The 138,866-nt window shown below is 46.0% G+C and overlaps 14 protein-coding genes, 3 long non-coding RNA genes and 1 other non-coding gene across 42 annotated transcripts; 9 read left to right on the plus strand and 9 right to left on the minus strand.

Moving 5' to 3' along the window:
- The first annotated feature begins 379 nt into the window (after positions 1-379).
- On the plus strand, positions 380-3,251 carry LOC100824899 (probable WRKY transcription factor 31). Its single transcript, XM_003566275.4, has 6 exons — positions 380-837; positions 933-1,028; positions 1,190-1,372; positions 1,496-1,819; positions 1,940-2,053; positions 2,224-3,251. Exons 1-6 carry the CDS (start codon positions 520-522, stop codon positions 2,929-2,931), a joined length of 1,743 nt encoding a protein of 580 aa, XP_003566323.1. The 5' UTR covers positions 380-519; the 3' UTR covers positions 2,932-3,251.
- A 6,004-nt stretch (positions 3,252-9,255) lies between these two features.
- LOC112271089 lies at positions 9,256-10,642 on the plus strand. The gene is made up of 3 exons (XR_002963926.1): positions 9,256-9,359; positions 9,503-10,142; positions 10,237-10,642. It is a non-coding gene; the product is annotated as an uncharacterized LOC112271089 (long non-coding RNA).
- Positions 10,643-24,763: 14,121 nt separating this feature from the next.
- LOC100827661 lies at positions 24,764-38,431 on the plus strand. Its single transcript, XR_002963094.1, has 6 exons — positions 24,764-25,069; positions 33,316-33,681; positions 36,656-36,747; positions 36,841-36,884; positions 36,966-37,027; positions 38,110-38,431. It is a non-coding gene; the product is annotated as an uncharacterized LOC100827661 (transcript).
- A 16,588-nt stretch (positions 38,432-55,019) lies between these two features.
- On the plus strand, positions 55,020-62,672 carry LOC104582532. Of its 20 annotated transcripts, none has more exons than XR_002963672.1 (9): positions 55,070-55,325; positions 55,396-57,493; positions 57,741-57,802; positions 57,973-58,089; positions 58,191-58,268; positions 58,516-58,562; positions 58,642-60,205; positions 60,268-60,945; positions 61,186-62,672. It is a non-coding gene; the product is annotated as an uncharacterized LOC104582532 (long non-coding RNA). The 20 variants fall into 20 exon arrangements; XR_002963665.1 differs by having other exon boundaries at positions 55,396-57,055; positions 57,194-57,243; positions 57,340-58,089; XR_002963664.1 differs by having other exon boundaries at positions 55,396-56,764; positions 56,939-57,055; positions 57,194-58,089.
- Positions 62,673-67,398: 4,726 nt separating this feature from the next.
- LOC100830095 (receptor-like serine/threonine-protein kinase At1g78530) lies at positions 67,399-69,834 on the minus strand. The gene is made up of 5 exons (XM_003566284.4): positions 69,592-69,834; positions 69,362-69,503; positions 68,618-69,241; positions 68,388-68,521; positions 67,399-67,847 (listed from the first exon to the last, which is right to left on the minus strand). The coding sequence occupies exons 2-5, from the start codon at positions 69,492-69,494 to the stop codon at positions 67,665-67,667; spliced, it is 1,074 nt and encodes a 357-aa protein (XP_003566332.1). The 5' UTR covers positions 69,495-69,503; positions 69,592-69,834; the 3' UTR covers positions 67,399-67,664.
- Positions 69,835-73,077: 3,243 nt separating this feature from the next.
- Positions 73,078-74,880, minus strand: LOC100828276. The gene is made up of 5 exons (XM_024458717.1): positions 74,750-74,880; positions 74,313-74,662; positions 73,918-74,140; positions 73,462-73,806; positions 73,078-73,085 (listed from the first exon to the last, which is right to left on the minus strand). The coding sequence occupies exons 2-5, from the start codon at positions 74,658-74,660 to the stop codon at positions 73,078-73,080; spliced, it is 924 nt and encodes a 307-aa protein (XP_024314485.1). The 5' UTR covers positions 74,661-74,662; positions 74,750-74,880.
- A 2,531-nt stretch (positions 74,881-77,411) lies between these two features.
- On the minus strand, positions 77,412-80,112 carry LOC100828877 (S-type anion channel SLAH1). The gene is made up of 2 exons (XM_003565529.3): positions 79,134-80,112; positions 77,412-78,289 (listed from the first exon to the last, which is right to left on the minus strand). The coding sequence occupies exons 1-2, from the start codon at positions 80,046-80,048 to the stop codon at positions 78,014-78,016; spliced, it is 1,191 nt and encodes a 396-aa protein (XP_003565577.1). The 5' UTR covers positions 80,049-80,112; the 3' UTR covers positions 77,412-78,013.
- A 6,051-nt stretch (positions 80,113-86,163) lies between these two features.
- Positions 86,164-87,469, minus strand: LOC100829474 (membrane protein PM19L). The gene is made up of 4 exons (XM_003565531.4): positions 87,218-87,469; positions 86,904-87,123; positions 86,785-86,830; positions 86,164-86,681 (listed from the first exon to the last, which is right to left on the minus strand). Exons 1-4 carry the CDS (start codon positions 87,339-87,341, stop codon positions 86,565-86,567), a joined length of 507 nt encoding a protein of 168 aa, XP_003565579.1. The 5' UTR covers positions 87,342-87,469; the 3' UTR covers positions 86,164-86,564.
- A 4,238-nt stretch (positions 87,470-91,707) lies between these two features.
- LOC100829782 (stigma-specific STIG1-like protein 1) lies at positions 91,708-92,642 on the minus strand. Its single transcript, XM_003565532.4, has one exon. It carries the CDS (start codon positions 92,480-92,482, stop codon positions 92,060-92,062), a length of 423 nt encoding a protein of 140 aa, XP_003565580.1. The 5' UTR covers positions 92,483-92,642; the 3' UTR covers positions 91,708-92,059.
- Positions 92,643-94,238: 1,596 nt separating this feature from the next.
- LOC100837775 (cytosolic isocitrate dehydrogenase [NADP]) lies at positions 94,239-99,793 on the plus strand. 5 transcript variants are annotated; one of them, XR_001406232.2, is made up of 17 exons: positions 94,240-94,466; positions 95,303-95,346; positions 95,534-95,643; positions 96,127-96,164; positions 96,279-96,356; positions 96,502-96,555; positions 96,627-96,728; positions 97,183-97,268; positions 97,367-97,470; positions 97,555-97,623; positions 97,717-97,832; positions 97,931-97,965; positions 98,165-98,307; positions 98,609-98,731; positions 98,831-98,935; positions 99,021-99,069; positions 99,568-99,793. XR_001406232.2 is itself a non-coding variant. In XM_024459042.1 (16 exons), exons 1-15 carry the CDS (start codon positions 94,418-94,420, stop codon positions 98,922-98,924), a joined length of 1,245 nt encoding a protein of 414 aa, XP_024314810.1. In that variant the 5' UTR covers positions 94,239-94,417; the 3' UTR covers positions 98,925-98,935; positions 99,568-99,793. The 5 variants fall into 5 exon arrangements, 3 of the variants coding, with proteins under 3 accessions (XP_024314810.1, XP_014754739.1, XP_010230691.1); XR_001406231.2 differs by having other exon boundaries at positions 99,584-99,793; XM_024459042.1 differs by lacking the exon at positions 99,021-99,069 and having other exon boundaries at positions 94,239-94,466.
- LOC100839291 (pathogen-related protein) lies at positions 99,431-100,569 on the minus strand. Its single transcript, XM_003566302.4, has 4 exons — positions 100,418-100,569; positions 100,172-100,304; positions 99,799-100,097; positions 99,431-99,689 (listed from the first exon to the last, which is right to left on the minus strand). Exons 1-4 carry the CDS (start codon positions 100,556-100,558, stop codon positions 99,564-99,566), a joined length of 699 nt encoding a protein of 232 aa, XP_003566350.1. The 5' UTR covers positions 100,559-100,569; the 3' UTR covers positions 99,431-99,563.
- Positions 100,570-112,180: 11,611 nt separating this feature from the next.
- On the minus strand, positions 112,181-113,683 carry LOC100840514 (pathogen-related protein). The gene is made up of 4 exons (XM_003566304.4): positions 113,354-113,683; positions 113,126-113,258; positions 112,738-113,036; positions 112,181-112,616 (listed from the first exon to the last, which is right to left on the minus strand). Exons 1-4 carry the CDS (start codon positions 113,489-113,491, stop codon positions 112,488-112,490), a joined length of 699 nt encoding a protein of 232 aa, XP_003566352.1. The 5' UTR covers positions 113,492-113,683; the 3' UTR covers positions 112,181-112,487.
- An 892-nt stretch (positions 113,684-114,575) lies between these two features.
- Positions 114,576-115,323, plus strand: LOC112270944 (proteinase inhibitor PSI-1.2). Its single transcript, XM_024459701.1, has 2 exons — positions 114,576-114,712; positions 114,827-115,323. Exons 1-2 carry the CDS (start codon positions 114,667-114,669, stop codon positions 115,018-115,020), a joined length of 240 nt encoding a protein of 79 aa, XP_024315469.1. The 5' UTR covers positions 114,576-114,666; the 3' UTR covers positions 115,021-115,323.
- A 4,781-nt stretch (positions 115,324-120,104) lies between these two features.
- On the plus strand, positions 120,105-121,680 carry LOC100830402 (geranylgeranyl pyrophosphate synthase 7, chloroplastic). The gene has a single exon (XM_003565533.4). The coding sequence runs from the start codon at positions 120,264-120,266 to the stop codon at positions 121,413-121,415; it is 1,152 nt and encodes a 383-aa protein (XP_003565581.1). The 5' UTR covers positions 120,105-120,263; the 3' UTR covers positions 121,416-121,680.
- A 940-nt stretch (positions 121,681-122,620) lies between these two features.
- On the plus strand, positions 122,621-123,606 carry LOC104582533. Its single transcript, XM_010232390.3, has one exon. It carries the CDS (start codon positions 122,664-122,666, stop codon positions 123,342-123,344), a length of 681 nt encoding a protein of 226 aa, XP_010230692.1. The 5' UTR covers positions 122,621-122,663; the 3' UTR covers positions 123,345-123,606.
- A 1,167-nt stretch (positions 123,607-124,773) lies between these two features.
- On the minus strand, positions 124,774-135,571 carry LOC106866233. 2 transcript variants are annotated; one of them, XR_001406300.2, is made up of 4 exons: positions 135,029-135,571; positions 134,818-134,866; positions 126,066-129,832; positions 124,774-125,743 (listed from the first exon to the last, which is right to left on the minus strand). It is a non-coding gene; the product is annotated as an uncharacterized LOC106866233 (long non-coding RNA). The 2 variants fall into 2 exon arrangements; XR_002963332.1 differs by lacking the exons at positions 124,774-125,743; positions 126,066-129,832 and having other exon boundaries at positions 134,582-134,866; positions 135,029-135,508.
- LOC100830713 (wall-associated receptor kinase 3) lies at positions 129,888-134,504 on the plus strand. The gene is made up of 5 exons (XM_024459190.1): positions 129,888-130,985; positions 131,186-131,335; positions 131,420-132,322; positions 132,443-132,463; positions 132,896-134,504. Exons 1-5 carry the CDS (start codon positions 130,001-130,003, stop codon positions 134,101-134,103), a joined length of 3,267 nt encoding a protein of 1,088 aa, XP_024314958.1. The 5' UTR covers positions 129,888-130,000; the 3' UTR covers positions 134,104-134,504.
- Positions 135,572-136,927: 1,356 nt separating the features above from the next.
- Positions 136,928-138,206, minus strand: LOC100845680 (expansin-A8). The gene is made up of 2 exons (XM_003566310.4): positions 137,946-138,206; positions 136,928-137,840 (listed from the first exon to the last, which is right to left on the minus strand). The coding sequence occupies exons 1-2, from the start codon at positions 138,067-138,069 to the stop codon at positions 137,200-137,202; spliced, it is 765 nt and encodes a 254-aa protein (XP_003566358.1). The 5' UTR covers positions 138,070-138,206; the 3' UTR covers positions 136,928-137,199.
- Between the last annotated feature and the right edge of the window lie 660 nt (positions 138,207-138,866).

Consider the following 138,866-nt stretch of genomic DNA (forward strand, 5'->3'; position numbering starts at 1 on the left):
AAAAGAAAAGGAAGTCGATTTGCGCTGCGTTGCACGGGGCACGCGCGTCCCTTTCGTTTCCCCTAAAATTTCCCGATTTCTTAACGAGTTGGGATTCTGATCCGGGGAGAAAAGTTGCTGCAAGCCAAAGAAGGAGAAGAGAAACGCAAAAGCGCGCAGGCACGCACGAAAATAACATGGATCCCAGCATTATGTTCCAGCTGCCGTCCGTCTCCGCCTAGCCGGAAGAGAAAGGGAGATCCGGTCCTCGTGGACCCCGGAGAGAGTCGTCGTCCCTCCGGCCATTCCGGACCCGCCGCGTGTGATCCCCGCACTGACGCAGCTCCTGATGTCAGACTCGGGTCTTCGGAGCCAGGGCTCCCTTTTTTATACGCGCTCCGTCCCACCGTTTAGAGACTTCAGACTCTCCCCCACTCTCTCTTCCTCCTGCAGGATTCTCGATCCATTCCAATCCCCCGTTTCCCGTTCTCTCTTCTCTCTAGTGGTGTCTTCTCTGAGGGAGGAGGCGTTTCCATTTGCATGGACAAGGGCCACCTCGGGGGTGGCGGAGGAGGAGGAGGGCTGGTCGCTCTGGACGCGTCGCCGCGGCCTCTCGGGTTCCTCAACTTGCTATCGCCGGCGCCGTCGTTCCACAGGAGCATGGAGGCGGACGACGTTGGCACCGGCGCCGGTGGCGGCGGCGGCGGCAGGGGGCGGAGGTCCGTCGAGGTGGACTTCTTCTCGGACGAGAAGAAGAACATGAAGAAGAGCCGGGTCTCGGCCGGCGGCACCGATGCGGAGGGGCACAAGGACGCCGGCGCCGGACTCGCCATCAAGAAGGAGGACCTCACCATTAACGTTAGCTAATTCTCCCCCCTCGTTCTTATCACGCAAGAAAACGCATTTGTTTCCTTAATTACGGCGATCCTACCCTTGATTTCGTTCCCGTGCAGCTCCTTCCGGGGAGGAGCGACCGGTCGATGGTGGTCGACGACGACGCGGCGTCCCGGCCCGACAACGACAAGAACGGCAGGCAAGACACCAACGAGGTATGTATACTAGTTAATTAATTCATGAGCTGTAGTAGTAGTATGTCGATCTCGTTGATCGGCGAACACGGTGGATCTGGCAGCTGGTTTGCGGTGGTCAATCCATTAAACGGGTATTTACGTACGGCGTGTCGTCGTGTTGCGTACGGTTTTTTTTGCAGCTCGCGGCGATGCAGGCGGAGCTGGGCCGCATGAACGAGGAGAACCAGCGCCTGCGGGGGATGTTGACCCAGGTCACCAACAGCTACCAAGCGCTGCAGATGCATCTCGTCGCGCTCATGCAGCAAAGGACCCAGCTACTTCCGACCCAACCGCAGCAACAACAACCGCCTCCCACTCACGAGGTACCCTATTTTTACCTAGCAACTAGTAGTCCAAATAAACTTGTGTTACCCATCAGTTTGACTCGGCAAGGAAATTAACTGGATCGATCAATAATTCCCCTTTTCGTTTCGTTTCGTTTTTAGGATGGCAAGATCGAGGGTGCTATCGTGCCAAGGCAATTCCTTGACCTGGGCCCTTCCGGCGCCGGCGCAGGCAGCGAGGTGGCCGAGGAGCCGTCCAACTCGTCCACGGAGGTCGGCAGCCCGCGCCGGTCGTCTTCCAACGGGAACGAGGACCCTGAGCGCAGCGACAACCCGGAAGGCCCGTCAACCGCGGGATGGTTGCCGGGACGGGCAATGAACCAGCAGCAACTGGGAGCGGCGGCCAAGGGCCACGACCAGCAAGCCCAGGAGGCCACCATGAGGAAGGCCCGCGTCTCCGTGCGCGCGCGATCCGAAGCCCCAATTGTAAGACTACTTCTTTATTCATTTCAAGCTTTTGTACTTGTGATCTTACTAGTATTAAGTTTGTTGTAGATTGCATGAATCGTCGTGCTGACTTTTACTGTACATGGGTTGGGATTGCAGATCGCCGATGGATGCCAGTGGAGGAAGTACGGCCAGAAGATGGCCAAGGGAAACCCTTGTCCACGCGCGTACTACCGCTGCACCATGGCCACCGGCTGCCCGGTGCGCAAGCAGGTAACAAACTAAACTAGCCAACGACTAGCTCATTCATTCAGGTCTTTGGTCAAAGATGTACGTCTTCAAGTACTACTGTACTACCGTATCGGAGAGGGGTCACCGGGTCAGGTGCATGATTGATTGGTCTAACTTTCTCTATGCGTGTTGCGATTGACCAACACACGCAGGTCCAGCGATGCGCCGAGGACCGGACCATCCTGATCACGACGTACGAGGGCACCCACAACCACCCGCTCCCGCCGGCCGCCATGGCGATGGCGTCCACCACGTCGGCCGCCGCGTCCATGCTGCTCTCGGGCTCCATGCCCAGCGCCGACGGCAGCGCGGGCCTCATGAGCTCCAACTTCCTCGCGCGCACCGTGCTGCCGTGCTCCTCCAGCATGGCCACCATCTCGGCGTCCGCGCCGTTCCCGACGGTCACGCTCGACCTCACCCACGCTCCGCCCGGCGCGCCCAACGCCATGCCGCTCAGCGCGCTGCGGCCGCCGGCGCCGGCCCCCGGGCAGTTCCAGGTGCCGTTGCCCGGCGCCGGCGGCGGGATGGCCGGGCCGACATTCGCGATGCCGCAGCAGATGCTGTACAACCAGTCCAAGTTCTCCGGCTTGCACATGTCGTCGTCTTCCGACACCGCGGAGTTCGCGCAGCCGAGGCCGCAGATGGGCCAGCTCTCCGACACCGTCAGTGCGGCGGCTGCGGCGATCACCGCTGACCCAAACTTCACGGTGGCGCTGGCCGCGGCCATCACGTCCATCATTGGCGGCCAACACGCGGCCGCCGCTGCCGGCAACAACAACGGAAGTAACAACAACGTCACGACCACCAGCAACAACACCACCACCACCACCAGCAACAACACCAACAGCGAGACCCAATGATCAATCAGTTTCTTCAATTCACCCAGCTGATCGGTGATGAGTTCAGAATTCAGATAGGTTCCAAGTTATACATGCCTGCTTCGATTCCTCTTCTTTGTTCAGGATTAGGTTCTTGAGATGTTTCTTTGGTTTTTGTTACCCTCCGGGACAGGTCCGGGCTCGACCATGGACGATATACAGTCACTTCTTTCTTTTCTTATTTTTGCGGCGACAAAAAGTTGTATTAGTTCATCGCTTCTCTTTTCTACCGCGAACAGCTGTTGATATTTCACTGTAATAAGTATAATAATACCGTCTCCCCAAGAAATTTTGATGCTCGATCCTACTTTGTCAAAGCGAGATAAGTTACCAACAATGACAGCTTACTGGAGCCTAGTCTACGTGTTTGTTCGCATCTTCAGATTTTTTTTGCCCCTCATCCCCTTTCTTGGCTTGTTTGGCTTCGCCTTCTTCTCCTTGGCGTTTTCAAACAAGTCGCTGCCCAGCCGGCTCTCTCGGATGTGAAGTTGCGATCCGTAGTTTTGCATAAGACTCGCCCGAAGACCAGGTCAGCACCCGGCCCTTGCGTAACACGTATCGCCATCTCCCTGTAATTTGAAGTTTGAACACGTACGGGAAGAAGTTGTGCATGCACACACCAGGGTCCAAACAGATGCATCCAATTCAAGTAGTACTGGAAGTCCCAAGTCGGGCTGTTCTGGGTTTTGCCTGCCTGGCTGGCGTGTAGCTGGGCATGGGAATGTGCATGGCGGGGCGCCAAGCGGCACGGGGAAAATGTGGGCGTGGAAGGGGAGAAGAGAAGAGGAATTATGGGTGAGGAGGGATCGGCGTTGGGGACCCGGGATTTGACACGGAACTCAGCTGGTTGTCGCGTCGTCCTCGTCGTCGGCGTCGCGTCGCCTGTGGACTCGGAGCCGCGGGGCGGGGCAGCTTTTCACGTGGGGCCCGCGAAGGGGTTACGTGACAGTTCGTTGTTTGACCCGGTCGCCGTACGTGAAACGGTTGGGGTCTTCTGCGCGCGGGGGCCCTCGTCTTCGTCTCGTGCCGCCGCCTGCCGTCCGGCTCCGGCTTTGCTCGTTCGCGGGCCTGTGGTCCGACTTTACGGCGGACTCGACGAGATTTTCAGCCAGAGTGCGGAATGTGGACGAAGGGGGCCTTGATTGTGAAGGGAATAATAGGCTGCCGAAGTAACGAAGTGAAAATCTCCGAGGTTAGGAGTTGTTTCAAACAACCTGTTTGGTTTGGACGAATATTTTCGTGTACTCAAAGTTTCAATGCATACACTGTGTAGCAGTATACCATTACTCCTTGTTTCCAACACGGTATCATTATACTCTCTTGCTTACGCCGGGTGTTGCCCTCCTTTTCGAAAAAAAAAATACTTCCTTGATTACTATCTACCTCCATTCCTAAATGTAAAAATATTTTTTTAAATTTGACCAAATTTGTAAAAAAAATGTTAATATTACAATATCAAGTAGGTATAATACAAAAATATACTCTAACCATCCCATATTAAGTGTCACAACTTTGTATAAATACGCATGTACCTACACACTACAGCACGTCTAGACAAAATTGCGATGCATAATACGATACGGAAGGAGTAAATCATGAATAATTTAACAAAACTAATTTAGAGTTGTAAATGTTCATAGAATTTTCTATAACCTTGGTTTTTTTACTTAGAACAAATTAGGTAGAACATCTTATCTTTAGGAATAGATGAATGTGGTCCTTGAAAACAAAATTTTGTCATAAAAGTAGTTTAGCTATGTAAAAAAGAATACATTTCCTACACATCCGTTGCAGTGACTCCCTTGCACCCTTAGGTAATGCTGCAATGTACAAAAAACATGCCATAAGGTTTGTGTGGCTAACGGCAAACCTTAAGCTCAACCTTATACACTCGGGGAAAAAAATATAATTGTGTTTCAACTTGTGGATGGACTACGTCAAACTTGTAGACTGCCTATTAAAATATGATTATTCGGTCTCTTGTGTATCTTGCATGTGACTATGCAACAAATCATATGAGTAAATGTTGCCTTTATACATTGGTGATGCCCTTAGCATTCATACCGGGGCAAATTTGTCTCCCACATAGTTTAGTGTAGTGACTCCTTCGGCCTTCCTGCTCCACCATCCTCTCCTTTGCCACCCACATTCCACCTTTTTTTGGCAAGCATTGTACACTTCACTCAATGTGAAGTTTAAATATTTGTTCGAAACTGTTTCCGCAAAAGTTAGCGGTAAATAAGTTAACACACACTGTTTGGCAGACCACTTATGATGTAATTAATCTCTAGATGTGTCCAAACAAAACACATTGGAGAGATGATATATCTTCTCTGGTTTCTGTTGCCAGTTTGTGATTTTTTTTTTTGAAATTTTCGTACATATCACATGAAATCCAGCTAACCGGAACGGCCGAGGATGTAAAAATCATAATCCAATCAAACGGTTTAAAGCTATAACATATAAAATTGAACTAACATACATATATCTTAGGCCGCATTTATCGTAACTTGTAAAGTGTAGTTGACGTTTCTTTCCCTGTGACCGTTTCATTGTTTTTCCTTTATAAATTCTTTGCCATTTCGTAGAGGTTTTCAATCGATTGGAATGCTACAAATGGATGGCGAGCCGACGGATACATATATGCCAGAATGAGCCTGGTCCAGTACTAAGATCAGCACCAACAACTGTGAACATGGGCTATCTGTTGGATCTTTCCTTTGATGAAGAAATATCCATTTACCCGGTACACGCTGAAAAAATATCACAGCTTGCCGACAAGGCAAATCTGAGAGTCATTGACATTTTAGTTCCTTTGTCTTGACGCACAGCGTTGCCAGTTGGTCTCGGTCTCAGCCGTCCACAAGACTACAAGAGTTAGCAAACCAATAAACCATAGTGTTGTACTTCCAAACCAGCAATTGATACGCTAAAGAGACTAGCTGGATTGTTTTGTAGAACTGGCAAGGGGCAACTAGTTTGGTGATTCCTAGCGAATAACGTGCGCGGTACTGTATCTACTGCAAACCCATGCCGGGATTGGGATATCCTCCACCAGTCCGACTGTGCAGAGCCCGTACCGTAGCTAGACGTGATCACGTGACGGCCTGACGTGCTTTTAGACCAAAGAGAGAGAGGGAGAGAGAGAGAGATCCAATAAGGCATGGAAAGGGAGGACTGAGGACGATCGAGGCGAGCGAGCGAGAGATCCGATCAAAAGGTCAGGTGACGACACGAAGTTGACTCGGAAGTCTTTGGCCGACGCCGCCACCTCCGCAACTTGCCATGTCACGGGAGCGGGGCCCTCCGCTTTGTTAGAAACTCGTCCACATCTCGGGCGCTAAACGGTGGACCGGCAGATGGCACGGCACCGCCGCACCGGAAAACGACCCTGCAACCCTGCATATATATGGATGGGGGCCGGGAGGTCTCGCAAGTCTGCGCGAGATGGATGGAAGAACCAAATGGACCAACGAACGGAGACCGCTCGCGGCTCTCGCCACCTTTTCCCCCCTTTCCTTAATTTGCCCGTGTACGTAGTGTTCGCTTAGCTAGCTAGTGGCACGCCGCAGTCAACACGACGACGCCTCCGTCGTATAGTACTACTGCTATATGTGCTGATGTGCAGCGTGTGGCCGAGGAGTTGGGACAAACTAGTCGCTTGCATGATAGTGCATCGAGTGAGCCTAATGACGTCCATGGGTTCCCTTGATTTTTACTCCTATAACCCATTTGTTTTATTTTCGCTGCAACTAGCTCGTGGGAGAATAGAGAATTTAGATACAGGTATTTATACTACTACCGTGTGGGAACTGGGGTTGCTTAGGCCCTTTTTGGTTGGGTTTTTTTTTACTTTCAGTTTATAAACCAAAAAAACACTTAAATATGTGCTTTTGATTTTAACTTTTTGCTTATACCATCATCTAACAATATCAAGTCAAATGTCAAAACAAAGACGAAAGCTCTAAGTAGGTGCTTTTGTGGCGTATAAGTCAAAAATAAGAAAGCAGTTTAAAACCCAACCAAACACGGCCTTACTCTCCAGGAGATAGATGTGCACATGTGCTTAACGTATCTGCAGTGAATCCCTCATTTTCGTGTATGTAGTTAATTGCCGAAAGTTTTTTAACGAGTGGTTAACGTTGTGATCTAATTGACGAGTCCTGCTTGGTAATTCCCGTAAAACAATGGTGGCCACAGCTCAATTAATAGTTCGTTGAAAACAAACCCCCCTACTTGGCAAATGGGAAGTAACCAGTCACATCCAGCTTTTGAAACCTTTGCCCGGCCCTGCTCATGCATCAAGAAATTGCGTTGCGAGTTTGGGTTAATGCGGTCTGGACTATTTTCAAAGGAGAAACACATCGTCGGGGATTACATAGCAAAATGCATTCGGTTTGTAGGAAATGAGGAAAACAAATATTTAGAACTACTATTCAGTTCCTGTGTTCTTGGAGGAAACTCAACATCCAGTCCAAACTCATTTTTTTAATAGAAACGAGACAAACTGAATCCTTATTTGACAATTGCCATCCTACAATCTTTTTCTTCTTATATGTTTTGTTTCCTCCAAACTGAATAAGCCCCTGCAGCGGTGTACACATCTTCAAATGAAGAGAGAGGTCGATCATGCATGACTTAACAAGATCAATCTCTCTGGAAATCAATTGAACCTGCAGGCCTGGGCGCCCAATTGCTGAAACAGCACACTAAGAATACATTTTGAAGAGAGGCATGCTCCAATCGAACATCGAAATGAACAAGACTAGAGTGGTCAGTACTCTGTGCTCTAGAGGCCTACAGACACAATGGCGGGTCAAACATTTCGCTTAGGCGTTATCTTGCAGAAACTAACGAACAGGGCATCCTTCTTTCTAACTTGCTTGTACACGTATGGGCAGCTACTCTTGATCAAGTGGGCAATTGGATTACCGAGTGCCGTGCTAACACATGCATATACTCCCTCCGTCACATAATTCTCGTACGAGAATTATGTGACGGAGGGAGTATAACCAACGAAAAGGCAAATGAGATTAAAATGTCAATGCAAGTTTAACGGAATGTGGAACTAATATACTTCCCCAATGTTACCTTCAGGCCAGATTTTACAACATTATGAAATCTGAATTCTGTGCAAGAACACGGCAGAAAGAACACTTATACACTGATAAAATGAACTAGAGTATTCAATTTATTTATTTGATGTACTCCCTCCGTCCACAAATAAGTGTACGTGCGGAAATTTCAAGAAAATTAGCAAGTTGGATAGAAAATGCATTGGAAATGTGTCAACCATCATTTCTCTCCTCTTTAGTTCTCCCACCTCCAATGAGCTAAGTGCATGTAGAAATGTTATTGAGTTTAATTTCGGTGTAACGAGAGAGAATCAATTTTTACTTAGTGCAAAGTGCTTTGGACGGAGAGAAGTACAATTTTTTTTGACAAATTTTAAATACACTTATCTATGGACAGAGGGAGGATATTCTTGTAAACGGACGCAAAAAAGTAAGCCGAATCTTGAGTCAGATCCTGTCATAGAACCCGAGAAGAGAGATCCAAGAAGTTGCTATTCTTCTGTCAGTACAATTAATTTCCCTCTTCAATATACAGCTAGCTTAGGAGTCAGCAAGTCAATGCCTGTTGATTTTTTCCTTGAAAATCGGTCACGTTATCTCTCCGTGTCTTCTTTTGATTCCTTTCCATCCGATTCGTTGAAAGAGAGAACCGTGCATGCTTTCGAGAGGTGCGTGAAAGACTGAAAGTTGAAAAAAAAAACATCCAATAAGTCCGGTCGCCTTAGGCGTCCGGAAAGCTTTCAGGTAGCCCTCGCACAGTTTCCTTTCTCCAAGAGTACGTACACTTCAGAGGTCGATATATATCGCCACGGCGACTTTGGCTTCAGGACTGTGCACTGCATGCACCGTCAAAGCTGCAGCCTCTATTGTTGAACTACGTCGATCAGGCATTACTGCATCATATCTCCGTTGATGTCTTGAAGTGATGTGCGCAGCTGAAGAACTCGACACGATAATGCTTGCTCATTGCTCATTCATGTAAGCTACCTTCACGTGTCAACCTATCCAGACTGAGAGGCTTGCTTGGAGGCTGAGATGAAGTAGGGGCGGCCATACGAAGAAGTCAATAGCCCCTCATCTGGGACTTACTTTTCTTCATAAGATCATCGTCCCAACATAATCAAGCATTCTTCTTGATTTCTAGGTTTCGGTTGCAACATATTCCAGTTACTGTAATGTCTATACACTACTTTGACACTGTCGATGACTTGGTTTTTTTCTTTTGAGAACTGTCGATGACTTGCCTGAAATGCTATGGGTTGAACTGGGCAGATGGAGGAGTACGACGCTCAACAATGGGCTAAGCCCAATAACACATTTGGCAGCTCAGAAGCAGTAAGGATAACTGCAATGGCCTATGGCCTATCGCCGCCTAGGTCGAACGGACTCAACCGAGAAGGCCATTAGGCGGGAAGGCCAGTTCTATTTCCTTCAATTTTACTTTCTTTATTAAGGATCTCCTTTTCTTTTTTGAGCAGGTTATTAAGGATCTCCTAATTTCCACTTTCGACTAGTATTTCGGGCCCAGTCACCCAAGAAGGCTTGTCTTGCTTGATTGAGGACATTAGAGACAACAAAATGGGACGGACTCCGAGCGTTCTCAGGCCATCACCCCTCTCAGCCGTCCGATCGGGTTTTTTTTTTTTGCCATATCCGGCCGTCCAAACGCGCCTGGGCCTCGCGCTCTCCGTTTGGGCCGCTGCTCCGCCACAAAAATCTAAGCAATCTGGTGATTTGGGCTGGGATGGCCTAGACGCCCAGTTCGTAGTAGCGCACTAGCGCCCGAGGAAAAAAAAACTGCATCCAATTCTTGTTTTCTCGTTCTCCCCATCCCGATTCCCTGTTCCCCGATCTATTATCTCGCTGCATCTCCCCCGATCGATCGGTCGCCACCACCGTTGCCTTCCCCCGAACCTCCTGGCTCCTCAGGTCGAGCTCGCCGGCCCTCTGCTGCCCGCCTGCCCCCAAATCACTCGCTTGTCGGACCTCTGCCACTGCTGGCCGTCCAAAGCTGGCCGCCTTCCCCTGCTCACCTCTCGTCCAGATTGTGGCCTCCGGACGCCACCCTACGCCAGTCCCGCTGCCCTCCGCCAGCCGGCACCCTCCGTCCTCCAAGGGGTAATAATTGGATCATATTTGCTGTAAAAAGAGTGCATGCCCATGTGTATGTTTGTATAGGAATGCAGATGTCTAAGCAAAAATTATCGTGCAGTGAGGAATTGAACAGCTGGGCAAATTCCCTTGCAGGGCAGCAGATCCTCACCGTCTGGCCTCCTACGAGCTTGCCCTCCATTCTTATCCAGCCTCAACCAGCAGTTGCAATGCCGGGGAAGGTAGATATGAGAGACAGATAGGCACGCGTGCCGTGGCCGCCCCGACCGTGCCAGCAAGGAAGGTGGTTCGATCCGGCCATGGCCATGACGCTCCCCACCTCCGCCCGTCATCATGGGAGCCTGATGACTCCATGGGTGTCTATGGAGGTGTGCTGCAGCCTGCAGGTGTGCCCATCCTCCCAAAAACAGTTTTATTGATCTTATTACTTTAATCAGAGAATACTATATATATTGTATACTGTAATATATTTGAGTACTTAAAAAAATTGCGGGAAGATTACTTCATTTTATTGATTGCACTTGTAAGAATTTTCTTCAAGAATCTTCTCAGAATGCATGGAGTAATTACTATGGATATCATTTTGTTGGACCAAACCACCATATGGTAATAATACAAAAAACAATATCTCATAACCCCATTTTGAATAGGCTACTCAAGAAAGCTACTTATTTGATCCTGATTAACTTTTACCAAAAAGCTACTCAAGAACATGGATTAAGCTCGAAGGATGTAAGCGCTTTCTGCCACTTCATTGATTCTCCTCCGGAATTTGAGGTTGCCCACTTGTTTTAGCAAGAATTTTCATTACCAATGAATTATACATATATACTTTTCCGGCTTAACTTGGATTGTGATTTTGAGTCTATACAAAAAATCTATGATAGATCTGATATTCTTTCTAATAGAAATCAGAATTCAGAAGTACTTTAGATTTTCGGTAGAGTGCTAACTATCGCTTGATAAGAGCTCTTCTGAGCAAGGATTAAATGGCGGCGGCGGTGCACCTCTACTCTGCTCCATTCGTATCGAGGTGGGCACATCATATTTTGTTGTCCTGCTTTGCTGATACATGTGTGTCATCTTGCTCCAATTTCTATTTTTCTTTCCAGATGAGATGATTTTGCATACCTATTTTTTCTATCTCGGTTGTAATTTCTTCTTATACATTGTTTTCTTCATGTTTCTTTCTGCTGTTTACTTCTAAGCGTCAATGCAGAGAATTATTATTTTGGTATAAGGGAAGTCTTAGAGTTTGATGAATTCTTAGAGGTACATAATACATCCCTGTTGTGATACTATACAAATCTTCCGGCTATTCATCCGTCGCCAATGCAACGAACTTGCAACCCAATGGAAATTCGCAAGACCACACACTTGCGCAGTAGTCCGCCGACCACAAGCCGTTTCGCAATCGCCCAATTCACAGCGGAACGACAGGTTGAGCTCGAAATTTCAGTAGATAGTAAACACCCTATCGAAACGAATATGGTGTATAGGAGGATTCTGGATGAATGCTTCTCACAATTCAGCAGTGTCTCCAAAATAGCTAAAACGTGGTCTTCCCTAACTCTAAGCGTACCCCTTGTATATATAGGTGAGAGGTGGCCAGCAACCCTACGTGGACTCGGAATTGAACCCAAACATGGTTCGACTCAAACTGATGCAACCAATCTTTATTAGGATTTGGCTCAAACAAGGACTCACAAGTCCGGGCGCCCTTCGACGAGGTCCTGTTGTGCCTCATATTTGTACTCAACTTGTGGTGCAACCTGGGCATATCATTCTTGTCATTGGCTGTCCCTTGCACACAAGTTGTGTTCTTCTAACTTGTATCCTCCATTTTTATTTGTGGTACGCCTGCCTCCCTCTCCTCTCTCGCGCATATCTTGATGTTGGATAACAACACATGATGATCCTCGCACTCGGCCTCTTCTCCTCCACGCGCCATGCTTGCCTCAGCGTCAAACCTGATTACACAAAGATGCAATTAGGCAGTATAAAATTCTCATCAATATAAACATTAGGTGCAGTTAGGAGTGAGTTCACCTGTTGTTCAAATAACTTGGCACGTGCTCGTGTAATTGGTCCGATGCGTAGATCATTGGGTTTATCTTGAACAGCAATATCATAATTAGGCAAAAATGATAAAGAGTTAGGAATGTCCTCATCATCCCCCCGCTTCAAAAGGCGTCGACCTCGACTGTGGTGACCCCGACCTGTAAGGATCAGAATCTCTGTGTATTATGTACTAGTCCCTGGATCAATAGCTAGTACACACAGTTCCAAGATGTATATCACAACACATATCTTTATTACATCGTTTGCAACAACTAGAATCCAGAGTATTAACTTGTTACAAGCGGATGATCGAAATAGCAAATAAAATAGATAGTCCACCAATGCCACAGGCTTATTGTGTGTAGACTCGCGACCCTGCGTTTGTTCCCTCATCAAGTGTCGTGTTCTGCACATGACACGTGCAGGTCAGTACATTGAATATACTTGCAATTTACACCTGTGATGTTAGGAGAAATGCAAATATATGCTTAAGGATAGTTCCTAGTTAGGCTTCTAAGGTTCCTTTTGCAAAATCAGCATGTTTGGGTTTTTGAAGTACTCATAATACTTTTTCCTTTGAAAACTCTACTTATACAATTTATAGAACATAGTTTTCAAAATGTAGTTATGGTCGTCTGTGGATACTACTCCACTGACCTAGCTATGCACTCTGGGTCATACTGCTGATACTCACATAGCGTCCCTTTGTTCCCGTGACACCCCATTCTGTGGATACTGCTCCATCAGGTTAAAACAGATTTTGGGTTTTTGAAAACAGAACTAGAAGATCTCCTCATATCCAGACTTAGTAGCTCAAAATTTGCCCGTAACCAGGGGCATGTGTAAGACCCCGGGACAGGAATTATGCAATTTAGTCCCAAATTGTTAACCTTTGCATAATTCAAATCTCATGTTATTAACCTACGATAAACACTTCAATACATACACGCATTAATGTGCTCATCGCAGGGTTTTTGTAACATGAATATCATTACCAAAACTCTACAGAAGAGAGTAATTACAAAGCTCATACAAGGAGCAGGATATCAATTATTACAAACAGAGGACACATGTCCCAACATTACATCATTACATCAGCGGAAGTCGAATTATGCCCGAGTACGAACAAGAATACAACATGGCCTGAAGAGGGTGGAAGCTGGAAGGAAACCCGCCACGAGTCTCAGAACCCTGATCTGGATCTCCTGGCTAAACGTCGAATCCAACGTCGTGGTCCACGAAGAAGCTAGCGGCTCACCTGCTCTGCTGGAACCTCTGAAGAAAACAACGTTGCAAAGCAATTGAGTACGAAGTACTCGCAAGACTTACGGGGAGAACTAATCTAATATGCAACATGTCTCAAGGAGGGGTATGGTGGGGTTATGCAGGAGCAACAATATCTGGAGAGAGACACTCTAACAACAATGTCTAATGAGAGGAAGAGAAACGTCTTCCTAGGTGTAAGGTGATTAACCTATTTACTAAACACCAAACAACACAATCCTCATATCACCCCCTCAACACCTTGTGAGGAAGCAATCCAAATGACACTCACACTTAAGCAGTTTTAAGCATATCAATGATTAATCTCTAATTACTAGTCAAGTTCATAAGATTAAGTTGGTGAAAGTTCTCTATGATCAAGTAATGACCTCCAAGTCGTCCACAACCGCGGACACGGCTTTCCGAAATATTTATCCCTGCAGGGTGCGGCAATTTACGCGTACACGTTCGTCCAACCCTTGATGCCACAAGATGGAACACACGCAACAGCATGTGCCGGCAGGATTGGGCGACACGACGTTTCCCAGCTCCACAACTAAACCAGGGGACCACCCAACTGAGTCCATCCGAAACGAGAGCCCAGCCGAAGCGTCGATCGGACTCAGGAGTTGCGTGGACAACTGGTAGTGGTTCAGGGCCCGCAGGATGACCACTCCAGACTAGTGCCGCAAGCCCTATATGAATGCAAAAGTCACCAACAAGTCTCAACAAAACTCTGTATGTATGCATATGCCAAATGGAACGCCCGAACTATGTGGCCCCTGGAAGAGCGGTGAATCAGGTACTAAGTCGAGGGGGAAGCCATATCTTCTCCCACGAGCGGTAGCGCGATGTTTCTTGGATCAGCAAAAACAAGAACTCAGTCCTTAGTCGGCTCGAATGGAACAAATCACCAGTGCGTCAGAGCATGGCCTCCCATCGTTGCCTTGTTACAGTTTAATATCATAACACAGTTTTAATATTGTAATTAAAACATAAAGTAGCATGTGAATGTAGCAATTGTGTAACTCCAAGTATAAGGATACTAGACTTGCAACTAAGCATGACATCTAATGACCAAAGTAGGGCAGCAGCAACAACAACAACAGGTGACATGGTAATAGGACAAGTAACAAGACATATGGCAATAAGTAGAGCTGACTAATAAGCTATGCAATCCTAAATGCACCGTGACAAGACTGAGATCGTAACTTAATGCAAGATTGAGGGAGAGGCAATAGGTGTAATCAACATGGTCAAGGAAGGGCTGCTTGCCTAGAGTACTCAATTGTCCAGAATTGAGCAAGAATCCTGGAAGAAGAACACAAGTGTAGTCGTCGTCGGAACAGAAGACTAGCGAGGAAGAAGCAAATACACCACATAGAAAGAAAGTATAAGCATACAATATACACATGGTATTTCCTATGCGCAAACAAAGGATGATGCGTGACATTGGGATGATGCGTGACATATTAATGATTCCGAAAGTAAATCCGATATACAATTTACCAAGTTAAATGGATCCGCTTACACTACACATAGCATCTATACAACTCCATATGCAAGGAAAAGAGTTTAGTTGATTAAATACACACAACAATTTTAGTTGTATTAGGATGCATGACAATGACATGTAGGTGCGATGCATGCTTTAAAACAAGAACAACACACCAAACAAATGAGTCGAACGGGGTTGCACATGCCGGTTGTAAGATCCCGGGACTGGAATATGCAATTTAGCCCCAAATTGCTAACCTTTGCATAATTCAAGCCTCAGGTTCTTAACCTACGATAAACACTTCAATACATACATGCATTAATGTGCTCATCGCAGGGTTTTGCAACATGAATATCCTTACCAAATCTCTACAGAAGAGAGTAATTACAAAGCTCATACAAGGAGCAGAATAACAAATATTAGAAAGAGATGACACATGTCCCAACATTACATCATTACAGAAGTCGAATTATGCCCGAGTACGGACAAGAATACAGAATGGCCTGAAGAGGCTGGAAGCTGGAAGGAAACCCGCCACGAGTCTCAGAACCCTGATCTGGATCTCGTGGCTAAACGTCGAATCCAAGGTCGTGCTCCATGAAGAAGCTAGCGGCTCACCTGCTCTGCTGGAACCTCTGAAGAAAACAACGTTGCAAAGCAACTGAGTACGAAGTACTCGCAAGACTTACAGGGAGAACTAATCTAATATGCAACATGTCTCAAGGAGGGGTATGGTGGGGTTATGCAGCAGCAACAATATCTGAAGAGAGACACTCTAACAACAACGTCCAATGAGAGGAAGAGAAGCGTCTTCCTAGGTGTAAGGTGATTAACCTATTTACTAAACACCAAACAACACAATCCTCATATCACCCCCTCAACACCCTGTGAGGAAGCAATCCAAAGGACACTCACACTTTAGCAGTTTTAAGCATATCCAGGAATAATCTCTAATCACTAGTGAAGTTGTTGAGATTAAGTTGGTGAAAGTTCTCTATGATCAAGTAATTACCAACCAAGTCGTCCATAATCACGGACACGGCTTTTCGAAAGATTTATCCCTGCAGGATGCACCAATTTACCCATACACGTTCGATTAACCCACGAATACCAAGCGTGCTCACACTCAAATGTGCGCTGGCTGGATTGAGTGACACGATGTTTCCAAGTTCCACAACAAATCCAGGGGACCACCCAACTGAGTCTATCCGAAACGAGAGCCCGGCCGAAGCGTCGTACGGACTCAAGAGTTGCGAGGACAGCTGGCAGTGGTTCAGAGCCCACATGATGACCACTCCAGACTAGTGCCGCAAGCCCTATATGAATGCAAAGCCACCAACAAGTCTCCATAAATCTCTGTGTGCATGCAATGCAAATGCCAAATGGAACGCCCGAACTATGTGGCCCTTGGAAGAGCTGAGGATCAAGTCCTAAGTCGAGGGGAAAGCCATATCTTCACCCACGAGCGTTTAGCGCTAAGTGTCTTTGAAAGGGAAACCTTGCCCCTTGAAGCGATCCTCCCCCTTACGAGGGTTCGATCTCTGTGCTTACTGTGCTAGTCCCTGGATCGACTCACCAGCACACACAATTTCATGATGAAATATACAGAAACAAAGGTCAAAAGTACTTTATTACATCGCATCATCCAGAATTTAAATAGTACTTACAACCTCGCATGACCTCTTGGGCCAGCATAAAACAAATACTGTTTCATCATCATAAAACGATGTTTCAAAATACTGCAGCGGAAAAGGGTAGAACATAAGGGCCACAACTACTCCAAGGTGAGAGCATGTTGGAATGTAAGCACTTGACCCACAACATAATGACGAACCTCACTCATCGTCGGATCCACCTGCATTGTTAATTGCAGCCACTACGTGGTTAATACATTTGAATGTAAGTTCACCAGAGTTATAAAGGACCTACCAAGTACATGCATAATTTGGCTAGGTGGGGTTTGGCTATTTACACAAAAGCATCATTTTACTAACCTATCATTTTTAAACAAATGGTTTTGAAGTCTATTGGACACGGGGTAGAAACACCCATGCTCCTATTAACCTAGGCACATTGAGTAGAAACATCAATGCTCCTACCCAGTTCAATCCATTCATTTTATTAAGAAATTGGAATGTGTGAGACCTTCCTTACAGCCCCAATATCTAGTTGCTCATAATTGTCCGTAACCGGGGACACGGCTAAGTACTTAGTTTGACGCTCTCGAGAGGTTGTACACATTCCCCACAAGAAATCGACGTGTTAATCTCTTGCTGTCCTCAGGGTAGAGTAGCAACGGCATCGACTACAGAATTTTTCAGAACATAATATCCCAGACCACCTGAGGGACGCGCCCCCACCTACAATGCTACATACCGATGTCACCTCGGATCCGGGTTCATATTTCTTACATCCATCCTGGCAGAGCCCATAATACCATGTGGTTGTACTAGAAGCTACTAAACAGGAAACTAGTCCAGTCTCTGGTTATCCCGGGTGGCATCCCACATTGTGACGCAGGCGCTCCCCGAATCGCACGGGGAGACGACCATGGACGCTCCCGAATCACACGGAGAGACGACTCAGCGGGCCCAATAGAAATGGACCTAACGTCACAACATCTGAAAACTCAAAGCAACCCACCCAGGACGGTTCATTGAATTACTTGTTTTGCCATACACTAGGAAAACCATACTTTAATTCAATAACCTCACATTGTAATAATACCACCCTCGTATATTATCATAGCATAGCATTTTACTACTACGATGACGATTGGTGGTGTGGACATGGCAAAAGTATCCTATACTACTAAGACAGATCATAGCTAGCATAAATACAATAATAATCCTAGTAATGCAACTAATAAAATCTAATGCATAATATAATAATGGGATGATGGTCAAAGTGGACCTGTCTTGATAGCAGTTGGTATTCAAGCACTCTTCACAATCACACAGTTCACTCTCCGAGAAAACTAAACAAGATAAACAATGCATACATAAACATACCATACAAACAAAAGAATATGTATGCCATGATGCAATGCAAAACATGTGACATGAGTGGGTTGATTTTATTCGGGTGATCTACTGGTCCAAGGCATTAATAATTAAGCACATGTAATTAGGGTTTTAAGCAAATAGCAAAGGTTAGGGTTTATACCCTAAAATGAGGTTTTATTGGTATCAACCAAATAAATTAATTCAAAATATTTATTTCTCTGTCCCATTGGATAGAGGACAATAAGACACATTTTTGGGCACTGGTTTCAATTAAAAAGGACCTCTAGGCAATTTGTTATGAATTAAAAGGTATTAAACCCTATTCTCTAATTTGAATGTGATTCAAATATTCAAAGTCAAATTTAAACAGTGCCAAAAGATTTAACAGGTTTAGAGCTTTCCAACAAGGTCAAGTTTGTCAAATTTGGCCAAAGGGTTTAAAAGTTATGATCATTTGAAGTTATAGGGTCTTTTCTGCAAAAGTGTCATTTCTAATTATTTCGGGAATTAAAATTAGATTTTATTTTATTTTATTTACGCAGTGACACGTGTCGGCTCCTAATTGGTGCGTACCTGTTCGTTTAAGTGAATAAAATGGATCTAATCTGAGCCGTTGATCACGATTGGACGGACGAGGGCTCTTGGGCTCACCTAGGGTTCCGGCGAGGAAGCTCCGGGGGCGGTGCGGCACGGGCGGCGCCGGCGCGGGGTGCTTCGGCGAGGCTGGCGACGCGGGGATAGCCAGGGACGACACGACGCGGCACGGCAAAGACGGGGACGCGGTCCGTTCGGCGAGGCGAGGCCGGGGCTGTTGCCTAGGATGACGGCGGGCGGCGGTGGCGCGACGCGGGCTCCGGCGAGCTTCGGGTGACTACGGGGGCGGCGCTATGGTGCATCAAACGGCAAAATGAGCACGTCAAACGGTGCGGAACAGAGAGAGAAGAAAGAAGAGCCAAGTCGCGGCGGCTATGACTCACCGGCGAGGTCGGCGCGACGCGAGAACGGCGGCGGCGCGAAGCTTTTCCGGCGAGCAAAATCGTCGGCGTGGGCGCGCAAGAGAGGGGGGAACGAAAGGGGAAAGAGAGATATGGACGGAGCGCGGAGATCTCGGCGGAGACGGCGAGCGGCGGTGAAGAAGGAAGGCGGCGGCGGACGCGGGCGCTTTCCATCAGGGACAAAGACCCTGACGCGTGGGTCCCACGCGTCAGCGGTAGTGGGCGTGCGCGCAGCGCTGGGCCTGTCTGGCTCGGTCGGGCGCGGTCGGACTGGGCCGGTTCGGCCCATTTGGCCGGGCCGGTCCGGTTTTCTCGTTTTTTTTTCTTTTAGCCCTTTTCTTTTTGTGTTATTCTTATTTCTTTGATAACTTTTGATTTTGAACTCCAAATTGGTCCAAATAAATTCCAGATAATTTTTAAAATCATGTTCTATCATGATACAACTTTTGGGACTCATTTCCCTTCAAAATAAAATATAAAAAATACATTTGCCCTATAAATGCCTTTAAGGCTATATAACAATTCAAATAAAATAGTTTTTGAACTCTAAATAATTATCCAAAAATTATGGGATAGCTCATCTATGCAATAAACCCTGTTGGTTTGAAAATCCAAAGCTCAAATGGGTGATAACCCTAGGGTTTAATTTGAAATAAAATCTTTCCAAAGCCTTTTGAGATTCAAATTTGAATTCAAAAATGCAATTGTGGCATGATGCTTATGAATGCAATGCACATGTAAAAGTTTGAAATTTTTGGGATGTTACAGACCTAACCCCCTTAAGATGAATCTCATCCTCGAGATTCGGTGTGGCTAGCAAAGAGGTGTAGGTGGTCTTCTCGAAGATCATCTTCGCGCTCCCGAGTGGCTTTCTCTTCAGTGTGATGGTCCCACTGAACTTTGGAGAACTTAATAGTCTTGGATCGGGTTTGTCTCTCAGCTGTATCCAAGATTCTGATTGGTTTCTCCTCATAGGTGAGGTCACTCTGTATCTGCACTTCCTCAAGTGGTATCGTATCCCTTGGTGGTGTATCGGCCATCTCAGGGTGACACTTCTTTAGTTGCGATACATGGAAAACATTGTGGACATTGGACATTGCTTCCGGTAATTCCAATTTGTAAGCCACTTCTCCTTGGCGTGACAAGATCTTGAAAGGTCCGATGAATCGGGGTGCTAACTTTCCTTTTATACCAAATCTCTTTACCCCGCGTATCGGTGAAACTTTGAGATACGCTCTACCTTCAATCTCGTAGGTAACTTCCCTACGTTTGGAGTCTGCATTGCTCTTCTGCCTTGACTGAGCTACTTTCAATCGGTCTCGGATGAGCCTAACCTTTTCCTCGGCATCCTTTGTCATATCCGGGCCGAATAGACTACGGTCTCCTACACCATCCCATAACAATGGTGTTCTGCACTTCCTTCCATACAAAGCTTCAAATGGCGACATTCCTATGCTGGCTTGGAAGCTGTTGTTGTATGAGAATTCTGCGTACGGCAGATTGTCATCCCAATTGGATCCATAATCTAGAGCGCAGGCTCTCAGCATATCTTCAAGGATCTGATTTACTCTCTCGGTCTGTCCATCCGTCTGTGGAACTGAGCGTGAAGAATGGGATCCCCTCTCTAGTCGAGCACTTGAAGCTTGTTACTCTTGGTGATTGGCATCACCTAGACGGCTAGGAGTCAGTGTTGAAGAGCAATCGAAGATTGTGATTTGCCATCAACCAGTCTGTGAAAGTCCGGAGATCACCTCAAGATCTACCACGTGTAACGGGGCGAGACTTCGGTCTTAGCTTAGGAGGATTGGGTGGACTTGTATGTCCGCGAGTCTTGTGTGACTCAGCCCCCTCAACGGAGATGTAGGATTGGGCCAACAATCTGAACTTCGGAAACAAATCCCTGTGTCTTCAGTCCTAGTGATTTCGTTCCTCAACTTTTACTCTTTGTGAAGTATAACTGATTCATTGTGTACTGTATTCATTGTTGCTTCTATAAACCTGTTCATCTTTCTTCTTTCCGCTGCAACTCTAAAATTGTTAAGTGTAATCTTTGTAGTTGAAGTACTGTGACTGTCTTCAGTCTTCAGTTTTCATTTTTATAGAAAAAATTAAAACTGGTCACATTCACCCCCCCTTTGTGACATACTCGATCATTCAGTCTTGGATCGGCGAAAACGAGAACTGAGTCCTTAAGTCGGCGCAAATGGAACAAATCACCAATACGTTAGAGCACGGCCTCCAATCGTTGCCTTGTTACAGTTTAATATCATATCACAGTTTTAAGATTTGCAATTTAAAAACAGGAAGTAGCATGTGGATGTAGCAATTGTAGAACCCTAGAAGTAAGGACACTAGACTCGCAACCTAAGCATGACTTCTAATGACCAAGAACTAGAGAAACAAGCATACATGTGACGTGGTAGTAGGACAAGTAACAAGACATATGGCAATGAGTAGAGCTGACCAATAAGTTATGCAATCCTAGAGGTATCGTGACAAGACTGAGATCGTAACTTAATGCAAGATTTGAGGGAGAGGCAATAAGTATAATCAACATGGTCAAGGAAGGGCTGCTTGCCTGGAGTACTCAATTGCCGGGAATTGAGCAAGAATCCTGGAAGAAGAAGACAAGTGTAGTCGTCGTCGTAGGAACCGCAGACTAACAAACACACCAAACAACCGAGTCGAACGGGGTTGCACACGCCAACGGCAACAAGGTACCTGCAACTATCGATACTATCGGTACATACATGACATCTCATACAACACATGAATATCACCGATCGCAACCTACGGGTCTACATCAAAGGACGGTTGGCTTCACGGTACGGTCGCTTGTTATACCTTGGACACGTGCGGCCTCGCAATGTAGACGAGGTAGTCGTACACGTAGGCGAAGTAGTCGTTCATGGCTCCATCTTCGGGGTTCGTCAGTCATCGATCTCCGCGGTGCACAACTGTGGCAAGAAAGGCCACTTCATCGCTGAGTGCCCCGAGAAAGCTGATGAAGACAAGGAGAAGAAAGGCTTCAAGAAGCACTCTCACAAGAAGAACCATGATCGTCACAAGAAGAAGGATTGGAAAAAGAACTCTGCTCACAAGAAGAAGGGCAAGTACTACTCTAGAGCACATGTTGGTGAATGAAACTCAGATTCTTCATCATCTGAAGAATCATCTGACTCTGAGTCTGAAGACGGTTTCGCCGGATTGGCCATAGCTATTACATCTGCCAGAGAGAAGACTCCACTGTTCGACTCTGCAGATTCATTAGAAGATGCCTTCGGAGACGATCGTTCCTCATCATCATGCTTCATGGCAAAATCCTCTAAGGTATCATCTCCTAGTGAAGAAATAAACTCTAGTGATAATGATGAAACTGATAATGAAGAATCTAAACCCATGTCATATGAAAGACTTCAGTTCATCGTTGAGAGGCAAGAAGATCTGCTTATCACTGAGATCAAGAAGAACACTAACATGGCTAATGAACTCAAAAGACTCAAGTCTAAGTTTCGGGCCATGGAAGGGGCTCATAAGGATCTGAAGAAAACTCATGCTGAGATTAGTCTTAACTATGTTTCGATTAAACTCGAGCATGAAAATCTGAAGATTTCTCATGAGGACCTCAAAATTGAGAATCTTGATCTCAGTGCTAAGTTAGTCGACTTACCTCAACACGGTGATTCCTCTGAAGTATGCCCTAAATGCAATTCTTCATTGAACTACAATCCTCAAATCACTACTTCACATGCTGTGACTCAAACTGATTTCCCTGATTCACCCGATATTGGTTCTAGCTTTACTACTATTGGTGAATCTTGCTCTGTTGTCACTAACCCTTCACCTAGTAATCTTTCACTGGCTGAAGAAAATGCTAAGTTGAAGAAGCAGATTGAGGCTGGTATCCTCAAGTGTCACCAAAGGACTGAAACCTTGAACCATTTTCTTGGTCTTCAAATTCCTTGCCGACTCAAGGATGGTATCGGTTTGGAGAGGAAGTACAATTGTTGCACACGCAAACGGCAACAAGGTACCTGCAACTATCGATACTATCGGTACATACACGGCATCTCATACAACACATGAATATCACCGATCACAACCTACGGGTCTACGTCAAAGGATGGTTGGCTTCAGGGGACAGTCGCTCGTTATACCTTGGACACGTGCGGCATCACGATGTAGAGGAAGTAGTCAACGTAGACGAGGTAGTCGTACACGTAGGCAATGTAGTCGTCGCGGCGAAGTAGCCGTTCATGGCTCCATCTTTGGCAACAAGGTCTTGGGCAGCGGCACGGTGAAGCACACACAGGGCAGCGGCAACAGCACCACAGCAACAACACAAAGCCAAGTACAGCAGCAGAGAGGCGCTGGCCAATAGGGCCCACACGTCAGGAATTAGCAATTCCAGAAAAAGAAAAAGGGGGAAAGAGGCCACGGCTGCTGGGCTTGGGCCTGCGGCTAGCCGAAGAGGGCCTGAGGGAGGCTCGGCCGGGCCTAGCTCGGGCTGGGCCATCAGCAAGCAGAGAAGCACACGGGCAGCAGGAGCGCTGCCGGTGGCAAGCTTGACGGCGCGGGGAGCGAGGGCGGGCGCCGGCGAGGTAGCAGAAGGCGCTGCCGGCGACGAGGTGGAGGAGGAGGTCGACGGCGAGGAAGCTTGGCGGCAGGGGGCGCGCGCGTGGGGGTGGTTGCCGGCGTGGGGATCAGCAGGACGCGAGCAGGCGCGGGCGATGGGGAGAGGCGGCGCCGGGGAGGCGGCTTGGCGGCGCGGGACAGAGAGCGGCACCGGGGGCGAGCAGCAGACGAGGAGCTCGTCGGCGGAGCAGAAGAACCCGGAAGGGAGCTCGCAGGGAGAGAGGCGCGCTGGAGAGAGAGCCTGGGAGAGAGAGAGTGCTCGGGCTGACTGGCTGGAGGAGGCCGACCAGGAGAGAGGTGCTAAGGAGAGGAAGCTTGAGGGGGCTTCGTCCTTGGAGGAGAACGAGCAGAGGGAGGCGCCTGGGGAGAGAAGGAATCGGGAGGAGGAAGAAGGTGGCGGCGGCTTGCGGAAGTACGGTGAGAGAAAAAGAGAGGAAGGGGGCTAGCTTTATATGCTAGGAGTTAGGGTTTAGTTTAGTGGGCTAGGTTTAGGCCCAAGAAACAACTGCACATAAATACAAAAATAATTTTAGGCTTTCCCAAACACGCGAAAAAGTAAGCATATTAAAAGAAAGCTTGATGCAAAAGAATTTGATTTTAATGAGACATGATGCCAATGACATGTCAAGATATTAATGATGACATGAGCATGACATGATGATGAAAATAATAAAATTACAAAACAGTCCAAAAGAGCTTAAAAGGAAAATGGTTGCTCTCAGACTGTTACACCGGTGGCAACAAAATACCTGCAACTATGGATACCATCGATACATACACGGCATCTGATACAACACATGCATATCATCTATCGCCATCTACGCCGAGGAACGGTGGCTTTACAGGACGGTCACTCGTTATACCTTGGACACGTGCAGGGTCGCAAGTAGCCGAGGTGGATGAAGTGGTCGTACAATCATCGTGGCCTTCATGGCTCTGACTCTGACTCCGGGTCCGAGGCCATGTTGGTCTCCACGGTGTTGATGAAGTGCGGCAGCAGCAACACGTGGACGCAGCAGCGGGGCGACTCGACGCGGGAGCGACGACAAGCGAACAGCAGCACACATGCATAATACAGAAGCAGTGGGGTCCACACGTCAGGTAAACAATTTTTAGAAAAACAGAAAAGAAAAGAAAAAGGGGAAAAGGGCAACGGGCCTGGGTTTGGAGATGGTCTTCGGCCTGGGCCTGCGTGTCAAGCCGGGCCGGAGGGAGGTTGCAGACGGCGACGAGGTACACGGGCGAGCACCGGCGGGGCGAGGTAGTCGCGGCCAGCTTGCTGGAGCAGCGAGCGGCCACGAGAGAAGAGGCAGGGGTGCTGCTGGCGGCGAGGTCGAGCAGAGGGTGGCGAGGCGAAGACAGCAGCAGCACATGGGCGAGGACGTGGATGCGGGGCTCGTGCAGGCGGCCGGAGAAGAGGTCGTCGGCACGGAGGTATGCAAGGGCTCCGGCGAGGAGGCTGATGGCGAGCTGCAGGTGAGGGTGGCACGGCCAGGGGCAGCAGGCGGCGCCGGCGAGGTGCAGACAAGGGAGCTCGGCGACGGAGGAGCTTGGCGGTGTGCTGGGCAGAGGAGACCAGCGGCGAGGTGGACGGTGCTGGAGCAAGGGGAGGCGCCGGCGGTGAAGAACAGCAGGGCGCGCTGGCCAGCAGCAGGCCGGGAGGAGGAACGGCGCGGGCGGAGGAGATCAGGCCGGCCAGGGAGAGGGGCGACCAGCAAGGGAGCTGGCCAGGGGAGAGAGAGAGGGAGCTGTGGGGAGAGAGAGCTCGAGGGAAACGGAGCCAGGAGAGTTCGGCCATGGAAGGAGCAGAGAAGAAAGGGGATCGCCCTGGGAAGGAGAGTGGCGGCGGCCAGGGAAAGGAGTGAGAAAAGAAAAGAGAGGAGAGGGAGCTAGATTTTATAAGCAAGAATTTAGGGTTTGGTTTATTGGGCTTTTGGGCCAACAAAGCCCTCAAACAAAATACAGATTTTGCAAAATTAGTTTTCATAATAAAATAAGAGACAAGTGGCTAGGTTTATCTAAACCCAAAAATAATTTGTAAAACTCAAATTAGGATTTGTACGAAATAATTTTAGGCTCTAGCGAACACAACAAATGACAAGCACATGGAATGACAAAACAAAACAAACATTTTATGCAAGCGAATAATTATTTCATGTGACATGATGCTAATGACATGGCAAAAATAATTATGATGACATGAGCATGACAAGATGATGAGAATAATTAAATTACAAAACAGTTCAAAATGGCTTAAAAGGAAAGTGTTGTTCTTGGACTGTTACAACATGGCTAATCGATTAGGTTGACACTTTCGAGAGGTTTGTACACTTTCCCCCACTTGACGCAATCAGTCCTTTGTGTTGCCTAACGACAAACGTACGCAACAGGTAAAGATTGTGACGAAATCTTTCACTAGTGGCCCCCTATACTTAGTCCTAGCATCGTCCATTCTATATAAGCACATTGGCTCCTCACCGAATGACGATACCAAAGCAAGGGGTTTCCCGCTAGCTACTCGACTAAGTCAGAGTCGATAATAGCAAGTGGTTGCACGGCAAGCCTTTGGATGCATGGAAAGACTTGAACTTTCTACTACTGTAAGGCGGTCCCCACCGAAAATCCTGAGTCTGCACCCGTTACGGGGTTACAGCTCTTGTAGACAACCACATATGGTCAGAAACATACACCCCGTCCAGTTGAAAACATTTTGGGGTTTTATTTTGAAAATATTTTTCCAAAACATACTCGCTCAAAACTTGAGCTCATAATACTTTAAAAATGATTTTGTACCCTCCTCATACAATAAATAGCATGCATTTTCAAATATCATAGATTGCAACCTACGGCTTGTTTGGATGTAGACATTGGACCTTGATATTAGATATTGGCATTGTCGGAGGTCCGAATGACAAGATTTGAAGTGTTTGGCTGCTCTAGGTATTCATTTGTGGTATTCGGCCTCAATATTGAGTCACACTCCAATAGGCAAAATAGGATCCGATCCAATTCCAGGGTAAAACGCTCGACAGCAGCCGGTATTCGGGATTGCTGGTTCATTGGACCGAGACCCAGGCTCGACCCCCAGTCGACGCATTTCTTTTCCTTTTTCCGCTCTCCGCCACACAGAAACAGAAGCACTTCTTCTCCTTCTCAGTGTCCTCCCTCCTGAGACACGCGATGGCTCCGCCACGCGCGAGGTCCTTGCCTCCTCGACGCCTGGCAGAGTGGCAGAGCTGGGAGACGCGGGGGTCGCGCGCCGCTTTGGTACGGGCGAAGGAGGCGATAGCGGCAGCGCTGGTGGCGCGGTGGCCGACGGCGGCGCGCGGGAGTCGAGCAGCGAGACATGCGGCGCGTGGGAGTAGGGCGGCGGGAGAAGCGGCCGATGTCGACGCGCGAAGGAAGCGGCAGAATTAGAGACGCACAGTGCGTCACGCACCGCGTTCCCTCATCTTCTCCCCTACCGCTGTTCGTTTGCTCCTACTATAGTTCTTTGGTTGGCTTAGATTCTGTGTGTTCTTGTCCTGTACCTGAGCTTCTTGTTCGCTGCTTATTTGTTGCTGTCAATTACTCAAGGAAGATTGTTGATCAAACCTTGTCATGCTAGAAGCCAATTTTATCATGGTTCTTAGATCCGTCTTCCCTAAAATTCTGAATGAGCAACGCTGTGCTTGGAAGCTCGCATTAAGGTGTGTGTTGTGCGTTAGGTGGTCTCAGCGGGCGCATGGGGGAGCTAGGGGGAGACGAAGAACCGCAGATATAAAAGTGCAATTCATGAGTTTGACCATCCAAACAAGATTTGGTATTCAACCTCAATATCAAGTTTAGGTTTTGAATGCATAAACATCCAAACAGAAATATTGACATTCGATCTCAATATCAACATCAATATCTTGTCATATTGGCATTGGAACCAATGCAATGCCAAGCCTCTCAATGTCTACATCCAAACGAAGCCCTAGGGTAATTGGTGGCATGACAATGGACCTATAAGCATTCTACAAGGCCTATAACGAAACAAGTTGCAAACGCATTTTAAACATACTTCATAAGTAAATAGTCCTACACAATCTCTACACATGATAAATCAAAATAGCATATACAGAAATATAGGTGTCTACATGATCCCGAGTAGTCGAAGTGGTCAGACGTTGCCTGACACTCCTCACAGTCGCAGTCCGGATAATCTAGCGCGAAGAACGAGTATAATAAACAACGGTTCGAATAAAAGTCCAACAACTCCAAATGAAGAACCAATGGCAACCAAAAGAACCAAAAGAACAATAATAAAAATACCTCCTAAGCAGTACTAGGTAAAGAACCAAGGAGTATATAATTACTGCTAGATAAGTCCTAGGTAAAGATCTAGGAGCTAGGGTGGTGATTTGGACAGAATGGAGTTTGAAACGGAAAGATTTGACAGGCTGTGTGCTTCTAACAGATAGTGATTCTAATTGAGATTGCACTAACGAAAACGTAGTGTAAAACATGTGGGAAGTGTACTAAGGTGTAGATAAGAATCCATACTTCACATAACAGAAAGAGTCGTCTACTTTGGTTCTGCGAAACAAAAGCTACAGACTCGGGAAAACAGCTAATCAATAACAGCATCATGCAAATACTAATTTTAATCGACAACGCACTAGCGTAGGTAAACTAGATTATGAGCAAGAAGTATCCTACCGTGTTGTGTGTTACCTATACTTGAAAGTACAAAAATATTCAACTAACTAGGATCTACGGCAAGATTCATATTAAACGGAACTACGGTCTGAACTAAAGAACTTCTGGAAGAAGGCTACTCTAAAACAGTGCACAATAGGTGACTACAAACGAATATCTACTGGTGAATAAGGATCTAATCGACAAAGACCTAATAAGATGAAACCTGGAGGGAAACTACATCTATACATAGGCGTTGGATTCATCTGAAACGGAGTGGCGAGACAAAAGCTATGAACAGAACAAGTCGCCTATGTTTTAACAGGATTGCAAAAGATTCAACTTTCAATCGTTGATCCAATAGTGAAGATGAACTTTCTAAGGTGTACCACCACAGCCCAAAGATAGTCCTAGATGTGCTCTACACAGAATGGGAAACCATGGTTCGATGGTTGCACTAGAAATAGCACCTAAAGTGAGCTACACGATGAAGAAATTCTCTGCTGTTAAGGAACGAGTCTGTACCACCAAAAGCTCGCTGGAGATGATGGAGTTCGCTGGGGATGAAGGTGAAACATTGAGGAAGTAGTAGAAGGAGTGGTTGGCGAATGTAGAGGCTTCCGGTGGTCGTCGTACGGGCGGCGTCGATCTCTCCAACGGTGGCAGCGGCGGTTCGCCGCCGTTGGCGTACTCCGGTCGTCTTATGGGCGGCGGAGCTCGAATTCGAGCTCCCAACTCGAATCCGCACGGGGACGGGAAGGGGAAGTGGTGTACGGATGGAGGGGGTTGAGGGGTCCTATTTAGGACCGATTTGTTTCGATTGAAACGGTCTATGACATGTGATTGCTGCTCAAATGTTGATCTTCTTGGAGTTGCATAACTTGGGTGAGATGATCTAGAATAAGATGGATAATGTCTCTTTGAATCATACTTGTCCCATGATGGATAAGAACAAAATTCAGCATAGGGACGTATCCATGACATTGGAATTGGTGGCCCAAAAGGAAGATATGAATTTGATGCATTGAATTTCTCCCTTCACCAATTCCTGTCTTTAAACTTTCGCCTTGGGAGCGATCTTGATGCTTTTGCACTACTTGGCCGATTAGCACTTTTTTCTTCACGCTCCTTTTTATATTTCTCCAATAGCTGTGTGAAAGTGACTTTGGATTTCTTATCCTCGTTCTTATATCGGCCTTTGTCTTTCTTGGTTTGTCATGCATCAATCTTTGAATTTTCTTGTTGGCCCCCAGTGCTTAATGTCCTCGTTGTAGCTTCAATGAAATGTTCATCTTCAAGAATGTATTCTACGTGTTCTTGAACAATTCTTCACTTGCAGGATGGATCCCACCCTAAGTGTGTACCTGTTCATCTTTAGGTGAATCGGCTTCTTGTAGCCGATGCAATAACTTTTGGCCATCAAGACCAATCTGAATTGGTTGGTCATCTATTTTTGTTTCAACAAATTTCAATCGTCCTTTCTCAACGGCCGACTGTATTGTTTTATGAAACATGTTGCAATTCTTAATACTATGCTGGAATGAATCTTCAACTTGCAATACATCCGTCCTCGTATTGATGGCTCGACATGGGGATCAAGAATTCTAATATAATTATTCTTCTGCAATACATGAAAGATATGATCACACATGTTCAAACTGATAGTACACTTTTTATTCTCTATCCGATATTTTTGTGATAACGGCTTTCGAACTATGCAACCGAATTGTTCAGATTTGACATCATCCCATCCAGCTATGTGTTGCTTTCTGCACTCTTTTCTCAATGGCTTTGAATAAACAATAATAGCTTTCTGAAAAGACTTCAACATTGGTTTTAAGTTTCTGAAACTAAAATAGTTATAACACACATGTCTCACTTGAGACCAAATGTAAGCCAAGTATGAAACAACTAAAGTTACCCATGTAGATATAAAATTTAAATAAAGCAATGAGAAAAACTTTGGATGTGATAATTTGTTAATATCAGTCTCTCTAAAAGGAACAATGTGTTGACTGATATGCTATATAACAATTAAATTTCTAGCAAATAAATTACTTCTCTCGATTGGTCTTTCAAAGCCTATGAAATTTTTGCTAATAGATGCATTAACAATGACCAAATCGGAAAATAAGCAAATTATTCGTCAGCTATACCTCTTTGAAGACGTTGGAAGAGCATGATGGTAGCATGGCATGCACAATAGCTCGCTCCGCTTTCGGATGATTCTCCAACGCTTTGTCTTCTTCCTTTCTTGGATCTTGTGCCTCTTCAATTTGATAATCTATGTCAACTGAATATTGTTCGGCTATATTTTCTTTTTTTTGATGACCATCAATTTCTTTGGCACGGAACTCATAGGGCAGCACGTAAGCTCCCTTACATCCAGAAAAATGAAGCACGGTAGTTTCACTACATTCACCATGCTCTTGCTCAAGGATGTTTGCCTCTTCTGGACAATGATTGTGCCCCGATGCTTTTAGCTTCTTTTTGCAATGAAGTGTTGCCGAAACTTTGCAATTGTGGAGGGGAAACCCTGATTTTGAACGTGTTATGCTCCTCTCTCCTTTTCTTGTAAGCCTCATAAGCTTGTATTGTAGCAGGATCATGTGGCCTTTCTATCAGTTGCCGGCGAATAGTTTCAAACTCGTTGAAATTTGATAGAAGTCTGTCCTTCAATTCATCCAATCCTGCATAAGATTGCCCCACAATGCTTTTTGTTTCTTTCGGCAATGATATGTTGCCGAAACTTTGGAATTGTGAAGGGGACGTACCATACGCTACAATACTAGATGAAGGCACATTAGCTCCTATTGAAGTTTCATTTATTCGGCTATAACCATTGTGAAGGTGCGGAGCCGAATAATGAATATCGCTAGTTGCATATGGTGCCGAGAAACTTGTAACATGGGGTGTAGCATATGACGGCTGAGAGTAACCGGCCAAATAGCTACTAGTAGCATGGCCGATTCCCACATCCATTGGCATAACTGGAGGTGCACCCCCATCTTGTGAGTCACTTGCCGATGAATAAAACGATGAAACACTCCCTTGCATGCTATAAAAATTTCTAACATTGGGTGTTTCATATTGATTAATTGAACTCATCATTGTATTTATCGGCATTTGAATTTCTGTGGTTGCCGATGCATGAGAATTCAAATTTACATGTTGCAAGTTGCTAGGATAAATTGAAGCACAGAGATTATTTTGCATCGGCTCTTGCAAATAGCTAAAACTACGGCTAGCCGATACAATACTCATATCAAAGGATCTAGGAACATCAAGATAACACTATGTTTGGATGTAGACATTCAGGCATGGAATTGGGAATTGGTATTGTTCAGGTTCAATTCCAGTGTTTGGATGGGTATAGAATTCACGCGGGGAATTCGGAATGAATGCCGAACGGCATTGAGGACATGCGTAGGCTTCACGAACCAACTCGGAGCCTCCTCCTTCTGTATTCGCAAGAATTCGGGCTGAGCTCGAATCCCGCAAGTCGCTTACCGCTTCAGCGACCTAGAAAAGAAAGAACGAATAGAGCGCAAAAGTGGGAGGAGAAGCGGAGGTCGCCGGCGGCGCGATGGTGAGTCCAGGCCCGCTCACTCCTGCTCGTGTGCCTCTTCCCTCTACTTGACTCTTCCCTGCCTCTCCCTGTACACAGAGGTCCTCCTCCATCGCCTCTCTCCCTGCACGCAGAGCACCGCCACCTAGGCATCTCCATCTCCCAGCATGTAGAGCTCCGCCACGCATCTCCCACGCAGTCGACCTCCGCCGCCACTGCTTCCTCTGCCCGCACGCAGCAGAGATCCGCCGCGGAGCTACCCCTCTCGCTCCATCCACCGCCGCTGCCTCTCCCACCCGTGTGCCTTGCGACCTCCCACAGAAGGCCGTGCCATGCTCCGCCGCCTCTAGGACTCCTTCCTCGGCCAGCCGCCTCCAGAACTTCTCCTTCCTCCTGCCTCGGCCAGCCGCATCCAATCTTCTTCCTCTTCCGACCGAAGTTTTTTTTTTAATTTGCATTTGTTATCTTTCCCCAATTTTCCCCTTCCTCCAGAACCCTATTTTACTCCTCTGATTGCATTCTTCTCTGTCCGATTGAAACATTCTAGGTGCTGCCGGACTTTGTTGTGATGTTGTTAGCCGGTAGAAGATAAAGATTCATGCTGCCAATTTCATTAGATGATACATTTAGTAACGGAAGTCCAGTCAAATTGAGGTACACACCTGTTTCTGCATGCCAACCGGTCCTCCTTCTCTAGCTGCACAAATTATTAATTTTAGCACATGTATTCACAAGAAAAAAACACAAAACCGAACCAATCGATGAGAGCAACACATGAATCATTAATTGGATAGATTCACAGCAAAAATCTAACAAAATGTCATTGTGCATAAACATAAAAAATGCATAGACGAAATACCTTCGTTCTCCAGACCTTTAAGCTGCTCTTGTAACTCATCCGTGGTGTCCTCGACCTGAATAAAAAAGATAAAAAATATTAGATGTCATGCCCAGAAATAAAAGCTGGGCACAAGAAAGCACTCCCAAGAGACCTACAATGAGTAAAGAACCGGTTATTGTGAGCAAATTTCCTCACCAGACATGAATATAATTCACTAAACAAAATAGAAAAATTGAGAGCAATGCAAACAACAAGTGAAGGCATCGCTTTTCCACCTGCTGCCCGAGAAACGGACTGACCTCTCTCTATTCTCCCCTTTCCCCTTCTTCCCGAGTGACAGACAGTAACTCGTTTGGTTGTAGCGTTTCCCGCCGGGATCCCCGTCCTTTCCCCGGGTGGGATTTCCACGCGGAAAGTCTCCCGCGGAAATTCCACGAGCGCATTTGGACGTCGGCCAACCAGGGTAAATCGGCCCTATATAAAAACTGGCGCAAATAATTAATTTTATTTTCTTTGCCTTGGAGATTGTCCCTAGTCCATATTTACTTTTATTGGAGGAAATACAGCCATATATGGAAATATTATTTAGCATTACTTGCTTGCATATGAATGCTAAATGCACTTATATTTTTGTTCCTTGTTGTTCTACAGAAAATTTTCTTGGATACAACTAGACTGCTTGCAGAAAAAACAAATAATCTACTTCCAGAACTCTGGAAGTACATTGAGGATGGAAAACTTGTCGAGTCTACAGTTCTACTGCTGGCTGCTCAAGAGCAGATACGTCGGGGCAGTTCTTCCAAGATAAATGGTAGTAGTAAGAAAAATGGGTTTGACATTATCAATAAATGTATAGTCAGGCTTTCATTTGCCTTGAAATTGGAGAAAGGTTCACATGGAATGGCTCAGGAGCTTCTGGAGGAAAGGAAGGCACTTATTGATAGTGCATGGCTTCTTGTTGATGTAATTTCCCATGCCGGTGAAGATCTTTCTGCATACATTCAAGCACATTCTGAGGTAAGCGTTTATGGTATATTGTGGTTTCGGTGCCTTAGATGCCTTTTATTTACTATTTGTAACTTTACTATTGTTAGCCCTGTTGTTTAAAATAAATACATGTCCTAATCTTAGCAAGAAGAATGTTAATAATTCTCACCTCAACTGTTAATAACAATAACAATAATAAGAAATATGTTATATGTTATACTTGCTCTGTCTTGTTTACTGGACCGGGGGGCCAAAATTCTTGGACCATGGGACATTCGAAGTTCCTGGCGCTCTGCATCCGATTAAAGCACATGGATGTTTTGCCTCCCGTCATTAATGGTTCTGGTTAATGCAAGAGTTGACCCGGGATGTGCATGCTCCTGGTATTTATGTGCTACGGATTTCGCACCTTTAATTTTCGGCCAGCATATCTGCGCCTTTAATGCAGACTTAGTTACATGGCTTAATAGTAACAGACAGGCCTAAGCTTCTCGCCGGCTAATAAACGTGGACAGAGGTAGTATTTGACAATTTTGTATTAAGTGTTCATTGTGTTTAACAAATCTATACAGAAATGAACTAAGTAAATCTAACACTTCCTCGAGATCATTGGTAGTTTCACAACATGTTGAGTCTGGTTGCATTGAGTGGCTATATCATAACCAACATATCTTCGTTATTTTTAGTGGAGTTTCAACTTCACATGGAAAACATCACACAATTATCCTTCTACACAATTATCCTTCTGTATAAAAGAGAGCTTGAGAGCCCAGTTGTGTTGAGAAGCTTGGGCCATGGGCTTAGCCCATAGCAGGGGTTTGCTCCAATAACAGTCATCTTTAATATACTCCCTCCGTGCACAAATAAGTTTACTTCTAGGTTTTGTCCTAACTCCAAGATATTAAAGTTTGACCTATTTATTGGAAAATGTAGCAACATTTATGACACTAAACTATTAGATCCGTTTTGTAATGTAATATACCGATTTGATGTCATTTATGTTGCTACTTTTTTTTCAACAAAGGCGGTCAAATCTAGAAAAGTTTGACTTAGCACAAATCTAGAAGTACACTTATTTTTGGACGGAGGGAGTAGATTAGATATAATCTTGTCGGGTTGATCTGAGATAGGGTTGGATTAGTTCTGTGAGTAGATACTAACTATTAGGGGCTAGTTGGGAAGAAAGATTCTGGGGGAAACTCAACTTCACAAAGAATGCCCTAGGTAATTGATATTGTTCATGTACTGTTATGAGTTTTAGTATCTCAAATCCAGAGTTGGTGTAATATACCTGAGAGCCAGGTTTCAAGCAATATTAAGATCGTAACACATTTATACTCTGTAGCATATATGAGGTTTTCTTTGGTTTTATTTGGAGAACGGAACAGTTATATCTCGTTGAACCGTGCATTTGATTTTACGCCAGTTTTAGTTTGTCCTTCTTATACAATGTTTTGAGAGTTGTCTTGCTTAAAACAATGAACTTTCCTCGCAGCAATTATGTATCTGAAAATTATGACTTAACTACTACTGTTTCGTACCCTTATCCCAGATTTGTACTTATTATGCTAATGTTATCATAAAGCTGCATGTTTTACAACTATGAACCACATGTCATGCACATGTGGCTCTGCTGACCTCAGAGTGGTTGACCTGTTGGCCTAATGTTGCAGCTCATGCTAAAAAAAGGTGTAGTTTCCTGGTAATATGTGCGGAGAATGCATAGTTTGTGAATATTTTTTCAAGAAGCGTATTTCTGTTTTTTTTCTTGCTTGATGCTATATATCAATTTAACATGTTCTCTAATATTTTTCTCACTAAATTATGTTCTTGTTAATTGAAAAAATTTCAAACCCAAGATGTTACTTAGATTCCGAAAGTTTCCATCCCCTTTACATCGGTTTGTTGCTTGAAAAGCTGATTCTTGCTCTAATGTTTAGCCTGTCATATAATGTAATGACACACAAACTCTTATCTCTGAACACTTGGGAAAAGTGATGGCAGAGATACTGAAACAAGAGCAAATAATTGATGGGAGTAAAGCCGTTGTAATAGTTATTATATGAAATGGTGTATTTCAAAAGTATTAGTAACAACCAGTCTGTTATGGGTTATCCATATACGCATCCATATGAGATCCCCTGTCTGGCTACTTCTTTGCTTTTATCTTCATCATTGAACAGAGAAACAAACGGTAAGCATGGTTTTCATGTCGTTGCGTCGAGTCGAGCTCGAGGAGTTGAGTCGACATGTCGCCCGCTATGGCATTAACTGGTGAGGTTTGCGCAATAATAATAAATAAAATGTATAATATGACGGAAGTATAAATTTATATACCTCATATTAAAGGAAATATAAATTATACCTCATAGACCGCAAATTAGGATGTTTAGCAACATAAATAACAATTATCATTAGCAAGCTTATTACCTCAACTTTTCTGTGACCCCGGAGGACAGTTCAATTTAGTTCAACAAACACTAGGTGTATGCCATTCATGACTAACCTCTTTAAGTTTGTCTGAACTTAATTTGGATCATCTAGCCTGGAGAAATTGCCACCTTTCTCGTAGGGAAACCAAAACAAAGCAATTAACGTGATTTCAAACAGTTGGAAGTTGAATAACTGTAAGGGTTAGTTAAATATACAGAAGTGTGATGCAGTTCTCCACTCGTACCTTTGAAGCGTCTAGAAATTCTGACTACAGAACTTGCGGCAAGATACATCAATCTTTAGTAGTCCCCTTTTTGTGACAATCTAGATGAGTCTGAATATGTATATTATGTAGTTTATAAAACCAAGTAGTGAATTGAATGTTATAGCAGTTTTTGCACACTGTTGTATTACCTTCCAACACATATTGCATAATTGCAGTTTTCTCCTCCAAACAATTCTTTCCATCATATCGCTGCTTATGATTGGTTATATAATTGCTACACTGTATATACAGTAGATCTATGCTAGCGATATTATTGCCTTACCCAACAGCATGTATGTCATGTAGGTGCCCCATGTGGAGGTCTTTCAACATGTTTCATCTATTCTCAAGGAGTATGGATTTTGCCCTACTGGACATTCCATGGACACTTTTAAATTGTACTACTCTTTGTATTGCTTCGCACAATAATGTTCTTTGTGAATAAACGTTTATTTTGCTGATTATTTTATTTTGTCTTCCACTTCTCGAAGGCGGCCTTATGACTGCAGAAATTCGGACGGAGCGTCATGCAAAGGTGTGTCGGGCTCAAGGCATTCTTTTTACATTTAACAAACTGAGTCCTAATCTCTCCCCTTCTTTTCAAAATGGATAATAGGGCTTGTAGATGCAAACATGGCAGATATGAGAACGGCCAATCTGGATGCTGCAGAGAAAAAGGTAAAGATAATCAAATCTTGGGTTGGCCTAGTTTTGGATGGACTTATGGTGTTTGGCATGCCAACACACTACAGAAACACAAGTAACCCATTACTCCTTTATACTGAATTTGGTGAAGCAGCACCAAGCAGCTTTGTCTACACCTTTCATGGCAGCAGAAATGGGTCACTAACTAGAGCACAAAGTAATGGTTTTGGTGCTTCAAAGATTTGCAGCTTTATATGAGCGTATTCTGCCATATTTAGAGAGTACAAGTATTCATGTTTCAATGGACTTTGGCTACTGAACCTGGTTGGGTTCAAGCTGCTTCTCGTGCTCATTAAATGAGCTACAAAATATCTAAATTCTATCCTACAATACCTAGTGTGTGTTCGCATGCACATGTATACAATCTGGATTTTGCTACTAGAACAGCTGAGCAAAAAATAGTGATCAATACTCATTATCTAGGTAATTGTTCATATCTGCCGCACTCAGACAGCCACCACGGTTGGTTTGTCTTCCTCTGAAGCAGAAAGAAGTAGCTAGTTTGGCTCTGCTTTGACTTGCCTCCAAATACATATCACCTATTGCAATGCCATGACATTCGAACTACGGTTCATCTCTGCCATCTTTATGTGTTTCCCATCAGGTTCTTTACCAAGGAAAGGGGTAAATGCAATTAAAATTAGTCATAATTAGCTTAATAACATCGCTGAACTGTAGATTCCGAGTAACATCAACATTGTCATTTCACCGAAATGGCTGCACATTATTGTTATTTCCAACACCTTAGTTTTCTTGAATCATCTGTTGCATCAGAAACTTACTTGGTGCCTGTGAGAAAAATTCTGATAAAAGAAGATGCTGTAATAACAAAGCATGCTTCAGTTGCGATGTTTGTGCTATGCATTGTGCTGATTCAACAGCTTTTATGTTGCTTAAGCATGCTACTTACTTCACTGCAGCAACATCATTCATATATAAAGAAACACCAATGTTGTGTATTTGATCAACATAATACATCTCAAGTGAGAGGTACTGGCTGGAAGTATGATGTTGCTGTTTGTTTTATGCTGTACCTGTATTGAAATATGTGACAGGCTGTGAGGAAGATAATTGGCGGAGGATGGGATCCCACATATGCAAGGAGAGATTTTTTCCCATATTGGAGATCAGTGTTGCAAGCCCGGTTTCCTGTGAAGATCTATCCAGCCTATGCAAACGAAGATCCTAAGGTTGGGCTTAAGCCTGGACAACTGTGTTTCTCAGCGTAAGCCAATTAGCAATGGATCTACTCCAATTCCAAATCATACGCGTGGTTCTGTGCAAGGAATCGTGCCACCTAGAAGCAATAATCAACCCAGAAGGTGCTTTATCACTGCTGCTACTGGTGCATTAAGGCTATTGAAGGTGCTAAAGTAGACTAGAAATGCATGCAAGAGGAGTTTCATCTCCGTCTCAAGTTTTCTGAACATGCCCCACATAACCACATGGGAAGAAAGAATTTTCGTGATGCACCTTTAACTAGTAAGATTATTGATCGTTCATTAAGGATTGGTGATTTGCTCCATAGTGTTTGGTACTATTGTGTATTTTCGCCCAGCTGTTGTAAGTTTTTAGTCTCCAGGTTATTCTACTTCAAGAGCGACGCCAAGCTTGGGTATGTTTGCTTGCTTAGCAATGAGCAACCCTGCTGTTTTTTATTTCACCCAACTGGTCCAGATGTGGATGTGAAGCGTATGATTTCTTGTGTGTTTTATTTTCTTAGGGGATTCCCCCGTGGAATATACAACACATTTGATCATATTGATACGAGAGTAGTATTAGTCAAGCAAACACCCAGCACTTGTTAATGCAGTGGGTGGTGTTGGCCCCATTAACTAACCATCTTAAAGCTGCACTTATCGTCAGCGGCTTCTATTGATGCTCACTGACATGGAGTTTTTCTTTACGATCATTTTTATGACATGGAGTTTGACTAACTTCAAGTTCTTCAGTCTCTTGCGCAGATAGACATGCATTTGTCTTGAGTTATTTCATCCGAAATTCCACAGCTACTTGCATGCCCATACGCGTCAGAATAGACATAGGTGAAGACCTTGATTCGTAGGTGCCTAGGTGGGGTTCGTAAGTTCGTTAACGCTACATCATAGTTGGTCGTTGATAATTGAATGTGGAGATGCAATCCTACCTTAAGGCTCGTTTGGTTCCCGGAGTAAAATATCTCAGGGAAGCAAACCCACGGCGAGGAATTTTGGATGCATCGGGGGAACTCCCTGGCACTCCCGTGGTAGTTTGGCAACAAGAGGACGTGGAAATCCACGCATGCGACGTTGTTTTGAATAGTAAGCAGAACTAAAACGATGAAACTGAGTCATAAAATTTAGAAAATTCAAGAAAAAGTACTGAACAATCACCAATAATTCAAGAAACCGTTCCAAAAATACACGAGAAAAATTTAGGAGATGTCACAAATAAGAGTAATCAAGAAAAAAAAACAATCACCAATAATTCAATGCAAGGTTGAAATTAAGTAAGCACCAGTAGTCGTTACAGATTTCAACATGAACAAACACAATACAGACATATTTCTCATGCTGCATCATGTAAAAAATTCTTCACCAGAAATCATTATCTGAAACAGATGAGAATACAAGAAATATAATTCTTCATCCTAGCAACTTGGTTGTTAACAAGCACACCACAATATTTTGTTCTTCGGCCTCTGCTTTTTGATTTTTACTTCATCTGCCTCAAACCTACAACAAAAAACACACTGCTATTGAATTATTGGCCTAGGTGAGAATCAGTTCCAAGTTTACATAACAGTAACAAATATGGTCAGAGGAGTTTACAGAATAGGCATAAGCATCAGCTATATAATGCAGAATCATCAGCTACAAGCAAGTATATAATAGGCACAAGCATCAGCTGTCTATTGTTGAGTGCAGATGTTGTAGGTTCAGCATCTTCTCTTCTTGATACCTCTTGGCCATGCAAGTCAGTAGAACACATTCATTCAAACAACATGAAACAAGGAACAAATATAGTTTCGATTAATAATTAAATTAGTACTTTCATAATAATAACAGCATGATTAAAAACAATATAATAGTTGAAATGGAAAAACAAAAAAAATCAGCAATGAGGAATGCAGGTAATCTCAGTTTCCTGGTTGTATTTCCCTGAGTACAACGAGCAACATGCATCTAAAAGCAAAGGGCACCTACGAATGGCTGTAAAAAAATATTTAACTCAGTTTAGACATTACCCTACTGCAATAATCAAAGGCAACAAAGGAACAAGTTGGTAGCTAAATTTTTTAGTAACAATTACTCTAAAACAACAAATGCCTTATCACAGCAGTGGCACAGACTTTGTGTTGTTCCCAGCTTTGCTAGTGCTTTTTTAACCATAAACCAATCATGTACAAACACCAAAATTGACCATAAAGTCAATCTAAATTTTTAGCTACCATAAACTGCAGTTTGATTTAGCAAAACAAGGATGCAAGAATGCTAGAAGATAGAGTCATGCAAGTCACCATACAATCTGAAGATGCAGGGTCAATTAGGACATGCTTGTGACTGAACACAGATAACATGACAATTCATCGCGACTGAAGTCTAAAGAAGAGTGTAGAGAAAACAACACTTTGTCAACTATAACAAAGCCCAACTTTATGAGGATAAAAGGGAGTACAGATTGTAATGGATTAATAAATTAAGAGGTAAAGGTTGACCAGATATTTCTGCAGAAGTTCTAGATACAACTTTGCATCTAAAACTAGATACACTTGAGATCGACTATGACACCAAACTAAACGAACATAATTAAAAACTTAAAATCTGAATTACTCGGTGAAATAATTTCATGTAGACATCGATATCGAGAGGTAGTTATCCCACCTATAGTATAATGATATCCTTTTTATATGGATCACTTGACCTAACTCTTAGAAATAAGATAAGCTTCAGGAATTCTATCTCTAATTCAAGGAATATGTCCAAAATACCAAGAACACATGCCAAAATAAGCTGCAGAGTAAAGGTCCATGGTAAGAGGTAGAACAACAATGTTGAGTGACATATCTACCAGTAGAACACCAAAATACACCTTTGCCCATCATACTAGGTTCCAAAAATGAACCAGATGCAACTTCTGAAGCTAATATGCAGTTCAGCATCACAGAAAGGATAATGTGCAGTTAGTTTCAGGCAAAAAGAGCAACATCTTATCGCACAGCCAAATTCATGGTGTAAAAGACATGAATAATAACATCACAAAATTCATGTCTCTATGACAGACCAAAATTTATGGCAGCATTAACAAGAAGCCAAGAACATGACGATTATGCATAGTTCTAGGGGGTTGTGCTCACCTTCTTATACATGGAGGCGGCTAGTTTGTTGCAGGCTGAAGAGGAGCACTCTAGGATGGTGAGTAGCCGAAGCAAGTACTGCTCGGGTTCATGGATTCAAATATGAGGACCGAAGTCATCTTTAAAATTTTGATAACCGAAAGTTCGGTTCATCGAAAATTTGGTTCGGTTTTCAGTTCGAACCGAACATTGTCTTTACGGCAAAAAAAAAAATGTAAACAAATTTAGTTCAATCTTCCTCTTAAAAAAATAGATTTAAGTTACATGCAAAAATAAACACATAATCTTGTGTGACACAAACACACATAATGGTAGCAGCCCGAAAATATCATCTAACATGCAATAAAAACATTAAATTTTAAAGATGCAGCAATGAACTTCGGTTCTTCGGGTTTTTCGGTTAACCGAGACAAGAGACTGAATTAACCGAACAAACTTCGGTTCTTTGAGTTTGCTGACCGAAGTTTTAAACGGTTCTTCGGTTTCGGTCCAATCGGTTTCGGTTTCCGGTTCTTCGATGATCGGTTTCGATTTCTCGGTTTTTATGCCCACCCCTAGCGGCAGGAGAGGGAGGAGGCGAGGAGCAGTCTCAAAGTCCTTGTGCTTCTGGATTTTGCCTCTCGGACAAAGCGGCTGTTGCTGGCTAAGTGGACTTGTCCACGTTGTCCACAGATTCGAAGGACCGGGCCGCATGAGTCCAATAACACAAAAATTATGCGGGTAAACTTCGCAACTGGTGGCTGGCCGCATCGATTGGCATCCTATCGTTACTAGCAGGTGTGCCCGCGCGTTGCTACGGGTCAACAAAATCACAAACTATTTATTTTTATTTTCTGTGTATACAACTCATGGCGCCATCGAGGTCGGCATGCGGGTGTGGTGGCGTCGGTTGTAAGACGGAGTAGGAGAAATCGTGAAAAAAACTGGAGGAAAAGAAAATAACAGGCAGTGGCATATTGGTTGTAATTTTAACGAAGTTAACCTACAGTGGCGACCGTACCATCACCACCAACTCCAATTTAATATATTGGTATAGAAAAGGCATGCTGACGCCGCGCGGAACATGCGGCAGAGACTCCGGCTGGCCGCGCCAGGAGCAAACGTGCGGGAGGAGTGGCTTAGGCATGCTACCGCCGAGCCAGTAGCACCGGGGTGATATACCCCGCATCTTCCTGTCCACTAGTTTACTCCTCGCATTCTTTTTCTCTCTCTCTTAATTAATTAGAGAAAGTTGTTAACAAGCAAAAGTACTATTTGTGTCGGCATCTTTTTTTAATCCTTTTGTGTCAGTCCTCTCTCTCTTTTGGATGTGATCACTGGCCAACTTTTTGAATTTTTCTTTGCTTCTCTCTCTGCTCTCTTGTTTCTTTGCTGAAATTTTGTAAGTGCTCGCTTATGTATGTACCTATCGGTACTAACAAGAATACACGATGGTACTCAAATCATAGTATGAACATCTACCCAAAACAAGACGAGTACCTCTTAATACTTAGTTGTACGTGATGGTACTCAAATAACAGTACATCAACTCATAATTGTATGTCATGTATCAAGAAAAAAACACAAACATTCATCAAAATTATTACATCGTCCTGTACCCATGGTACATCACAGATACACCAAGGTACATCACAGGTACATCAAGTACCGGGAAGAAAAAATAAGCACAAACATTCATTGAAACTTAATTCCTTCTCGTGTAACCATTCATCAGAATTATTACATCGTCATGTACCCATGGTATGTGATGGTACATCACATGTACCTTAACAACTTTTAGGTACCTCGCCATGTCTTGACAAAATCACAGCACACAAATTTATAAAAAAATAGTATCTCGTCATTTACCCATGGTACACGGTGGTACATCACGCGGGCTTTCATCGTCCTTCTCCCTAAAACGCCTGGAGCTTCCGCCCCTAACCACTTTAGAGCTGTTCGTTGCAAAATTGCTGCCTCAAGCTCATCTCCAAAGCCATGGCGCTGCGCTTGCGTCCTTCCCTCCCGGACCTTATCCATCTTGACCAAACGGGTTTATTGTGGGGTCGATGTATTTCCGAAAACTTCATCTACGCTGCCGACATCGTCCAATCTTTTGTCAAAAGGACTCCCACCATTGCCCTAAAGCTAGATTCAGCAAGGCCTTTGATTCCATTTCTTGGGAGGCCTTAGACAGGATTCTGGATGCTAAGGGGTTGCCGCTCCTTTGGCGTCAATGGATTCCATCCCTTAACAGCTCTGGCCAATCGGCGGTTCTCCTTAATGGCGTGTCGGGCCCATGGATCCAATGCCGACGTGGCCTTCGTCAAGGAGATTCCCTGTCGCCTTTTCTCTTCATCATCATCGCCGATGTACTGCAACGTCTCTTCCTCAATGCCTCATCTCAGGGGCTACTTGGCCATCCTATTTTGGATTCTGCCCCTTGCCCGGTCCTTCAATACGCCGATGGTACGTTAATCATCCTTCGTGCGGATCACGCCCATCTCACCAATCTTAAAAACATTCTTGATGCTTTCTCAGCGGCGGCCGGTCTTTCCATTAACTTCGGTAAAAGCACCTTCGCTCCCATTCACGTCGAGCTGGTCTTGGCCACCTCGCTTGCCGCAGTCCTCGGGTGCCAAGTATCTTCCTTTCCTCAAACTTATCTTGGCCTTCCGCTATCGACTCACAAGCTTCGGCTATCGGCATTTAGGCCGATCATCGACAAGGTAGATAGACGCCTTGCCAGTTGGAAAGTGAAGATGTTATCTATCGCTGGCGCGCTATCCTTGTTAAATCAGCCATGCGGGCAATGCCCACCTACGCGATGGGGGCCCTCCTCCTCCCCAAGGGCACCATCAAAGAAATCGACAAGCGGTCTAGGGCATTTTTTTGGACGGGTGAGGATCACGTCAATGGGGGAAATTGCAAGGTGGTGTGGGACGTGGTTTGTGCCCCTACTAACAAAAGGGAATTAGGGTTTCGCTGCCTTCATACTCATAACATTTGCTTGCTAATGAAGCACCTTGCCAAGGTTCATTCCAATCTCGCAATTCCCTGAGTGGACCGTTTCTCTGCTACCTACGATTGGGGCCTCCAACGGGACCTGGGCGATCCAAACCCCTTGGACTCGGTCGTCTGGAAAGATCTCTCGGCGGCCTTGGATCTTTTCTACCATCTGACTCGGGTGGTGATTGGCAATTGGCCTTCCACTGCTTTCTGGCTTGATCTGTGGATCGGGGAGACCACTCTTGCTGAACGCTTTCCCTCTCTCTTCTCCCACTCTCGTCGCCCAAACATCTCGGTGGCGGCGGCTATTACCTCCCTGCCTAGCTTAGTGACCTTTCGGCCTAGGCTGACCTCTGTCGCGGCAACGCGAACTTGGCGAGCTTCAATTCTTGTTGGCTTCGGTTATCTTGGATGTGCAGGTTCTGGACTCACGGCAGGGCAGGACGGATGGGAAACCACTCACTACCAATTCGGCGTACTTGTCTACCTTCGCCTCGCGGCCGGACGACCCACTGGCTCCTGCTATCTGGCGGAATTTCGCGACCAACAGATGCTGCATCTTCCTCTGGCTTGCGCTTCGGAATCAACTTTTCACTAATGATTGGCGGTTTAGAAGGGGAATCATGGCCTCAGATGTGTGCCCCTTCTGTGATACGACAGTGACCACGACGCATATGCTGCTACACTGTCCCTCTGTTCAGCCGGCTTGGGATCTGCTTCAGCCTCTTCACCCCAACCCAGCCGCTTGTGAATCTATTACGGAACTCTGGGATCAGCAAAGGAACGACAAAGTCCGATCCACGGTGCTTATTGCAATCCTATGGAACCTGTGGAAATGGAGAAATGCCCTGGTGTTCCACGGCGACCATGAAGGACTTCACCGCGCAATCCAACACTCCGCCAATGATCTTCGTCTCTGGACCTCGAGATGCTCCGCGACCTCCCCGAGAAATCTTCTGACGGACTGGGCCGTCATGTTGTCCCACCTTGCTATGGGATTGTAATAATTTTTCTCTAACCTTTTAAATTCTTAATCCTCCCTGTAATTATTCCGAATAAACTTTAATAAAAATGTGGTGCAGGCTGGCTTTCGCCCGCCGTAGTTTCCTTCAAAAAAGAAACTCTAGTGTGTATCATCTAATGCTGGGATAAGCCATACCCATCCCATGAGAATTACTAAACAGAGCAACCTGACTCCAAACATAATGGTAGTGCAAAGCTACAACTAAATGACGTGAGGTACATATCTAAACACTAATTTTATCAGTGCAGATTAATTTACTTAAATATCATCACTACTTCTCCTCACTGCGGGATCATCCTTTCCTGATGAAACTCTGGAAATCAAAGTGCATGCTTAAACAAAGGGTTTTCGTCTGGTTGCTGATAGTGGATCGCCTAAACACACCCGACATGCTGAAACCACGACCATTTTCATCTCGCTTCTGGTTGGAACTGCTTGTTGTGTCCGTCGCCGCCTGAGGAGTCACTTGGGCACCTCTTTTTTACCTGTTCTTTTAGTCAGCGCTGCTGGGCTGCTCTCGGGATCCAGTGGAATTTACAGGTAAATTTGTCTGATCGTTTGATCATGGCAAGGGCAGCATGGCCCAAAGGACTCTTCCGTGAACTTTTCACTTTGGCGGCCTGGTCCATTTGGGGTGAGCGCAACGCCAAAGTCTTCCATGATACTACTCCATCTTTTGACTCTTGGAGGGCTCAAGGTGGAATTACAACGCCTGTTTCATCGCTCGGCTAAGGACGCTTTTCGAGCGAATCTTACAAATATTTTGAACACTTGTTTTTAATTCGCTGTTTTTTTCCATCCCGTTGGGGTGCGATCCTTGGTGGCAATGTAAATAACTCTGTAAATATTGTTTTCTTTTATTAATGCAGTAGGAACCTCTCCTGCTGTTTTGACCCCGGTCAAAAATTTACTTAAATATCTATATCACCTCATAGAGTCAATCATGCACAAAAGGATGCATTACCACTAACCAGAACCAGTGACAACATTTAAGCGCATACCCGATAGTTCTGTCGAGGGCATTTATGCACACACAAAATGAAACAAAAATACATTGGATGTTGAGAAATAGCAATGCATACTTGAGAATATTCTAGAACACTCTAGATAATTGGAGAGTGTTGGGAATTAGTTATGCATATTTGATAAGATTTTAGAATAGTTTGGATTATTAGAGGAGAAGATATTTACAAGGAGCCATCTAGTGTCATGAGAGAGGATATGAATATTCTAGAAGGCTTGAGAGGTTACTTGAAGAGTGTCGCAATTTACCATGGAAGGACCTAGTTAGGGTAAGTTTCAAAAATAAGTGAAAATTCTCTAGAACTAGGATACATGTAGAGTATTGTAGAGAATGGTAGTGTGATGTACCACATGGTCTTGTACAAGTATAAATAGGGGTGCTCCCCATCTCATAGGTGTACCACAAGCACCACAACAAGTAGTGTACCACACTAAGAAAAGTGTGAGCTACCAAGAAGAAGTAGTATGGTTGTGTAGTAACAAGTTAGCCACTAAAGGAATGTTGTACCAATATTATGAGAGTAAATAAAATTTTGGGTTCCCTTTAAGTGAGTGTTAGGGTCCCCCGCCCGTAAAATCTCTACATTGTATAATCACTACTTGGAACTAAGCTAACTACCAAACACAATAGAAAGACTGGATAAGAAAATGAGTGCCTAATAGGAACATATTAAATTAACAATACATCATGATGATGTTAACCAAAATCTGGAATATCCAGTGGTTACTTGAGTGTATGATTTTTTGAACATTTCACAATCCACAAAATTATGTATAAGGACAAATTTACATGCTACTGTAGTAGATTCTTGTCCCACTTACCATAAACTGAAATTGCATGTAACAAAAATTGTAGTACAAATCTCTCAAGTTCATTCAGAAGATTGAAAAACATGCTCTTCCAATGGAAGAAAGTAGCAACAAAAGTATTCATGCAAAATACACTGAACTAGTGGGTGTTGTATTTTTGTTTCCTCTTCTTCTGAGACTGTATATTACACTGAGCACTGCTGACGTTATCCTACTTCTGAAAATACACATGGAGAAAAACATTAGTATGCTGTCCAATTTACAAACAAATATTTGTGTCAATAAAAACCCAGACCAAACAGACTGCATTAAATCCAACAAAAAATGTTAGGAAAATCAACCACATTTTCTGCCGCCATCCAAAAATGAACACAACAGAAAATTTAACATTAACTCTAAGTGACCGTAGAAGTGTAAATATATCATATAATAAACAGCATCTCCAAGGCTATTCATCTCAATTCTCGGCACCGTAATTCTTTTTCCAGATTATGTCCACCTCAAGTTTTCTCCTCTTTATTTAATGGGAATTTGACTGAAAAATACAATTTGACTGAAAAATACAATAAACATTCATTAGACATGAGCAACAAAAGATAAAAGAGTAGGTAAATGAGATTGCCACGAACCTCCATTAATATATATGAATCCCAATGCATTCAATTCTGTCATTTCCCCACCTATAAGTTCTTGCTCCCTTGCGGTAACGAATAATACATGGAACCCATTGTCTGTGTAATACGCATGCTTTGGCACAACATAGTCAAACACAACCATTAGACATTTCGAACCAGAGGTGTGGGTTTTAGGCTGGCTAGTGTAAGTGGTGAATGGACCTGACGTGTAAGTGGAGTCTTCACCAGGAATAGGTATGCCAATAACATTTATTAACTTCTCTTTGAAAGAATCCAATTTGTCAGTATTGTTGAAGGTGACTTTAATTGCACTTGGCTTCAAGGAATGTATTAATCTCACCAAACTATCCAGTTTATTCTCCTCTTCAACTTGAAGAAAATAATGTAGTTCTGGGATCACTCCAAACGATGAATCCAACGTCACATTGTCTGCAACGTAAATACTCTTTTAGTTTGAGGAGAAGTGTTAACATAACCACAAGGCACAAGGCACTGTAACATCATAACACATGTCACAACATCATAACACAGGTCACAAATAGGTAACTTAAACTAGTAGTAGACTTATCATGAAGAACACTACAAGTTCCTATGACACAACGCATAATTAGTAAACCTATGATGGACAGCTACATTCCAGTTTTATAACTAGGATATGAACCTACCATGCTCCTACAAAATTGTACAATCAGAACATCCAAATACAAAACAAATCTAATATGAAGAACACCAAAGAGAGAATTGACACATTACCACTATATAAAACCAAAGGATCCAAAAGACCACTCAAATAACCACTCTTTCCAAAATACCATTCAAATTCAGTTTTTGCATGCCAAAATAGCACTACCGTCAATTGTCAATGCCCTTCCGTTAGTCAGACCGTTAAGAAAAAAAATCTGTACAGCTCCCGCCCAACGCCCCGACTCCTCCATCCTGCTGGCGCTAGACGCTGGGTGAGACCAATCGATGGACGCACAGCTCAGGCTGACGCACAACTAGTCATGTCACTTGTTTGCAGATCCCAGCGCCGGCCAATCAGTGGTTATGGCAGATGATCACCATCATATATATTGATTATCATCAGTTCACCACGGCTGTACTGAAGCACGAGTCAAGAGGTTGGAATTACTTGTCTGTAGTTTCTTTGGCAAGCACGCAAGCTAGCTAGATTTAATCGAGTCAATGGAGTCTCAGGTTCAAGAAATTGCAATTGAAGAAAGATTGCAAGTGAAGAGGTAAGGATATTTATGTACATTTTTATGTTTGTTAGGGGCTGTTAGTTTCTAGTGGTATTTTGGCATGAAAAACTAAATTGTAGTGGTATTTTGGAAAGCCTTATTATTTGAGTGGTATTTTGAAACTTTGGTTTTTATACAGTGGTACCATGTCAATTCTCTCAACACCAAAAGGGCACAAGTATACAAAGAAACATAAGTAGAGAAAACAGGTCCAATATGTAACAAGGTCATACCAAATTTTTTAATGGCTGTTTTAGCTTCCTTCGTCCGCTCAATTCTGAAGACAGGAAGACCTTGCAGATGGTCAGCCCATTTCTCAACAGCGAATTTTGCGGGGGAGAGAAAACGGGTCTCCGACTTTGCCAGAGCATCAACAAACACCATTAGCTCTCTGGGTCTCCATGAAAGGACTAACCATTGAAATAAAATCCTCGACGACCTTAACATCAGGTACAGATCACAGTGCTTATGGTTCTTACCGATAGCAAGCTCGCCATTAAGGATCTTTATTACTGTCTGGGAGTTGCAGCATAACAGCAATTTCTGACAGCCCAGCTCTTTCGCTTTGTATAAAAGGGCCAACGCAGCAAATATCTTGGCTTCCGTAGCTGATGAGCATTTAACACTCAACAAGACTTCAGAATGTTTTATCTTCTTTTCATCATCCCAGAGCATGTAAGACAAGTTGGCAGTTTTTGTATGTTCATCGTAAGAAGCATCACACTCTCCTTTATAAAAAGGAATGTCGGTGCCATCATCAGGCTCTTTTAAGCCGTGGTCGTACATCAACGTCTCAATGGTAGATAACGAAGATTCCCAGTCATCGATGATGTATATCCTTCTTTGAACCAAATATCTCTCCAGCATATCCCATTGGAAATCCTTCCAGCCATACTTGTATGACATAATGTCAAATGGGCTCAAATAGCTAGGGTTCACATTAGCTATCTTGAAGGTTTGACGGTGAAGGAACACCGTCCATGGGTCGGTTATAGGACCTGGAGCAAGGAGGCAAGATGACGCTAGTTTTGGCCTGATATCCTTGTTGTAACTGGGCTCAAAATCAATGATCATTGCCTTCATTTTGGAAGTTTCAGATTTTATCCTCTGCAGCAATTCCTGAGCATTGTCAAGGCCAACACTCAGCATCTTATTCTTTAGGCCATTAGACAGGTCAAGAGGTGGCTCACTGTCAAGACCTGCAACACGTTGCACAAGTTGAAATGTAGCCAAATTTAGCATTGTACTTAAAAAAACATAAGCTTAATTAACTATTAACTATAATGTGTGTAACAAGTATAGAAATGAAACAAATAAACAGACGTGACAACAAAATTCTTAGAAAGTTTTCTGAAAATAAAACTTGCTCCATTTCAGGACAAAAGCAATGAAGTAGCAAGACCAACAAGAAAACATGAAAATTGTGAACTAACAGAATATTTCTACAAGTACCTAAGAGCAGGTTTATTTCAAAAAGGGTGGCAATTTACCTGCTTTGGTGCCTGAAAGATCCCCAGCCACGGTACAAAACTTAGATATCATCAGTCTTGGAGCACCTGTAACAAATTAATCACTTAAAAGAAGTAGTGGATAACCATGTTGGTACTATAATAATCAATGCCCCCACTAACTAGTACATTTGATAATAATAGAATGCAACGACTAGAAACACATGTTCTCGAGGCTATATTACAAGTTCTAGACTGTTTTCAAGACAGAGGTAAAACATATTAAAAGCTGGTAGCCCATCCACCAGCCATCGGTCCACATATTATTAGGTCACAGAACAAAATAGAGGAAAAGAACGGGATGGACCTGAAAGATGGCGGAGGGCAAAAGGCGGCACAGAACAGTAGCGTGAGGGGCGTAGGGATTTGGGTAGACCGGCGTTGAGACAGCAAGCAGCGCACAGCTCTGATCTTGGAAGGAGCGGCGGCTCACTTGGAGGGCGGCCGGCGGCGGACCGGCAGGCGGCGGAGCGCCGCAGGAGGCAGCCAGCGATGAGCTCAACCCCCCGTCGAGGACCCATCGCCATGCCCTTGAGGTCGTGTTCGTGGTCTCCTCCGGGTGAGAAAAGCAGTCCTCTTCTTTGCTGAGGAGAAGGCACGGACGAGTGGGGTGAGAAGAGAACTGGATTTCCTTGGGCCTGGTTGCGATTCGGTGTGCTGGCTCATCCATTCCCCGTTACCCATCCATTACCCATGAAATTGGGTCGGGTGTGTGCGGAGAAAATTTCGCCCAAAAGAAATGGGCCGGGTATGGGGAATTACCCACCAAGCCTACGGAGAAAACGGGCAATACCCATCTAATCGAAGCAGTTCCTCTAAAAAGAAATCTATTATTGAAAGATCGGTATGGTCGACTAGAGGGGGGGGGGGTGAATAGGCGAATAACAAGTTTTACTTTTTCTTTTCACTTTTATGGGATACAATCATCAATACATGGGTTCACTAAAACGTCTAAATGATGAACACCCCTAGTATGATACAATAGCCGAAGCACGAGCACAAGCAATAGATAATCAATTGAAACTTGCTTGATAGCCGAAGCACATGATAAACAAGTAAGCTTTGCGAGTAAGTAAATGGGCAAGAATGATACCACACGGGGAGACGAAGATTTCACCGGAGTTCCACCTATTGGGGTCGGTGTACGTCTCCGTTTGGAGGAGTACTCTACCACAAAGGTAGAGGTGCCACAAAGGCTCACTCTATTCTCCAACTCACCACACCACAAAGGTGGGATGAGCTCTCACAACACCACAAAGGTGAGATGAGTTCCACTAGTGGCTTACTTGAGGGCGAACGCCGAACCCTTACAAACAAGGAGAAGGGCACGACTCCACAACTTAATTGGAGGATCCTTCCCGAATCCTCAAACACCTCCTCACAAGATTGGAGGCCTTGAAGAGACACCTTTCGGCTAGAGATCCCAAAATCCCAAGAGTAACAAAATCCACAAAGGAAACAAGGGGAATCAACCTTTTGCTTTGGTGAAACCCTAGATCTAGATCTCCTCCTCCAATCCTCAAAGAATCAACAAGGGGGGAGCTCTATGGAGGGAGATATAGCACTTTGAAGCTTTAGAAATGGTGTGGAGAGAGTTGGGATTCGGATAGGGATGACTATTTATGGGGGTCCCGAAATCTAACCGTTATGCACTAAGTCTGCCAGGGGAGGAAGTTCCGGTCATACCCCGGAAGTTCCGGTACCCCGGAACTTCCGCTCTTGTTCCGGTCCAACCTCCGCTAAACACAAATGACTTCCAGTAGCATCACGGAGGTAGGCCGGACGTTGGGTGGAAGTTCCGCCTCACCGGAGGTAGACCGGAAGTTCCGGGCCTGGAACAGACCTGGCAACACAGTTAGACTTTGGGTGGCTCTCTCTCGCACGGGATGTGGGTGCAAATATGGTAGTTTGTGTACGTGAAGTTGATTCACCCATTACCTTCCCATGTGGACTCCCTCTTAATAGTATGGAGTTCCTACGATTCAATATAAATAAAAAGCCGCTAAACACCGCTACGCTTCTTTTCTTTTTTTAGGGCAACGAACCGTCTTGTGTCATATGATCTCAAATCTGAAACACTCGAGCACACGGTTAGTCCACGAGTCATGTTGTCATTAACACCAAAACACTTAGGGATCGAAATGCCCTTTCAATTATGTCCCAAACCTTCGTCCTCAACCTCGATGGCACTGGCGGCGGCCGACCGGCCGACACCGCTGCGTAACCCGGCCGCGGGAGGTGGCGCGGCGCGGCGGCGGATGAGCGAGGCACGCTTGGCGGCGGAAGAGCGCGGCGGGGGCGGACCAGCGTAGGAGGCGCACGGAGACCTCGTCTCCAAGTACGCGAATTGCAGCCGTGACAGGAGACTGAGATCTCGTTGCGTGGTGCGGCTATGGCGGTCTTGGCTGCCTCCGTATGATTCATCCAATTATCCACTGGGTATGGGTAATTTGGGTAACATGTAATTTGGGGAGGTTAAAGAATGGGTGAAGTGCTGACGGGTACGAGGAGGGTAAAGAGTGGGTCTGGCCACACCCTCCCCATCGGCATCCTGAATTCGGTGGGCAACCAGGCCCACGGAAGCACCATGGAAGCACGCATCGATTGCCCAATAGGCCAAGAGGCAGCCCAACGTCCCCAGGCCCCAAATCACGTTAGACCCTGTTTGGAACACTGAAGGATTTTTTATCCTTTAGGGCTTATTCGGTTTGTAGGATTTTAAAATCATAGGAATAGAAAATATAGAGGATTGAGATGTCATGTACTCACTCTGATCCTAAATTCTTGACTCAAATTTGCCCAAATATGGATGTATCTATTCTTAAAAAGCGTATAGATACATGTAATATTCCGACAACAATTTAGGATCGGAGGGAGTACACTTCAATTCTTAGAAATTTTAAATGAGGTCTCACCTAATGTGTAGAATCCTTAGGAATTAGGTTAAGAATATAAGTACGATCTCAATTCCTATGAAAAAGAATGCTACACATAGGAAAAATTCCTAAGGGTTGAAATCCTGTGAAAATCATCTAGATATCCTACAAACCGAATGAGTCCTTAGACTTTAGACCCTTTGGAAGGAATTTATCGGGAAAACCAAACAATAAAGTTTCCCACACATGTGTTTTCATGGGAAATCAAATGAAACGAAACATCAATGATAATCTCATTTTTTTTTCCTTTGCATTGATCGAGGCAAACAAAAGAACTATATCTTCTTCCACAGCCATGATCTCTAATCGAGGCAAACAAAAGAATCTTCCACAGCCATGATCTCTAATCAAATAGAGGATACAGTGTGGATAAATAAAATCAGGACTTATGGATGGGCTTTTAGGATACATGCGGTGAATATTCATGGATACTCCCAGCTAATAACCCCACGTGTAATTCATCTGTACCTTAAAAATCTATATCACTAGTTCAGGACAGAAGACGTGTATTTTGACTAAAGTGTTGGTATGATGTTAATCAAACATAATATTGTCTGCATGAAAAAAAAATGATGTTATTATTTCTTTAAACAAATTACATTCCCATGTTTGGTTTTCCTGTGTTCCAAATGGCCCTGATGAAATTTTTCCTGTGTTTTTTAATCCTATGTTTTCCACTCGCATCATTCGTTTCATAGGATTTTTCATAGGAACGTCAAAGGATTCAGTATTCCATAAGAAAATTCACTATAGGTGTATTCGTTGCATAGGAAATAACCAAAATGATTCCTTAGAAATCTCATGAAATTCCTCTTTTTTTTTTGAGGAAAGTGAATATTAGGTCCAACCTGTTTTTTTCATAGAGGTTGGACCAATTTATTAGAATGGCAAGTGTCACCCCATTTGCCACCCCATGGCAATCCTTTTGCTATTTTCATATGTTTTGATTTCCTTTGAACCGAACCAGCCCGCATAATTCCTATCATACTCATGTCATTTGGTCACCCTATGACAATCCTAAGTTTTGCAATTTTCATATGTTTTGATTTCCTTTGAACCGAATGAGCCCGCAGCATTCCTATCATATCCATGTGGTTTTTCTATTCCTGTGTTTGTTAATCCTATCTTTTCATTTTTCTTCCTCGATTTACTCAAACAGCATGTACCTAATTTTTTGCCATGAATTAAGGTAGGGCGGATTTCTCCTATTCATATTAATTATTTAGTTAATATGGTTCAGAAAAAATAGAACAGTACAAATTGAAGAAACGGGAAACGGGACTCAGAGCGAGCTCACCTCCGCCTGTGTAGCGAGGCCATCCTTGGTCCTTCTTCCAATTCATATTCATATTAAATGTTATTGATTTAGTACAAATCAGATTTAGTACAAATCAGCGACAACTCGTACTAAATCAACAACAAATAATATGAACCAGAGGGAGCAGAACAAGACAAATCAGCAGGGGCGTTTGTAGCAAAGGCCGTGCTCGCAGCCCCAGGTATGCACTTATCCTAATACCGTCACGACTACAAATCCAGTGACATGCTAATTTATCCCACCACCGTTCGTGATAGGCTACAGATCCAGACCCCGTGACCTCCGATCCAGACCCACTGACAGCGGCCGACGCTGACGGGTACATGCAGCCCAACTCGTCCTCTTCTCCTCAGGCCACGCCCGCCGCCTTCGCATCGACACCTCCTGGTCCTGCCCCGCCGCGCAGAGGAAATTGAGCAGATACACCTGCCCAATCCGGCCATCCACGAAAGGTAAACAACCGTCGGCCTCCTCCTCATCTCTTTTCTCAGATCTCTGATTAGATTTTCTTGCATAATGCAGGTCTATTGTGCTTCCAATATTTGTCATGGCAATTGTTGTTGAGATAATAATGCTCGAGCACTTGAATTGATACTTACGGAGAGAGGAGAACACCAGTTTTGTCGACTAGGCACAACCGCAAACGCTCAGTAATTTATTGTGCGAATCTTGGTGTTGTGTGCGCTCACTGTTCAGTGTGTAATTAGCTTTTTTTTTTTTGCTCTTTCACATCCTGGGAATTTAGCTATGCAGTTATCTCCTACAGATTATCCTAATGAAGCAACATAGCAAGTGTTTCATCCCTTCCCAGATCAAATTTGTTTATACAGGCGTTTTCTTCCAGTTTCTGCTGTACCCACCCAATAACTTGCCTGTAATATAATCCTGCAAGTATAATGAATCTTGGATGTTATTAATCTGTACAGTAGCAAATTTCAATATATTACTGAACTATAGTGATGAACATTGAACATAGTGATAAGTTTCAGTACTGGCTTAGTCTTTGCTGCAGTCCTGTATGTTCATGGTGTATTGTGCGGACAATGTAGGTTCGTAACAACACTAGAGTTCACTGCAAAAAATCAAAATAAAATAAAAACACTAAAGTTTGATCATCTGAAAATTGCTAGTTTTAACCCCATCTAGAACCCTGTTTTGGGAGCTCAACCTTGGTGCTAATGTTGAGCTGGACCTTTTCTTTTGAACCTTGAATTGTGTGCTGGCTTGTATGCATGCCATTGCACGCTCATTTGGAGTTCGATGTGTGTGAATTGTATTGCTGCATACATGTTAGAATAACTACATCCAAACCTGTAGCGACTTCTCTTGCTGATGTCAAGGGGACTTTTGGATTTGTTGTTTTGTAAAATGAAACTACACTTTTTAGATCTCACTTACTGAAACCTTGCTCATGTTGTCTGATATAGTCTACAGAGCATTGTGGACAACAATATTAACATATTCCCTAAGATTAAAATAATAGTGCAGACAACAACAACTATTCGTTTGGAACTAAGCTTATATCCAATTATAATTTACTAATGTAGGTTAGAACTTGTAATATCTGCATATGGGCACATGGCTTCAACCAGCTGAACTTCTATCATCAATTTTTTACTCTGATATTTTTAATAATGTATGTTGAACTTGTAAATATCTTCGAATTTAAACAGGCTTGCTGTAGTTGGACCCTTTGTCATCTATGGATAATAACTGAATAAATACATTCTTATCTGTTGTGTTGCTTGAATAAAAAACTTGTTACTTTGTTAGTTTGTAGCTTACAGTGATTAAATTCTGTTTAACTGGGGTCCCACAAGGTGGAGAAGGATTTCTTGGCACAATCTGGAGACCCGACTGGAACTGGCAGGGGAGGTGATTCTGTGTATAAGTGAGCATTGTTTTACTGAACTGTGTCCCTAACTTTCTTTTTCTCGTTTGCTAAGCTCTGAATTCCGTACCATATAATTTTGATCTCTTATGTCCAATGTTTACTTGAGTCTAAGCCTCTAAGGCAGTTACTATTGTCAAAGATATGCCTGACAACTGGATCTATTTTCCCAAGTTTCTTGATGGTGATCAGGCTCGATTTTTTAATGACGAGATCCGTCCGGAATTCAGGCATTCAGAAACTAGCACGATTGCAATGGCAAGTGCTGGTGAAAATTGCAATGCCTCGCAGGTAGGATGCTATGTTGCCTACTCTACTATTTTGATTACCAACTTGATCATTCATTTTTGAGGACCTTGATGCTGTTTTTAACCTTCTTATAATTATTTGTAGTTTTTAACTTCTTAATATATATTTGTGAATTTTTAGTTCTACATTACCTTGTGGGATGAAGTGACTACCTTGATGATAAGCACACTGTTAGTACCTTATTGCATTGTTTTTTTATTCCGGCAGAGAGGTTATAGATGATAATTGTTTTATCTTTAACGAGTTCAATTTTCTGTCAATCATAGGTGTTTGGGACAGTTGCTGAAGGTTTTGACACACTGACAAAGATAAATGAAAAGCATATGTTTTTTTTGTTTTTTGCGAGTAAAATGAAGCATATGTTGACGACAAAGGAAGACCATTTAAGGACATGAGGTTCAATATTGTTTTACACCTATGGTAAACTGCCTAATTAGGACATATTTGCCAAAAAAATTGATGCTATTTAGTTTGATGCCCTTGAGAGGCCAAAATTCCTCACTCTGCCTTCAGCCAAATTTGCCCAAAACATGAGCAGCCAATTTGGTCTACAAATTAGGTTTGGTTCTTATGCGCTACATTTGGGCAAACACCAAAAACGCCTATTTAGTTTCCAGCACAAATTTACTTGTTTCTTTCTGCTGAACTCTTCCTTAAATCTTAATAGGCAGGATTAATCATACATATATCTTGGTGATGATCCTCCTCAGCTTGCTGAACTTATTCCTGGTAATGCTCCGCTAGGAAAGCCACGATGATGTAGTTTGAGTAATGGTGTCGTGTTCATTTCTGTAAGATGACAAGCTTTTCAGTCTTCTAGCCTTTAGGAGAGGTCAATGTGTGACATATGATGTCCTTTCAATGTGGATATGGCATATTGTTTTGTCCTGTTATTGCAGGTTGCAGAAGAATGCTGGGGATAGTTGGGTCCCTTTAGATGAAACAGTGGATCCTGAGCAGCTTGAGGAGATGTCTGCTCTAAAGAAGAACATGCTAATGCATTTATCCTTGAGAGTGTAAGTCTTGGCACCAAACCAAAATCAACACCTTACCCACTAATACTTTGTAGTTACTCATGTATTGCTTACGACTGATGAAACACCTTTTGTTTATCCAGGTTGGAGACATTCCAGATGCTGAGGTCAAACTACCAGACAATGTCTTATTTATTTGTAAACTCAACTCCGTAACACAAGTTAGTATTAATTCTTATTCACTTGCCTATTTTTTCGCACCCTCAGACCTTTTATTTTATGTCATCCTGCTTTGCTAACACTATGTATATTTGTGCTGCTCATATGTGGAGTTTTTCTTTTCATACCGTCATGTTTGTGTTGCTGATTATCTTGGACATCCTATGTCAAATTATTTATTTCTCTAGGATTATATTTTCAATGATGTTTCCGGATAAGTAAAATGGCAACTTTTTAATCATTTTGCAGGATGAAGATTTATATACAATCTTCTCACGTTTTGGAACTGTGACATCGTGAGTGCCTTCCTCAGCTTCAATCAACGCTTGCTTCTCCTTATGTACGCTTTCCTCAATTTCATATCCTTGTCCGCAGAGCTGAAATTATTCGCGACTTCAAGACTGGAGATAGCTTATGCTACGTTTTTGTCGGTAGTTTATTCCCTCTAGAACTTCCGTGCTTCATTAACATGCTGTGAAACAATTTGGTAGAGATAGCAATTTTTATTTGTAGAGAATCCTGCTTCAAGTTTGTTCGTCAAACAGTTGCTTAGGTGTGGCCAGTGGAACCCACATTAGGCAGCATTCTGAATTTTTATGATAGACAGAAGCAAGATGGCAAATATGAATGCGTCGATCCGCAAACCTTGTGGAAGGGCGTATGGCCCTGAAAACAATTTGTCACATGAGATAGATACTTGTCATGCAGCTAAATGATTTTCCAGACAAAAACCTAATAGGCAAAAAACACATTAGATGATAGATTTAGTAACGGAAGTCCAGTCAAATTGAGGTACACACCTGTTTCTGCATGCCAACCGGTCCTCCTTCTCTAGCTGCACAAATTATTAATTTTAGCACATGTATTCACAGAAAAAAAACACAAAACCGAACCAATCGATGAGAGCAACACATGAATCATTAATTGGATAGATTCACAGCAAAAATCTAACAAAATGTCAATGTGCATAAACATAAAAAATGCATAGACGAAATACCTCCGTTCTCCAGACCTTTAAGCTGCTCTTGTAACTCATCCGTGGTGTCCTCGACCTGAATAAAAAAGATAAAAAAATATTAGATGTCATGTCCAGAAATAAAAGCTGGGCACAAGAAAACACTCCCAACAAATCTACAATGAGTAAAGAACCGGTTATTGTGAGCAAATTTCCTCACCAGACATGAATAGAATTCACTAAACAAAATAGAAAAATTAAGAGCAATGCAAACAACAAGCTACAATGAGTAAAGAACCGGTTATTGTGATCAAATTTCCTCAGTAGACATGAATAGAACTCACTAAACAAAATAGAAAAATTGAGAGTAATGCAAACAACAAGCGAAGGCATCGCTTTTCCAACTGCTGCCCGAGAAATGGACTGACCTCTCTCTGTTCTTCCTTTTCCCCTTCTTCCCGAGTGACGGACAGTAACTCGTTTGGTTGTAGCGTTTTCCGCCGGGATCCCCGTCCTTTCCCCCGGGTGGGACTTCCACGCGGAAAGTCTCCCGCGAAAATTCCACGAGCGCATTTGGACGTCGGCCAACCAGGGTAAATCGGCCCGATACCCGTCGTTTCCCCGTGGAAAAAATCCACACCTCCTGACCTCGGGAGAAAATCCTTGCTCGCTCCGGCGGCGCATCGTTCTCTCGAGCTCGAGCCCCTCCGCCTCTGCCGAGCTACAGCGACGCCACCCCCGAGCTCCAGAGACGCCTCCCCCAAGCTGCTCTCCGCCTGATGACCGAGCCCTACGCCTCAAATGCTCAGAGCTCCTTTCGCCTCCGTTGATGGCCGGATCTCGTCTTCCTCAGCGACGCCTCCCCCAACCTGCTCTCCACCTGATGGCCGAGCACTACGCCTCAGATGCTCAGAGTTCCTCTCCCCTCCATCTATGGCCAGATCTCCTCTTTCTCCTACCTCGCCACCTCCTGGACCTCCAAAGGTTTGCCCTTCTTCTTCCTCTATTTGTTTTGCTACCATGTATTGATGCCTCTTTTTTTTTAGGAAAGATACTAGCTGATGTCTTGCTTCTCTTCTCACACGACCTCCCCACCTCCAGAAGAACCGAATTTCATTGAAAAACCGAAGAACCGAACGCCCACCCCGACCTGCCGCCGCCAGCACATTGCGGCCGCCTCCTCCTCCGGCCGGCCCCGCTTCCTCCTCCCTCTCCGGCCGGCCCCGCCTCCTCCTCCCTCTCCGGCCGCCGCCTCCTTCCTTCCGCCGCCTCCTCCCTCTCCAGCCGTTTCATGGAGCCGTCGCCTCCTCCCTCTTCTTCCGCCGCTGCCTCCTCCATCCGCTTCATGGAGTCGCCGCTACTCCAAGAAGCTGAGCAGCGCAGCCTCGCCCTCCTTCCGCCGCATCCTCCCTCCGTCCAATCCCGTCCGAAGGGCGCCGCCTCGTGGAGCCGCCGTTGCCATCCATGGATGCCGTCGAGGAGGAGAAGATGAATGTGGAGCAGCAGGTGGCTCCCGTCGAGGAATACCAGACCACGTCCAGGGACGTGTTCAGCTTGGTGTTTTGCAACTTAAGTAGCCATTGTGCAGATCGAGGAAAGAAGAGAAAGCAAAAAATCTGGAAGAGAAGAGGAGGAAGAAACAGCAGGAGAAGAGGAGAAAGTTGGAAGAGAAGAGGAGAAATAAGAAGGAGAAGGAAAAAAAGTTGCAACAAAAGAAGAACAAGGTGATTTTTCCCTCATGGTACCATGAATCTGAACATAAATAACTTGTAGCCCATTCTAGATATAAAGTTGTTATATTTCAGTTTTAATTCTAGGTAATTAATTAAGTTAATTGATTCACTAAAACATCAAAGAATATTCAGGGCTTCGGTTCTTGCTACTGTTGATCTAAAAGAAGGATAGCCTAGATCTAAAAGAAGGATAGCCTAATTCAGTTATCTCTTGTTTGATGTTTCCTTCAGCTATGCATTGCAACATGGAAGTTAGATCCCCAATATGTAGGTCTCCAGGGGTGAATATGATGATAACATTAAAAAGGAGATCTTCAGAGGCATTACGTAAAGATCCAACAAAAGTCCCAACTCTCATATATTGGATAAAACACCTGAATCTTGAGCAAACTCCTTGTCTCCAAGATCAGCAGCATATCAAAATGATGTGCCAACAACAACTCTTGGTTAGTTTTTATCTACCTAATCTTTGGTGTATTTAACGGCATTTTACGAAGGTATGAGCTCGTCCATTTCACGAAGCAATAATCATGAACAACCTGAGAAGTACTACCTGAATCCATCACTCCTTTTTTTCTTTAACTTGACTTTCAAAATTACAGTAATAGAAACTCCCTAAAGATGTTGTGCAGATAATCTTTGGTTGTTAAATACATTCAGCTATTGTATATATCAAATTATCCAAATATTTTCAGTTTTGTATTTCTGCAGTAGATCCTTTTCTTGTCTAAGCCAATTTAATCATAGCCTTTCAATCTCCCTCAGGCTGTAGTTCAACTTCTGCTCTTCGTTTAAGTTAGTTAATTGATTCACTAAAACATCAAAGAATCTGAACATAAGTATTGTAGATATAAAGAATGATAGCCTAATTCAGTTTTCTCTTGTCTGAACATAAAAGGCTGCAGACTTTTTTCCCAGATCAGCACATTACAATACAACTTAAGGGCAAACCGTGGGTGTTAGATTTGGACAATGAAGTGGCATGATGTGGCTGCTGGTACAGTGAGATTGACGAAGTGTGCTGTACTAGTCCTTACTAGCTCTTGCTGTGTTATCAACCAGAATATTAATTATTCCCAATTAGTAGCTACTCATCCGATCTCGATCTAACATAGACCAATTAGTACCATCCTAAATTCTAGAATAATTTAGGGTGGTACTTCTCCTTCAGCTATCATATTTGAATAGCATATTATTGTCTGCTTCTCCATTCTATACATTTGTTGGTAAACAGTCCATCGTAATTTAGATGCTGACATTTTTCCCCAGAATTGCAATGAGGGATGTGAAGACTTGAGACTCAAAGACTTGGTATTACAGAAAATGCTGAATCTTTCTTTGGTGGTCAGAAATGCAGATAGGCAATGGTTCTAACAAGCTTAAGAAGTTTGCTGTCCGCAATGTCTTTGAAGTTATGAGTTAGAGTTGGTTATGATGCGGATAGGCTAAGTGCTCTCTTTTTTTAGCAATATTCCGACAGAAGCTGAAGAAAATTAGTGAATTCCAAGCATGACCTTTGATGTCCATAGTAATACTTTTTGACTTTTCATGCCTTGTAGACGACTTTCTTCTGGTTCTTGATGAATCTATGTATATTACATTACTTCAGATCAGCTCATCGATGAGCAGATGTAGCTGTCAGCCAGACTGATCAAGAAACTAGTTCTCCCTCTTCTTTCTTATTACTGTGGCAGTGGTAGTGAGATGTTAGTTACACAGCGTAGTAACATGTAGTACTAGCAGTAGACTAGTACTTGTCTTCAGTAGACTCGGTTGTTAGCTTGATTAATCACACGAGCAATGCGTCAATTATCTTGGCCTGTCACCATTGATTACTGTACACGATTGATGTCTGTCGTCGTCGATTTGCGGCTGGCTAGCGGCGCCGCTTGACCGCGTCGTATGCACTTGCGGCGGCCGCGGCAACCCGCTTGGGCTTTTGCGGCGGATCCAAATTGCCCATTGGGCAAGCCGTTGGCATCCCCTCCATGCAAAAGCGAAGGGACAAGCGACAGCTGCTCATGAAAGTGGTTGCCGTTCCATCTTTTTATTTATTTTATATTTCTTGCTTTTTCTCATGAAATTGTCCAGAATTTTTGTAAAATTTTGTTCCGCAAATATTAGAAGTTTGTCCGAACGATCGGACTTTCAGTACTTTTCGACCGGACTTTCAGTAATTTTCGAGCGGACCTTTAGTACTTTTCGAGCGAACTTTTACTACTTCTCGAACGGACTTTTACTACTTCTCGAGCGGACTTTTAATACCTTTTCGATCGGACTTTAGTACTTCTCGAGCGGACTATAAATCCTTTTCGAGCAGACTTTTAATCCTTTTCGTGCGGACTTTTAATACTTTATCGATCTGACTTTTACTACTTTTCGAGCGGACTTTTAGTACTTTTCGATCGGACTTAATTTTACTACTTTTCGAGCGGACTTTTAATACTTCTCGAACGGACTTTTAATACTTTTCGAGCGGCCTTTGAGTTAAGCTTTCTATTTATTTTAAAATTTGAAACTCTATCACAAAAGAACATAAAGTTTGATTTTATGAAAATTTTAAAACTTCAACATTACCATTGAAAGTGACTAGCATATATGATTGAAAGTGTTCCCCCACCCACTTTTTTAGCGGTATTTTTCAACACCCACTTAATTCCCTAAAAACCATTCTCCCAAAAAGGGAAAAGGAGAAAATAGGAAAGCCCAATAGTTCAGTTTTTCTCACGTAAAAGAATGCTAAAAGAGGGAAAGGGGAAAAGAGGAAGCCCAACAGGCCCGGTGCTCGTTTGGGCTATCATCGGCCGAGCATCATGCAATCGAACGGAGATACGCGTGCGTGCGGACGCAAAGCACCTGGTCGGAATCGACTGCCAGGTTGCGTTTCCGCGGAGCTCCGCCAATTAGTTGCGTCCGAGTGGATGATTTAGCTAAGGCCGCAAGCTCATGCGCCACCGGTACGTTTTCCTTGGGCAGTGCCAGAACGTGATCTTCGCAAAGTCGGAGGCAAGGACACAGCAGTCATCAAGAATGGCCGCCTCTGTAGAATAGTTTAGTTCATCGATGTTCATAGCCTGAATGACTTCCATATTGTCAGAGTAAACAACAATCCAGTGTCAGCCCGTTTGCGCCGCAAGTTCAAGTCCGATCCGCAGGGCGTGTGCTTCAGCCGACAGCACGTCCTGGACGACATCGAGTTTCCAAGTCTTGGCTGATATGACCTCCCCCGTGTGATCTCAGATGACGGCTGAAAGGGAAACCTTGCCCATGTATGACTTTTGATGAATGATGACAACATGGTTGAGGAACTAATGAGTTACACGGAGTGTTTCAGGTTTTAGTTCATCAGAAGAATTGGTTAAGCCAGCATCGATGACCCCTAAAAATTGAAGTACAGGTACCAGCATGAAGTATGAAGAACGGTGAAGAACATTGAAGCGTTGTCTTCTTCATAGGTCTTTCCGTAGCTTTTTCTTCACTTGAGTATATGAACGCGGTACTGTTAAGGGGTTTGAAGTGTGAAGTTGGTTTAGGTGAAATCTTATTCTTCATGTTCAGCTTAGGCGAAAAACCATTTTTGCGTGAGTGTTTTTCGTCGGAGTGAAGAATGAAGCATTTCAGACTTCACAGAAACTTCCGATGGGAAGTCTTCACTCCGATTTCAATTGTGTTTGAAAATCTTTGTCGCGTCGTGCTTTCATCACATAATCTTTCGGTCGTGAGACAATGGGTTAAACTGTGAGCTGGAGCCTCGTTGCACACTTTATCCAACGGGTCGCAATGGCTAGATCTACGAGGCCAAGGTTATATAAGTCGACCCACCCCGAACGGATTCGGTGGTGATTCTGAAGGAAAATGTTTTGAAGAACACCAGAAAACCCTTAGAGCTGAACTGAGCGTGAAGAATGGGATCCCCTCTCTAGATGGCTAGGAGTCAGTGTTGAAGAGCAATCGAAGTTTGTGATTTGCCATCAACTAGTCTGTGAAGGTCCGGAGATCACCTCAAGATCTACCACGAGTAACTGGGCGAGACTTTGGTCTTAACTCAGGAGAATTGGGTGGACTTGTGTGTCCGCGAATCTTGTGTGACTCAGCCCCCTCAAAGGAGACGTAGGATTGTGTCAACAATCCGAACTTGGGGAAACAAACAACCGTGTCTTCGTGTTCTGCTGATATCGTTCCTCACTCTTGTTTCCTTGTATCTGTTGAAGTTAATCTATTGTTGCTGCTACTGTTCTAAGTTTTGCATTCTTCATTCCGCTGCTAATCTAAAACTTGCTAAGTCTTTACACTCTGTACTTAAAGTTCTGTGACTGTTATCATTCTTCTGTCTTCATAATTTGAAGAATCTAAAAACTAGTACGAATACTAAAGAAGCCCATTAACAAAGGCCTGTTCACGGGTCTGAGTGGTCGGACCGACCCACGACCCATGTTTTCGCCGGTTCACATGAAAACCGTCGGTCCAATCACAAAGAATCCGGTTCGCTTGTTTGTCCGGTACAATGCGCTTAACAGACCGGCGAGGCCTCCGGTTCCCGTTTTTTCCGGTTCAACCGGCGGTCCAGTCCGGTTTTCAAAACTAGGGGTATAGCTGGCCAGCGAGCCTGTTAACGGGCCGGCGCGGTCCAGACATGCCAGGCCCACTGAAAAGTGGGTCGAAGTGGGCCATGCCGTGTCGGCCCGCTCCAGCGAAGACCCGGGGCGGTGCTGTTCAGACATGTGCGGTCAATTGACACGTAAGTAAATCCTTTGCACACAATCAAAAAATTATAAAATTAGTCAAAGCACATGTATTGACGTCATGGTTGAAATGACATCACAAGATTGGGAATGATATTACAGGTTTCAGATCCTGGCTGTGGGGGTGCCACGTTGAGACCTGTGTGGTGAATTGACCACACAACTTTTCGGTAAATCCTTTGTATACAATCATCAATCATGAAGAAAATTATATAATTAGACAAAGCACATGTATTTGACATCACATATTTGAAATGCCTTCACATGTTTCAGATCCTTACACCGTCACTGTTAGGGCTGGCCCGGGGCCATTAGCCCCACGGCCGCACGGCCAGAAGCAGCCTAGGTTAACTTTTTTTTAATCTTTTTCGATCAACTGAGCAGACAAAATGGCAATCCAACAATATTAGACACAAACACTCACAAGATCTGGTGATTAGCTACTTAGCTCACGTACCTACCTTTTTTTTGGAGCGAAACATACCTACCTATTGGAGGTTGAGTGTTTGAGTCCTTTTTTTTTGAGCGAAACGTACCTACCTATTGGAGGTTGAGTGTTTGAGTCCTCCTTCCTACCAATCTTTCTGGGCTGCTTAGAAATTGTATGCGGAAGGGGAATGAACTGTGTGCCTTGGGGAAAGAGAAGATGGCCTGAATTGTAAAAGATTTAAAAAGAAAGTTAAACGGGTGGTGCCTTGCCGGTCCGCGAGCTCAAGGCCCAAGACGGGTCACGGGCCATGCGGCCCGTTTAATTCTGTGCTAGACCCAGTTCAAAACGGGCCTGACACGCCGAGCTTTTGAAAAAGCCCGGTCCATTAGCCAGTCATACTCCCGTCCACCATCTACTGTGTCCGGTACTGAGACCCTGTTTGTTTAGACTTCTTCAGCTTTTGATGTTTTTAGCAATCTCAAAAGCACTTCTCCCGTTTACACATGAAGCTAAGAAGCACCTTCGGACGTGCTTTTAGTGCTTCTAACTGAGAAGCACGTTCGGAGGTGCTTCTCAGCTTCATGTGTAAACGAAAGAAGTGATTTTAAAATTACTAAAAGCATAAATTACTATGTTAAAGTGTGCTGGCTTAGAAGTCCCGATCTAGACTAGCGACAGAGCAAGCGAAGCATCAAAAGTTGAAGCAGAAGCTCGTCCTGCCTGGACAAGGCCGGTGCTGCCGACATGACTTGCTCCGAAGGTCGTGATGCATGCAACTCCTTCCTCTCCAGTCCGCTCCACCCGTTGTCATCAAAGGGGAAACCAATCCACGAATCTGACACGCTGCGCCCCGTGGATCGACGTGATTTGGGCCAGAAATTTTCGTGTCCCAACCTAACACGTAAAAATGACATTTCCGGAAACACTCCTTTGGTAGACAAATCCACGAGGATTGGGCTGCGAAACCAGCCGGATTGGGATAACAAGGGGTTGTGGGGTTTCAGTTGAACCCTTGAAGATTGAGTAAACCACGAGGATTGAAGATTGTGCTGTTACAATAACAATCAAATCATCAGCAGCTAGAAATGAATTAGAGGTTCATACAAAAGTGATTTCTCTGCTCGGTAGCCCAGACGCAGCAAGTACCGTTCAGTGGGTCCAATGTTTACTCAGACCCACGCGTCAGCGTTAAGACCGAAACCTAACAAACTAGTCTCCGTTTCTTAAAAAGTGTCATATTAGTTTTCGTTAAGACGAGATTTTAATCATAAATTACTATGTTAAAGTGTGCTGGCTTAGAAGTCCTGATCTAGACTAGCGACAGAGCTGGCCCTTTAAGCATCGTGTGTACAAATTTTACTAAGTACAAATTCAAGCATAGGTTTCACCTCTTACACAACACATGAGATTTTTCTTCCTAATTAATTCTATGCAGAATCCAGCATGAACTTCGCAAAAACAACACCTTGAGAGCAAAAAAGTCTGTACCCAACGAAAGACCTGTGCAGTTATATACTGATCGTTAACTAGCGTGCGTACTACGCCAGCTTCGCTTGCTCAAGCATCTTTGCGACCTGGGCCATCGTTGGTCTATCGCGGGGATCGGACTCCAGACACTTCTCCGCCACGGTGAACACGAACTTGACTTCCTCCGCCGGGAAAGATGGCAGCGTCTCGTCGACGGCGTGCTCCTCCCTCTTCTCCTCCATCGTCTCCTTGACCTGAAAACACGGACCAATTTTTTTTAGCTTAAAAAGGAGCCGAAGCTCCCCAGTTCCATTGGTAAGCACATGCCGGGGATTCATTTCCATATTCCAATTCGTAAGTTTCACGGATGAAAGAGGTGCCTGTCCATACTTAGCACATGCTCTGTATTGTTAGGTAACACTGCACCAGACACTGGTGATGTACTATAAGTAGTAGGTGCTCGTGGATCTTGACTTGGTAGTACGTTGGGGACCTCCTGGTACCGTGGTACGTGATGGCAGCCGCCCATCAGTTTTCTGATGGGTACAGACTACAGAGTGCTAATTAGTGGCTGAAAGCTAGGTTCCCGTTTGTTGTTGTTGTTTCAGCAACATCCACCGGTCACTGCGTACAGCGATCATTCAAGTGATTTAAGCCAATCAGTGTTTACATCCGTACTTCTATTTATGTTGGGTCAGTTGTAAGCAACAGATCGATTCATTCACGCCTGGGCAATCGATCAAGGTTCAGGAGTCAGGAGCCTTTGTGTTTGTGAGGTGGATATGCATGCTTACCCAGGTCACCAGCCGTGTGCCGTTTTCAAGGAACGATTCGTCCGTCGGCCTCTTCCCGGTGAGCAGCTCAAGCAGGACGACGCCGTAGCTGTACACGTCGCCCTTGGTCGTCGCCCTCCCAGTCTCAAAGTACTCTGCAGCAAAGACAGAGTCAGGCAACAACATCCTCAGCAAACACAATAACGATCTCAAGCTCAATAGAAGAAGATTCCGCCGGCCGGAGTCCGGACCTGGCGCGAGGTACCCGAAGGTGCCGGCGACGACGGTGGTGACGTGGCTCTCGTTGGGCTTCATGAGCGTGGCGAGGCCGAAGTCCGACACCCTGGCCTCCATGTTGTGGTCGAGGAGTATGTTGCTGGACTTGATGTCCCGGTGGATCACGTGGGGGATGCAGTCGTGGTGGAGGTACGCCAGCCCCCGGGCCACGCCCAGCGCGATCTTGTACCTCACGGGCCAGTCCAGCTTCACGGCCCGCTTCTTCTTCTCCGCCTCCTGCTGATCTTGGTCTTTCCCGGCGTGGAGGATGGCGTCGAGGCTGCCGTTGGGCATGAGCTCGTAGATGAGGAGGTTGAAGTGGGGCGCGGCGTAGTAGCCGCAGAGCGGGACGATGTTCCGGTGCTTGATGTCGCCCATGGTGTCCAGTTCCCGCTCGAACCCACGGTCCATCTCCGCGCTGCCCCTGCTGAGCTTCTTGATGGCGAACGCCGACTTCTCGTCCAGCCTCAGCATGTACACCGTCCCGTAGCCCCCCGACCCGATGATGTCCTTGCTCGACAGCCCCATGATCATCCGGAGGAACGATTTGGGACTCAGCGACTGCATCGCCGCCGACCGGAAGATCACCATCTTGCCACCTACGCACAGAAACATCGAATGTCGATCCATGGACTCGTTGGGAGAAATTCCAAGATATCGAGCCATGGGCGAGGTAGTTTGGGGCGGAAATTCCATGCCCAGACTGAAGCTTTCGTTACCTGTCAGGCTTGTCTCGATGATCCTCTTCTTGCGAGCCCACTTCTTGTAGCAGAGGAACGAGATGAGCATCTTGGATATGATGAACAGGGCAGAGCAAACCGTAATGTAGAGCGCGATCAAGGTGGTATGCATCTTCAGATCCTGAACAAGAAGAAGCAGGTCATGTCTGCAACTGAAGATCCTCGGCATAAAACAGAGCTAGTAACAAGGAAGGAGGAATCTAGCTCACCCTGAAGAAGGCAACAGAACAGCCGAAAGGAAGGCAACCGTAGGAGGAGGATTATCAGCTCACAGAGGAACGCTAAATATGTTTTGGAATCGGCGAGTGTGGGGGATGGAGATGGCGTGAACTTCTTGGCGAGTGTACTCATGTCATGTGAGCACAGTGGAAGGAGCACAGGTGTCTCGATGAGTAAGCCGCACAGCAGGGGGGTCTGGAGAAAAAGGTGCATTGCCCCAATCAATGGAGCTCGCTGGATCATGTGAATGCAGACCCATGCACACCCACTTTTGATTAATGCTCCGCCAAATGCCAATCCCCAATTAATTTGCCACTGTTTGCAGATTATCCCATTTATTCGATTAGTACTGCTGCCAATTCATTTCCTTACTTTTTCATGTTACTAGCAAGATTAACACGGATAACCATCACCGATCGACTGCTTACTTTTTTTAGCTAAAAAAAATCTCTTGCCACTAGTAGTACTGTACACTTACAAGCGAGAAGCTACTAAACGGAAGTCAAACTTTAGTGAGCATGGCATGTGCTAATGTCGGCGGTTGATCCTCAGACTTGTGGTACGTTCACAAGGGCGGTGGCATGGCATCGCCTGCAAAGCGTATGGGAGTATTGTTTGGCAGAGTCGGCGAGCTACAGCCAACGGATCGGCTCACTCAGTCACTGCATCTATAATTGGCACTTTGATTTCGTCCTTTTGCCATGGATTATGAACTAAAAATCGTTGAAAAGAGGACGCTGTCGTTGCCCGTCCTCCTCCAGGAAAATGGGTCGTTGGCTTCTTCCGGGAGCCGTGTCCGTGTGGACGATCCGGAGTCTGCAGTGCACGGACACTGTGCCGGTGCCGCCTCCAACTTTTTGTTTTGTTTCCAATCACGTGATAAAACTGGACGTGCGTCGAGCTGGCGAATTGATCCGAGCGATGAGACCACACGTCTCGTGCACAGCCAGGCAAAATTCTGAACGACACGACTGTAATTGTGCCGCGGATGGAACAGCACGGACAAGGCGGGGGCGAAAGTGCTTTTATTAGATCTTGGGAACTCTTTACGTTGCCAGAGGCTTCCATTCACACCCTCATGATCTCATCCACGGCCGTCGATCTTGGCTTCCATCCGACGGCAGCCTGAGCCCAGCCAGTACTTAGTTTCACATTTCTTTTCAGTTGTTTCAGAAAGTACGGAAATTGCCATTTGCTTCCACGCACGACGCCGGAATGCCGGAACGCAGCGACGGGCCGGCACTGGGCAGCACACCACACCATATCCCCAGTACCCTTTCTTTATGCGAGAATATTCCAGTATTCCAGCAGCTCTCTCTTCCGACCTTCGCCAATCAATGGCGCCAGCCGTCCCCGCCTCAGCCAGTCGCCCAGCTGTCGGCACGGTGGCGACGTCATCTCCATCATAATGAGAAGGGTCTGTTTAGCGCCCGCGTCGTTCCAGGAGGGGCGGCTCGGGCGTGACCTAAGCGCCGCCGCCGCCAGACCCCTCCACCCTTCCTCCTGTCCCTCGCCGCCGCCGGATGACGCTGCCGGGCGAAGCCCGTGTGGCCGACGGTGGCGGCGGGGCTTGGCTGGCATCTGGAAGTGGCGAACGGGCGCGGGGAGGCGGCAGCGGGGGAGGCGCGGGTCGGCGACGGCGCTGGCGGCGGCTCCGGCAACCCTTGGTCTCGTGGCGGCGGCGCGCAGCTGCTAGGAGGGCTGCAAGCAGGCTGCGGGCCTGGATCTGGGCCGGCTACGGGCTGGATCTGAGTCGTCCCGGGGAGGGCGGGCGGCCGTGTGCAGGTGACTGGGCTCCGACGACTGTGCTCTCTGTGCTCCGTGGAAGGGTTTCGGCGCTGTGTGGCAGTGCGGAGGTGCTGCCATCGCTGAACTCGATGGTTCACATGGGCAGCGGCTTGTTGTTCCCTGCGGTGATGGTGGGCTGCAAGGTGATGGAAGACAGTGTGGTCTGTGATGCTGCAACTTCGGCAGGTTTCGGGGTTTGCCTTCGTTGGCATCTGATCTGAGTTCCGGCGGGTCATGGGTTAGCCTGTGTTTGGTTTGAGGTGCCGTGGCCTTCTGGTGTTGGCTGGGCATGGTTCCACGACGAGCTGCCGAGGTGAGTTCTGTGAAAAGCTGTTGATTTGAAGTGCCAACACATGTTTGGGGGCTTTTCCGTGTGTGATGAAGGTAGTAGGCGTGCGTCTGCTGTGTCACGGCGTGATCAGAGCTTCAGTGGTGAGAGGTCTCTTCTGTGTCCATATATGGTGAAGTCGGAGTCGTCGGTCCAAGAGAGCGAGGGACTGTTTGTCGATGACGATGCCAACGTGGCGAACGTGTCGGGTGCCTCTTGCAACTTGATGGTGATGGTGCCTCGTGATTGGAAGTTGATGTGAAGCTTGTCACCAGATTCGAAGTGGCTTTGTTGGCGTGTTGGTCGATTGTTTGGCATAGGCCGATGCAAGTTCCAGGTGGCTGTTGCGGCGAAGGCTCTGTTGGTGGTCATTTACGGTGAAGTCGGAGTCGCCAGCTCGGGGAGTGATATGTGATGACGATGACAACTGCAGGCAACCTCAAGGGCGGTCATTTCCCAGCAGCTTGTGTGGAGTGTGTATGGGTAGCCAGGTCGGCTAGTGGTGTCGTCGGGGCCGTCATGTTCCATGACGGCGCTTGAGAGTGTTGTACCGGTTTTTGCCCGGTTTTTCATAAATTAACCGGGCGTCGAAACTTCTTCTTTATTAATGAGATGAGGCAAAACTTTTGCCTCCGTTTCAAGAAAAAAGAAGGGTCTGTTTGCTTGCCTACGGAATCGCATTTGCTTTCCTCGAAGAAAAAAAGGAATCGCATTTGCTTGCCCATGAATTCCTCGTTTGGTGTCATGAGAGCGCCAGGTTTGGCCTATTGGCTGGCCTATTGGGCCTTTGCGGCCCTCAGCTCTACCACCGCGAATAGGAACCAAGGACGTGTTTGGTTGCGTCAGGGGATCGGACTGGATGCTCCGTATCAGATCACCCCGCGTCGGAATAATGTTTTCCATTACGTGCTTTGTTTGGTTAATGTCCATACTGCTTTCTAATTGCACTCCGTTGTTTAGTTTTGGACGGAGTGCTTACATCTGCGTCTGGCCGGAACGACGCCAGGTCGAGACAGTACAGAGCCACACAGGTACTTCTAACAATTCAAGCAGCCACAACGGCCAAACTTACAACAACGACAGCCCAACTGTCATCCAAGCAGTGCCAAAACAACATCTTTAGGAGTATCAAATCTGGCAAGACTCATTTATCTAGTATATCCTTCTAACAATTCAACATATCAAACAAAAGACACAATTTTTAGGATCAAAACAACTTCACTCAAACAACACACTTCCACACTTGACTCAAGTCCATGACCAAATTAACCATCCGCATTCGTGCCAAGCCACCGATTGCAAGCAAGCTGATCAAGGAAGCAAATGAAGCTAATGATGTAGTGTTCTTCAAACTTCTCTCTTACTTCCCTGTAACATGAAACAGGAACAAAAAACCATTAGAACTACTAAATACAGGTACATTGATCTATGGATGATATATCATGCGTATATGCACAGTTCATAGATGGAAAACGAAATATATCATGCCTATATGCACAGTTCAGATATGAAAAATGAAATATATCAATGCATATATGCACAGTTCAGAAATGGAAAATGAAATATATCATGCATATATACAGATACATTGATCTATGGATGATATCTTCCAGTTCCCAAACGAAATGAGCTGACCAATTTTCAAGTATTGTCATGCACGCATGGCCAAATCAATTAAGCACTAGTTAACTCGTAAATAAATTGGAACCCGCTAGTAAATGACAGAACCATCGCAGATTAATACCTTTGAGCATCGCTAAAACAAATTCTCTCCTTAGATTTTCTGGCATTGCCATCATCATATGAATTTCATCAGGTTCTGTCACAAAGATTCTTGAAGAGCGAACTATTTCAGAACCTGTGAAACCCAGACGTTTTAATTCTTCAAGTGCCATCTTGTTGAGCTTCTCCTTGGGGTCTTCAGAACTAGCTTTCTCCTGCATTTCTAGCTCACGAATGGCAGCCTGCGCCATAGTTCCGACATGGACAGAGACACTCTTCAATTCACCATGCACCTCGCCAAACAATGCCATCATAGGATCTTGATTCACCCTAGTCTGCGCTCTCTCTCTCCTTGCCTTCTTGTAACCTAATTCAGGTAACCATGATTAAATGCCATAGAACTCAAACAATTTCAAATCTAGAACTCAAACAACAATTTAACATCAGCAATAAGTAAATATCGTAGTTGTGAACTTACCGGAAGTTGCACCTGATTGGCTAGCCATGGGCCTTTTTCCTGTTGCCCTAGATCCTTCATCATCTTCATCAATCTCAATAGGGATTTTCTGTTCCAAGTTAGCTATTGCCTCATCAAAGCCTTCCACATTTTCTCCAGTTGCAATGTCTTTACTGTATATGGCAGATAGCGTGTCATAGTATGAAAATGAAACACCATACAATCCTTTAGCTTCAGTGAAAGTCTGCAAGATAGTTTAACATATCAATACAACTTAAATAACAGCAAGCTTTGCATGTGCGTACATACAAGCCAGCAAGCATATTTTTCTACTTCACTTAATCACACACATTGCAAAGAAATCATTACTCTCAGCATCATTTACCAGCCAGCAAGCAATAGGGATTATTATTTACCTTACAATGATCATCATATTGCTGCTTCTTACATTGCACCATCTTTCTCTGATCATCCCAGGTAAAACCACTCCTTGCCAGCATTACTTCAATTGCACCGAACTTGGTCCTAAAGTGCCTCACTCTAGACTCAATGTGTGGAACTGCTGTTAGGTTATGACCAGGTAGGCTTTTTGCAAGTTGAGCTTCCAGAACAGACGAGTAGCCATTTTTGAAACCACCATCACATTTCCACTTTGGGTCCATGGACAGCTCATACATTGCCTTAATAAGCTCATCATCTTCAACAATAGTCCACTTCCTCTTATTTTTTCCCCTTCCTCTTGCGTTGGTTTCAGTACTATCCATAGCTGAAACAATATAAAAGTTCGTTAGTTTACCAAAAAAGATGAAATAGAATAAACAATAATAACAATAGAACCCTCCAAAATACACACCTCAGTGATTAGCTCTATAGTTATTATACATTTCTTGGGCCATAACATCTCTACGATGAGTCCACTCATTAGAAGAAGAGATAGATGTGATAAATTCGGGTGCATGGTGCTCCCCTTCATGTATATCTTGCTCCACCACAAACTCATCTTCATCCTCATCATCTCCCGTCTCTTCTAAAATCAGGTTGTGCAGCAAACCACATGCCATTATAATTCTACATTGTGTTTTTAGAGGGTAAAAGCATGGAGACCTCAAAATTGCCCATTTATTCTTGATTCTAGCAAAAGACCTCTCAACAATGTTTCTAGCTTTAGCATGACACATGTTGAAATATTCTTCAGCGCTATTTGGTGGATTTTGTGCGGTCCAACCACCAACATGATACCTCTGTCCTCGGTATGGAGCTAAAAACCCCTTCCCATTTGTGTATCCAGCATCAACTAGGTAATATTGGTCTGCAGGTACTCGTAAACCATTAGGGCGTGAGATAGCATCTCTTAAAACTCTCCCATCATGGGCAGAGCCCTCCCATCCAGGCAACATGTAAATATACTTCATGTCAGGTCCACAAACACCTAAGACATTGATACTAATCTCAGCCTTTCTCGACCTATACCTCCGTTTAATGTCTGCTGGGATAGTAACCTTAACATGAGTACCATCTAAGGCACCCAAACAGTTCTACAACGGCAACAAAAAACCAAGAAAAAAATTAATACAAGCCATTATATCATTAGTTTTTCAAATATGGTACTATACTGGCTCAATATCTAATTACCTTGAAATATTTCCATTTTGGATCGTCACTGTCCTCAGGTATAGGCTCTGGTTTCTCAAGCAGCAAAGAGTGCAGCTTAAGCACAGCTAGAAGGCAAGCATTGAAATTCCTACTCACTGTCTCTCCACTCCTGTAGAAATACTTGCCAACTGTCCTATTCTTAATATGGTGAGACAAGGTATATAGAAAGGAAGCTACTATTTCTTCAAGTGTAGTATTGTGTATGCCCCTAAGGCCACCTAATTCTGCCACCATATCACATAGAACGTGGAAGGTTCTTCTATTAACACGCAGCTCAGATATGCAACCCTTGTCACTCTCATGAATCATCTCAAACAATCGCTGAGCCCTAAGACTCCTATTCCTAATCCTCCTCTCTATTTTCAAACACCTTCTTCTATAGGCGACGGAAAACATTAACCACACATAGTAATACATCATTACTAGACTACTCATCATTAGCCTAATTCTTAGGTTCCTTCTTCTTGATCGTGCGTTTAATGGGAGACGAGCCATGTTGGTCTACAAAAATTAAGATATGGTGCACATAAGCACTAGACTACTCACCATAAGAACAAACATTGGGTAAAAAACAAAGAGATGTTGTACACAGTAATAAATGTTTTCTTCTCTAAAAGTAAAAATAAAAGCAATTGTCAGTTCTACTTTTGGACAGAACAGAAGCAATCTACTAGTGACAGTAAAAAACTACTTGTCATAATAATAGAAGCAATGCCAGGTTAGCCTAGCCATGACAATAATTTTTAAATGCATAATCAAGAATCAGAGGATCAATGTTGTGGTACTCATCAGACAACAAGAACATGGAATTCCCCCGCAAAAAAAAACAAGAACATGAAATTGCAAATTACATCAAGAACATGCAGCAAGGAAAAATTAATGTGATCTGAGGGGGCAAAGGGATAGGAGATCTACCAAGATGAGGCTGAGGAGGGTGGCCTGGTCGACCTTGACGAAGTCCCTGTCCCAGTTCTTGAGGTCGCCGGTGGGGGCGGCGGAGATTCTGGGGCTAACGTCGGCGACCTCTTCCTCCGGTGTTAATGGGAGCAGATCTGAGCAGAGAGGAGAGAGCCGCCATGTTCAATCCAAATCAAGAGCAGCAGATCAAGAAAGAGGAGAGGGGAGGAATCATGTCTAGGGAGGGGAAGAATAGAGGCGATGGCGGAATTGGGGTGTACCTTGTGAACCCTAGATCGCGGAGGAGCTGATGTCGCAGAGAGGGAGAGCAGCCGCCGCCGCCTGAGCCGCACACCGCCGGAAGGACGAAGTGGAGGGAGGGGAGGGGAGGGGAGACGAGGACGAGGACTGGTCGCTGGCTAGGTCGCCATCGTGCGGAGAGAGGAAGAGAAGCTGATTCCCGGATCTAATTTTGCTCGAGGTCGGGCGTTATTCCCCTAGCGAAGAGATGTATCCGATACAGTTTAAAGCGATTATATAGAGTCACGACCAAACACCCGGATCCGTATCGGGTTACGGGGTATCTAATACGGGCCTAAAGTGCCACAACCAAACACGTCCCAAATACCGTTCCTTTCCAGCCCGTTTCTATCTCTTGTACTGTAATAACATTTCATGGAATCCCCCTAAGAAGAACATTTCATGGAATCGGATATTTGGCGATGACACGGATTCAATTAAGTAATTAACCCCAGGATAAATACTTAGGCTGTCAAATCTATATATACATGACTACATCCACAGCTGTCAAAATCGCCATTGCTAGCTTTAACTGTATTTTAGCATGTACCAGTTGCTCCACTACTTGTACTCTACTAGTGCTCCGGCCACTAGTTTTGTAGGGGAACCCATGGGGTCAGTTAACCTTTCTTTGACCTAACTAAGTCTCCACTAAAAAGAAGAGATTAGCAACTCGATGCATATCTTCGCAAACAGCGAGAATTGATTTCTCTTTACATAATAAAGAAAATAACAAGAATTGAGGAATGTTCACGAATACATAACCCCTTTTGTGTACAACCATATCGATCCTACTAGTGAAGGTGCTCTAAATTAAGTTTGCTGCGTCGAGAAATTAAGGAGGGGATTTGCGAACTGAGCAGAAGCATTCTACTCCGGCTATTTTTCAGGGGACTAGTACAAGCTACCTAGGACGTACGAGCTGGTCCTCTTTGTACGGCAGGAGATGCAGCCAAATTAAAGCCTCAAAGGCACGTAGTACCCTGAGTCTGACAGTCTGGTCAGATACGGGACAAGCCAGAGATTTTCTGTCGACAGAATGCACGTACATCGATCGACCGTCCTGTTACCGCTACTGGATATGCACGTTCCGTGCGGTGGAAACCTGGGACTCCCTGTCGGCATCATCCCGATCGATTCCCCAGCACGTACTGAACAAAAAATTCGTTACACGTACCGCACACAGTACGTGTGTACGTCTCCACCGCCAACTAATATGTACACGAGACGAGACCGATCGGACGGCGCCTGCTAATTAATCTGCTAGCTAGCGTGTGGCGGGCAGCATCTGGGCGCAGTCGAAGGGGTCGTCGTGGGGCAGCAGGTCGCCGGTGCGGAGCGCGGTGAAGACCATGAGCGCCAGTGTGACGACGACGGAGAGCACGGCGAGCGCCAGCATGAGCACGCTCGCCGCCGCTTCTTCACTCAACTCCTGCGCGTACTCCGCCGCCGCCAGCGCCAGCACCGTCAGCGGGAACGAGTAGGCCCACCACGCCACGCTGAACCGCCGCATCGCCCGCTTGAACAGCGTCGGCCGGGACACCTGCATATGCATGCATGCCAATTAAGACGACACGTCAACACAAAAGTCATCAATTGCCAGGTTAATTAACGGCATGCATGCATGCATGCTGTCAGAGAAGAACTGTTCCTCAGTCAAGAAATTGTTTATGAGTTTGGTGTTAGATCGCGCAGTGATGCATGCATGATTAGTTGGCGATGCGTCTGTAGGCACTAGCTAGGAGGGAGGATCGATCCTGCTAGCAGTTATGTTATCTGCCAGGGGGGTTAGTTCAGGGTGTGGTGATGTGAGTGGCCAATCCATGCAACATGCAACTCAACATAGGGGCTTCATATTTTTTTTGGCTGCTTTCCCTTGTTGACGTACGTACGGAAAGGATATTCTATTGTTTGGAAGCAAAAGAAAGGGGCGAGGTTTACGGTCCGCGTGGCATCTAGTGGCATCCTACAGACCTACTCGATCCTAGTTGGAGTTCTTTCCGGACAAGTTTATCTTTTACCCAACCAACGATAATCGATCGCGAAAGCAAAAGCGACGGATATAATGGAGAGAGACGGAGAGAGGCTGAGGTGAGAAAAGCCTCCATCGAGGTTGATGGAACATGGAAGGACTCCGATCGAGCTGAGCTCCATCCACTTCCAGAAAATGTGAACCCCACTTTCTTTATTTATTTTCTTGTCCCGCGTCTTTGTAACACTACCTCATTCGTATAGACTCGTCTCCTAGTTTCCGGCTGATTTTACCGCCGGATCGCCGGGGATAAGCAGAAACCACGCGTTGATCAAAGGAAAAAATGGCAGTAACGTGCTATACGTTAGATGATATAGCTAGCTAGTGATATAACTGATATAAGTACGTAACATACCAGGGAAGCGAAGAGGAAGAGGGAGAGGAAGAAGAGCATCTTGCAGCAGGTGTCGAAGGAGCCCGTGATGGAGCGCCAGGCGAGGGCGGCCATGCTGGGCGCGGCGAAGAAGAGGAAGAAGACCGGTCGGAGCATGGCCGGCAGCGAGTCTGACCCCAGGAACCTCTGGTACAGCGTGACGAAGAGCACGAGGTAGTGCGCGGCGCCGACGGCGAACATGGCCACGGCGCCCTCGTGCCACCCCATCCTGGCGGCCGCCCTGGCCGTGACGAGGTTGGCGATCACCGTCATGTGGCTGGCCGGGTTGGCCACCATGGACAAAAACTTCTTGCCCCGGGTGAACCACTGCCCGTAGACCTTGACGTCCAGCACGAGCACCGGGAGCGAGAAGGCCCACCAGAGCGCGTGGTACGAGGGCGACCCGGGCGCCAGGAAGCACGGCGTGGAGGCCTGCAGCAGCAGGAGCCCGGAGATCCACGGCGCGAAGAGGTAGTTCATGCCGACGTGGTGCCGGAACTCGGCGCGCACCGCGGGCAGCCGGAGCGCGCACCGGGCGGCGTAGAGCGCGCACAGCGCGAGCAGCGTGAGCAGCGCCAGCGACCAGAGCAGCACGAATGCCGCGGACGGCAGGGAGCGCACCACGGGGCGCAGCGGGCTTGCCTGCTGCTCTGTCGACGACGACGACGGAGAAGAAGAGTCGCTCAGGGTGCGCCACAGCAGCGCCTGCCCGCTCAGCGCCAGGCTGATGCGGAAGTAGCCCGCGTGGAACCTTGTCAGCATCGCGAAGGACGACGCCGTCCGTGCCGATGCTGGCATCGGCTTGGGCGCCGCCGCCGCCTTGCCGTCATCGTCGCCCTGCTTGGGGCTCTGGGGTTGGGAGACGACGCAGGGTTTAAGGGAGGAGGTGGATTCCATTCGTGACCGATCGATTGATTGATCGATCAATGGCAGTGGGGATCGAATGCGGTGTGCTTTGTAGGGAAGCTCCAAGGGCATTTATAGGGGGGTGTTACGACGAATAAGAGGCAGCTCATCAGGGGGTTGCGACCTGTTCGACTGTGTAAAGCGTGTGTGCGAGCCTGGGTAACATGTGGGTTAGGCAGTAACTGAGGGCGGGCGGTGCATGCATGGTTCTTGCTTTCCATTTGTCTTTTGGGATTTCAAACTATTTTGTTGGCACAAGGTTGATGTGATGAACAATGCTGATGCTGTCTGCTTGTGTGGTGCATATGAGGGTTCGCATTTTGGGAAGTTGTTGGCTCTGATTTGGGGCCGGGCTAGGTGCGCTGAAGAATGGCTTTCTGAATTGTTGGATTGGGCACTAGCAACATGCTGTTTAATTTAACGGTTTCGTTGTATCTAATTTGTCTGATTTTCAGTATAGTTGAGTCGATTGCTCAGCCTCTGGATATAGTTTGTGTTTTAAGATTCAAAACAAATGATTAAAAGAGAAAAGTGAAATGGCGTCCAAATACTAAACCAAACTGCTCTAATGCATCGACCGAGATCTAAGCATTTTGTTTTAAATCAAGATCTAAAAAACAGACACACCCTTAATTTAATTTAATTTGGGGCAAGCTGGGGTCAGGTCGGGCGATAATTCCACCGACAGGCCGCTTCCATATGTCAGATGCTTGAAGCAAAAAAAAAAGTGACGTTTCCGTGAGTGTCTGCAACATTTCCTCTTATGCCACCATGAAAAATTATTCGAATTTGCTGCAGCATTCCAACCATGCAAATGCAACAACAAAGATCTGAGTACGTAGCAAATGTACACTTCGTGCAACATACAAAAGAGAATCTGAAAAATATACTCTTTGAATAGATGTAACGTGAAAGACCAGCAGATCGATGGAACATACAGAATGAACACAACAACATCAAACGAAAATTTGTGACATCTGAAAATTTCAAAATGTAAGTTCAGATCAATCTTCAGCCAGATATAAATGTGATCACAAAGAAATGTAGTCCGCGCCAACAAAATGAAGACGACGTCAAATCAAAACTTAATTAGTCTATCCAATTTTTATCTCACCGATTAAGTTATGCATGCATGTTGCCCACGGTGGCATCGACTTGGATCGCATCCAAGCCATACATGTGCACATGCTTAATTATTCTCCGCCGCTTATCTTTCTCGTGCCAAAAGGGTGCTAACTGCCAGTCAGCCGCCCCAAATTAAGCTGCTTCCGGATCCACTGAGGACTGACGATTACACGGTGTGGCGTCGCGGAGACCTAACTAATGCGATCAAATCACAAGCATATATGGATGAGATCAGTGCAGCGATGCAGATGTGTACACGCACCCTGCGGATATCATGCATATATGGATGATCAGTGCAGCTACAGCATTGCCGCACCGGCGACTTTTACAAATTAGCTGCATAAAACGGGGTGGACTTGTGTGGAAAGCAGCAGATGTTGGGTATGCCCACTTCGCCCGTATGTATGTAAATACATTTGTGGCCTGCTCGGATGATTAATTGCTTATCAGGTCGGTCCTATATGCATGTCTCCAAGATGCAAGGCAGGCTCCACGGTTGGCACTTGGCAGTGGACAAAATAAAATGGAACGTTAAATTAGACTATTGCCACTCGATCTCACTCCCTGGCCGTATGATTGTGCGCACACAATCATGATGTTTTTGCCTCTTTCTCCGTAACCGTAAGAAGCAAACGGCGTCCGGATAGGCATGTCTATCTGCTTAATGACAGGTGGATCAAATGCAGCCAAGAATTCATCTTTGGTTTTCAGGCCCCGCATGTCAGCGAGTGTTTTCGTGGCCCTGCACGGCAGTGTCCGACTCTGTTACCGGAAATTCATGCAAAGATCTGCCGGTGAGTTGGTGCTACGTACGTCACGCTGTCCAGTGACCAAACAAGCAGCACTGGATGGGGTAATTAGGTAGCGAACTTAACACTTATTTAGTGCTGTTATCTTGCCTTCATATATATACATGCAAAAGAAAATTAGATTTGACCTTAGAAATATATGTAAGATTTGGCAAATTGGCTTCTCAGAAGAAAGTGATGTTTGCTTCGGATACGCTGAAGAGCTATAGCTAGGATAGCTTATCTAAACTTTGCGTGCGCATATACGTGGACGGCCTAATTTAATTTAATTAGCCCATAAGCGAAGCTAGCTAATATGAGGCGTAACTAGGTCCAGCTAGATGCATAATTAATATGTACTGTACACCACCATATGGTTACTAGCCGCCGTCTCTCGTTCAACTTAATTGTCGTGGGAAAGATAGTTTCTTGTACGATAAATTTTCCATGAAACAAGCACAGGAGGTACCTGAATGGCTGAATCATGGCGATCGAGAATATTGACGCCGGCGGCCAGCTAGTTGCTTGATATCAAGTTGCCACGCCATGCACACCCGATCGCCCGCACTATGCCTAAGCTAGGAGGGGCAGTGTGATTACAGTACAAATTAACTTAGAGCTGGCTTGGCTCCCATCATTTGGACCTGCAATCCTCCAATTCATTTTGGATTCCACAAATCAACTTGTTTGGTTGGCACAAGATTGAATATAGGAGCAGTTCAATTTGAATTTCTGTGGAACCATATTTACACGCCTAAGCAAATTCCTCGCTAAAACGCATCATTTCTCTGGATTTGTCTATCATTATACAAATCCATCTGGAAATGCTACTAAAATCTGATTTTGTAGAAATGAAATGAAACAAGGTTGTTAAACGAGTTGTCAACGAATCATTTTAATCTTGGTGTTTTCATCTAATTTCGTAAATCCTCTTTTTATGACTAGATTGAATAAAGCACCCTATGTTTCTTGGCGTGTTGCATTTATTATAACCAAATTTGCAATGGCTTGAGGTAAATTACGTACAGCTTCGACAAGCAATGATCAACTTGTTAGGTTTTGATGTCACAAGACCAAATCTAGACTCGCAATAGTTGAGAAACCACACAAATCCGGTTTATATTTATTCCCAAGGAGTGTGTTACTGACATCACACATTTCTGACCTCAAGTGTAGTTTATTATTTTGTAAAAAATGATCAAATGTAGGAAAAAGATTAGTCCAATTAGTTGTAAGAGGGTGTCACTAGGGTTTTCATGAAGAATGATGGGAACTACAACGGGCGATGTCGATGTTCTTCTATCGTTCCCTTGCTAAAGGTGGTGGCTCGAAGCTCGGATTTGGAAATGAAAATCCTGAGATCGACCTAAGGTTGGACTCATCATCACACCCAGCGTAGGTGCGACGAATTCTTGTTAAAAGATTTGCCTAGAAGTTGTGTACTTTTCATTTGTTTCGGTCACTTGTAATAGGGTTTGTGGTAGATCTGTGGAGTTATTGTCGCAAGCCAAATGGCCTCAAGTCTTTTTAGGTCGACTTGTTCGACTTCGCTGGCTGGTTTTAATTGGCACCTTTGATTATTTATTATTAATATATGGTTGTCACAACCTGGATGCAGAAGCTGACAGACTTCCTTCTATTCGGAAAAATGTTTCACAACGGGCAAAAGTCAAAACGATTAGGTGGAGCAAGAATCTATATCTAAGAACTAAGAGAGTACCTTCTATCCATGTTTGCTTTTTGAAGTGAAAAAATCGTATGGAATCCAAAAAGCAACTGTATCTAAGGACTAAGAGAGTACCTTCGGCAATGAATCTTACCACAAAAATCAACTGTATCTAATAACTGTATTCAAAAATCGTATGTCATGCATGGAATGGGAGGCCATGAATTCTCTTACCACAGTTGCTTTTTGAAGTGAAAGTAGAGGTGCAAAAAGGTACCCTTAAGGTACAGTACCCTCTACCCTGTTTAGTTCAACCAAATGAACTAAAATTTAAAATCACATCATTTTAAAAAAAAACTAGTCTATTTGTTTGAACTAAGAAGGATCGAAGGATACTCTTTAGGGTAACCTTCTTGCAGTTGTAAGTGTAACCCGCTTCCGGTGATGTAAATGATGGCCTGATTATATATAATCCGCATTGTAACTGCAAGTTAATTCTTAAGGTGATCTTAGCCACACTTTTTATATTGTCGGCCTTTTCCTTTACTTTGTACGTACTTGTGCACATGTTCAATGTATATGCATTGTGTGTGTGCATCATGTGCGCAAGATCTACCCGATGATTCTAAATGACAAAAGGTACATTAAAATATATTGCAATTTCTTTGAAGCTAGCTAGCAGCCATTGAAGCGTCATTTAAAACTTCTCTTTTTAGTTGATTTACGAACATGTTTTGAGGATTTGAGCCTATGGGTCTCCTGTCCTGTGAAAGTGTTAAATATAAATGCATGCAGTACTTCCTTTCTGATCTTAACTAATTTTGTCTGTCAATTTAGCTGACCAATCGTGCTCAATCCAACAATGTGCCGGTAGATGGAATGATGGATCACTGGTTGCATGCATGCATGATTCCATTACGGAACAAATTAATCTACGCACGACAAACACGATAGATATGTCAGAAGATAGATAGTGGTGCATGCATAGAGAAGCTCCACACCCGTAGAAAAAGGTTTTTTAAGATAAAAGTGAAATAACACTCTAGTATCAATATTGCGCTTTATCATCTTTAGCGCTAGCTCCGACCTTTGGTTTCACAAAGGAGATCCACGAAGCAGGAGCTTAGCTTCTCTAAACGATATCCGATCGGTGATATCGGGGAGAATAGCAACACCAAGATCTCTATATGGTAATGGACTAAATGGTGCCCGCATATACGCCCTCAAATTATGCGCAAATCGACGTGCGCCTGTCTTGCCAGTGTTAGCAGATCGGTTTTCAGTTTTCTCCAAGATTATAATTGAGTGGAAAATATCACTTGCTGAATGTTTTTTCCCTCGTCGTACCGAGCATAACACTCGAGCACCATTCAATGGAATGATCGGCACGAACATATTAAGGAAGAAACAGGAGGAAGAATGGGAGTCTGACGGCTCACTTGCGAGCGGTCATCCCGGTTCCCGGGGATACCGGCACCAAATGGGTAAAGAGGATGTTGGCCTGGTACGCCAATGTCTCTGGGCGTATGTATATGTATGGATTGTGGCCAAATTTCATCCTATCAAAAATTTGGTCATGATAAAAAAAAGGTGTGGTTATTTCTCAGTTGCCTGATTTTTAAACAATATGTTTTAAAACTAAGTTGACGAATGAGATTTGTTGAATAAAGATCTGAAAGTCATCCCCGCTCTCTCCTCTCCCACATGATATAGTTGGAATTAAGAACCGACAGTCGAGCAGTAAACTGATCTCTAACTAAAAATCAGTCACTTTGTCAATAGCAAAAACCGTGAAAAGGTCATTGTTTAGATGGGAGCCATTTTTCGGCAAAGCAATGGCTTATTACCCGCGCAAAAACAAAAACGGAAGACGCGATGTTATCATCGGAAGCACTGCCACGTACAGCGGCGTGGCAACAAACGCATCAACTGGTGTCCTCTGTGCCGTCAACCTGGGCTGCACTGCCCAACTTCTCTTCCCCCAGCGGAGAGGAGAAGAAGGAAACACCGCGGATCGTGGTCGCTTCCCTTTTTCCCAAACACCTTCGCCGCAGGAAGAATTTCCGTGTCTTTCTCCCTGACTTGGCGATGACACGAGACGAGCGTCGAGCGTGGCTCCCGTGTGTTTGTTGTCGCGGGAGATCCCTGCACGGCCGCCGGTGCGTATCGTATCCTGCATTATTGCCTTTCGATCGAGAGAGACGGAGAGAACAGATGGAGAATCGTGCATTCTTGCCGGGACATTCACGTTCCGCTCGGGAAGATGCGCATCGTACCGGGCAGGCTGGAACCTGGAACTGCTTCGGAGAATCGGCTGTCAGTTCGGATTTTCCGCGTGGGGCCGGCGGAGAAAGGTACTGTACCAATTCCTCGGCCTTTTTTTCACTCACATGGGCCGACTACAAACTAGGCGTCATTGGGGGCCCACAGGAGAGCCCAGCCTCTGTCACCTTGATAAACTTGCCTGTTTTGTGACAGCAAAAGACTGTCTGATCGATTGACTTTTTTTAAGATACAACTGAACATGAAAACATAAAGTTGTGTAGCATTTGGACATACAACTAAACAGAAAAACATAAAAGTTGTGGTTGCTTCTGATCTGAACTTACAGAGAGAGACAACAGAGAGTTAACGAATCAGATTTGTCAGATACATACTTGAATCTATCAACAAATCCAAAGGAACACACGACACAAATGAACGGAAGAACCCCACGCCCTCCATTCTCACCAATTAAATTCCACTCAAAGAATCATCACGCCAAACGGAAAAGCACGACCACAACAAGTAAACAATCTCGGACAGCTAGCGACTAGCTCGGTTCCTTGTCACGCCCCATACGTCTCCCGCTTCTCGATCGCGTCCTTTTTCCTCCCTTTCTCTCCGCAGGTCCGTATTATCATCCTGCCTGCGATCCGACCCGATCAGCTAGCGCAGGGCGTTGTGCCGCTCGACCGGGACGGGCTCGTGACTCCCCCCGTGGATAGCGAGGACGTAGACGAGCTGCGTCACTGACAGGACGATCGTGAACGCCTCCATGGTCCCCTGCCAGATGCCACCCCCGAAAGTTAATTTCCAATCAATTCACAAACACCATAGAAAAGGATCTGACGATGTGCAGAAGAAGAGCGAAATTAAGGGATCTTACCAGCTTCGCATTTCTTCGGTCAAAGCTGATCTCCTGACAAGCCAGCCTGCAGCAGTCAAAATTCACCCATGAGATCAGACGACAGACGAGTTAGTAGTTAACGTGGCGTAATAACGTACCCCATGGCTAGGACGGTGAGCGCCCAGGCGACGAGGCCGAGCGACGCGGCGGGCTGCATGCTGTGGTAGTTCCAGAACCGGAGGTGCATGAAGCCCACGACGCACGAGGCGGCCCCAACGACGGCGGCCAGCAGCGCGAACAGCACGAAGAAGCCCGTGGCGAAGTTCCCGATCGGGAAGAATATCGGGTGGAAATGCGCCGGCAGTCGCAGCCCGGGACCTGTATACATTACATGCGGGGAATCAATTAATTTACAGACCAGGAACAACGAATTCGGCATGAAACGAATCGCCAAGGCAAACACGAAACGTACCTATGATGAAGCCGTGGTCGATGGCGAAGTTGACGGACCACCCGCCGATGATGGCGATGATGGTGTACATGCAGAAGTTGAGCATCAGCAGGAGGAGGGCCACGGGCTTCATGTTGTCCCCCATTTTTCACTAAACGTACTTACCTAAATAACCTCTTATGGTCTGACGATTAAGTCAGTAAATTGTAGAATACCTGATGCTTTCAGAAGCCGGACGGATTTGCAGTTTATATACGCGTGTATGGGGGTTCATTCAGCGCGGGTTTGTTCTTTGCTTGCCGCCCTCGCTGGAGGAAGAACTCCGGGTGGCTGTAAAGAGTAGGACTTGCAGATGAAGAAAAGGAGCCGAGCTCTCGAGGATTTCGTGCTGCTGCTGTCCGCCCCTCTCCCAACGGGCTACGGTTTGGTATGTGTACGACTTACGCATGCACGTATTCCGCCGACTGCGTATTACGTGTGTGTTTAATTTCGTCGCTGCCAGTGCAACTTCCCAGTGACAATTCATTTTCCTTCCCAGTTTACTGCTCAATTAGTCTGGCAGAAGCAGAGGTTCGATCAGGGTTCTGTGAAAGCTCTGCTTCAATTGCGAGGGTTTACGTTCAGTCTCCTCTCCGGGAGGAAACTGACGGAACTTTTTTCTTGGGTAATCAACTAATCATGTGAGGACATTCCCGCCTGAATTTTGTGTTTGAACGGGATTCTTTAGTTCGTGTAAAACAAAAGTTGTGCAAAATGGGTTGGAAATTTTTGACCAACATTTTCAAGATTTTTCGCATGTGTAGTTCTAATGCTGCACCCCAAAACGGGTTTGAACCTACGAGCCTTCTTGTTTCAGCCTGTTCGCGTACACAAAGTTGCAAGCTTATACAAAAAATTGTAATGCACGAGCAGTTTCATACAACAAATTAAAAGATGGGACCAGGTGGTACATTAACTTGCAATGCGGATGCGTTTCTAGTCATAGATGTTTCGGTGATGACATGTGGCTTCCATGTTGGCAAATCCGGCACACACATTCATTTTACCTCTTGCCCGATTTTTTTTAACACTCCCCTGCGGGGAATCAAATCCCTAGTTCCCAAATCGTGACGGCGACGACGAAGTCAACGGCGATGGATAAAAAGCACGAGCTCACTGTCAAGAGGACACACCGTACTGCGGAAAGCCTTCGTTCCATGTATCTTCGTAGTTGAGGTTGGTGCGGCATCGTCGCCACCATCACGATTTTGTGGCCGCCATCACGTTTGAGTTAGGAGAGAAGAGGAGGAGAAGATCGGGTCGGGAGGACAGAGAAGAGAAGGAATAAGGGTTATGGAGTGATATAAGAATTTAGAAGAAACATGGAGCTTTTTTTGCATTTTTTTCCCATCGCAAAAGAAGGCCGGGCGGAATCAAATGATTTATATCGATCCGAGGACTAAAAACGCAAAAACCCATACCACCTCAGCATCCAGCGTGACAGCAAGTGTCGCAATTTGGACTAAATCGATCCCTAATCACCCGCTTATAATAAGTTAAAGTATCATCTGACCCATTTTTCAACTTGTTATATGAAACTGTTCGCACCACACAAATTGTACTGCGGGGGTCAGGTATGTGGTCTAAGGTCTCTGGTTCACTTGTTCCACAAGTCATATGCAGTTACAACTAACAACCACGAGATTTAATTAATTTATAGCCGGTCGTTCGTCGTACGCTACGCTCGAGAAGAAGCATGTGTACTGGTCGATGTGCAGATAGCTTGTGCTTGCGCCAATGAGGGAACACGCTCACTGCACCCCTGCGTGCGTGGTGAAGTGTGTCACACAGGTCAATTCGATCAAGGATTCGTTGTTGCGCGTTCGCACAATCGCACGTAAAGATCTCTCGTTTATATGTACATAAGATTTCTATAAATTCTGTTAGTAAGATATTCCTTTTCAAAATAAGTGTGCGAGTTATCAGTGAGGATCGTGTACGTACATTGCAGAAATATGCAAACTCATGCGTGTCCCATGCATGTTCTCGTTGCAGAGATTCAGTATAATCAGATTTCTCAAAGAAGAAGAAAGATCGAAGGGACAAAGTCAAGTCACGAGTAGCATGACAACTACGCAGTGCAAAGTCGCAGAGTAAGTTGCATAACTTGCCTTCACAAAAGTGTTTTACATCGGTTGCCTTCCTACAACAGCAAAGTTCTGCCACTATATTTCTTTTGTTTCCTTTGTTGATGCGCGCGCGCGATACGTTTACTGTTCAGACGGAATCAAACATGGTGTGCTCTGCTTCTTTAGCTTTGCTACGATGATCACATTAACTTTATGGCAAAAAAAAAATAACTTCAAAACATTTTTTCTTCTTCTTTTGAAAGTCTAATAAACAAAAGAGGTAATTGCAAATTTCTATTTAACGTTGGACTGCATTGTTGGGGATAAATGTTCATTTTATGGCCAAGATATGTAACCTCTACTGGAAAACATTAGTACTCCCTCCGTCCAACAGAAGATGTCTCAAGTTTGTCAAAATTTGGATGCATGTAGACATGACTTAGTGTATAGATACATTCAAATTTAGTCAAAGTTGTGACATTTTTTGTTGGACGGAGGAATATAAACTTTAACTTTAAAAAAAATTATATCTTATGATCATACTCCCTTCGTCCCAAAATAAGTAACATGAATTTGTATAGATTCTTATACAGATCCACGTCAGTTATTTAGGAATGGAGGGAGTAGGATACATGAAGAAAGTTAGCAGATTTGCCTTCCACGAATGGTACTTCATCATGTACCAACGCAAGAATGTATGCCACATGCAAATTGTTCATTAAGTTGACCTTGGTAGGCATCTACGTTAAGTTGCTTTCCAGTTTCTACGCGTCCTAATTAAGATCACCACTCTCAGTGCATCAAGAAAAACTCAAGATGCGTTCAAAACAAAAAACAAAATTCAAGGTGTACGAGCTATCAGTTTGTGATAGACGCATGTCCTGTCGTGCAAATTAAGCGAGTGACATTTACTAATCTAAACAAAAACAAAGAAAATAAAAACTTGTAAATACTACCACATCATACTAATCGATGGATGAAATTAATTAATTAATTAATTAATATTCATGGTAGATAGTTGTTTCCATTACTAAGTATAGATATAAAGAATCCATATATACACATGAATATATATATATATACACATGAATATATATATATATAGCCAAAAAAACATGTAGCCAAAAAAACCTTGTGTATATATATACACACAAGGTACTCGATCGCTACATGTAGCCAAAAAAACATACTCCCTCCGATCCACATAAAGTGTCGCTCACTTAGTACAAATGCTAACTTAGTACAAAATGGGTGACACTTTTTATGAACCGGAGGAAGTATTTATATATATATGACGTAGTCCAACAATTAAGCACATAAAACCATATATGAGACGAACACATGATCAAATAAATCATTTGTACGACTTCTTTGCACCTTGTCAATAATTTTAGGATCGAGGGTGCATTTAATCTAATTTTATATCTTTAGTCATGTCCAGCAGGCCCTTTAACTGACGTGTATTCGGTCAGCGCGCCACATAGGCTGGCCAAACGTTCTTGGACGAGCTTAGGACCTATCATGACACACTTCCCAAAAAAATAGGATCTAAATATGCACTTTAGTAATTTTAGGACTAACTTGACACATCGTCAATAATATTAGAATCGCGGGTGTATTTTATTCTTAGCTTTGCTACGATGAGCACACTAACTATTAAATAACTTCAATTTTTTTTGTTCTTCTGATGAAAGTCTAATAAACAGAAGAGATAATTACAAATTTCTATTTAACCTTGGACTGCATTGTTGGGGATAAATGTTCATTTTCTGGCCAGATATGTAACCTCTACCAGAAAACATTAGTATAAACTTTAACTTTTAAAAAAAAAATATATATCTTATGATCATACTCCCTCCGTCACAAAATAAGTGACATAGATTTATATAGATTTTTATACAAAATAAGTGACATAGATTTGTATAGTTATTTAGGGACGGAGTAGTATACATGTAGAAAGTTAGTAGATTTGACTTCCACGAATGGTACTTCTTGTACAGCCACAAGAATGTGTGCCACATGCAAATTGTTCAATAAGTTGACCTTGGTAGGCATCTACGTTAAGTTCCTCTCTAGTTTCTACGCGTCCTAATTAAGATCACCACTCTCAGTGCATCAAGAAAAACTCAAGATGCGCTCAAAACGAAAAACAAAATTCAAGGTGTACGAGCTGGCAGTTTGTGAAAGACGCATGTCCTGTCGTGCAAATTAAGCGAGTGACATTTACTATGTAAACAAAAACAAAGAAAAAATAGGAGCTTGTAAATTCGATTACATCATACTAATCGATCGATGAAATAAAGAAATAAATGTTCTTGGTAGACCGATGTTTCCATTATTCTGTATAGAATATAAAGAATCCGTATTTTCACATGAATATGTAAGGTACTCGATCGCTACATGTAACCAAAAAAACATTATTACAACAGTATATTCAATTTATAACATAATAGATACCACATGACCACTTGTATATATATATATATGACGTAGTCCAACAATTAAACACATAAAACCATATATGAGAGACGAACACACGATCAAATAAATCATCTGTACGACTTCATTCTGTTTTTTTTTGGGGGGGTATTACATATGAGGAGGGGATCAAACATTTAAAACAATTAATTTGGACTTAATTTTAGGATATGATGCACTCACGTAGTATATACGTACTGCCGATTTTATTTCTTTGAGAGTGGATGCAGAACTGTATATGCTGCGTCGTCGGATCGACACCGGCGGCCGGCATATCTCACCCCGCGTAGTCGCACATCCCGTACTGGCACTTCTTGGAGCACTCTTTGGAGCACCCGCCGCAGTTCTTCTTGTCGCTAAGGAGGTCCGAGCACTTGCCGCTGCAGCAGACTTGCCCAACCTTGCAGGTGCGGTTGCAGCTGCCGCAGTGCAAGAGGCTGGACGCGAGGTCCGTGCAGGCGCCAACGGGGCCTGGGCCCTTGCAGCACGTCTTCCCGGGGCTCCCGGGCTCCAGGCACACCGACGGGGGCTTCTTGACGCAGTCGAAGTAGGTGGGCGGCTGGAACTGAAAGTCCGCCAGGAAGCGGCTTCTCCGGAAGGCGGCGGCAGGAGGCGCGGCGTCGGCGGCGACGACGAAGAGCACGGCGAAGGCCAGCAGCGCCATGAGAAAGACGGTGGCAGCTGCAGCTTTCTTCCCCATGGTGGCGGGGGATGGGCGGTCGACGGGGAAGCCAAGGGGGTCGTGGCAATGTGTGTGTTATGGGTTAATTGTGTCTTTGGCAGGTGCCTCTATGAGGAATGAAATGGGGGTTGTAGGGAAGGAAGGGGAGTGCTTATACTGTTGGCTAGCTAGGTAGTAGCTGACTAGCTGGCTGGTATGTAATGGAGGAAAAGTCAACCCCAAGGTGCATCGGCTGCAGACCCATGGTTGATTTGCACGGCAAAAGCCTGGAGTGCAGGGAGGGAGTGTAAGCAGCAAGGCTGTGGGCTGCAAGCTAGCCGGCTAGCTCCGTACCCCCCAGCTGGGTCACTGACTGATTCATGTATGCATGCATGCATAACGGTTTTGTTGATTTTTGGCGCTTGAACATGGAAACTTTAACATGCTTCAAGCTTGCGATGGCGGCGATCTTGTGGGCGTTCGTACGTAGGGGGGAGGAATTCGCTAATATTTTAGACAAACGGAATATGCTATACTAATATGATGGCTGTGGCTGGCTGGTCATCTGCAACCTGAAGATTCGACACGTTTACTTTGATTTGGGTTGACGTTGACTGCTCGCCCTACGTAATTTGCAGTGATAATAATCGTGGCACTTTCGGAACTACACGTACAGGTGCGACTTGGCGTCCGTTGATCAAACTCTTAACTGGCAGCTCCCTCCAGGGGCACTTTGTCGGCGTCGTGACATGCAGGAATTAACTTAATTGTCCCTATAGTCACTGCTTGCATGTTACCACGATCTGCGCTCCATGATCTTGGGGGCACATATTTCGTTCCCGAATACTGTTCATCGAAATTACGTAATGGCTAGTTTCACATCTCATATTGGGTTCAGCATGACATGTGCACTGATCATGTAGTCCCTCTTCGACAGGTTTGGAACTCCGCTTAACTTGGGATTCCCTTTCAGATTTGATCTAGAGACTAGAGAAACCAACTTGGCGATTTATTTGGGGAATTCCTTTTACCGGTGACCAGAAATGACTTTCTCCTGCAGGTTGCACTTCAATCCTACGTTGTCATTTATCAGTAGGTTCAGGTGGAGTGTAAACCACCCTTATAGTGTAATTAGGAGGAGTTAATGCCGCTGTCGGTGAGATTCAGGTATAATCCCTGCAACAGAAGCATCGGTTCCCTTTTTCCGAGAAGGGGGAGATAACGAGTGCAAATTCAAAAAGGCATGTTGCGGGATCAAGCTTCGAAATGATGTTTCCGTACTCCTAAATATCCAGAAAGTTAGCCTGAAAACAGGGCATTACGTGTTCTGTACCTCTTGTCACACATGCCACTGTGTAAAATACCACAGAGGTTTATTTCCTTTCAGAAATAAAACCACGAAGCAATAGAACAGTTAGCTGCCAACAGTGAGTGATCTGAACTCTCCAACCAACTTCGGTCATGATACCGTGCTAACGATTCGGAGTAAAATGACCTTTGAAAATTTCAGGGAAAATCTCCAACTTCGTTATTTATTCTTTTAAATCGTGGTTTCATTTCAGGGAGAATTCTCCATGACAAATCCAGAACAACAAAAACGCATCAATGATATCTGCACTTCGGAGATAATATGCAGGACGAAACAGCCACGATCGGGAGACTCGACAGAGGTTTCATGAAAGAACGGACGGACGGATACGATCTCTACTTGCCAAATTGGACGGCCGATGACCCGCAGATGACGTGGCCCAAGTGGGCGTCAATGCGCCAGGCCCTCGTCCTAGTCACCACACCGTGGACCAAGTCAACGGTCCGCCGGCCAAACTCCGCCGTGTCGCTTAGTTCAACTGCTTCGTTCTCTCCGCGCTCCGGTCTCCACACTTCCACAGTCCAGGCTCGACAGGCCGGGAGAGCTCCAATTCCCTCTCGTCTCGTCCCCGGCGCAGGCTGTCCCGCGATCCAAGCGCGGCGCTCATGGCGTTCGAGAAGATCGAGGTCGCCAACCCCATCGTCGAGATGGACGGTGAGGATCCCGATCCCCACTCCTCGATCGAATATTCGTATACGCGCCTGATTTATCTCGTGCTATGCTGCGATCCACGAGAGCTTTCCCGGGGTCTGGATTTGCGGTGCCGTGTTCGTTCGGCGGACTGTATGTCTGAGTTTTGCTCAGGAATTGTTTGTGGCCGTATTAGGGTAGTCTGGTGGATGGGTGAATTAGGCTGCCTCTACTTGGATTTGGGTCATGTGCGGTCGAACTGGAACGTAATTTATAGTGTTACTGGATTATATTTTCACTTCATTTTCCCTTGGCCCACTTGTGTTGAGAAATGTGGTTTTTCTCTTTCCGGTGAAGATGTTCGGTGCTGGAATGTAGACGTCGTTTCATGATGTTCTGGTGATGAATGTTCGTCTATTTCATTAGTTTTCTCCTCGCTATTCTATGTATGCAGTATGCGCCAGGTGGAAATTAGGTGTATTGAAGAGAGCAGAGGTGTTCTGAGTAGAAAGTGTGCTAAAAATTAGCTAGAAGTCCCTTTATTAGGTGACTGAAACAATATGCTGCTTGAAAGTATGATTAACCACACGTGAAGATGAAAAAGAAACTATCAAGTCCTCTTCCATGGCACACATCATACACTATTACACTATATGCCCAGATACCCAATTCAGAACTTATCTATATAAAAAGTTTGCTTGGAGGCTTGAAGTTGTTTTCTGAAAAAGCTTCATGGTTAGACTTATGTATCTTTGTGTTTCACATTTGAATTTTTTTTACAAGTCAAACATCCTTTTTTCTATGTCAAAAGACAGACTCAAATAACTCACTGTCATAGACTGTATGCTTATTTTGCATAGGTGATGAAATGACTCGAGTTATATGGAAATGGATCAAAGCTAAGGTTAGGTTCTTGCATTTCTATTCATACCTAATTTCATGGAATACTTACCTCAGTGTTATGTTCAACATCTCTTCTGTCATCAAGTTATGCTAATTTTATTTCCGTTTTACACTCTTTGGACTTTGGAGTTTCTTAATGCCGTGTCTTCATTAACAGATATTTTCAAATATGTGTTTTGATCGTGCAGCTTATCTTCCCTTTCCTGGACTTGGACATAAAATACTTTGACTTAGGTCTACCTAATCGTGATGCTACTGGTGACAAAGTAACAATAGAAAGTGCAGAAGCTACCCTAAAGTAAGCCTCCTGTTTTCAACTTCCTAGTTCTGGCCCACTCATCTGTTAAGTTATGCTTTTTTAAAGGGTTCTCTGATGTTCTGCTGCAATGGATATTATTAGTGATTTATGCTGAACCTCTTTGTCCTGTAGTCTCAACTAGCAATTATTGGTAAAATGAAGGAATTCACGTGTGTGCCTTAATGGGGTTAATTTGATATCTGCCACTGCAATTCCCACATATTAAAACAATAGTACTGCAATTTTTATCTTTCGTAAAATACCATTGCAAATCTGCAAATTCTTCGAAAAATGCCACTACAATGGGTTGAAATATGTCACTGCAGTGACATTTTTCGAAAGATAAGAATTGCGTTGGTATTTTTCAAACTCACAAGAATTGAAGTGGCATATATCAAACTAACCCTTAATAATGGGCGCCGTGGTCTCTATATTTATAGCCTTTTGCATTACGTCACTTTAGTTATTCTAACTTTGTTTCAGGTATAATGTGGCAATCAAATGCGCAACTGTCACCCCAGGTGATGTTCTGCAGAATCTGAGCTCATTAACGTATAAGCATGATGGATTCTTAATATAAACTTTGGGGACACACGTTAATTTGCTTTGGTGCCACACTACTTGTGAGCTTACAGATGAAGGACGAGTTAAAGAGTTTAATTTAAAAGCTATGTGGAGGAGTCCAAATGGGACGATAAGGAACATCTTGAATGGTAAACCACTCACTGGTGATTCATTTATGTTAGATAGATAATTGAGATTCTCGTATCTTACCTTCGTTCTGTTCGGAATTTTCATCAATGCACCTGTTTTGGTCTTTCTATTACTTACGTCAGTAAAACTCACTGACTTCTGCAGGAACTGTTTTCCGTGAACCAATCATCTGCAAGAATGTTCCTCGGCTAGTGCCTGGTATGGAGGTTGTGTTGCACACACGAATAATTGATAACTTGATATTCATGCTACATCTTGTATTCTGCCAGGATGGACCAAACCCATATGCATTGGGAGGCATGCTTTTGGTGATCAATACCGAGCAACAGATACAGTTATCAGAGGGCCAGGAAAGCTTAAGTTAATATTTGGTATGTGACCCAGAAAGCTAGTTATTCAGCTAAAGATGTTATTGATCCTGCAAGTCTGAATTTATAGAATTTAGGATTGCATAACTTGTAGCTTGATCTCAGAATTGTTTTGTTCTACTGATAACAACCTTTACTTTCTGTTTCATATGGGCATCTTTGAGATCAAAAATGTTGTTGCATTCTCAAAATGGTGACATGATTGTGGTTGTGGCATAAACTCATGTATCACCATATTGTCACATGCACTTGGCTAACTTTAGAATCAGGAGCACTACTTCAGGACCTATAAAATGCTTGATATATGCACACATAGAATCATTTTCCATGTGTAAAGAACTTTCCTGAATGTACCTTAGTAAAACGGTAAATTATTAATCATATTTTTCTACAATGATTAATATACGTTAATCATTGTGTCAATGTTATGTTTACACTCTACTCAAAACTGTCACAGATGGCATAGACGAACAAATAGAGTTGGATGTGTTCAACTTTAGTGGTGCTGGTGGAGTAGCATTGTCTATGTATAACACTGATGAGGTTTGCTAATTACATCCTGTGTCAAACTAGCTTTAATGATCTGTAAGTTCAAATGGAGTTTTAAGTTGACATATTTTATCTCACTTCACTGCAAATAGTCTATTCGGGCATTTGCTGAAGCCTCTATGAACGTGGCTTACCAGAAAAGATGGCCACTATATCTTAGTACCAAGAACACTATCCTCAAAAAATACGACGGAAGGTCAATATTTGATTATCATATGTTATCTAATATGTTTGGATATAGTCTTGCATTGCTTACTTGCCTAATTGTTTCACATTTTAGGTTTAAAGACATATTCCAAGAAAACTATGAAGCAAAATGGAGAGGCAAGTTTGAGGATGCAGGAATATGGTATATCTATTTGCTGTCTATCTAGCAGATTGGTATTTACATGTTTTTTTTTTTACTTTTCTTTCTGTCCCTGACTAATTCCTGCTATGGCAGGTATGAACATCGGCTGATCGATGATATGGTAGCGTATGCCCTTAAGAGTGATGGTGGCTATGTTTGGGCTTGCAAGAATTATGATGGAGATGTGCAGAGCGATCTAATTGCTCAAGGTTTGTGCTCATTATATGTATGTTGTCCCTTGCTATCTTTTATCTTGAGAAGGATGATGGTTCCTTTGCTAAGAGCATCATGTTTACTTGTACTCCAGGTTTTGGATCACTAGGTCTCATGACATCTGTTCTGGTATGTGTACAACCTACATACATCATGTTACTCTGTGTATTTCAAAGTTCAATAGGCGCCTGATCACCATTCTTAAGATAATGTTTTAGTGTTTTACTATTAGGAATACATTTAGATTACACTCTGGTACTAGAATAGATGACGACAGAAATTTGCTTCTACCTGTTCAATTTAACAAGTATAAATTGCATTGCTTTAGGTCTGCCCTGATGGTAGAACAATTGAAGCTGAAGCTGCACATGGTACAGTCACACGACATTATAGAGTCCACCAAAAAGGAGGCGAAACTAGTACAAACAGCATTGCTTCAATCTTTGCATGGTCGACTGGACTAGCACATAGGTACCAAGGGTGAATTAAACTATAGGAACTAGCTAGATGACATTTTCTTTCACTTATTATATTGAACCTAAATTCATAATACACACAGTTATTCATATTACTGCTATTCTATTGCCATACTCAATCCTTTGTTTTGTCAATGTGGAGAGTTCAAAATTGCCTTCTAAATTTTGGCAGGACTTTTCATTTGTTATAAATTATTCAAGCTAATATTTTTATGTAAATATTAAGTTTGCACAGTGACATTATTTGATGTATTTATAGATGTTGAGTTACGCCTTGATGTTGAACACTTGTACAGGGCAAAGCTCGATGACAACAAAAGACTGTTGGATTTCACACAAAAACTTGAAGCTGCTTGTGTTGGGACAGTAGAGTCTGGGAAGATGACAAAGGATCTAGCTCTTCTCATACATGGGCCCAAGTGATTCTGGCATCCCTTTTTCGTTCTTTAGAGACAATATACAAGAATTTATTGTTTCTCTTGTACTAATGTATTTAATTGCTTCTCTTAACATTGTAGTGTTACACGAGATAAGTATCTGAACACAGTAGAGTTCATTGATGCGGTTGCTGAGGAGTTGAGGACAAGATTGTCAGTAAAATCAAAGTTGTGAAGATACTACTAGTAAGCTACTCTCCCTGCCTCTCAGCCTAGCTTGCTCTTAATGCTTTTCTCATCTGAGCATAATCTGTTCTGTCATTTTAAACAGAAGAACGATAGGACAAGGACAAGGGATTGTTTGGATCCCACAATACAAGGTTATATACCTTTGTACCAAGAATAAGAGCAAATATCTTTCTTATAGTGCTTGAATAGAGCCTCCATTGACAATTAGACTATTTCGCCTCGGGACGAGGATGTTTAGATCGAAAATAAGAATTGTATGCATTGTTTACTGAATTCTGATTGATGTTCAAGGCATGTTCATGTAGATCTTTATGCTTGAATAGAGCCTCCATTGACAATCTGATTAATTCACCTCTGGACACTGAAGAGGATGCTGTTTAGATCGAAAATAAGAAGTCTAAGCTTTGTTTACTGAATTCTGATTGATGTTCAAGTACCTCTTCCGAAACTTCTGTCCAAGTCAAGTGGGACTTTCACCCAAACTGGTGTTCATACCAGACAAATAAGCTACTTTATTTAAACAGTCATGTCAGGAGTCATGACATGAAACAAAAGCCAATTCGGTATCTGGAGTTTATCATCCAATACATTGATAGTTGCAACATGTTCCATTATAAATTATGCTTTAGTTTCCCCTCATTACAGGGCAACCTGAAGCCGTTGCAGCAGCAGGGGCGCTCAAAAAGCTCGAGAGGAAGTTGCCACGCTCGTAGAAGTACTCTGCCTTCTGAATCTTCACATCCTCATCAACCTGTCGTCGCATTTTTTAGTAGAGAACCATATCAGTGTGCACCCTGTTATTGTAAAGTTTGAGCAACTCTCAACTGTTCAGAGATGATATACCATAGTGTCATACTTACATGGAAGATGCAGACGCCGAAGAACTCTATGCGCTGGCCGTGCGGCGGGTATTCCTTGAATGGCCCCTCCATGTACCCCCAGTGCCGGAACTTGAAGGTGACCTTCGGCGGGCCACTGTACACGTCGAGCACCTCGATGGCGAAGCCCCTGGGGAACGCCGTCAGGAACGTCGACATGCCGGACTCTTCCGTCTCCTTCTCTGGGTCGTAGATGCGGTACTCCGGTGGCAGGGTTGTCGCCAGGAACGCGTTATAGCCGCCGATGGCTTTCCACTCCTTCCGCGGCAGAGGCCTCATCCCTGCACGTACGCGCATTCGTGTCATTCATTCCACTGCAATCTTACGCATCAAATGTGTCTTGCCGTGCGCATACCGTTGGTGCTGGCGGTGAACCCCTCCGAGTGAACGCTCTTCTGATCCTCGGGGCGCGGCTTGTGGATCATCTCCATCTCCCAGGTCTTGAGCATGCGCTGCACCTTCTCTTCCAGGGACCCCTCGGGCCATACCTGTTACGAAATTAATCATTTGAACGGAGTTTGAAGTGATTCAGGGAGCCAAATTACACATGGCCGATCTAGGCCGTGTTTGTGGCTCGTGTAAGAGGTTGTTGCCCCCTAACCTTGGTCCTCTCTTCCTCGAAGAGCTTGTTCACGACGTCGTAGTTGGGAGGAGCTCCAAGCTTCCAAACGGTGTTCTTCTCGCCCTCGCCGTGCATGAATGACCGGTATTTGTCTCCTCCAGCTTCAGGAGTGGCCGCCATAGCTGACTGCTTTCGTCTCAGTTCAACAGACAGCTTGGTGCTATTTGTAAGCTGCGAGGACGAGGGTACGGCTCCTACTTGTCAGAGAAGAACTGTATCGTTGCAAACGTCACCTGCCTTGGAAATTGAGTAGCACCACCAACCTCATGACCAGCCTCAGAAATTTGACTATACTATATGCTATCCGCCAGCCTAATCATATGACATTGGAAAATTGAGTGGTACAGACAGACAGACAGGGACGACTTGTAGTATCAAAATGTACCGTAAAAAACCTCCATTTCTTTTTTAGCAACATGATATTCAGTAATAATGAAGGACTGTGTCTGTCTGCAACGATTTATTCTCACAAATATCGTTCGCAACAAAAACAGAGTAATATTGAAAACGATTGAATGGCCGGTTTTTGTCTCCTCCTGCTTCAGCAGAGGTGGCCATAGCTGACTGCTTTCGCGTCAGTTCAACGGACAATTTGCTGCTACTTGTAAGCCGGGAGTACGAGGGCGAGGGTAATAGACAGCTCCCTACTTGTAGGAATATTCAGCTGAAGAGAAGAACTGCATCACTGCAAACGTCAGTTCTCTGGAAAATGGAGTAGCATAAGGTATCCACCAACCAAATCCGTCCCTGTCGTAGTGAGCTTCGTCCACTCGTTCCTGCCATCTCCTGTATCACGTTGGCTAATCTCTGAGTCTTCTGACGAAGATTGTGAGAGTGACGTTCTTTTTCGAGGGACTGTGGTGCTGAATTAAGTGAACTGGAGTACCACCAATTCTTATCCAAAAGAAAGTAATCCTCCGTCCCATATCAAGTGACTCGTTTTACAGCTGAGCTTCCGTGAGGCTCCCTTCGCCTGCGCCTCTGGCCACTCTGGCCTTGGCGGCCACCCATCCCTCCTTGCCCCGGCTGCGGCCATGTGTCCCGGCGGCTCCTCTCGGACCGCCAGGCCTTTGCTCGCCCCTGGATCTGCTGGCTCCCGCGTTCCTTCGTTGGATCTGCTGGTCCATCAACGCTCCCTGCTCCCGCGGATGCCCATCCCGACCTCGGGAAGTCGCGCTCCGCACCTGCCTCGCCTCGCGCCTCCCAGCGGTCTGAGGAGCGCCCGCGCCTGCAATCCATGGTGGTCGGCTCCATGCCGTCCCTTTCTTCGCAATCTCCTTCCGAGAATGGCAATCCTTGGATTCAGGTTCGTTCGCGCAGCGCCCGAAGGCAGGGTTCTTCCCCGGCCAGGAGACCGTCCGCGCCCCTGCCTCGTCCTGCTCCAAGCCAGGCTCGCCTGGCCTTTTTAAGGCGCTTCAGGGGTCGCTGCTTCCGCTGCCTAAGCAAAGACCATCGCCGTGCTGACTGTCGTGACCCGCCACGCTGCATGTGCTGGTCTTGGGGCCATCTAGCTTCTGAGACTTCCCGCTGCCGGAACACCAGTCGGAGCCCTGTTGCTTCCTCCGGCCCTGTTGCCAGCCCTCCGCCCGTCAGCCAGCGTCTGCGCTTCCTGGCTCCCCCACCCCCCCGCACACACACTGCCGACATGCTCAGCCGGGCCATCACCCTGCCGGCGCCCCGTCGGTCTGGCTTCAGCACCTCCGTCGTCATGGCTTCTCATTACGTGGAGCATCAGGCCTTCATCCTGCGCAATCACGGCATGCTGGTCAAGGCGGTTGACGGGCGTCACGCGGCCAACCCGCTGCTCGTCGGCAAGGCGAACGAGGGGGAGCTTCGCATTCCCCCTCACTCGCTTCGTGTTACTCGCCACCTGCCAGAGGACTTCTACATCCACTTCGACTTCCCAGCGGACCGCGACCGCGCCGTGGCACTCGGGCGCCTCGTCGTAGACGGCGCTACATTCCTTCTTCAGCCGTGGCGTGAGGCGGTGCACGGCACGCTTCAGACTTTCAACCTGCACGTCCGCGTCTGCATCGAGAAGATGCCACTTCACCTCTGGTCTATCAAGGGCGCCGAGTCGGTCTTCGGCAGGGATGTCATCGTCAACCGTCTGGACAGCCGCACCTACTCCAAGGACGACACCAAGATCTTCAGCTGCTGGGTATGGTGCTGGAGCCTCGACCGTATCCCAAGTGAGCACCACTTCACCGTCTTCCTGGAGGGCCGGCCGCGTCGCGGAGATGGACGGCTACTCGCCACCGTGCCGGGAGGTGGCACGTCCGCCTGAAGGTTTCCAGTTCACTTCCTTGATTCACATTGATATTGTTGAGGATTGGTCTGTCCCGAAGGCACGCTCTCCGTCTAGCCGCCAGAGTGGCCTGCCGTCCTCCAGCTCCGACGAGGCGCCACCACACCATGCGGTTCGGCGCTACACATGGATCGAGCGTGTGCGTGACGGGGAGGAGCCTCGTCGCTCGCGCCTGCCCGTCTCCTGCCGCGACAACTCCAGGGATGACGACGACCACCCCCGCCGCGCCGACCGCGACCACTTCGTGCCGCGTTCTTTCGCACCTCGGGCTCCTGCCGCACCCCCAGCAGCCGTCGCTGCCGTGCTGCGTCTCTGCCCCCGGTGGCCGATGTTCGCCAGTCTCTGCCGCCGCCGCCCCCGCTCCCTGCGGGTGGCCCCCTCCCGCAGCGCTTGGCGCCGCTCCCGGTGGTGCTGCCCCCGCTGCCGGCTTTGCCCGTTGCCGAGCACGCTGCCACGCCGTCGTCTCCGACCTGCACGGCTGTGGAGCCTTCGTCCCCGGACAGTCGCTCCTCCGTCTCCAGCGTGGATCCCCTGGCGGAGCTCTTGGCAGCGGAGTGCATGGACGAGCACTGGCTGTCCGTGCCCTCCGTGGACCCCATGACGGTGGAGTTCGAGGCCCTCTGCTCGGCCACTCTGGCCTCGCCGCTCTCCTTCCCGCCCCGTCCCGCCGCTTCCCCTGCACGTGGCGCTCTTGCCTTTGGCTTCGGGCATGGCCTTGGCGGCAGGGGCACGTTTTGCCCCTCTTCGCTCGGCCCAAGTCACGCCGACGCCGTCCCGGCCCGCGACGACAACGCGGTCCAGTCAGCGGAGTGTGCTGATGGCCCGGGGGCGGATGGTGTGATCCGCGGCCTCTTCGTCGCGGATTCCCCGCCCATCATCGCCGGCTCGCTCCCCGCCCCTCCACGCCCGGTAGTCGCCAAGAAGAAGGCGGCGCTACCGCGTCGTAGCGAGCGCCAGGCGAGGAGGCCCTCTGCCACTCCGGCCGCTCAGCATGCTACGGCTCGCCTGGCGAAGGAGCTTGGACTGATCGACAACGATGACTCGCGCCACGACGCTGCTGTTGTTGCTGCTCTGGTGTAGCGTTTCAAGGAAACACTCGCCGACGTCGACGTGGATGGGATCGCTATCCTCACCAGGCCCCTGCCCCCAGCGTCGCCGCCACGGCCCACTAGTTCCAATGTTATGGTACCTTTGTTTTAGTAGGCGTCGCTCGGCCTTCTGCCGTGTAGTGTTTAGCTTTGTCAGCTTCGTCAGTTTCGTCAGTTACTTCGTCATCGTCTGGTTGAGGTTCAGCTTAGGGAGACGATCGTCTTGGGGTTGTTTTAGTAAGGATCATCTCCCACCCTTGTATGTCTGGTGGTTGTTCTTCATCCATGTTAATGTTCGTTCGTGCAACACCTGGAGCTTGATCTTGTGTCCCAATGAATGACGCCTTCTGCCCTATTCTGTGTTGGAACGTGCGTGGTCTCAACAACTCGGCGCGTCGTGCCGCCGTCTGCGAATTAGTGTCTTCGGCCAAGGCTGGCATCCTCTGCGTCCAGGAAACGAAGATGGCTACAATTGACGATAGGTCGGCTGCGAGATCACCGGTCCCTCCATGCGTTCCTGCGTTTGTCTCCCCGCCGACGGCACACGCGGGGGCGTGGCCATCTTCTGGAACCCCGACTTTGTTGACATCTCCAGCTCACAAATTCTGCAGTTCTCTCTAACGGTCATCGTCACCGTGATCAATTCCGGCTTGGCGTTTGTGCTATCCTCGGTTTATGGGCCTGCGGATGATGCGCTTAAGCCTGCCTTCTTGCAGGAGATGAGGGCCATCTCGCCGGGCCTGGGTGTGCCGTGGCTGATCGCGGGCGACTTCAACCTCATCTACGAGGCCCGCGACAAGAACAACCTTAATCTCTGCCGGCGCCTTATGGGACAATTTCGTGCTGCCATCGATCAAGCGGAGATCTTCGAGCTGCGTTGCACGAATCGCAACTTTTCCTGGAGCAACGAGCAACAACGGCCCGCCTTGGTGAAGCTGGACCGCGTGTTCTGCAACGTGGCCTGGGATGCGCTCTTCGCGCTGTGCGCCGTCCACGACACACTCCGACCACTACCCCCTCCTTCTCGCTTGCTTCCGCTTGCCACCTCGCAAGGCTCGTTTCAGGTTCGAAAATTTCTAGCCTAGGCACAGGGGCTTTGATGCTGCTGTGCTCTCGGCCTTGTCAGAGGAGGTTCACTCGGCGAATCCCCTCCGGCATCTCTCCATCAAACTTGGCCGAACCGCCCGAGCTCTGTGGTGTTGGAGCAAAGGCCTCTTCAGCGACGCCCGCTTCCAGCTTCACCTAGCCCTCGAGATCGTCCTCCACCTCGACACTGCGCAGGAACTCCGCCAGCTTTCGCCGCTTGAGTTTCAGCTGAGGCGCGCCTTGAAGGCGCGGGTGCTAGGGCTGGCTGTGATTGAGCGCGCCCGCCGGCGGCAGGCCTCCCGCCAGATCTGGATCAAGGAGGGCGACATGAACACTAGGTTCTTCCACATCAAGATCAACTCCCGCTGGCGCAAGAACTTTTTGCATCAAATTGCTACCGATTCCGGCATCCACGTCGCGCACAAGGACAAGGCGCGCGCTCTCCTGGATCATTTCGCTCACGTGCTCGTTTCTGCGGCTCTGCGCTCCTGGTCTCTTGCCTGGCAGGAGCTAGACCTGCCCGTTCTCCCTCCGGTAGGGCTGGACCCCCCGTTCTCCATTGGGGAAGTGTGGGACGCCATCGTCGCCTCCCCAGCGGAGAAGGCGCCGGGCCCAGATGGTTTCACTGGCGCGTTCTACCGCACATGCTGGCCTATGATCAAGTTCGACATTCTCGCCGCTTTCGACCGGTGGCGACTTCCGAGCTCTCAACTCGGTGTTCATCCTGTTGCTGCCGAAGAAGGATCATGTGTCCACGGTTCACGATCTGTGCCCCATCAGTCTCATCCATTCGTTCGCCAAGCTTTTCTCCAAGGTGCTCGCTCGTCGTCTTGCGCTGCTCATGGGAGAGCTCATCTCGTCGGCACAAAGCGCCTTCCTCAAGACTCGATGCATTCACGACAACTTCCTGTTTGTCCGCAACGTCACTCACGCCCTGCATCGCCAGAAAAGGCCCTGCCTCCTCATCAAGCTCGACTTCGCCAAGGTGTTCGACTCCGTTTCGTGGGAATATCTGCTTGAGCTTCTCCAGCAACTTGGCTTCCCAGCTAGATGGTGTGATTGGATCGCTCTTCTCCTTTCCACCGCCTCCTCCTCCGTGCTTCTGAACGGGTCACCGGGTGATTCGATCTTGCACCGGCGTGGCCTGCAGCAGGGGGACCTGCTGACCCCCCCCCCCCCTCCTTCATTCTTGCGATCGACCCGCTTCAGAGGCTCCTTCAGCGTCCCACAGAGCTCGGTGGGCTGTCACCATTGCCGTTGCGGCAGGCCGCCTTGCGTATCAGCCTCTATGCCGACGACGCCATTGTCGATAGAGGCGGGCTCGGTCTCCCCAACCTAGAAGCCTTTGGCAGAGCGCTGCGTCTGCGCTGGCTATGGTTCATGTGGCGTGCGTCGGACAGACCCTGGGTAGGCACGCCGACACCCTGTGATGCCCTCGATGAGGATATGTTCGCCGCGGCCACCCGCGTCACACTTGGTGATGGTGCTACCGCCAGTTTTTGGAGCTCAAACTGGCATGGTGGCAGGCCCCTTCGTTGGGCTTACCCGCTTCTCTTCTCGCTATCGCGCCGCAAGCGATGATCAATGGCGCAGGCCATCACCGGCCATCGTTGGGTCCTGGATATTCGGCGTGACCGGCCCCCAGGTTTCTTCGAGGAATTTCTTCAGGCGTGGAGGGAACTGCATCACGTTGAGGCCATCCTCCTGCCCGGGGTCTCGGACTCCATCAAATGGATTCTCACGGCGGACGGCATGTATGTAGCGCGTTCGGCCTACGAGCTTCCCTTCATGGGGCGCTCCCCCTCCCACCTCCCGCAGGTTGTTTGGCAAGTCTGGGCGCCCCCAAAGCAAAAGTTCTTCACCTGGCTTCTCTTCCTCGACCGGCTATGGTGTGCAGATCAGCTGTAGTGTCGGGGCTGGCCAAACTGTTACTTCCGCCCCTTGTGCCGCCGGAACTTGGAGATGTCGCTGCACCTCTTCCTCGAATGCCCCTTCGCTATGCAACTATGGGGCGAAGTGGCCCTCTGGCCAAACTGCCACAGTATCGTGACGGCCCTTCATGAGACGCCAGCGTCCATTATTCTCTTCCAGGAGCTCCTTATTCAAGCCACCCCTGCCGGGATCAGGAAAGGGATGAGCTCTCTCTTCATCATCGTCTGTCACTCCATCTGGCACGAGCGAAATTCCAGAATTTTCTGAAAGGGCATTTCTCCCTAAGTAGTTTTGGTGGTGATGACAACATGTGTGGTTATCTTATTTTGTGCTAAGTATTTCAGGTTTTATAAAGAACTCGACACAAGATAAGTTGTGGACCCCTAAAAAGGAAAGAAGCGTAGCGGTGTTTAGTGGCTTTTTGGGTTTATTTGAGTCGTAGGACATCCGTACTATTAAGAGGGGATACACAAGGGAAGGTAATGGGTGAATCAATTTCACGTACACATCTACACCATATTGCACCCACGAAAAAGCCTACCCAAAAAGGTGTATGTCGAAAACATGCTTCAAATTGTGTTTCAGGCTGTTTTGGATTCCAGGCGGCGGAAGTTCCGAGTGAACTTCCGCCCGAACCTCCTGGTGCTCTCTGTTAGTCCCGGAGGAATATGCGGAACTTCCGGTCAGCCGGAAGTTCCGGCTATTTAGCGGAAGTTCCGGTCTATCCCAGCGCAGTTTAACGGCTCGATTTTTCAGGCTATTTAGCGGAAGTTCCGGCTATTTAGCAGAAGTTCCGGGCTATTTAACGGCTCGATTTTTGGGATCCCATATAAGTACCCCTTCGTCCCCAACGAGCCAACTGACCATTTCCGCAGCCAAGAACACCCCAACACCATTCAAGAACACCTCAAGTTTAAATCTTCAAGATCTCCCTCCCTAGCCACTCCCTACTCTTGATTCTTTGAGGATTAATTGGAGGAGAAGATCTTGCCCTAGGGTTTCACCAAGTCAAAAAATTGATTCTCCTTGTTTTCTTTGTGGATTTCGTTTCTCTTGGGTTGTTGGGAACCCTAGACGGAAGCGGTCACCTCGAGCTCTCCCTTGGTGTGAGGAGTTGAGGTTTGGATTCGGAGCCTCCTATTGAATTGTGGAGTTTGCCCCGGTCAAGTTTGTAAGGGTTCGGCGTTCGCCCTCAAGGAAGCCATTAGTGGAACTCACCTCACCTTTGTGGTGTTGTGAGAGCTCATCCCACCTTTGTGGTGTGGTGAGTTGGAGAATAGAGTGAGCTTTCGTGGCGTCTCTACCTTTGTGGTAGAGCACTGCTCCAAACGGAGATGTACACCGATCCCAATAGGTGGAACTCCGGTGAAATCTTCGTCTCCATGTGTGGTATCATGTCCCGTTTACATTCTTGTTATATGTATTTTTGCTTCGGCTATTGCATTTCATTCTAGGGTTGCATTCACTTTAGAGAATTTAGATAACCCTAGGATTAAGTGTTTGTATCGTTCAAGAATTGAAAATGCAAAGCCAAAATTTGTTAGTCTCCTATTCACCACCCCTCTAGTCGACCATACCGATCTTTCATTTTCAACGACAAGTCGATGCATCTCCGTCAGCTTGCCGTGTTTATTAAAAATTAGATCAAGATTGGGCTTTCGCTGGCACCAAGGCCCTTCGGAAGCTTCTTTGGGAGCCCCCTTGATCGTGTGTTTTAGCCTCTTTAGTGTCTAGTTTCTAGTTTCTTTTTCTTTCTCTCTTCTTAGTCCTTTGCCTCTGGCATTCTTGTACATTTTCTCCTCGGCTAATATATCGAAGGCCAGCAATTGCTGGATCTTTCAAAAAAATTGTCCAAATATGAATGTATCTATACCCAAAAAAACGTCTAGATACATGTAATATTTGATTACTTAATATGGGACGGAGAAAGTACAACAATAGCATAAATAAGACAAAGTAGCAGACCGTGTTCATCTGCCGCTGGTGAAAAACATAGAAAATTTGTGTACAGAAAAGTGATAACAGATAAAAAGTAAAAATAAATTCAGCTAAACCTGAGCCCTCACTGGTTGCTCAATGAACAACAAAAGTTCTATTGGATGTAGTTATTCCCACGTTGAATATGGAGTACTATTTTTCTAAGAATACACTCAAGCAGTTGTATCGCCGGTGCCCGCCATGTTGGGCTCCAGGAGATCTGGGCAAGGCACTTGTGCGTGCCCTTTGATCTCTCTGTCGCCGATCTTCTTCGGGTTTAATCTGGCGATGGTCCTCCTTTGGCGGCCTTTCCCTGGAACGTATGCATTTACGTGTCCGTCATTGCGTCTGGAGTTCTGCAACAACAACTGTTTGGGTGCTCATATGGCTATGTCGTCTTGGCGATTACTTGGCTTCGTGGACGGTCCAAGCACTCCCACGTGTTCCACGGACTTTGTGCACGGATTGTTGCCGACTGGTTCTAGAAGATGCGAATGCTGAGTGTGGGTATTAGGTTCGTATTTGACGCTGTCAAGGCCGAGAGGTATGGCCGTATTCGCTTGGAAAGTGATTGGCGGCAACACAGCTTGACTTCGATTGGTGTACTCTCCGAGTACCGGTCTCGAGCTCCAGGTGAATAACTCAAGGTCTGACCTTCGTTGGTTGTTCCTGGCATTGACGGTGTTTAAGGCATTGCTTGGAGATTGCTCGAACTTAGGGGGTGAAAACCCTTGTTCTAACCCTAGCGGTTGGATCCGGCAATGACAGCGATCAGATGTCATTACCCTTTCTGGAGGCATCGCCTAGGAACCTCTCTTGTTGTCTAGGTGCTGCCTCTGTGGTGTTTGTGGTTGCAGTTGTGTGTCGTTGTCACTTTGGACTTTGTTTCTTTTTTCGTTTTTGGCTGTGTACATACTCATTGTCTTGTGCGCTTGACAATGGTTGTTGCATAAACCGGGTGTACTTATATCAATATATTGCCCTTTATCGGAAAAAAGGCCGTTGTATTATATATTGACGAAGGTTACCGTGACGCAGTCACATGCCCGTAGACGAAATAACGCAACAACTCTGTTACAATCCACGTAGGATCCACATGGCTAGAAGGAGAAAAATCAACATTATGGAAGAGTCCCGCTCTTGACCAAGCCCTTCCTTCATCGTCGACCGCCTGCTGAACACGAAGGGCGCTTGGAGTGGCCGCGTCAAACACCACGGAGTTCCTATGTTTCTAGAGACACTAGCAGATGAGAGCGATGCTAGTGTTGAGGTTTCTTCTCTGCTTCCTTCCCTGGACCTCAAGTCTCGTCCACCAGCTCGCTAGAGAATCAAGAGCCAAAGGCATCCATCCTAACATGTCCCAGCCCCTTAGCGAGACAGTCCACACTTGTCTAGCCACCACACAGTCAAGAAGAGAGCGGTCAATGGTCTCTTAAGCCTGATCGCAAAACGGACATTGGGTCGGGTGCGGCAAGCCACACTTACTTAGTTCATCCGCCGTCCAACATCAGCTTCTTACGGGAAGCCACATGAAGATTTAACAGTTAATTGGTGCCTTTGATAACCAAACCTCACATGCCCTAGACATATACTCCTGACCATGGGAGAAGGCGGCATATGTATACATCCTGGTAGCACTCCACTTAATTTCACCGGAAGTGATCATCATCCCTCGAAAGAGTTGTGCCAACCATCGATCATATCGTAAACAACAAGGAGGTCCACAAGAGTCTGATGAGAAAGCTCCGTTTGATCACCCATAGCTAGCCATTATCATCAATGACATCAGCCACAGAGATCCTAGTTGCCCTCATGCCCTGCCCGATAACTCAGTAAACAGCGTCGGCGCCACACAGGCAAGGCTACCACCCGGCATCCAGGGATCCGTCCAAAACAAGGTCAATCGACCATTTCCAGCAGATACCAAAATCACGGCCTCACATAAGGCCCTAGCCTGCTCGGGAATTTGAATGTTACGTTGCAGCCACACCCCAGCTGCCGGCCCTGAGCACAAGATTGAGCAATATCCCATTAGGAAGGACCGGCCTACCGAGCTCACGAGGGGAACACACAGTTTTCGTTTTTCCAGGCCACTAAGCAGTGTGTCCCCCACGAAAATCCTTCTCAACACCGGCCCTCAATGGTCTTTTTTTTTAAGGAATGTCATCGTGGCTGATTTTAGTGCTTTGCAAAAATAGTTACATCATCCGTGATTACATCCAAGAGGAAGTCGGGAGGGTCCGACTGCCAAGCACACTCTACAGGACCAATGGCCCTACTAGCAACAAGATGCGCTGCCCTATTAGACTCTCTAGGACAATGCTCAAAACACACCGACTCAAAATTAAGACAAGTAAAGAAACAATCTTCAAAGATGGCCGCCGCAGGGCCAAGCGAATTATCACATCTCTTCATCACTTCAATCACCTCCATGCAGTCCGAGTTGACGACAATTCGCTTGCACCCAACAGATGCCGCAAGAGCTAGGCCATCCCGAAGGGTAACACTGCCCTCAATGGTTTTGATAGGTAGATCCAATGACATTATAGCATAGATTGGCACAGCACAAAGGGTGGTATGATTGTATGAACAAGGGTATAGCATAGATCCAATGACCGCCGACGCTTTTTACACTTGTCTAAGGCCACTCCCAATCAGGGCCGTATCTAGGAATTCGAGGCCCTGGTGCGAACTATAAAATGAGGCCCTAAAATTACGGTTGTGCGAAAAATCATGAACACGGAATTATCTTGGATTTCTCGATTGCAGCGGAAGATAACTGGGCAGGCCGACGAGGGCGGCGGCCGACGAAATCACGGAAAAATTAGTTAATCAATTAATCGATAAGCCATGCTGACCTGGAGATAGGTGGATTGTTAAGATGTGTCGCTGGCCGAACGTGATGAACACGTACAAGAAAAGCAAAGCTTCTGCCCTTTGCATTTCTCCTTGTGGGTCTTTTTTTTCTATTTAATGGGCCTTGAAATCTGCATTTATTATTAATTAAGGATAGCTAATTAGTAGTATTAACATTAGATTTGGAGCCCTGAACGGTTGCCCATCCTGCACTTGCCACTATACGGCCCTGCTCCCAATGGTGGTCTCTTAGCACAACATTTTGGGCATTTTGCTTTTATGGCATGTTAATTAATGAAGAAAGAGAGGGAGGTTGTCTCTTGTTGGAGATACTACTCTTGCACGTAGACATAGGTAAAATCATTAATTCCTCCAATCACGTGCAAACAAAACTATTCCTCTACCCAACAAAAGATGTCTCAACTTTGACTAACATCTATACACTAAGTCATATCTAGATACATCTAAATTTTGACAAACTTGAGACATCTTTTGTTGGACGGAAGGAGTACTAAATTAATTAATGCGACCTTCTTTAGAGACAACAACGAAGATACAATGCATTGTGGAAATAGTCTCTTTAAAATATCACCACCTAAAACAACGTGCTAAGAGACAATGCATTGTTGTGAAAGGCCTAATCTTGCCACAATCACCATCACCATTTTTAAACTGAGAGCTACAATCATTACATGGTTTATTCCAGACAAATAAGCCACTGTATTTAAACATTGTCATGGGGAGACCATGGAATGTAAGCCAATTCGAAATCCATATGTGACCATCCAGCCCATCGAGACTATTAATTTCCTCCAATCACAGGGCAACCTGAAGCCGATGCGGCAGATGCAGGGGTGCTCAAGAAGCTTGCGAGGAAGTTGCCGCGCTCGTAGAAGTACTCTGTCTTCTGAACCTTCATCTCTTCATCAACCTATCATCACATTGTTGCAGAAGAACATATCACTATATCAGTGTCACAGTGTGCGCCCTGTTACTCTGAAGGCTGAACGGCTTTTAACAGCAATTAACTGCACAGAAACTGTCAAACTTACATGGAAGATGCAGACGCCGAAGAACTCGACGCGCTGGCCGTGAGGCGGGTGCTCCTTGAATGGCCCCTCCATGTGCCCCCAGTGCCGGAACTTGAAGGCGACCTTCGGCGGGCCGCTGTACACTTCGAGCACCTCGATGGCGAAGCCCCGGGGGAACGCCGTCAGGAACGTCGACATGCTGGACTCTAGCGTCTCCTTCTCCGGGTCGTAGATGCGGTGCTCCGGCGGCAGGGTGGTCGCCAGGAACGCGTTGTAGCCGCCGATGGCCGACAGTTCCTTCCGCGTCAGAGGCTTCATCCCTGCAAAAGTGCAAATTCAGTGTCAATGCGCGGCCAGTCTCATGCATCATCGATGAGGTAGGGACATGTGGCGATCTGGCCGATCTCACCGTTTGTGCTGGCGCTGTATCCCTGGTAGTGAACGCTCTTCTGGTCCTCGGGGCGCAGCTTGTGGACAAGCTCCATCTCCCAGGTCTTGAGCAAGCGCTGCACTTTCTCTTCCAGGGATCCCTCCGGCCATTCCTGTTTGCAAAATTAGACATTCGCGGGACCAAGTTTGAAGTGATTCGGGGCTACCAACTCCCCGAGCTTGGCAGTGGAGTGGGCAGGTTTAGTACCTTGGTCCTCTCTTCCTCGAAGAGCTTGTTCACCATGTCGTAGTTGGGAGGGGCTCCGAGCCTCCACACGGTGTTCTTCTCGCCCTCGCCGTGCAAGAACGATCGGTACTTGTCTCCTCCCGCTTCAGCAGAGGCCATAGCTGATAGTTCTCGTCTCAAATCAAGGGGACAAATTGGTGAGGTTTGGATGCCCCGATGAGCGAGGCTGGCAGCCTAATATAGGCCGCTCCCTCATCTGAAGGGAGATTCAGATGCAGAGAAGAACTGCATCATTGCCAACGTCACCTATTTTTGGAAAATTTGAATAGTATACTGTACTCCAGTATACGCTACTCCCTCCGTTAATTTGCACTAAAACCACGATAAGTATTATACATCTCACGCCGGATGTTTTTTTTTCTCAACTTGAAGGAACTGTCGTTTTGTTTTTAAACGTAGCGCACAATCAGATAAGGAGCAGGCTGTGTGCTTCTGTCGCTAGTCCGTGTTTTATACATGTTGCATATGGCGCTCCGCTGCATCTGCTTCTGTCTCTTTCTTCTGCAGGATTTTTAAAAAGCGGCAGAACAAGGTAAAGTTTCACCCAATGACTGCACATGGACCTGATCGGGAACGCCGGCCACGTTAGCCGCCACCGGATTGGTACTCCCTGAGCTATACCGCACATGATTTTGTCCGAGCATGAGGCTCCATTTACCGAAGAGGTGCTATCTTCGACATGTCGTTGAGATATAATTTTTTTTAGGGGAACATGTCTTTGAGAAATGGGTACAGCTGCATGCATGCGTGGATATGGGCTTTATTTTTATTTTTATTTTTAGGATCTATGGGCTTTATTTGTCTACTAGGCCGATCTTGCTATCGAGTCCAATTACAGTATTACACAGCTACCGAGCAAAGCCCCCATCAAAACAGAAAAAAAGAAGAAGAGCTACCGAGCAAGCCGAACAGAGGGGTTTGCGCGTGGCCGTTCCGAAAGTAAACGAAGAATTTGGGGCATCTGCCGTGGTCAAAGTCAACCTGTAGTCTGAGTGAGAACTCCACTCAAAAATCCAATAGACCACTAGCTAGATCCATGCATATATATTGTGGAGCAGGAGCTACCTGGTCTAAGTTTGAAGCCTGCCTTTGTTGACTCGGAGCTACGAAAAATATGCTTTTCAACGTAGCCACTCGGTAGTGTACATGCCAGTACTCTTCACGCCATCCAGTATATATAAGACTCAAGAGTATACGTAGAGACTTGGCCTAGCTTGCCTGCGTTGTTCCTGATCGAATACAGAACCACCACAGTGCAGAGACAGACATCAGACATGGCTGCCTCCAGATTCCACATCGCCTGCGCTCTCCTCCTCTTTGGTAAGCATGCAAATCCAGCCGTGGCGACTGGCCAAGCTTTCAAACGAGCTAGTCTGCTCTGTTTGTACGTTACGTGTAGTTGTCTGTAAGTATGGAGTTTATATACTCGATCAGGTGCTGTGCTACTGGGGCAAGACGGGAAGGCCGGCATGGAGGCAGTGGCTTGCCCTCAGTACTGTCTGGAAGTGGAGTACACGACCTGCCCGTCCTCCGGATCCGAGAAGCTCCCGGCGAGGTGCAACTGCTGCATGGCGCCCAAAGGATGCACGCTTCATCTCTCCGATGGGACCAAGCAAACTTGCCGTTGAGCCCAAGTTATGTAACTTCTGCCTGTAGACTACTGCCTCTAGCTAGTCAAGGCAGTAACCTATCTGAACAAACCTGCTGGTTTGTCAAATAAAGCATGGCATGCAAGTAATTATGACATATAGGAGTAATCAAGAACGGGCATACAGTTATTACCTTCCGGCGGCTTCCATATTTTCAGTGTGTATGTTCTTCCTTGCTGATTAGGTTCCCAAGAGTAGACTGGTTTCTAATTCCGGTTTCGGAAATATTTCGGCCACGACTGAAATCACTGAAATTTAGTGAATTTTAGTAATTTCGGTTTTCATTTCGGCCAAGTTAACGAATTGAACCAAATTTGATATTTTTTTCGGAATTGCTGGATCTCAGTCGACTGAGAAATAGAATTTCTCAGTCGACGAGATTAATTAGCGTCGCTGAGATTAATTAGCGTCGTTCGCTTTATATTAGCTGGGCTAGCTACGTGGAGACGTGGACTTGATGGTGCCATGGTGGGCTGGCGCAGGATGATTTTGTTTTTCCCATTATCTTGATTTGCTTTATGGGCTGGTTTTATTTTATGTTTGGGTTTTTTTAATTTTTTGTTGTGTGGGTTCTTATAAGGGTAATTTTCTCTGCTTACTTTTCAAGAATTACAAGTGAAATTTTGTGTTTATTTTTTGCAGCTGCAAATTAGTGGTTTTTCATAATTACACATGAAATTTGGGTGCTAACTTTTTGCAACTTCAAGTTAGTGTTTACACGCATTTTCCTTTTTCTTCTTTTTCATTTTCGTTTCTTATTTATACCTTGGTCTATTTTTATTTTTCCTTGCTTTCCCTTGTTTTTATTATCTTTTGTTTTTTCTTTTCTTCTTCCATTTTTATTTTTCGCAAATTTGCTAGGGAACAGTTGTCGGAGAAATTATATGTTCTCAGTCGAGGTGGTCCGTTGGATCTACTTGGAGATGCCTGCAAGTTGTGTGGTGTTTGTTTTTTCGGGCCGCAGGGGACTGCCTTAGTTGGGTTCGTCTAGATCAATGTATAGGCCTAGGGCTATGGTTATTTTTTTAGAATTGCGCAATGGATAGTTTCAGCCTAAGAAAATTGCATATAAGATTTCACGTGCAATTTTAAAATCCCACATAAAATTTCAGTGCAATTTTAAAAATTGCACATAATATTTCACGTGTAATTTTTAAAATTTTGATCTTTTTTTGTTGCCTCTTTTCCTTTCTCCCTTTTTAAAGAAATTTTCATGGCGTTGCAATGCTTGGTTTGCCTTGGCCTTGGCTGTGCTGCATGCTTTTGTCCGGCCGACGCATTGATTTTCCAAGCAGAAATCATGTGTTATGCTTTTGTCCGGCCGAAGCGTTGGTGCCTAAAGCTCAAAGGCCCAGTTTTACGTTCATTACCCTGCTGCGTGCGTGCCAAGAAAAATCATCTGTTGCTTTACTAGCAACAGGCTACTACCTGCTAACAAAATCGAGCTGCTTGGGGCCTGGTCGACTGAGAAATTAATTTTTCTCAGGCGACTGAGACTGAGTCAGACCCTATTTTTTTTAATGATAACATTTCAAATTAATTTGAATTTGTGTGTATCACTGAAAGTATTGAAATATATTTTCACCGGAAGAGAATTATTTCAGACTCCACTGAAATGATTGAAGAAAGTGAGAACCGCGGCGTCTTTTCTCCCCCAAGCTAAGTCACCATGCCCAATTAGTCATGCTGGACTTTTAGGAAATTCCCCAACTACTTTCAAAACTTTTTAATTTCTTCACAACTCGAAGACTCCCAAGCCATTCTAGCCGGGCTAAGAGGCGCACACCAAAGTAACAAGAGAAGGCTTGGCTTGGTGAAATTTCTTGCTTCAAATGACATCAGGAAATCCAATCCAATCCAATCCAATCTAATCTCTAACAGCTCGTTTGGGACCCATAGGTGGGTAGTACGAACTTTGAATTTCAAATGTTGATCAGGTGCCCGATGTGGTGGCGTTGTTTGTTATTTCCAACAATGTAGTTGTTGTAAAGTATGACAACGAAGATAGGTCAATCAAGCGACTCAGGGAAGTCGATGATCTTGGACTTCTGGCTCCAAGAGCTGGTTCAAGGTCTTTCTTGGGGGTTCATTCCTTTGATCCTCTTGTCTCTGGGGAACTGAGCTCTCTCTTTGTCGAAGCTGCTTCAACGTCTCTTTGATTAGTTATGAGGTGACACGAGGACAATGGGTTAGGATGTTTTTCTTAACTTGTTGTCATTTTTGAGTTATAGTAACTAAGATTTGATCATTATTTGCGACTTCAATAGTATTATTGCTTTGTGCATCGATTGATGCAGACGCCGGAAGGAACGCCTTTCTTTTTGAAAAGAAAAAAAATGTTATCCAGGTTGCATAAATCACAAGGAAGAGTCAACATTTGGTGTTACCAACATGCCTCGATAGTATACTGCGGTAGGACGGAACCTTAACAACAAACTGATTCTTGGTTAATGAATGCAAAGATGAAAGATCGAGTACGTCACAAAGGGGGGGTGAATGTGACCAATTTTAAGTTTTCTTCAAAAATGAAGACTGAAGACAGTCACAGTACTTCAACACAGAGATTTTACTTAGCAAGTTTTAGAGTTGCAGCGGAATGAAGAAAAATGAACAAGTTTAGCAGTAGCAGTGAAGACAAGAACAGTAAGAACATGTACTTCAACAGAAAATACAAGAGTGAGGAACGATATCACCAGAACAAGAAGACACAGGGATTTGTTTTCCGAAGTTTAGATTGTTGGCACAATCCTACGTCTCCGTTGAGGGGGCTGAGTCACACAAGACTTGCGGACACACAAGTCCACCCAATCCTCCTGAGCTAAGACCAAAATCTCGCCCAGTTACTCGTGGTAGATCTTGAGGTGATCTCCGGACCTTCACAGACTAGTTGATGGCGAATCACAAGCTTCTTTGCTCTTCAACACTGACTTCTAGCCGTCTAGGTGATGCCAATTACCAAGAGTAACAAGCTTCAAGTGTTCGGCTAGAGAGGGGATCACATTCTTCACGCTGAGTTCAGCTCTAAGGGTTTTCTCAGGTGTGCTTCAAAACATCTCCTTCAGGATCACCACCGAAACCGATCGGGGTGGGTCGTCTTATATAGTCTTGGCCATCGCCGATCTAGCCGTTGTGACCCGTTGGATAAAGTGATTCCTGAGACTCCAGATCACACTTTATCTCTTTTTCTCACAACGGTTAGATTACGTGGTCAAAACATAAAGAAACAAAGATTTTCAAACGCATTTGAAATCAGAGTGAAAGACTTCACGCGGAAGTTTCTGTGAAGTCTGAAATGCTTCATTCTTCATTCCGACGAAAAACACTCACACAAAAAATGGTTTTCGCCTAAGCTGAACATGAAGAATAAGTTTCACCTAAACCAGCTCCACATTTCAAACCCCCCTTAATAGTACGGCGTTCCTATACTCAAGTAAAGAAAAAAGCTACGGAAAGACCTATGAAGAAAGCTACGTTTCACATTCTTCTCCGTTCTTCACTGGGTTTTTCATACTTCAAACCAGTACATGTACTTCAATTTTTAGGTGTCGTCGATGCTGGCAAAGCCATTCTTCTGAGGACCTAAAACCTGAAACACTCCGTGTAACTCATTAGTTCCTCAACCATGTTGTCATCATTCATCAAAACCCATACAGGGGTAAGGTTTCTCTTTCAGGAGAGGATTAAAGTTTTTTTTAGAATAACCTAAAATATATAGGGGGTTTCTTTAGAAAATATTACAACTTGTTGACTATTCTGCAAAATGATTTTCTTTTTTGACGAAACGCAGCGGCCTGCTTTCCATCAATTAAGACCAAAGAGAAACATAGACCGAGAGGTCAACAACAGAAAAAGAAAAGAAAAGAAATATGTACAGATCACAGCCAGAACAGCGGCAAGAAACTTTGTACTCTTCCGTCGAACAAAAGATGTCTCAAGTTTGACAAAATTTGAATGCATCTATACACTAAGTCATGTCTAGATACATTCAAATTTTGACAAACTTGAGACATCTTTTGTTAAACGGAGGGAGTACACAATTTTGGGGACACGAAGCAATGCCGCATCTCATTAACTTTTGATGTGTTTTTTTTTTCCGCAAGTGTCTTGATTCGTAGTACTATTACAAGTAGGGCGCACACATTTTGCAAAGCGGAGTGCCACCCGCAGTTATTTTCATAAAGTGTCTTGTAAAAGAAACTGTTTGACGCAACGAAAGTGCCCCTGATCAACACCGGTGGCCAGTCGCACTCAACAGCACCTGTCGGGCCCTGTGAAAACTCCCCCCATGCTCCACCTTTTTGTTATGGAAAAGACTGCACAGTGTCCTCCTGTATGTCTATATGCATCGTATATGCATGACAGGATCACGAGTTCAGTACTTCAGGGACGGTGACCACGCGTCGATCAGCCGTACGTGGGCCTCGCATGTGTTCAGCGTGGTGCATAGATTATGCTTTCCTTTCATCACATTCAAAAGTCACAATAAAACAAATTGATTTGTACTACTGTGAGGTAAACCATGGCGAAAATAGGGCGGATCTACAGTGGGACACGAGGAGCTGTACTGCTGTCCCCGTCAACGGGCAAATTAGTAGCTTCGCGTGGCACAGCTATCTACTAACAACAAATTAATTTTCAGCACAAAAAGAACGTTACTTGAAACTGAGGCTATCCCTAGAAGAACACTAGAGCTGATGAGGATCGAAACTGAGGCTGCACAATTCGTATTGTTTAATTTTTTGTCAGTTGTTTTTATGAAGAAAGGGTTGCCTCCAATTTAACGGAACCAGTCAGTGCATAAGTTCAGGACAATTCGTCTTAAGTCGCAATAGGGAAGGGTACTAGTACACGCTGAACGTACGTCCAACGCTAATTAGTTGAACCTGCCGTACATTCTGAAGTGGCATCGATCTCTCGTTGGAGATGATCTTATCTACTTGGCGAGGAGTCGGTCGCAAACACGCCAGGCCAGTCATGGACCGATGGACGGCACGATCTAGTCTGAGGATGACGTGTCCCAATGAATGCTGCTGCAGGCATGCATGCAAAATCTATTTAGCCCGTCACACCCAGTCCCAGATCGCACAACAAACGCCGTGAACGAGTGTCCCGGCCTCAACGTCCCTGCCTAGCTCATCTGAAAAAAACTTCCTTGCCTAGCTAGCCCCCGCAAAACCAATCGGTCCGAACTAAGCTCACTCGATCTTCCGATCTCCACAGACATGGACAAGCTGGCATCCTGCTGCCTCAGGCATGGAGCACTACCGTCGTCCCACAATTATTCCAAGCCCTACAATGCCGAGAGACCAACTTCGCTACCGCACCGGCCTCGCAGGAGGCGCTCCATTATTCCCGTCGTCCGCTGCATCCTGACCAACCCCAACACGGCCAAAGGCCGCCACAGTACGAAGCCGCGACACGCCGACGAGTTCAGCAGCGGCTTCGACTTCGAGCAGTACCTGACGGCCCACGCCAAGTCCGTCCACGAAGCGCTGGACCGGGCCTTGGCCCTGCCGGCCCGCCTCGAGCACGAGCCGGACCACCACTGGCTCATCGAGTCCATGCGCTACTCCGTCCTCTCCGGCGGGAAGCGCGTCCGCCCGGTCCTCGCCATCGCCGCGTGCGAGTTCGTGGGCGGGGACGCAGCGGCCGCGGCCCCCGTGGCGTGCGCCGTGGAGATGGTCCACGCCATGTCACTCGTCCACGACGAAATGCCGTGCATGGACGACGACGCGCTCCGCCGCGGCCGCCCCTCCTGCCACGCCGCGTTCGGCGAGCACGCCGCGCTGCTCGCGGGCGACGCGCTCCTCGCTCTCGCGTTCGAGCACCTCGCCCTTGGCTACGCCGACGCCGGCATCGTCGTCCCCGCGGAGCGCGCGCTCCGTTCCGTGGCGGAGATCGCGAACGCGGCCGGCATCGGGGGCGTGGCCGCGGGGCAGCTCGCGGACAAGGCGTGCGAGGGCCGGGGCTCGCGCGTTGGTGTCGTCAGCCTCGCCACGCTGGAGCACGTCCACGTGCACAAGACGGCGCGGCTCCTGGAGGCCGCGGCCGTGTCCGGGGCGATCGTGGGAGGAGGCACGGGCGCCGAGGTGGAGCGCGTCAGGCGGTACGCGCGCCGCGTCGGGCTGCTGTTCCAGGTGGTGGACGACGTCCTGGACGTGACGCGCACGTCGGTGGAGCTCGGGAAGACGGCCGGGAAGGATCTGGTTGCCGACAAGTCCACGTACCCGAAGCTGCTGGGCGGGGTCGACAAGGCGCGGGCTTACGCGGACGAGCTCCTCGCGATGGCCGAGGCGGAGCTCGAGGGGGTTGATGCCCGGCGTGCCGCGCCGCTGCGCCAACTCGCGAGGTTCGTGGCCTACCGGCAGAACTGATAGCAGATACATAGCTGGAGAGGGATTATGGTCGGAGATAGCGAGCCAGAACAGTGAATACAAAAAAAAATAAGCAATGTTTGTCAAAAAAAAATGGGTGTGATTATTTCTCGGTCGCTTGATTATTAAGAAAAAAGTTTTAAAATCTCAGTCGACGCAGTAGCACCGTTACATCAAGATTCTGGGCGTCATCTCCATTCCTTCATCTCCCACGTGCGACATCGCACGTCGACTTATTTCTAACTAAAATCAGTTAATTTCTCTATATCAAAAACGGCAAAAAAAAAGTATTGTACATGTACCTTTTCCATCGGACGTCATGTCACTTCCTCCCGCCGGAATTATAATTATGTACTAAATCTGCGACGAGTAATTTCGGCCGGAAGGAATACATGTTTTTTCAGAGAAAAAGGACGTATACATTCTCGCAAGAAAACGAGGACGTTTTTTTTTTTGAGCCAAACAAGAAACAGATGACGTTTTTTTTTAGATAAAGAAAAAAAACAAGAAAAAGAGGACGTATGCATGTGGTTTTGAATCAAGCAATTCGTGCAGTGGAGGCCCACATTTCAAAGTTTCCGCTGCTAGCCCATTTCCTTGAGGGCACTCTGAGCAGCCCATTTCCTGAGCTCTTGCTGGTTGCCTGGTTGACTGGCCCGATGATTTTTGTGGCTGCGTCTTTTTTTTCTTTCTGAATTTCTGAAAGCAGCGACTGCGAATTCTAACGCAGTGTCGCTGCGAGCGGGAGGACAGCATCTTCCGGCGGTCCAGCCACTGCGAGCGTTTTGGGTTCGCGTAGCTCAAAGAGGGGCTCTCCAAAGGATTTGGCAGAGGCCACAGAACACTAGAACAGTGGTGACGGTGGTATGGACAAGGCGAGACGGTTATATCAGCGTTCCAGCGTGGGCAAATTTTGCAGATTTACACTTACTGGTGCACCACAGTACCACACATATGTGAAAACGAATCGGAACATTTCAAAACTTAGAAATAGGCAAAAGCAGACTGATATTGCACCACTGCACTGTCGATCGTGTGGTTGGCTCGCTATAACACGAGCACAAGATTCTTTCTTTAGCCTCCGCTCCTATCCTCAATTTGCAAAAGCAACGATCCCACGACCCGACACTCTGCTCAGAGAATATGTTCTCCGATCGATCTCTTCAATAAATCAACATGCATTCCAGTACTAATAATTCCCCTTAAAACGCTTCAATTTGTTGCCACGGTCCAGGCCGCTGGGCAGTCATGGCCAGTACCACAACTACCAGAAACCCTAGCCACGCTTGGCTCAAAGGTCTCGGCACCAAGCTGCACGCATGCGCGTCGCGCTTGCGCAGCCATTTCTCCTTCTTAGCCGCCTCCACCACCGCTTCCAGCTCGGCAGTAGTCTTGCTGCCCGCCCTCGCCATAGTACTGCTTGTCTGCGGCGGCACTGTGCTCTCGAGAGTCGTCGTCTTCTTCCTGCCCCTCGTGGTCTCCACCTCCGTCTGCTGCGCGGCGGTGTGCCTGCTGGTCGCCGACGCCTCGGAGGAGCCGGAGGAAGCGAAGGAGGTCGTGCTCCGGTGCGGCGGCGGCAGGGCGCAGCCGCCGGAGGTCGGGCTCCTGGAGGTGTACGGCGGCGCGAACGCGAGCGCGTACGGCGGCCGGCGCGACGTCGTGGCTGGCTGCTTCCTGCTCCGCAGGCCCGGCGGTACTGGTGGATGGACGAAGAGAGGCGTCCACGGTCACGAGGACGGCGAGGAGGTGGTGTTCGCCGGCAGGGTGGTGGCGGCCGGCAGCGGTGATGATGAGCTGCGGGACGGCGGCGTGACAGCGCTGGAGGAGGAGCTCGTGGCTCTGCGGGTGGACAGGGTTGCCGAGGGCGTGTGGGATCGCTACTTCGGCGAGTGCGGCTCCAGGTGGAACTACGTACGTGACGGCTGTTGAGTGAGAGCCGTAGGATCGAAACAGAGGCATCGATGATCGACCGATCGCGAGGAGCTAGCACCGTAGCTAGCTGACGTATCGTACTAGTAATTAATTAACCGTGAGTGATGCATGCCATGGGTTAACTTGATGATGTACTTCGTCACATGCATGTTTCCAGTGCCACGACACAATTATCCTTGGACATGTATACGATGGCTGCTGGGTGCATGCTGGAGTACGACGATATATACGTACATGCAGTCTTGCATTTTACAGTTTCGATCGTTGCCTTCACCTACAATCCTCTCACAGCTGTAACCAGAAACGAATGGCGAAAAGTGGTGAAGATTGAATCACGAAACCTGCACGCACCGACGCACGCGCAGTTGATAAAAATAACAAAACCGGATCGATCTGGAGATGATCAGGCCTAGTATACTCCTTTGGTGCGCGCGCATCAGGTTCCACTGGATGCGAGTATCGGATTCCCCCGGGCATCTCTGATCTCTTTGCTGAAAAACGACTATGCATGCTTCAGCACCGTGCGTGAAGTAACTAGCACCCATAGAGAGAGATCGAACATCATTTACGACGTACCGATCAGGATCAAGCCTCCGAGTAAATTAATTTATATTCTTCTCCGCACTGCATAAAACTGACAATGCATTATTGATGATTGCAAGTCAATTTCTTGTTTTAAGAGTCCGACTCTCATATTTTTCCTTCGGGTTTGCTAACAATCAGTTGGCTGAGAAATTGATTTTCTCAGTCAAATGTTCTGAAGTTAACTGTAATTGTTTGAGTGGGGTGGACGTTGCAACACTGCAATTTTTCTGGTTGCTCATTAGTTTTGACTATTATTTTTCTAGTTGCCTCGTCGTTGAAATTGTAATTTTTCAGTTGTATGGAGGTTGCAAATGAAGTTTTTTAAGTCACGCCCGTAATTTTTGCTGCTGTATGGGGTTTCAACAGTAATTTCCCAGTGCACGAGGTCCCAACTAACTTTTAAAAAATTTCAGCTGCAAAATGCGCCCAACTATAATTTTTTCAACGTTAATCTTTTTAATTTGATACTATCCAAAAACTGTAGAATTTCTTTTTGCGTGTTATGTATTAGTCTTGCAACCATATAAGAAAGATTTGAGTCCAAGGACCATTATACGGTGATCTGAAACCTCTGTCATTAATGAGAGGCCCGTTTTAGGAGTATGCCAAGGGACGGCTTTGTTTTTTTTTTAGAAATGTGTGATGGAAAGTTTCGGCCTAATAAAGTGCATATAAATTTCAGGTGCAATTTTTAAAAATGCACATAAATTCCAGGAGCTATTTAAAAAATTGCACATAAAGTTTCACTTGCAATTTTTAAAATTGAAATTGCACATCAAATTATATGTTAATTTTTGAAAGTTGCATATTCAAGTTAAATATTACTAATGTGAAACTAAAGTTAATGAACAAACATTCGCTCCTTAGTCTCCCGAAGCAAACAAGAATGGGAATTAGCATATCATATTGTAAGTTTTTGTTCATATACTTCTGTACCAAGCGATGAACTGATCAGTCTCTTCATTGAGATGCTATTTTAGGAGTTCCTTTTCCCCCTTCCCTTGGCATAGAGAACAACATTGAAGATAAGACCACAAGGAGCATCCATGTGAGTACCATGCCACATAAATAATATGCAAAACACTATATATGGTGCTTCTAGTTATAAGGATAAAAGAGAAGCTATGGGGACTCAGTTTAGATAATATATATGCTCTTCAATGACGCCTATCAACTCGGACTTGGATCCGAGTGATACAAATTTGAAAAAAAATCTATTGAATTTAAAAAAGAAAACCGTTGTTTGCTAATCATCACAATCCTTCCGATAAAAAAGAATTCTACTTCTTTTCACTGATTGCGATGCCATGGAACAACAAAGATTGAAAACCCTAAATTGTTCCGCAATTGAAATAGATGACAAAAACAAAGGAAATAAGAAGAAATATTTCAGGATCTCCGTGCAAATGGATCTCAAACATACCGCTTCAACACCAGGTGATGCGTCTGCTTGCCACACATTTGAGAGAGATCTACACGACATGTCCACATTGCAGCCTCCTTAATTTTCCATCAACAAGAGAATATTAAGCAAATTGAAAAACTTGTGTAGTTTATCTTCATAATATATCTTTGTCTCTAAACTTTGTCTCTAAACTGTGTGCCCACCGGTCTACTTTCTTGCACATGGTTTTATTTTCAGACGTTGTCTGAATGTACAGGGGGAGTCAGTAGGAGATTACAACAGGGAGAAGGAGAAGAAAAGAGAAAGAAGAGATACCACTGATCATAAGATCAAACGATCATCAAAACAAAGCTTAATCATGCGAAGATTCAATCCAGCTGAAGCTGAGTGCTTTTCCGAATTCTTCCTGTGAGCAGACCAAAGCTTCAGGGAATCAGAAGAAAAGCATACCACCATCCGCTAGTACACATAAACATGTCAAAGTTCAACATATTCTGTTCCATAACCTATCTAATGAACCTTTCAGGCTAGAACAGTGAAAGATAATGTTATCCACACTTGCAGCTAGCCACACAACTTGTCTGGTAAAGGTGCTAGGAATCCAAATAAACAGCAAAATTCACAAATAAACTGATCTAACATGTTGCTAGCACTGATTAACAAATCCATCGATCACAATGAAACTAATAATACAATTACTATTGCTGAAAAGAAGAGGCTCGATCTACCTGTAGATCTCCGTGTGTGAGCTGACGTAGGGGATGAAATCGGTGTGGTACTTGCCGTACTTGGCGCCGTGGAGGGGGCCGATGATGCGGGTGGCTCTGCCATCGAAGTCCATGGCGAGCACGAGCACGAGCTCCTCGCGGGGATCATACATCACCACCTCGGCGGCGCCCTGGGAGCGGAGGAGGGGTAGAGGAGAAGCACAGCGGGCGGAGGGGGATAGGAGGCGGCGCGGCAGGAGAGAGACGGCAGTGCACTTCGCCTTGAACACGCCAGGGCCAGTGCCCTTCACCTTGAACACGCCGGGTAACAGTAGGTCTTCGTCGTCCCGGAGTCGTCCCTGCCAGCGAAGGGGCCCCGAGGGTCGCGACCGTTCGCCGAAACAGCAAGGCGGGGCTCGCGTCTACGCGCTGGAGCGAGAGAGGCAAGGCGGAGCGCGCACGAGGGCTCCGGAGACGCGTTCCTATCTAGGTCTGAGTTGGCGCAGGCGAGCGAGGTTCGGCGGCAGCGCAAGCCCTAGGAGACCCGGTGGAGGCGCAGCCGCACAGGTGCGAGGAGGCTGATGGGTTGCAGCGGGTTGGGTGGGTGAGTACGTATCGATCTCGTTCGTATGTGTACGAGTTCGGCCTGCTCGGTGTGGGTGGATGAGTTCGGCCTGGGCCTGCTGGGGCGTCCGGCGAGGGATCGGGCGAGGTGAGCGAAGGAAGGTCAGCAAACGGTCCATATTTTTTAGACAGACTAGCCGAAATGTCAGTGCGTTGCTACGGGCCGCCGCACTCCGCACGTATTTTCGACAATTCTTGACAGAAGATTCAATCAACGTCCACTGCAACATGCCCACACGCCTGTGTTTTTTTTTTCGCCCATGGATTCGAGCACGGTGACCACGATACTGACACTTACTCAGTAGTTGGAGTAGATGGTCCATTAGAAGGAAAAACCTCCGCTTAGTACTTAGTTTTGCTTGGATATTCGTTGTGATGTCACGAGCCTTCCCGTCGACCACCGTGGCCCATGGAGGCCGACGAGTAATCTCCGAGAAATCAATGCAAGGGAAAGGAAGTCATACACGAACACGAGAAACAAGAAAAAAACAAAATTTGCTAAACTCATCGTCAGCTTGAGCGTGCATCTATAGGAGGTGGCGAAATCACTCAATGATCCTCACATGGAGACCCAGTCGCATTTGGATTCTTGCAAGCTGAAACCCGTCTACTCATAACACTCGTTAGTCGTTAACATCTGCGATGCACAAAAAGCTGGTTCATGGCCACATCCATCTCTCTCCTCCTGTCTATGTCCAAATCGAATCAATTCCTCGTATCCAAAAATCCAAGGCTCTGAAACACATCTGATTAGCATCCCCTAAATCCCCCTGGCTGCGCGTGCAGTGCTAGAGCGGGAAGGACGACGGGGGTCAATTGGTGGACCATGGCGAGGTCCAGCGAGGCTTCGCCATCTCTATCTCTCTCATCAGAAAGCTTGATGATGGAGATATGGCAGTGGCCCTGAGACGAATTAATGGTTTGCAACGACGGCGGCTCACATTGTTGCAGAGGAAATAGAAGAACTCCTGCGCACCTAGTCATCGGAGTGGAAGTATAGGACCTCCCGCCTAGGCACTCGTCGGAGAGCAAGACCTAGATCAGTTTTTCAGAGGATGATTTTGTTTTTAGAGGCGCCTTCTATCCACTATGCAGCAGCATGAGCGGATCGGAGAGAGAGATCACGGTGAGGAGGGGGGGGGGCCATCTCGGGGAGGACGGCGGTAGGGAAGAGCCCCGGGCGCCATCCAGATCGGGGGCGGCGGGGAGGAGCGGGAGCACCGGGAGAGATGGAGGGGATGGGCTCGGTACAGCGACAAAGAATCGTACGGTGGGGAACGAGAAAAAGAGACGCAATGTACAATTAGAACGAAGGGGCACGGGTGGGGGAGGGGAAGGTTTGGCAGACGACGAAAACGCGTGGTGAAGGGAACGGTCCGTACTTTTTAGATAGGTATAAATACAGATTTTTTGTCTTTTATATGGGATCAAAATCCAAATACTAGCTACAAATAGGCCAGCCCATGCAGAAAGAAGCCCATGGACCATCTGGACGACTATGGGATCGGGAGGATAGATGGATCGATCAAGAGATCGAGAGGATGGATGGATGGATCGATCGATCGAGAAGACGACTCGTCGACTGAGAAACAGTTTTCTCAGTCAACTGAGCCGTAGCCTATCCTTTTTCATTCCAACACACCAAATCGTCCGCATTTGCGAATGCCCTAAGAGTCGGCAAGAGTCAACATATTTATAATTTGATATCAATATTTTTAATGCTAACAAATCACTTATTGTAAATCTAGTATGTGTTTTATTATCGTCGATTATAAATGACGTGAATAGTGGGGGACTGACTCTAGATTCTACCATATGTTAAGCATGCAGGCCCATCAGTGAAAATTGCTGATTTTTATATGACTTATGTAGAAAAACCGAGTACGGAGTACTAACTTTCCGGCAGGCACGAGATCCACGAAGGGCCGACCCAAATCTAGCTGCGCGTAAGTACGTTTCGTGAGAATATTGCGTGTGGACTGTGGAGTGTGGACACAAGTAAATTAGCTGGAGCTAGCTAAGGAATCATGACTACTAGCTAGCTAGCCTGGTTTTATCAACGTTTTAACGATCGACAATGTAAACAAAACTCGATCGTCGTCCTAAACTAAACTAAAGCGTTGGTGACACAATGCATCAACTCAAGATAGTCAAATATTTGGAACAACCAAAAAGAGACATCCGTAGATACATGCTTACTCTATCTAGTTCTCTGTTGTCGAAAGAGTATACAGAACAAATCCAGCGCAAAAAAGAAAGTATACAGAACAAACGTTGAAACGTACTCCTCCAATCCATAGTAAGTGTCTGAGATCTAGTACAAAGTTATTAGACACTCGTTATGTATCGGAGGAATACTAATTAAACAACTGGCACAGAGTAGACTCCATCGAAACAAATTAAGCTTTTCAAAAGCTAGCTCAGCAAAGCAGCGCGTGTTTGGTGTGTATGTATGCGGGAAAAAGAGGTATCTCAACGCGGTCGTGGAACTGGAATTTGTTTAGTTAAATCGTTTGTTCTTCTATGTTAACTCACATGCCAGGAAACCTAGCTAAGGTTTTGGATTCAAGTCTCGTCCCTGCATAACTGTATGTTCGTATCTTCTAGAAGAGGTATTGTCCCGTGTATATGTTTGTGGGTACTAGGGAAGAAAATAAACTCACAGCTGAGTTGACACTCTACAAGTAGATGGATGGGTCAATTGTTCCGGCTGGAAAGCTTGCAACAATATATATATTAGATAGCTCGGTTACGGAGGGAATGGGCTTCTTTTACCGGGTCAATATCTACCGAAATAGCACATTTATGTATCAACACAATTTTACAAGGGTATCAACTTCATATCAACTTAGAAGTACAACTTTTCAGGGGGTGGCCCTGTGACCCTGTTTGTCAGCTCTGTCGTCGCCACCCCGAATCTATTTCGCATCTTCTTTTTGAGTGTCGCTTCTCCAAGCGAGCCTGGACTCTGGACACTCCAGGGGCTGACTCTGGACTCTGGAGCCTGGACTCTGGACTCCCGTGACCCCTCCTCCCAATGCCGCTTCTATTTTCTTCCTAGATGGCAGGCTTTAGCTTTAGACGGTTAATTAACGACCTGATCGATATCAAGCTTTAGTGATTGGTGTGCGCATGCGCAACATCGATCTCAACGCCGATTGCCCCTGCGAGTTTCACCACATATATATATATATATATATATAAACATTTACAGAGTGGAGTGCATCAAGGATGTCGTGGAACACAACACAGTACTACAGTGCAGGTGAAGATAGGCACTAGAGGTAACCTGAGAAAGGTAGAGAGCTAAATTAAGATCATATAGGTCATCCATGGCCAGCCTGTCCATGGCAGCAACCTCGACGACAGCGTCCATGGCACTGGCGCTCCTGCTCATGGTGGTCAGCTCAGCCTTGGCGGCTCCAGCTGATCCGGCACCGGCGATCGGGCTTCCGGGCTGCGACACCGCCTGTGGGGACGTGGGTGTGCCGTATCCGTTCGGCATGGGTCCGGCACGCTGCTACCGCTCGCCGGGGTTCAACCTCACCTGCGACCGGTCAAGCAACCCACCACGTCTCCTCCTTGGCAACGACGGCACCCTCCAAGTCCTGTGCATCGACCTGTCGGAACCCTCGGTGCTCGTCAACCGTTACCGCACGGCCGGAGACATCAAGGTGGGCCCCGACGGCCGCGGCTCGTTTGGCGGCGGCCTTGGGGATGACGGGCCCTACGCGCTGTCACCGGGCTCGTTCGGCAACGGGAACGAGCTCATCGTGACGGGGTGCAACGTGCGAGCGACCCTCAAGGATGGCAACAACGTCACGATGAGCGGCTGCTCCTCCTTGTGCCAGGACGGTAGAGACGGGCGCCCCTCGCAGTACGCGTGGTCCAGGCTCGACAGCAGCATGCTCTGCACCGGCATAAGCTGCTGCCAGGCGCCCATCGTCGTCAACCTCGAGAAGGTGAAGGGACGCCCTCCTGTGTACAGCGCGTCCTACCACGTGGAGCTCGAGTGGTTTGGATCCAACCGGAGCGCCGACGAGGAGCGGATGCCGGCGCGCGTGTTCGTTGCCAAGGAGGGCTGGTTCGAGAACAAACAGGTCTTTCGCACTCTGCTGAATTCCGACTTCACGGAGACGTTGGAAGTTCCTGTCTGGCTGGACTGGGAGGTAGACGTTGGCGGCCATGGCGGCGGCGCCGCTGCCGCCGCTGCTGCAGATAGAAACATCAGGTGCTCGGATGGTACAAGAGGCGGCTATATTTGCCTGTGTAAGACTGGTTACCAAGGCAGCCCCTACATCACCCAAGGATGCAAAGGTCGGTATCTCTCTCCACTAATCGAAATTATTTAATTAGATACGAGTAATCAGGCAACTGAAGCAAGCAGATGAAAAAATTATTCCCAAGATTATTCCCTAACTTGTTAGACGATCGCATCACTTGATTGCCACCCCATTCAACTTGGGACATTCTTACTTCTTCCATTGTATAACCTTCGCACGCGTACATGTGTGTAGACATCGATGAGTGCAAGCTGCCACAGTATTGGTGCCTGGGTGACGCTGTATGCACCAACACGGACGGAGATTATGACTGCGGCTGCCCACCAGGAACACATGGCAACGCCACCCTACCCGGTGGGTGGGTCCCTTCTGTCACTGCCACAGGTGAGCTTAACGTTGCAATCCACTTAATTATTATCCCTAATTTAATTTGGGAGGACTAACACGTACTCTTTGCACATGAAGGAGATATTTGCAACAGTACGTGCGGAAACGTGGTGGTGCCGTACCCATTCGGCATGGGCCCGTCCCACTGCTACCGTCCAGGCTTCAACCTCACCTGCAACTACCCAAGCAGCGGAAGCAAGCCACCGCGGCTGCTGCTCGATAGCCACGGCGCCTTCCAGGTCGTTGACATCTCCCTCAAGAACACCACAGTGCGTGTCGTCACCGCCGCGCCCCCCATCGAAGTCACCACCAAAAACCAATACAGCTTCCATTTCGACGACGATTTGACGGACCGAGGACAGGCGCTCTTCTCGCTGTCTACCCGCAACGAGCTCATCCTCAAGGGGTGCAACGTCCAGGCAACGCTGCTGGGGCGCTGGCAGGGTCGTGGGCGCGAGCACGATGGGACCATCATCAGCGGCTGCGCCACCTTTTGCTCCGACAACGCCTCCGCCCCCGATGACGGCACGAGGACAATGCAAGACAGCCCTGACGACAAGAACTGTTATGGCATGGGCTGCTGCCAGGCGCGCATTGCCACGTCCATGGACGGCATGCCGAGACTGCTGAGCTTCAAATTCACTGACCTCAACAACGTCCAGGACAACTTGACGGCGTTGCCCCCCTACGTGTTGATTGCGGAGGAGGGGTGGTTCGACAAGGGCCTCGTTTCCCACCAGCAGCTGCAGGCGCTTCAGCGCAAATCTAGCTTCAAACCGGAGGTCCCGATTGTTCTCCACTGGGAGGTGATGCAACAGGGCAGCGGCTTACCCAGAGCTGATATGAATAATTGTCCTATGGAGGTGGACAGCAGGCTATGCAAGAGCAAGCACAGCCACTGCATACCAGGGAACAGAGGTTACTCGTGCCAGTGCGATGACGGCTACCGCGGCAACCCCTACCTCGTTGAAGGCGGATGCACAGGTACGCAATAATCTTAGTTTAATTATGTCCTTAATTCGAACGTATCCCAAGGTACGGCTAGTTAGCCTTACTTCTTTCTCTACCATATGTCTAATCAAGTGAATTTAACTTCTTCTCCAGATGGTCGCATGTCTTTTAAAGGTGAGCGGTGCTAGCTGCAAGAGCAACTCCAGTTTGGTACTAGGATTCTTTTTTTCTGTTTGAATAGAGACACTACGTGCTATTTCCTCTGTTCCAAAATATAAGATGCATTTCATTCCTTTGACCAAGAATTAATCCATTTAACATGTAACTTTATGTGATCTGAACCATAACGATAAGCCAAAAGTTTTGAATACGAATACAATGATATCCATTTTCTGGAATCATTATTGGTCAAAGAAAACGAAATATACCTTATATTTTGGAACGGAGTACCGTTACTTTGATCAATTATACTATTGTTTGCTTCGTACATATCGAGTGTAGGTATAGGTTATTTTACAATCCAAATCATTTCTTCCTTTCATCCGCACACATGCATATATGAGAAAATTGGATATATCTCCCTAATAGTGTCTATAAATTTTTCAGGTATAAGCGTGGTTATAGGAATTGCCAGTGGGGTTGGTCCCCTACTTTCTGTTCTCATTGCATTCTTTGTTTCCAATAAAATAAAAGAAAGAAGGGCACGTTTGTTGAAAAGAAAATTCTTTGAGCAGAATCGTGGCCAATTGTTCGAACAGTTGGTATCACAGAGAACAGACATTGCTGAAAAGATGATCATAACCCTGGATGAGCTTGCAAAGGCAACAAACAACTTTGATAAATCTCGTGAGCTTGGTGGTGGAGGGCATGGGACGGTATATAAAGGAATTTTATCTGACCTCCATGTCGTGGCTATCAAGAAACCAAAGAAGATGGCTCAAAAGGAGATTGATGGGTTTATTAATGAGGTAGCTATTCTATCACAGATCAACCATAGAAATGTAGTAAAACTCTATGGTTGTTGCCTAGAAACTGAAGTCCCGATGTTGGTCTATGAGTTCATATCCAATGGAACCCTTTATGAGCATCTTCATATTGACAGACCAAGATCATTGGCGTGGGACTACAGCCTGCGGATAGCCACTGAAACAGCCAAATCTCTTGCCTATCTTCACTCAACTGCTTCAATGCCTATCATCCATAGAGATGTCAAGTCTGCTAACATACTTTTGGATGATATGTTGACAGCAAAGGTAGCAGATTTTGGAGCTTCAAGGTACATTCCTAAGGATAAGTCTGAGGTAACAACAAGGGCTCAAGGTACAAGAGGATACTGGGACCCTATGTGCATTTACACAGGGCGGGTTACAGAAAAAAGTGATGTTTACAGCTTTGGGGTTGTCCTTATTGAATTGCTAACGCGGCAGAAACCATCTTCATATTTGTCCTCCGAAGGCGAGGCTCTTGTTGTACATTTTGTTAACTTGTTTGCAGAAAGCAACCTGATCAAGATATTGGATCCACAAGTTATGGAGGAGGGGGGTAAAGAAGTTGAAGGCGTGGCTGCAATTGCGGCAGCATGCACAAAGTTAAGAGGAGAGGATCGTCCAACCATGAGACAAGTGGAGTTGACATTGGAAGGCTATTGTGCATCCAAAGAGCATATTTTAGACAATGCACTAGCCAAGAAAGTTAAGAAGAATGATACTGCAGCATACTGTTCATCTACTAAACTTAAAAGAAGCAGCGAGGGGTCGACCATACCGTATAGTATGGAAAAGGAGTTCATATTATCTGCAAGTTATCCCCGATAGTTTTAGTACAAGGTATGCGATATAGTAAACGGTTACACGAGAGTTCTTCAACCAGTTTGGTGGCACACCGATCTTAGGCTAGAAAGCTGATGTTTTATTCTAGTTTTTTTTTCCTTTTGATCTGTATTATTTGAGATGTGTACGTTGACTGACACTTTAATAATACTAGTAAGACGCCCTTAAGTGGCTACGGAACAAAAAAAAAGTGTCACAAACACGTTTAACAAGAGACATGCGTTGAAAGAAGATTTTGCCCGCTTCTCCCTGTTGATAACTGTGCTTTTCAGAACTATAAGTGTGCATGATACTCAATTTTGGTGAATTACCCACTGAGGGCTCGTTGGTTGTGTATTTCCCGGTGGGGATCGGGAGGGATTAATGGGAGTTTGAGCTACAATCTCTATAATCCTGGTTGATCCCGGCCAGACTGGGACGAAACGAACGGGCCTGAGTGTGCATACAGTGATGACAATTAGAATTACCCAACTACTTCACTCTATAAAAAATATAATACGTGTTTGTGAAATAGCAGGCCATCAAAACATAAGTCGGCACTAGGTATGCATTGTTTGATGTTTCCGCAAATTCTTGCTAAAATTTGCATCAAGTTAAAATCAGAACTACAAGCATGCATGATAGTTAGTTTTGGTCGGCTATTCAGAACTATAAACATGCATGATGCTATTCAGAATTAATAGTATGCATGATACTCACTTTTGGTCTGCTAGGCAATTTCACAAACACGTCGTGAGCAATCGATTCTCTGCAAATTGCAACACGAATCAAATAGAGGAAAGGATCCGCACAGCTCATGCGCAAACAGAGGAAGGATCGCTCGCCAAGGCTAATGTTGAAACACATCCAATTGCAACTACAAATCTTAAGATAAAAGTGTAGAAAACGAGGAATCGAGAGGGGATCTCACCTGAATGGTGACTGGTGAAGCTCGTCGCGGATGGCTGGAGGACGGTGGAGAAACGAGATCCGTCGATCCATGAGATACGTGACCGTGCGCCTTCCACCAGCGCGCGCGGCTCGACGACGAGGTGTACTGTGGGCTGTGGTGGCCACGGCAAGCCCGGCTGCGGCGACGAGTGGCGAGACAGGGACGAGCGCCTCCTGCGGCGAGGAGTGGAGAGACAGGGACGGACGGCCTCGGCGGCTGCTCTACGACGCGCGGCTGTGCTCGACGGTTAGGCGGCGCGCGGGGCCGGCGGCGGCGGTCGCTCGCGTGGACGGGAAAAGGTATCGATCTTCTTCTTCTTCTTTTTTTCTTTTTTGCATTTGAGAGATGGAGACGTATGTGTCTACTGACTGACTCTATTTGCTGAGTTGGTGTGGTTTTTTTTATAAACGGTCTTTTCAAAGGTGTTTACTTCAGAGTTTTACGGGATACCGCAATGACTGACTCTTAGGCCCTGTTCGGCGTAGCTCCTAATCCTCGTTTTCCAGCTTCCTGCTCCTGCTCCTTTGAAGATCGACTCCGATCAGGATCTGTCTCCAGAAAACGTTTGGCTGTTATGATGGCAATTGGAACTCATACTACTAGGTAGACAAGACAAGAAGAAAAGAAACAGCACCGTGTTTGAATTAGTAATGGCACTTGCAGGTAATTCCATTGAACTTCTGTGACAGGTTTACTTTGACGCTAGGAGAATCCGCGCGAGGGTCGCTCTAGTTCATTTTCGGCTCTGCGCCACGCCAGCTTCGCGGATCCGTTTTTCTGGAGCTAGAGGTGTTTGGCACTGCTCCTCTAACTCTCGATGAGAATTCAGGAGCAGGAGCCGTGCCGAACAGTCACTTAATCGAGTCTTATTTAAAATTTACTTGTATGTAGGAAAGAGAAATAGGAGAACTGATTTTTCACGGAGAGTCAAACTCTTAAGGAAACAATCGACCAAGAGTCAGCTAAGAGTCGATTTTTTAACTATTGCACAACATCACATTTTTAATGCTAACAAATTATTCTACAGTCACTTTAAAGACACAAGTCATTGCACGTTTTCTTTTACTGTTGACTCTAGATGATGTGAAGAGTCAGTACTGACTCTATCATTGTAGATGTCCTACGGTGCTATTCTAAACTGCCATTATCATACCAAACTTCTAAGTCACTTTTCTAAATTGCCATCATCAAAACTTTTAAAGTATCTCTCAAATGCCTAAGATTTACACATCATTAACATTGATCACAAGTGCCTTTGATTATACTCCGTAATAAGAGGCACTAATCAAAAAGCGTCTTCTAATATGAATTTTGAAATAAGTTTGAAAAATGCCTTTAATATATACTGCTACACCGTGACATAGTGAAGGTTGTAGCCTGGACAGAGATGTTGTTGCGATGCTCGTGTGGCTCCATGCGCATCTTCTTCCCCGCGTATGTTTGGTGCGCCCGTGCATCTGCTCCTCCATCTCCGGTCGCTATGGGTGGGCACGGAGGCACGGGACACGGCTGCAGGCAAGGATGGGCTGAGGGGATGCGGGCCATATGAGGGCACGAACGAGCGTGTGAGAGAGGCGCCAAGGCAAGGGTGGAAATTGGGGTGGAGTGGAGCGGTGTACCGATGATCAGTCTAAATTTGAACGGAAGAGAGCGGAATTGAGATTTGAGAGCATCGTTTGCAGATTTCAGAGACTGGGGGATTACGGCTTAACTTGTATATATATAGGGCGTACTTTGATTAACATGTGACCATATATTTTGCAGCCGATAGGGTACATAACGCTAGCTTGGCCTTCGATCACGAAAACTAGAAACTGACATCTTGGGTCGGAGTGTGTTTTTTGTTCACAGAACAGTATTAACTTGGTCCGAATTGCAAAACTAAAGTGAATCCATGTGCATGATTTGAACATAGGCATACACTTTTTTCATTTAATTTGCACACAAATATTTGCATTTTGAAGCAAGCAAGTACCACATCGACAAAGAGTAGCGTGCTTGCCAGCCTGCCTCGTGGGCGGCCTTCAGTTCGGCCCTATGCAAAATAGACAGTTCACATCGTCCAACGCAGAACACGGTACGTACAGAAACACGCGCGTAAATAGCGGATTGCCATCTCTAACTTTCCGTTTCACGGAGCGATCACTGCTTCAGTAGAACTGAGCCCCGGACGTGTAGGTGCCGCCGAACCACCACCCGGCCGGCGCGACGTTCTCCGCCGTGACGACACGCCCGTCATCGGACCTAAGGCGGAACGAGAGGCTCTTCCCGTTGAGGTAGGCGTTGCTCTGCCAGTTCGCGCCCCAGTTCCTGCTCATCGCCATCCAACCCGTGCTGCTACCGGACCCTTTCACCCACATCTGCGCCACCACGCCGCTGCCCCCAACGTTGGTCACCAGCACCAGCTCGAAGTAGCTGTGCCCGTTGACGGTGAACCGGACGCCCCCGCTGCGGCCGCCGCACCGCACCCTCCGGTAGTTCACGGGCACGATGCCGCCACGGTACACGCCGATGCTCTCCCACGCCGGCTGCGACATGTCGAAGTGCCGCCTCGGCGGGTTGCACCACCCGCCGTCGTCGTTGGGCAGCGCGTAGTTGGGCGGGCAGAAGTTTGTGGCCGTCACCGTGATGGGGGACGCTCCGGGTTTGCACCAGCGAGACCTCCGGGCGTCGCACGCGATCGTGAAGCAGGCGCCGCACGAGGCTCCGTTGTTGAAGAGCGCCGTGCTCAGCGCCGTCGTCTGCGTGCCGTACCCTGCGCCGTACAGGTTCCCGTACCCGCATGCCCCGCCTGATGAGATTCACAAAACACCCGTAATGCATGTCCATGTTATAGTAGTCTGGCAAAACAAACAGGACGTACAATCTGGGAAGCTAGTCTGTTAAGTTGACTAACCCATGGTGCCCGAGGCGTCGGCGCCGCCGTAGAACGTTGCCGTGGCGGGTGTCCATTGAGCCGCCGATGCTCTGAGCAGGAAGGCGAACAGCGCCAGGAGCATGAGCATGCTGATGAGCGCCATATCGGTGCTCGATCCCGCTGACAGCCTGAGGCACAGTACCAAATACTACAGCTGCTAGCTAGCCAGGAATGTCGCTGCTGGATTAACTGTGTTGTGTTCTGCAGAAGCATGTGTCGGCACACCCACTATATATATACTGTCCTTGCTCGTTGCAAGCAACTGCAGCAGTTCTAGCTAACTCATTCGATCGGTTGCTACCGGTGGATAGATTGACCACGAGAAGAGGCGCACCGCACATTGTATGGAGTTGACGATTTGCAGTGGGAAAGCTAGTGTGCTTAGCGTGTCGGTGTTTAATTTCTTTGAGAAGCGAATATCTCGGGTACGTACGTACGTACAAATGGTAGGCTCCGCTCATCTTGACTTTTGCGGGCATTTGCACGTTGAGTTCATGATTGCGTCGAACGCTAATGTATTATGTATAGCAGAATGCAGAGTAAATTTCTGCGCCGCGGTGCAACTCTCTCTGTTTTTCTGGGTGCCAATGGCATGCATGTGCGCGCGTGTCAACATGAAGTCACTTATGAGGTAGTGATCATGTCAAAGTGAAGTCACTTGCGACTGCAAAACCGACTCCTGAGCGATGACTCCGTTTATTTCCATGATCGGATGGCTCAAGAGTACCTAAAGTCAAGGCGGCTTTTGCAAGCCACATGCATGGCTTTAGCTTTCATGTCCAAGTAGTTCAACCTGCAGGGATACCAAAAATAGTGCAAGTAGGGTTGACAGTTTGTAAACCCCGCCACGATTTAAGGACCGTATAATGTACGTACTATTCGTACCTAATGGTACCATCC

Source organism: Brachypodium distachyon, chromosome 2 (genome assembly GCF_000005505.3).
Source record: "Brachypodium distachyon strain Bd21 chromosome 2, Brachypodium_distachyon_v3.0, whole genome shotgun sequence".
Lineage (NCBI taxonomy): Eukaryota > Viridiplantae > Streptophyta > Magnoliopsida > Poales > Poaceae > Brachypodium > Brachypodium distachyon.

Excerpts from the sequence above, each read along its gene's own strand:
- LOC100828276 (XM_024458717.1), bottom strand. The coding sequence starts at position 74,660 with ATGGATAGTACTGAAACCAACGCAAGAGGAAGGGGAAAAAATAAGAGG. Across the intron at positions 74,141-74,312 it reads AATATGATGATCATTGTAAG|ACTTTCACTGAAGCTAAAGG; the intron begins GTAAATAATAAT and ends ACTATCTTGCAG. Across the intron at positions 73,807-73,917 it reads CCAATCAGGTGCAACTTCCG|GTTACAAGAAGGCAAGGAGA; the intron begins GTAAGTTCACAA and ends TACCTGAATTAG.
- LOC100839291 (XM_003566302.4), bottom strand. The coding sequence starts at position 100,558 with ATGGCGGCCACTCCTGAAGCTGGAGGAGACAAATACCGGTCATTCATG. Across the intron at positions 100,305-100,417 it reads TCGAGGAAGAGAGGACCAAG|GTATGGCCCGAGGGGTCCCT; the intron begins GTTAGGGGGCAA and ends ATTTCGTAACAG. Across the intron at positions 100,098-100,171 it reads GTTCACCGCCAGCACCAACG|GGATGAGGCCTCTGCCGCGG; the intron begins GTATGCGCACGG and ends GCGTACGTGCAG.
- LOC100824899 (XM_003566275.4), top strand. The coding sequence starts at position 520 with ATGGACAAGGGCCACCTCGGGGGTGGCGGAGGAGGAGGAGGGCTGGTC. Across the intron at positions 838-932 it reads AGGAGGACCTCACCATTAAC|CTCCTTCCGGGGAGGAGCGA; the intron begins GTTAGCTAATTC and ends GTTCCCGTGCAG. Across the intron at positions 1,029-1,189 it reads GCAGGCAAGACACCAACGAG|CTCGCGGCGATGCAGGCGGA; the intron begins GTATGTATACTA and ends TTTTTTTTGCAG.
- LOC100830402 (XM_003565533.4), top strand. The coding sequence starts at position 120,264 with ATGGACAAGCTGGCATCCTGCTGCCTCAGGCATGGAGCACTACCGTCG.
- LOC100828877 (XM_003565529.3), bottom strand. The coding sequence starts at position 80,048 with ATGGAATCCACCTCCTCCCTTAAACCCTGCGTCGTCTCCCAACCCCAG. Across the intron at positions 78,290-79,133 it reads TCTTCCTCTTCGCTTCCCTG|GTGTCCCGGCCGACGCTGTT; the intron begins GTATGTTACGTA and ends ATGCATATGCAG.
- LOC100829474 (XM_003565531.4), bottom strand. The coding sequence starts at position 87,341 with ATGGGGGACAACATGAAGCCCGTGGCCCTCCTCCTGCTGATGCTCAAC. Across the intron at positions 87,124-87,217 it reads CGACCACGGCTTCATCATAG|GTCCCGGGCTGCGACTGCCG; the intron begins GTACGTTTCGTG and ends TAATGTATACAG. Across the intron at positions 86,831-86,903 it reads CTCACCGTCCTAGCCATGGG|GCTGGCTTGTCAGGAGATCA; the intron begins GTACGTTATTAC and ends TGACTGCTGCAG.
- LOC100837775 (XM_024459042.1), top strand. The coding sequence starts at position 94,418 with ATGGCGTTCGAGAAGATCGAGGTCGCCAACCCCATCGTCGAGATGGAC. Across the intron at positions 96,357-96,501 it reads GATAAGGAACATCTTGAATG|GAACTGTTTTCCGTGAACCA; the intron begins GTAAACCACTCA and ends TGACTTCTGCAG. Across the intron at positions 96,729-97,182 it reads AAAGCTTAAGTTAATATTTG|ATGGCATAGACGAACAAATA; the intron begins GTATGTGACCCA and ends AAACTGTCACAG.
- LOC100829782 (XM_003565532.4), bottom strand. The coding sequence starts at position 92,482 with ATGGGGAAGAAAGCTGCAGCTGCCACCGTCTTTCTCATGGCGCTGCTG.
- LOC100840514 (XM_003566304.4), bottom strand. The coding sequence starts at position 113,491 with ATGGCCTCTGCTGAAGCGGGAGGAGACAAGTACCGATCGTTCTTGCAC. Across the intron at positions 113,259-113,353 it reads TCGAGGAAGAGAGGACCAAG|GAATGGCCGGAGGGATCCCT; the intron begins GTACTAAACCTG and ends TTTTGCAAACAG. Across the intron at positions 112,617-112,737 it reads TCGGCGTCTGCATCTTCCAT|GTTGATGAAGAGATGAAGGT; the intron begins GTAAGTTTGACA and ends ATGTGATGATAG.
- LOC100845680 (XM_003566310.4), bottom strand. The coding sequence starts at position 138,069 with ATGGCGCTCATCAGCATGCTCATGCTCCTGGCGCTGTTCGCCTTCCTG. Across the intron at positions 137,841-137,945 it reads CGACGCCTCGGGCACCATGG|GCGGGGCATGCGGGTACGGG; the intron begins GTTAGTCAACTT and ends GAATCTCATCAG.
- LOC104582533 (XM_010232390.3), top strand. The coding sequence starts at position 122,664 with ATGGCCAGTACCACAACTACCAGAAACCCTAGCCACGCTTGGCTCAAA.
- LOC100830713 (XM_024459190.1), top strand. The coding sequence starts at position 130,001 with ATGGCCAGCCTGTCCATGGCAGCAACCTCGACGACAGCGTCCATGGCA. Across the intron at positions 130,986-131,185 it reads CATCACCCAAGGATGCAAAG|ACATCGATGAGTGCAAGCTG; the intron begins GTCGGTATCTCT and ends ACATGTGTGTAG. Across the intron at positions 132,323-132,442 it reads CGTTGAAGGCGGATGCACAG|ATGGTCGCATGTCTTTTAAA; the intron begins GTACGCAATAAT and ends CTTCTTCTCCAG.
- LOC100830095 (XM_003566284.4), bottom strand. The coding sequence starts at position 69,494 with ATGCATACCACCTTGATCGCGCTCTACATTACGGTTTGCTCTGCCCTG. Across the intron at positions 69,242-69,361 it reads CATCGAGACAAGCCTGACAG|GTGGCAAGATGGTGATCTTC; the intron begins GTAACGAAAGCT and ends TTCTGTGCGTAG. Across the intron at positions 68,522-68,617 it reads CTTCGGGTACCTCGCGCCAG|AGTACTTTGAGACTGGGAGG; the intron begins GTCCGGACTCCG and ends TCTTTGCTGCAG.
- LOC112270944 (XM_024459701.1), top strand. The coding sequence starts at position 114,667 with ATGGCTGCCTCCAGATTCCACATCGCCTGCGCTCTCCTCCTCTTTG. Across the intron at positions 114,713-114,826 it reads CTGCGCTCTCCTCCTCTTTG|GTGCTGTGCTACTGGGGCAA; the intron begins GTAAGCATGCAA and ends ATACTCGATCAG.